Source organism: Gambusia affinis, linkage group LG15 (assembly GCF_019740435.1).
Source record: "Gambusia affinis linkage group LG15, SWU_Gaff_1.0, whole genome shotgun sequence".
Taxonomy (NCBI): Eukaryota; Metazoa; Chordata; class Actinopteri; order Cyprinodontiformes; family Poeciliidae; genus Gambusia; species Gambusia affinis.
Window position 1 is genome coordinate 11,975,811 of NC_057882.1, and position 119,465 is coordinate 12,095,275.

General features: G+C 39.0%; 7 protein-coding genes and 1 long non-coding RNA gene across 21 annotated transcripts; 3 read left to right on the forward strand and 5 right to left on the reverse strand.

Moving 5' to 3' along the window:
• Positions 1 to 2,817: 2,817 nt before the first annotated feature.
• Positions 2,818 to 15,563, reverse strand: gucy2d (guanylate cyclase 2D, retinal). The gene is made up of 18 exons (XM_044140478.1): positions 14,693 to 15,563; positions 14,312 to 14,613; positions 13,844 to 14,216; positions 13,672 to 13,756; positions 13,475 to 13,586; positions 13,267 to 13,386; positions 13,085 to 13,165; positions 12,484 to 12,660; positions 12,240 to 12,396; positions 11,993 to 12,142; positions 11,675 to 11,823; positions 11,440 to 11,597; positions 9,972 to 10,164; positions 8,594 to 8,768; positions 7,364 to 7,462; positions 6,602 to 6,696; positions 6,443 to 6,525; positions 2,818 to 4,678 (listed from the first exon to the last, which is right to left on the reverse strand). The coding sequence occupies exons 1-18, from the start codon at positions 15,561 to 15,563 to the stop codon at positions 4,594 to 4,596; spliced, it is 3,465 nt and encodes a 1,154-aa protein (XP_043996413.1). The 3' UTR covers positions 2,818 to 4,593.
• A 7,011-nt stretch (positions 15,564 to 22,574) lies between these two features.
• On the forward strand, positions 22,575 to 27,247 carry LOC122845151 (very-long-chain 3-oxoacyl-CoA reductase-like). Of its 2 annotated transcripts, XM_044141236.1 has the most exons (12): positions 22,575 to 22,678; positions 23,718 to 23,938; positions 24,371 to 24,417; positions 24,578 to 24,653; positions 24,768 to 24,878; positions 25,110 to 25,177; positions 25,278 to 25,322; positions 25,405 to 25,439; positions 25,518 to 25,599; positions 25,693 to 25,758; positions 26,839 to 26,988; positions 27,086 to 27,247. In XM_044141236.1, exons 2-12 carry the CDS (start codon positions 23,758 to 23,760, stop codon positions 27,230 to 27,232), a joined length of 1,008 nt encoding a protein of 335 aa, XP_043997171.1. In that variant the 5' UTR covers positions 22,575 to 22,678; positions 23,718 to 23,757; the 3' UTR covers positions 27,233 to 27,247. The 2 variants fall into 2 exon arrangements, with proteins under 2 accessions (XP_043997171.1, XP_043997172.1); XM_044141237.1 differs by lacking the exon at positions 25,278 to 25,322.
• A 1,919-nt stretch (positions 27,248 to 29,166) lies between these two features.
• LOC122845150 (very-long-chain 3-oxoacyl-CoA reductase-like) lies at positions 29,167 to 34,642 on the forward strand. Of its 4 annotated transcripts, none has more exons than XM_044141232.1 (12): positions 29,167 to 29,269; positions 30,248 to 30,467; positions 31,576 to 31,622; positions 31,783 to 31,858; positions 31,973 to 32,083; positions 32,555 to 32,622; positions 32,730 to 32,774; positions 32,854 to 32,888; positions 32,967 to 33,048; positions 33,142 to 33,207; positions 34,116 to 34,265; positions 34,363 to 34,642. In XM_044141232.1, exons 1-12 carry the CDS (start codon positions 29,216 to 29,218, stop codon positions 34,483 to 34,485), a joined length of 1,077 nt encoding a protein of 358 aa, XP_043997167.1. In that variant the 5' UTR covers positions 29,167 to 29,215; the 3' UTR covers positions 34,486 to 34,642. The 4 variants fall into 4 exon arrangements, with proteins under 4 accessions (XP_043997167.1, XP_043997170.1, XP_043997169.1 ...); XM_044141235.1 differs by having other exon boundaries at positions 29,201 to 29,269; positions 30,437 to 30,467; XM_044141234.1 differs by having other exon boundaries at positions 29,230 to 29,297; positions 30,281 to 30,467.
• Positions 34,643 to 35,022: 380 nt separating this feature from the next.
• Positions 35,023 to 45,512, reverse strand: slc12a9 (solute carrier family 12 member 9). The gene is made up of 14 exons (XM_044141324.1): positions 45,207 to 45,512; positions 41,395 to 41,601; positions 41,125 to 41,259; positions 40,870 to 41,007; positions 40,478 to 40,780; positions 40,279 to 40,386; positions 39,908 to 40,019; positions 39,661 to 39,818; positions 39,500 to 39,582; positions 38,947 to 39,071; positions 38,637 to 38,829; positions 38,377 to 38,551; positions 36,617 to 36,763; positions 35,023 to 36,525 (listed from the first exon to the last, which is right to left on the reverse strand). Exons 1-14 carry the CDS (start codon positions 45,217 to 45,219, stop codon positions 35,684 to 35,686), a joined length of 2,739 nt encoding a protein of 912 aa, XP_043997259.1. The 5' UTR covers positions 45,220 to 45,512; the 3' UTR covers positions 35,023 to 35,683.
• Positions 45,513 to 48,529: 3,017 nt separating this feature from the next.
• On the forward strand, positions 48,530 to 59,192 carry gnb2 (guanine nucleotide binding protein (G protein), beta polypeptide 2). 2 transcript variants are annotated; one of them, XM_044141327.1, is made up of 11 exons: positions 48,635 to 49,131; positions 53,110 to 53,190; positions 53,310 to 53,348; positions 53,606 to 53,712; positions 54,332 to 54,395; positions 55,470 to 55,632; positions 56,011 to 56,077; positions 56,172 to 56,373; positions 56,815 to 57,031; positions 58,112 to 58,263; positions 58,670 to 59,192. In XM_044141327.1, the coding sequence occupies exons 2-10, from the start codon at positions 53,134 to 53,136 to the stop codon at positions 58,216 to 58,218; spliced, it is 1,023 nt and encodes a 340-aa protein (XP_043997262.1). In that variant the 5' UTR covers positions 48,635 to 49,131; positions 53,110 to 53,133; the 3' UTR covers positions 58,219 to 58,263; positions 58,670 to 59,192. The 2 variants fall into 2 exon arrangements, with proteins under 2 accessions (XP_043997260.1, XP_043997262.1); XM_044141325.1 differs by having other exon boundaries at positions 48,530 to 49,131; positions 58,112 to 59,192.
• On the reverse strand, positions 55,482 to 55,995 carry LOC122845189. The gene is made up of 3 exons (XR_006372988.1): positions 55,855 to 55,995; positions 55,644 to 55,760; positions 55,482 to 55,573 (listed from the first exon to the last, which is right to left on the reverse strand). It is a non-coding gene; the product is annotated as an uncharacterized LOC122845189 (long non-coding RNA).
• Positions 59,193 to 60,245: 1,053 nt separating the features above from the next.
• On the reverse strand, positions 60,246 to 95,426 carry mink1 (misshapen-like kinase 1). Of its 8 annotated transcripts, XM_044141332.1 has the most exons (33): positions 94,041 to 95,420; positions 90,243 to 90,308; positions 88,694 to 88,876; positions 88,494 to 88,604; positions 88,314 to 88,404; positions 88,100 to 88,230; positions 87,963 to 88,017; positions 83,032 to 83,110; positions 81,005 to 81,180; positions 80,831 to 80,900; positions 80,535 to 80,745; positions 78,774 to 78,881; positions 78,105 to 78,191; positions 76,322 to 76,495; positions 76,064 to 76,234; positions 75,527 to 75,793; positions 75,297 to 75,376; positions 75,104 to 75,207; positions 74,838 to 74,929; positions 73,277 to 73,309; positions 73,155 to 73,178; positions 72,673 to 72,824; positions 71,132 to 71,249; positions 69,416 to 69,532; positions 69,063 to 69,174; positions 68,561 to 68,710; positions 68,105 to 68,248; positions 67,586 to 67,720; positions 67,327 to 67,427; positions 67,079 to 67,228; positions 66,832 to 66,991; positions 66,602 to 66,741; positions 60,246 to 65,622 (listed from the first exon to the last, which is right to left on the reverse strand). In XM_044141332.1, exons 1-33 carry the CDS (start codon positions 94,095 to 94,097, stop codon positions 65,539 to 65,541), a joined length of 3,933 nt encoding a protein of 1,310 aa, XP_043997267.1. In that variant the 5' UTR covers positions 94,098 to 95,420; the 3' UTR covers positions 60,246 to 65,538. The 8 variants fall into 8 exon arrangements, with proteins under 8 accessions (XP_043997267.1, XP_043997263.1, XP_043997268.1 ...); XM_044141328.1 differs by having other exon boundaries at positions 66,832 to 67,228; positions 94,041 to 95,426; XM_044141333.1 differs by having other exon boundaries at positions 66,832 to 67,228; positions 75,527 to 75,685; positions 94,041 to 95,421.
• A 2,639-nt stretch (positions 95,427 to 98,065) lies between these two features.
• Positions 98,066 to 118,222, reverse strand: pld2 (phospholipase D2). Of its 2 annotated transcripts, none has more exons than XM_044141336.1 (24): positions 117,805 to 118,222; positions 113,390 to 113,549; positions 113,158 to 113,285; positions 112,054 to 112,196; positions 111,804 to 111,897; positions 111,274 to 111,339; positions 111,034 to 111,092; positions 110,694 to 110,939; positions 110,466 to 110,609; positions 110,287 to 110,370; positions 108,542 to 108,620; positions 108,332 to 108,442; positions 108,033 to 108,242; positions 107,785 to 107,932; positions 106,263 to 106,381; positions 105,882 to 105,995; positions 103,781 to 103,885; positions 103,319 to 103,407; positions 102,317 to 102,430; positions 102,065 to 102,111; positions 101,679 to 101,813; positions 101,055 to 101,208; positions 100,118 to 100,235; positions 98,066 to 99,477 (listed from the first exon to the last, which is right to left on the reverse strand). In XM_044141336.1, exons 2-24 carry the CDS (start codon positions 113,520 to 113,522, stop codon positions 99,253 to 99,255), a joined length of 2,865 nt encoding a protein of 954 aa, XP_043997271.1. In that variant the 5' UTR covers positions 113,523 to 113,549; positions 117,805 to 118,222; the 3' UTR covers positions 98,066 to 99,252. The 2 variants fall into 2 exon arrangements, with proteins under 2 accessions (XP_043997271.1, XP_043997272.1); XM_044141337.1 differs by having other exon boundaries at positions 113,390 to 113,545; positions 117,805 to 118,207.
• Positions 118,223 to 119,465: the final 1,243 nt, after the last annotated feature.

Consider the following 119,465-nt stretch of genomic DNA (forward strand, 5'->3'; position numbering starts at 1 on the left):
ATTAATCTATGTTGTTATGGTACAACTTACAAAAAAGTGATTTGATATAGAAAAACAAGTTTTTCAGTGTCAATGATTTTAGAAAACTGTTTAATAAATTGTAACATACGTAAGTGATCCTTGAGAGTGGAGCTAAATGTAAAAACCTCAAAATTGGATGCTATGAAGGACAAAAAAGGAGAACATATTTAAGTAAACAAATAAAGTGCGACATTTATTTACCTCTTTGTTTCACGCATTTAAGAAAATCAGGCATAAAAGACTGTGTGGGCAGGCCACTGAAATAAATACATGAATGTTAAAAGTCATTCTTCTATAGGAGTGGCACTTGCTCCATTTTAAATTGTGTATTAGGGTGCAAATATGATCTTATTTCTTCTCAGTAATCCGCTTGTGAAACTGGAATATGCTAAAATATGCTGAAGTTTGGTCCAGGTGTGCAGGTTCATCAGGTTAATGGCGCACCCATCCGTGCTTTTATTGTGCAAGACCGTCGCATGATTTCCGGAATCGCCCTCTCACCCTTGTAAAACTTGACGCAGGAAAGCTGGCACCTCCAAGCCGGTGTGTAGGTAAAAAAAAAAGAAAAAAAAAAAGAAAAAGAAAAGAAAGAAAGAAAAAAAAACCTAACCGGGCGGCTGCTTGGCTGGGGTTTAACCGGGGGACGCTCTGACGACCGTGCAGAGGAACAGGCAGTTTGTGTTTATTAATTCATCTTCTTGAATTCACAGAAACAGGAACGGAGCAGCTGAACATGTTGTTCCTGAGGTCGAATTTTGTCTGCAGCATATGTTCTGTCACCCATCCACTAAATGCTTATTAGAGAGGAAAAGTTTACAGAATATCCTGCATAGTGGTGAACATGTTGTTTTATTGCAACCATAGATATCTAATTATACTGTTTTACTGCTGTGTAATTAAGCAAGTTGCTTATCATTGTATAGCTCTGTTTACTATAAACTTAAAGATTTTATTTCAGCCACCAGCTGATCAGGGATGCATCAGATGTTGCCGATAACAGGCTAGCATACAGGTTATCAGGTCATCAGGTGGAGCTGATGAATGAAATCTGTGCTTAGAGCCAATCCAAAGTTATGCAGGACCTTCGAACTGCCCCCGGCTGTCATCACTGCTGAATAACTATTAACTTTTTATCATGGAAGTTTAAACATTCACTCATTATGTATCTGACGAAACCTTTTTCAGTTTGCACCTTGGAACCGGAAACAATATGAGATGCTTGAATCAATTTCACATGACTTTCAGGTGTGACAGCGCTCGGAGGAGGGGAAAAAAAAAACCTTTATATTTTTGTTTTTAACGGAACAGATCAAAATATTGTAGTGGATACATGTAATGCAATGCTTGCGCCACCAACAATCACTGGGCAAGTTGACGTGTTCAGGGTGCGGTATAGCAGTTTCCACACAGGTTTCTGACTCAAGAACGTTCTTGCACATGTTTTCTATCTTCCCCATGTCTTCAGACCAAACTTATTGGCTTTCTTTCAACAATGACTGTCTCCGCCTGCTCTGCGCTAGACCTCTGGTTTCAAATCTAAACCAGTTGCATAATTTGTGTGAGATAACTTTCTGGAGTGGGATAGACTGGAGGGCAGTTTTGCTTAAAGCACATAGGATAGTCTCCCAATTCCCATTTTAACTACAGATCATTCATCTCCCTTTTAACGCTGCCCTGCGCAAATCCCCGTACGGCCCAAATAAAAACCACAACTGTGTGGAGTGCATGTTTCTAAAAAGCAAAGAACAATGACAATGAAGTGGGGGGGCAGGAAAATGAAGAATCAATCATGGTCGGTGTCTACAGATTAATACGTTAGGCCTGTAGGAACTAGAAGACAAAAAGCAGGACCAGAGACAGGCGTCGACCTTTAACCTTTGGGCCAGGTTTTCAGTCTAAAGGTGTTTGGGAATCTCTTCACTGATGCTATAATATTTCAAGTCCCACAAGCAATTTCAAATCTGGGGGTTATTTTAAAAAGGTTCAACAAACAAAACAACAACAAATTAAGTATTTAATGACACGTAGCTTGGAACTCGTCCAGGTTAAATTTGGCTTGTTGCTTGGATAACTAAGAGGACACAACATTGGCTCACCTCTGGAGTCCGTCAAGGTTTGGATAACTTATAGGTCCGAATTAAGTGCCAAACAGAAGTAGAAGATCTATGTATGCAAATACGCATTTCTGGTCAGGTACTGGAACTCCCATCAGCAAAAAGATGCCACAAAAAGAAAAACAAAGTGTGCAAACAACATTTAAGATGGTTAGAGTGTGAAATATAGCATATCTCAGAGGATAACCTCTTAAAATGATGTTGCCCAGACTCTTGAAGATATTGTGTTGTTTAAGACCCATTCTTATGTCTTTAAGAGGATTTTCCACCATAAAACAGAATCACTGAGGCTCATGGTGACAAAACAACAACTAATAATTAGCCACGACTGTCTGAGAGATTGGGCTCCCCAGGAAATATATATTGTTTGTGACATGTTTAAATGCAGTTGTTCAGCCATTTTAACACTGATGTACTGGCGTCACTGAGAGTTTTTATTGATTCAGGCAACTGTCAGGCCGCCACTTGGGAGATGAGCCTCCGCAGAACTGATGCTAGGCAGCGAGTCAGACATAAGAGGACACAATCTTCACTAAAACCATCATTTATTTACAGAAACACACTGAGATCACTCTCAAAATGAACATTCAGTTTTGACGTGACCTACCTGTTTGGCAAATTGGTTATAAATCTAAAAAAAACAAACAAAAAAAAAAACAGGTATTGCCTTTAAAATAGGATTAATCATGTTGCTGTTCAGATACCCATCAATGAAAGAAAAGACCACTCCTCCCATGTCGCTCATCTTGATTCAGGATTTTTTCTTTGTCATGGGTTTAATCGTGCTTGAAAGAGTCAGAACTGCTAAACAGTTAATGGTGTGTAACACATCATATGCAACCTGATAATTAAGTCATCAGGCGTCCAGGTTTTTTTTAGTTTGTGTCTCTATAGACTAAACTACTGCAGCAAGGTTAAAAGTGATAATCAGCAAGCTGCCAAAAAAGTCTGCAGCCTGTTTTTAAGAAGAAGTTCATAACTCGACTTCGCCTGCCTGCTGACACATCAGTATTGGATTTGTGGCAGACTGTGACTGAGCCGTTGTGATTTGTTTGCATCTCCAGTTCAGTCAAATAATTAGGAAATCCAAGCAGAAAAATCCAACAAACAAACAAACCAAAGAAAAAAAAGAAAACCTAATTGTGCAGGACACAAACTATGTACACATTTACATTATATACAAATTAAGCCAAAGAAAAAACCTTGAGGAGTCCAAGCAGAAGTTCTAGGTTGAAGAAAAGACACACGGACATTTCCCCTCTGAGCGACGGGGATCCTTCGAGTTTTGCCGGCTGAAGCAGAGCATGGGAAACGATCATTTCAGCCAATTGACTCTAAAGATCTGTGCATCATTGTGGAAGAAACATGCTGTATTAAATAAAGGCCTGCAATCAGCCATGCATGAAGCATGCTACTGTAACAGACTGCCTATAGAGGAACGGCATTGATGAAACCAAGCGTTCATAAATAGGATACAGCGCTTACAGCAGTATGCACACCATCAAAAAAACCAACACTGTGAGTCGCTTTGGAAAGTGCTTAAAACACATGTTCTCAATAGGACCAATATCATTCAGTAAATTCTCACTAAATGATAACCCTGAATGAAAACACAGTGTAACAGTATCAGGGTACTAACATGACAATTTAACATAAAACGGCCAAAAGATTTTGGCAGTTTTGTTGCAGGTTCTGGATGGTGAGAGGGTCCCTGAAGCGTTTTCTGTTCTGTCTTTGCAGATACTTTACACCAAGGGAATTTAGTTTACTTCTTTAAGATCATGTTAGATCATTTCTAAATGAAATGTCACATAAACAATCTACTCCACTTTGTGATTTGCACTGCAAAGATCGGAGTTTTCCTCACCTACCCGGACTGAGCCAGGCGTTGATAAATAAATCCTAATGAAACTCGTAGTAATAGGAGTTAATGTCTAATATGTGTGTAGGTTTGACAATCAGGGCTTCTGAAGTGCAGTTGGGAGAACTGAGCTTTTGGGCTGCTGACAAAATCTGACCAATATCTTTATAACTCACAAAAGCAGGAATACGTACAGTAAAAGAAGCACAGCATCCAAACACATGGTACGCAGTGCTAGATATCTCTCTTATTTCTGGGTGGTTGTCTGACATCTTAGACCTGCTATGTGCATGAAAGACCTTGCTGTATTTTATGCATTTTTGGTTCAAAAACAACTAATGTGAAGTCAATTGAAGATCATTTTCTGTTTGCCTCCATTTTGCACAGAGAAGTCTGGATTCTTCATTGAAGTGCTGTGATCTCACTACTAATGCAAAAAAAAAAAAAAAAAACCGCATAATGTGAGAATCACTGGTTCCAGATGCGCTTCTGTTTCCTGGGTTTGCTGCTTCCCGTTATGCGCACGTCTTTGGCGTGGTAGAAATATGATTTTTTTTTTTTTTTCCTAGATCTTGAACATCAGCCCCTGATCCCGGCCTAGTTCGTCTTCTTCTGTCGATCCAGGAACTTTTGTCTTCTGTCTGGAGGGATCTCTTCCAGCCCGATACCATGATTGACACCGCTGTAAGAGGAAAAGCAGTTTTTATGTATCTGTGAGGAGAGTACAGGACTAAACAATGTATTTAGTAGGAATACACAGCAGGAGTGAACATTTTTCAACTCTCCATTTAACACAGTCTGTTCTACACTGAACCAGTGAGGAAAACTAATTAAAATGATTCTATGACAGAATGTATTTTGTGTGACAATCACATCAGTCACTTCACTTTATAATAATAATATGTATTATTATAATAAGGAATAAAAACCTACACTGGTGGTCAGAAAAGTTAGAAATTAGGACTCATTCTTCAAAATAAAAGCCTCAATTACTTGTTTAGACTAAAGCAAAAGTAGCTTCCACTAATGGATCACACTGTCTTTCCAAAACATCACTTAAAGAAACTACTCAAAATATAAGTCTAAGTATTATTAAAAACTGTATTCTAGTAAAGTAGGTTCAACATTACTAGAGAAAATAAACCAAAAAGGGTTTATGTTGTTTGTTCGCAATACAACTCACAGACACTTTACAAAACATAAACGTATTAATGAAACAAACCATTAAAGGTAACAACTGTAAGGCTGTTTATACTGGTTTTAAAATTCATTTTAGTCACATTAATAAAATTATTTTCCTTATCAGTCTGATATCTATCAATAATCAATCTTAAGGGTAAATCATCTTGGTCAGCATCTCATTTTATTACATATTTGACACAAAGGATTCCAAATATATTTATTTTAAGATTTGAAATGTAATACTTGATTTGAAATTAAATGATTATACTAATTAGGGATCAAATGAAGAAACAAAACAGAAAACAAACAAACTACCAGGAAGAATTCTGAAAGAAACTCAGAATAAATAGCTGGAGGTTCATTAGCTGCTGAAAGACATGATTTTATGACAAATTTTTATCAGTTTATGTGTCTGACATTGAAACAGAAGTATTTCTGTGCATAATTTACAAGTTTAAATTATGCACAGTTATCCCAACATACACAACTTTAAAATAAAAAAAATGGATGGAAAGGACGAATGACGTCGCTAAGACGGATTTTATATCTGCTGCAGGCGTCCGAAGGCAAAATAATATTTGTAGAAAACCATTAAGCAACTGAGTCTAAAAACAAAGTGATCAGATTGTTTTTGATTCCAGTTAGGCTTTTTTTTCTTGGTTCTGGTGCATGACAGATTTATTTCCTAACCAGAAGGTTTTCCTTCATGATGATATAAGGTTACACTCATTTAAACAATTTATTGAGTTCTAGACTAGCAGGATAAGGTGGTTTGTTCAGAAACTCCCAGATTTACAATTATCGTTTCTGTCACTTAAGTCAATTATGCAAATAAATATGGTTAGCCTTTCAAAATATATCTAATATATTCACTTTAATATGTATTTACAGAATGCATTTCTTGCATATTGAGGTTGAACCTAAATCAGACATGAAAAAAAAACAAAAAACTATTTTGTAGTAGTAGTAGAAGTAAAAGCAGCATTTCTCACCGATCTATTTCTAAACATTTACAATGCAAATAATACTATTCTGCACATTGGCACAGGCAGCTACAAATACAGGATTTTCAGTTCTAAACTGTAATCCTAACATTCAGATGTGTTCAACTGATGCATTGTAGCTCATCTGAAACTCAATTCGAATTATCTTAAGCGCTTGCAGATCCTGGAAGATCCACAAAATCTATACCTCTGGAAGGAAGAGTTCACCGAGACAAATAACGTTTTGGTATTTTGGAAGAGCAAACAAAAGGTTTTCTTACTCTTTGGACTCGATGGGAACTGGCAGAGGCTTGTTAAAACCTTCCTTCCCCACCAGCCAGTAGGTGGTCTCAATACCTTTTCCCTAAAATCAGATCACAGTTTGCGTCAACTACAGTTTTTCTCACATTATTAAAAAGTCAGTCTTACAGTGTACATACCTTTAACTCTGTCAGACCTCTGACCTGAATCTTGTATCCCATATTCAAGTTGTTCAGGAGATCAACTGTTGTTTGGTTCACATGGATTCTGTAAGCTATGCATGTGCAGAAGAAACATAATTTCAGAGTAGGGACATCGCTTTATGACATATCCACATAGAAACTCTTCGTGTCGGGTTAATCCATCTTTATAGATGCTACTCAAATTGCAAGTACATTGGGACACAGTTTGGGAAACAGTTGGGAAGCCGAAGCTGATGACGGTGATGTAAGGTTAGACTGGTTGTTGTTAGTTTTTCCTCCACTTGGTGGCAGTAGATCATTACTGGGCAGTTTCTGACTACACATCTGTTCCTCCCTGAATATTCACCACATGGCTTAAATTAGCAAACGAAAACGACTGGTTAAATTCCCAAAAAAGTTACATCTGATAAACTGTAGCTTCTAGGGAAAGTCTTAAAAATGTTCATGTATTAAAAGGCCACGAGATCTTTCACAGTAAACCCTCAGCTTTATGCCTAATTTTGAATGTACACAGAGCATGATTAATATAAATGTGGTAATTATTGGCATTTATCCCGAAACTTCGACATGCCCTTTAATTCTGTTGATAGTGTTAAAGGATTAGCGGGTACCGCTCACTTAAAGCCCTATTTAACCTCAAGCAACGTGTACTCGGACTGCCATGCGCCTGTCCTCCAGCCCAGAACGCTCATAAAAAAAAATGTTAGAAAATGAATGCAGCCATCTATAGACACTTACGCAAACTGGTGGACTCCATTCGAGATGTGGTGTTGACCGTGTCTCCGAACAGACAGTACCGAGGCATCGTCAGGCCGACCACTCCTGCCACGACTGGACCTGTGATTGTCGTATGCAGAATAACACATATACGTCACAATAGATGTTTATAAACATGCATTTTCATAAAGGCAGATGGCGTTCTAACCGGGAGAGAACAGAAAGGCATTGGGCCGTGTCAGACGTCCAGCCTGTGCGGTGTCTTAATAGGATGACAGCACTCTAAGTGGATAGTGTTTCACCGTTCCAGGAACACGTTTCAGACGAGGATAAAAGAGGTAAAAATATCTCCTTGACTTAGCAGCTTGGGGACTCAGATTCTTCTTCAACTCTTATTCACTCTGAAGTGGAGTTTAGGTTGATTTTACCCAATATTGCACAGTACCGACAAATATAACTCCTGACTGACTTTTCAAGAGTTCTGGCTGCTTTTCAGTAATTACTTTTTATGTAACAGACAAAATAATTATAAATACAGCATATGACAAAGATAATATTAAAGGTAAAAATATTAGTGTTTCTCCAATCATTAAATTTTTCTAGGGAAGCTTTTTTGAAACCGTGGGATTTCTGAATGACTTTCCAAAGCTTTGGTTCAATTCTTAGTGGTCCTTGAAAAAGATCATTACACTTTGGCTCAATGATACTGCGATCATTTACTTTTATTTAAAGTTTTCTCCAAATGAACGAATGCCTTTTTGTTGTGTGTTATTTTTAGTTTCTTCATTTATTCCCCTATACTTTCTAAGGCCTCCTGGTGTTACAAAATCTGAAGTAAAGCTAAACTGTGATAGGATGATCTTTTTTATATATATAATTGTATTATTTTGCTTTTGTAAGTTTTTGTAGATGCAATAAAAGAAGGGAAATATTTGCTATTGCTGGAAGCGGAGACACAAAGAAGAGGTATGTCTTTAAGTTAAGGGTATTTTTATTCTCAGACGATGCATCAATCTGAGAAATTAATCTATATAAATAAGTGCAACAGCCAAGCATGGTAGATAAGACATAAAGAGCTTTGAAAGCTCTGATCCATTCTTTGTATATGCTGCAAACTATGAAGTCATGAGAGCTCGCTGATCACAAAATGCAATCATTTGTGTTAAGGAATTGTCCAGATGCTATTTCAGGGTGTACAGTTGTAATGTTGGGACTTTATTACTGAACAGAAAGTAGTAGCTCGATGCTCACCGGAGTGCAGGCCAACACGGAGCCGGAGTTTCAGGTCAGGCATGTGTCTAGCCTTGAAGCTCCCAATCAGGCTCAAAATATCAAGGGACATGTTGGCCATCTCAGCTGCGTGACGATTGCCATTCCTGGTGGGAACTCCAGAGGCCACCATGTACGCATCTCCAATGGTTTCCACCTGAGCACCACAAAAATGAAGAGGTGAACAAACACAAGAGAGGGGTTTTTGTCTCAGCCTTCATTTAAAGACAATTAGAAAACCAAAACGTGAAGATAACTTCAACCCAATACTAATAGGTGTCAAATTAGGAACATTTGTCTTGAAATAGTGAATATAAATATATCTGATTAAAGAGCTAATTCATGTTCAGCTTTATTCAAGTCCCAAGGGGCAATTATTGAAAAAGTAAGAAAGACATTAAAACTCAAGCGTTTTAAAAGTGAGTGGCAATACAGTGTGCCAAAACAACATCAAATATCAGTCCATGCAAGATATGGAGAGTACAAACAGTGCATTGCATCATCATCCAACAATTACTACTTGCATCAGTAACACATGTGAAAAAAATAGAAATCAGCTAATAATGCCAACAGCCAGATGCTACTCCTTCTGCCTTGTCCTGCATTAAAAAGAAAAATCACTAACGTGTTATGAAGTATTTTATTCCTTTAAAGGCAATATTAATGGCAGTAGCTGCTGAGTACTGGCCACGTTTAAATGAAAAATACAAATAGAAACTGTGTGATCAGTTTCAAAATGACAAAGCCTATTTTTAATTTCCTATTTTAGGTCAAACAAAATGAGTTTCCTTTCCTAACTACAGATAACATCTATGTTCTTAGGTTTTTACACTATGTAATGACATTATAGAAGGTTTTCAACTCTCTGTATCATTAAACATTGCATGGGTTGGTTGAAATAATATTCAGACATTAAACAAATGAAATAATGGCCACCACCATATTTTATTATTCTTCCTTCCAGAAGTACATCAGTTTTTAACAATAAATTAAAAAAAAGTATAATTTCATGGTCCTGTTTAATGAGCCTCAGATCAATGTTTGAGAGATTTACAGAGGGAATCCATTTGTCTGATTGATATAGTGTAGGTCATAAGCAAAAGAGTTATGATCCACTCATATATAATACTGTATAATAACTAAACATATAATATAATGCACAAAATCCCTTTCAGATATAAGGGTTATCGTTTGATTCCATGCCTCACACAATGTAAAATAGTAGTTTGTTACCTTTAAAAACATTTTTAAAAAGTAACAATATTTGAGTTTCCTCTGACATGCAAACAATACTACTTAAAAAATTGTAAAGTCAGAATAAAGTCTTATTAAATGCTGCAAACAGCCCACGAATGCTAACCTTGTAGACGTCGTGCAGTGGGATGATGGCATCAAAAAGTGTGTAGAGATCGTTGAGCAGGTCGACCACCTCGATGGGCTCACTGAGCGCGGAGATGGTTGTAAAACCCACGATGTCACTGAAGTACAGCGTGACTACAGTGAAATGTTCCGGCTCCACAGGCTTTCCGAGCTTCAGCGCCTGGGCCACAGACCTGGAACACGAACATGAAGACTGAAAGGCGAGCTTGTAGCGCTGACACACAGCTCGGGTCTCAAACAATTGCAGTTTTGTTCTCAAAACTTCAACAAAATGTGACTAATTAGCTTCATCATTCGCCAATGACCACTAAATTTAACTGTACTACAATCTAATCAGACTTCACTGAACACATTAATGATGTTTCTTCACTCTAAAGAGTGAGTTTATTCGCATTAAGATAATGTTAGCATTTTAGCTGCTAAGTAGTTAGCGCCAGCTAGTGCTAGCCATTTTCAACATTTACACTTTGACCAAAGAATTTGTCATAAATTCAACTTGCAGACAAGCTATGAATCTATATTTATGTGTGTTCATTATCTTTGTCATTTTGTGGCAGTTTTAATTGAAAAGTTATTTAAATTTTTGAGCCTATTTATTTTGGTTTCCAAATTCAGGTCTTTGTCAAGTCCTTTCATACACGACAAGGCTGTCTTCTTTACATTAATTCATTCCATTTAAAATAAAAATAAAATGAACTAATTTTGACCCAATTTTAAAAAATTGTTATTTAGCCTTTATTTTACTAGGATAAAAAAAACCCATTGAGATTAAAAATCTATTTTTCAAGAAAGTCCTAGCCAAGAGATGGCAACAAATACAACAGAAAAATACACAGTTAAAAGTCAATGTCAAGCTATAAAAACAGGTTAATAGAATCGGCCTCAATCATTTTTAGTTTAAATTTAAAAGCATTAAACAAATTGGGTTCAGTTGATCTAAAAGTTTCTTATAACAAGTACCATGAAGAGGGAGCAGAGTGTACAAAATATTTATTTAGTAATCCGGGTTATGGATTATTCTAATGCTACATTTTAGTTGGCTTTTATGTTTAGAAAGTAGTTACTTTTACAGATTTTTTATTTTACGGTTCTGTATAATCCGAATAGAAATTATGTTCAATGACATGAAACACACCTGGATCTTCTGTTGCTTCAGGACAAAGAGAGCCTTGCCTGTTAGGAAGTTTGCACATTTTTGCACAAAAAAACAAACCTAAGGTGGGCACAGGCTGGGCACAGTAAAAAAAAAACTGCATTGCCATCAGTCACTTTAATGATGCAGCATTTGACTTTCTATCACTATGACTAAGCAGCATCATTTAATTTTTGGCACTTGGTAGTGAAAATGTTACCTCCTTTGCATCTGTTTTAATCTGTAGTTCGTTGTCAACTGAAGGTTTGAGTATAGCATCATGTCTTTATAATGTTTTCACATGATGAATACTTACTTGGGCAACATCTGAGCTACCAGTTGATCTGTTTTCTGTCTCTCCAGCTCGAGCTCCTCCGTCCTCTCTCTGATGAGATCCTCCAAGTTAGAGGAGTATTGCTCCAACATCCGCAACATGGAGTCTATAATATTAGTCTTCTTTCCTTTGTGCTTGAACTGTCATGAGAAGGTTGGTTCCCAGTAAGTTTCAGTTCATTATAGAATCCCAAATGAACGTATTTTCAGATTTTTACCTGCTTGAAGATATCCTCAAAGGTTGGTCTCTTCTCTGGATCTTCACTCCAGGCTTGTTTCATTAACTGAATTACATCTAAAGGGGCCTCCTCCACTGATATAATGGGGCGACACAGAGGTGGAGGGTCTTTAACCTTGTTGATAATCTCTGTCAACACAAAAAACAAGCAAAATATTAGACACACATACAACACAGAAGAAATTAAAGGGAAACGTTTAGTTTAAGAATCCTTGCCTCATACGAGGAGGATTTTTAGAAAACCTTAGATATATAAAATTACTTAAAATCTACCACCATCTTGCCTGACGTTACTCACCCTTGGGAGGCATATCCAGCATGCAGAAAGGCGAAGAGCGAGAGACAATCTCCTGCACAACGATGGAGAAACTGTAAACGTCACCAAAGAAAGTTCCTTTCCTCCTTAGACTTGGGTCTCGCAGCAGCTCCGGAGCCGACCAGAGCAAGTCTTTTTATTGGACAAAAACGCACAACCATCAATAAGCAAATTGTTATGCATAAGTAAATAAAGAAAAAAATTATTCCAAACTTGTAAGTGTTCTCACCCTCAGGCTTTTCATCATCGGTGTCTATGCTTTGTACAGTCAATATTTCATTAAACCCATAATCTGTCACCTTCAGCACAAAGCGCCCATCTACCAGACAGTTGCGGGATTTGAGCCGCCCATGGATGATGCTGCGATGATGCAGGTACTTCATTCCCTGATGATAATAAAATAAAAAATAAAAATGCATGTAATAAAACAACCTGGTCATGTGTTAAATAAAACAGAGAGAAGTCTTTCTTACCCTGATCAGATCCATCAACAAGGAAGACTTGAACATCCAATCAAGACGCACATCTTCGTTGCCCAGCAAATCCTCCAGACTTCCCCTGCTGCAGTGCTCAGTAACAATGCCAAAGATCCCCGAGTCAAAGAACAGTCCCAGGAAAAGATTTAGGTTCTCGTGCCTCATCTCCCTTAGCTGAAAGGGGAGGAAAAGAGGAACACGTTTTCAATGTTTTACCAAACCACTGTGCTCTGCTCTTTTGTGACCAAAAAGTATTTAGTATTGTTGTTGAGTTATTTGGCTTATCAAAGATGGAGATTCCACCACAATGAACACAAAAGATTCCCAAGTTCAGCCATTTTGAAATGTGAATACAAATACAACTTTTTCAGTTTGCCACATTTGTATATATATATATATATATATATATATATATATAAAGAAATCAAATATCATGGCATCTTCCACCTAAAGATAAAATATGTAATTTAGCCTTGCATATCATCATTACTCTAAAATCCAAACATCCAGGTTACACCTTCATATTTCTCTGACACCACATTATAGAAAAAGGTTCTGCCCAGAATGTGTCAAGACCAAACTTCAAGAACTCACTTACTTTCACAAAGACTACCTCTGTGCTGCCATTCACACTAGAAACTGTTCCTGTGGGACTTTTCTTCAACCAAACCCAGTCACCCTGTAAGATAAAATAAGCATTATTTTACATATCAGAGGCTCCAGACAGAACTAAAAGTGGGAAACATATCCATTGCATCTGGCGTGGTGTGATTTTCTTACCTCAAACACAGCAACGTTTGAACTGTCCGGAGTGGAGGCTAGGTAGCTACGGCCAGACACAGAGTGGTGCGGTGTCTTCATGTCTCCTTGGCTTTTCATGATACTTTCATCATTTAGCTTCTGCTCACACAGAGGAGGAAAAAGGTCATGCCAGAGCAAATCATTCGGAAATGCAAAGAGGTGTCAGTTTTGATTCGGTGAGACTGACCCGTTTGCTGACTTGAGTATTGATAAAAACCAGATCATCAAGAGTCAGGATCACCTTCGATGAGCCACCATTTCCATTACTCCCAAAGCCGAACCCAACTTTGCCTTGTTTCCTGTGCACATAAACATCATGTATAATTAAGAAAACACAAATACTGAGCAAGCTGATATGTAATTTTCCTATTCTGCTATACCTACTTCAAGTGAAGAAAGATGTTTACTACACCTCCCACCAAAGAAATGAACAACAGGAATAGAAAAAAGAATGTGATTATATCCATCCCTTTGGAGAGAAAAAAAGAACAAACGTTTTGTAAATTACCACATTTATCATATCAGTGTATGGATGCTAGTCTGCTAACACACTGACCTCCAGTGCAAGCAAAGTACGGGCTAAACCAGCAACTTGAATCTGTGTAGGGAGTGCTTCCTGCAAAGTGAACTGAGCGACCAAGATATTTCAACCCTCCTGTCTTGCCGTCTGTGTGACTACCATGAAGAAAATGTGTGGAGTAGAGCGAGGTGCCCATGCCGCTGTAGTCCAGCACTACATAGCCAGCCTGCATCCCTTCACCGTTTCTTCCTGCCTGCAGCTGCTGATTGAATCCTTCAAATTTAAAGCCTCCCTCACTCTCTCCCAGGACAGCACCTGATACCCAACGGTCTCCTCTTGTGCGGGCTTGTTCAGCAGCCATAGCAGTATAGTACATCATGTTGTAAATGGTGCCAAAGAATGGAGAAACCTAACAAAGGGCAGTCAGACAACACATTTTAGGAAGAATGCTTTGTTAACTTTGGTTTCTTACTTTCAATAATTAGATTCCTCAACAAGTCTTACCTGTTCTGGTGGAGTACTGCTGCGTATTTCAAAGGTGTTTTGAGCCTCTCTGAAGGCGTCATAGAAATCACGTTCCCCAGACTCCATGGTGATGGTGAGAACTCCATCATAGGCTTTTCGGAGCTTGGTATCATTTCCTAGCATGTAGTAGTTTGCGTCTTTGTATGGTAGGGAATATAGAAGCGTGTCATAGGTAATAAAAACATAGCCACGGTCTATCATACGCATAGCTAAGGCTGTTGTCAGGAGTTGGTACTGGGCTTGGCCACCAATCAGGACAGAGGGCATGCACATGATGATTACTGCAAAAAGATTAACAAGACAAGTTTGCACAGTTTTCATGGGCTTAAGTTCTTGACTTCTGAGAAAAGTGCATCTTACCTCTAACTCGATCTGCTTCCCTCACTCTTGTCAGAGCTCTCCGAGGCCCGTCCTTATCGCTCTCCATTGTGATTACAGGGTTGACAGGCAGGCCAAGAGCCCTGAGTGAAGTGGCTAACTCCTGTCCTGTAGCTTCCCAAATATCTGTTTCTTCTGAGATGATGGCCACATGAGCCCATCGAAAATACCTTAACACAGTAAAAATTACATGGGCAGACAATGGCAGTGGTCTTAGGAAGGTAGGGTACATGTCTGTCTTCATGTTGGGTTTGAGACAACCCCAAGACAGCATCCCAACATCCCACTCTTTTGCATACAAAGCAGCAGAGGAGCAGTAGCCTGGGTTAGCAGGGCCCAAGAAAGCAGCACCGTATCCTTCTAGATCAGCAAAGCGAGCAAGGGCACGAGTTGACTTGCAGTCCTCATTAATCAATGTGTAGTCATACCAGTACCCTTTGTTAAGGTAGGGGTTCTTGTTTATACGGCTGGTGGCAAGGTGGGCTGCCAAGTCAGGGAGAGCCTTAGAGTATAAGATGTCACATGTCCAAGGTCCAACTAGGGCCACCTTGAAAGTGGTTGCCCATGCTTGACAAGGAAATAATGAGATCATGAGTAAGAGGAGATAAAACCAGTTCCCCCTAGATCTTCTGGTTTGCTGCACTGGGGATGATGGCAACTGTGGTGTTAATGACAAGGATTTTGATGACAGTGATAATGGTGCTGATGATAGCTGAAACTTTCTACAGCCAGCGAAACTATTTGTAATCACCGTCCATATATGCCTCTTTCTTATCACTTTAAGTGAGTGGTGCCTCCATCGTGGGTGGTAGGCTAGGTTGTGCAGACATCGAGGGTCTCTCTGATTTGTCATTTTCACATCCAGCTTCAATGATGCCTCAGACACAGAAGATGAACTGAGAGTTTACAATGGTAGGTGAGATTTTCTTTGGTTCTGGGATTACTTCCCTTGGCACTCTGCAGGCCTCTAGTCCAAAGGTGGAAGACTCCAAGACATCACTGCCTCCAGGAGACAAGAACGAAAATATATTAGAAGGAGACATAAGACACAACATTTCATAATTTTGTTGGAACTGAATACTTGTTCTGATTTATCTTTATAAATTAGAGATGAACCTTGAAAATCCATTGACACAATGTCATTATGAATCCTATCAGCATCGATATGGCCTCATCGCTGAGAAAGCGCTGCCCGTGCTGACCCTTGGAGAATTACTAGCATGTGTGTAAGAAGCTCATTATCTTTTCCAGAGCTAATTCCAGGTAACCATCAGCTAAATCTGGGTACTGTTCTCTAACCTTCTTTTTGCTATGCTATCTCCTTTGCCTGTGATTTGGTCTTTCCAAGGTTTTTGCGCCATCTTGAAGTCTAATCCAGTCATACATGTGGTACTTCTATGCAATCTGGTAAAAATTAAGGTTTCCTTTTCTGAAAATAGTGTGATGAAATTTGAACTGGACTTGAACTATATTACATGAAGTCCCTTTTTAAATTTATAGCTAAACAGAAATTGCTGAGTCATACAAGTCTCCTGAACCATGCCTGTTGCTTATATAGTGTGTAATTTAAATCTACAAACTCAGAATTGAAAACATTTTCACCAAAATATGTAATTCACAAAGAACTTTTTAAGTTATTTATACTAACATTGACTTTATAGTTACCCAGTTAGTTAGAGTATATACTAGCTCTGTAACAAGGTGCTGTTGAATATCAAAAGCTTTCAAATGAAACTTATTTAAAGTCTGTAGCGAGCATAGGCAGGCCTAAGCAATGCTACAGAAAATAAAGAATTGTTAATTTTTACACAGCACATAACCATGTCAAATTAATGGAGATCTTACCTGGAGTAGTTTTCAACACAGGAGCCATGTCAAGGTTTGAGTCTGTCGTTAAATAGCACCATCCAAATTCCAGGTGAATTAAGTGTACTCAGGATGAGATTATCTTTTGTCTTGCATTGTGAAAATATAAATCCTGAACTTATGGGAGGTACAAAACAAACAAAAAAAGAGAGAACTACCTGGAAGTTTAGAAATTTTTTTGTCCAAGTTATTAGAAATAGGCTGAATAAAAAAAACTTCAAAATTCCAGGGAATTGGTCTTCTTGGTTTAGTTGTTGCTGTCCCTGTTTTGGACTGGGACCCACCCCAAACCACAGGTACATGAGAGGAGGTGCAACCCGGTTCCAGAGTTTGGACTGGTAAAAATAGATTGGCTTGATAGGCTGAGGGCTTGAGAGAGGGAATAAGTAAAGGGAAGGAAAAAAAGTGGGAAGGGCTTTGACTTCTCAACCTTCTTTAGCTTTTAATCCATGGTAGTGTGGGAAACATGTGTGTGGGGGAAGCGTAGTGGCAGAGAGGATCACCAGGAGAAGAAGGTGAAAGTAGAAGCACACTCACTGTTTCTCACGTGCTGATTTATCCAAGCAACTATTGCACAAAGTGCGCTTATAAATGACTTCTAGATAACTGGAAACTTAAATCCTGTTTAACCAAGTCAGTACCTTCACATGTCTGCATGAAAAAACAGAAACTTTGAGTGATTTGCAGTTCAGGCCAGTTTAAAATCAATGACAAATGACACAACCTAGAAGTTTACAACACAACATAAAAGTAAGTTCATGGAACATTTTATCCCATATTCTGATCTGACGCTGAAGAGAAAGAGACACACCAGAAAGGTTGGGGATAAAATATTAAAAGAGACTAAAAAGATCTCTGATTTTTGAAGATCTCACAGAGTATTATTCCATTCATCACTTTAAAATGGAAAGAATATGGCACAACTATGAATCTACCAAGACATCGCGTACTCCACAAAGTTGATCTTGTGTAATAGTGACAAGTACGAAGCAAACGTTAACACAGCCATACGAGATCTTGTTTGACGATCTCTACAAGCCACTGCGGTTGTGGGAATGTGGCACAAGTCAGATAAAGAGCACAGAAGGGGAGGTTTGGATAACTGGGGGCTAAAAGAAGGGTATGTGGTGCTGCAATTCAGGAGTCAAACATAAAATTATACAAGTCATAAAGCATGAATTTCTAAGCCTGATACATGGGGTTATACTACGATGTGAGCTAAGGAAAATCAGTCAACAATTTTCAGGAAACAAGATCAACTTTGAGCCCCAACAAAGTGACCCCCCCATTGTTTTGGTCCTATAGCAACAAGGGAGATGGCAGAATCTCAACACTTTTAGAACAGCTTCCCTGTTCTAGACTCAATTACAACTCAACCTTAAAATTACAGATTTCTCCAGGTTTCAACTGGTCAAATTTTGAAATTACTTTGAAATTTTACCCAAGTGCGTGGAGGCTGGAGTTTGGTAAAGAAAGTATTTAATGGTATTTAACTGAATGTCCAAGGGCAGCAACAACAACCACACCACTGGGGGACAATGGACAACACAGAAAACAACAAGCAAGTCAGTTTCCAAAGAACATTGACTAAAGAAATAGGGAAGTATTGTACATGCTGTACAGTAGATCCTCTGTATTCACAGCATTTAGGAACCACAACCGCCTCCAAATCTGAGAATACTTGAAACCTCCTCTAAAAAACACTTACACCTGTTTGATTTTGCAGTACAATACTTTTTGTTCAAAAACCACACACTCTGTGTGGCACAGTGGAAGCCATCTTAGCACTACTGCAGAAGCTAATATCGACAGTAATTCTTATCGCTGCTCTTAGGAATAGAGCCAATCAACACAAAGTGACGCTCCTGGATTGGCACCAGCCAATAGCATGTCAAGTACCATTGTGACTGTGTTTCAGCTTCCCGAGCTGCATTTTCTTTTGAAAATTACAGATTTGCTCAACAGGAAAATCCTTGACTATACAAATTTACTGTGAGTAATTAGAAATTACATTTCTCAGAAAAATGTGTGATTTGCCCAAACTGAACCGTGACAGTATGTGGGGGTCCGCCATACATATTCAGGGAGGGTGACATTTACCGAATGGAAGCAGCTTTGAAGCAGAAAAGTGAGTGTTTCTGTCATTCTCCATTTTATGGAAGATTTCTGAATATAAATGAAGCAACGATTAAAATGAAAAACAACCATCCAGTAAGAAAATCTAAGAACAGAAATCATAAGAATGTTCACAAATGAAGCAACCAAAGTACAACCAATCATGGTGAAAGATTTTTGTTCATAGTAGCCTTCCATCCAACCTGTCTGTGTTGAATCTGCACAGTGATGCTCAGGAGGCAAAAGAAGTATATAAGCTGGAGCAAACAGCTGAAAATATCTGCTGTGCTAATTGTGATAAGCTAACAGGACATTATTTCTTTGATCAGCTGAAAGAAACAACAAAAACTCAGTTTAAAATAAAAAAGCTGCTCCGAAATAATGCTCAAACATGCAAAGACCTCTGGTTGTGGCATATGTGAGGTAAGCGCTGTTCTCATTTGTCCTGCCTTGCACATCCACAGAAGACTTGTTAAAGTAATCAGATTAGTCAGGCGAGGCCTTGCTAAACTGGTCAGCTGCACGCAAGCCTCTTAGTGACATGGCTGACAGCACTGTTAGAGATCACTCCAAAGCAAGGTCGGACATACAGCCAGCTCAGCAGAGGCAGCATCACTTCGCCATGCTGTCAGGAGGTGATCAGCACTTATGGTTCATTAAGAGCTCTTTTAGCAAGCAGTAGATGTGAGGCCGCCTGCTTGCAAAACCAGTCATAAGACATTTTGTACAACGCTCAAAAAACACATATTGTCTCAAGTAAAAGCGTTCATCTATTTAATACTTTAGGGTCTGTGAGAAACAAAAGTCTTTTCCGTGATCAAACATAATTATTCAAGTGATTTGATCTGGCAGACTCTCCCAATGACATCACTCCCTCCTTCCAGGATCACAGGATCAACAGCGAGTAGGAAAGCTAGGAGTCTTCACTGAAAGTCATACCGGAGTGTAATTTATCAAAGGTAATCCTGAGCAGCGCATGTTGCCTCTCCAGGATGAATCCTAGAGAATCACATACAGTACACATACACACATACACACACACCTTCAAATTATCCGGTGGAAATACTAACACAACACCTTTTTTTATTATTTTTATTTATTTTATTTTTTTTTAAATCCTCTACGAGCTTTACTGGTGAGAGTATCACAAAAGCAGCTTTACTTTACCTGTGTGAGTTTTTGCTAACAGACACGTTGATGTATCGTGGTCATTTCAGAGGTTTGAGTCGTATTGACTGTATGTCGCCACCTTTTGAGGAAGTAGTGCAAGTGCAACACGATTCTTTTCAAACCAAAGAGGCCGAGTTGATTCACTGACCCCATCCGGACAGGTTTAAATGATTAACCATCATATAGTAGATTATCTATTCAGATTATTTATTGTGGACACTTAGACAGAAGATGCACAACAACAATTTAAATGAAGGCTTTAAATTCCTTGACTTACAGGAATTTAAATGATATGAACACAGGAAAACCTTTTAGGCCAAGCTGTTGTTTCAAGCACTCAACTCTTCATCGGATTGTAACAGACAATTTCAATACCCTCCCTTTCTCCTATTTTGTTGTATTACAGCATCAAACTTCAGTGTGTTTTACTAGAATTTGTGATAGACCGACACAAGGTAAACATTAATAATTGCGGTGTGAAAGAGAAAGCATACACGAACATCAACCTTTCATGAAAGTCTGGAAAGTGTGGAGTACATATTCGCTTTACCACTTTACTCTGACCAATAAAGAGCAAAGAAAAGAAGGACCACCAAAAGTGAGGAGCTTGAGGGACTGAAGCACAGCCAACAAATGTAAGTGACGTTTGGCTCACAATGAAGTATTGAACCTGCTTTGGTTGACGTAATACAACTCATATTAGCAAAAGCAGTTTGCCCTATAGTTGTTCTGCTTCATCATCCATATGCACAGCTCATGTAGGACCATTAGCCTCCAGACATTCCCATTTTTATGCCCACTACCCAGTCATTTGTGACCCATACATAAAACTTGCCTGAGAGGATCTATTACCTGACAAAATGCAGAGAAATGTGCCTGCAGTTCTGGGAGAGATTGAAAATGGAGTTAATCATCCTGATGAGGGAACAAGAGTCAGTGGATTTCATTCAACAGCAGATAAAAGAGGAAATAAAAACATAAATAAATATGATCTGGAGAGACTCTATCTTAGTGAGATAATAAATGGTAAATTTGAATCGGATTTTGACCTACATTACTTTGTTGATATGCAGACGCAGGGTGGAAAAAAACCTGCGATTCAAAACCAGGTCAGTGTTACATGCATTCCAGTAAACAATAGCAGTTTATCCTGAAGGACTTCAACCAGTTGATTGGTAAATTATGCCACGGAAATTCAAGTTCCTACAAAATGTCCACCAGAGAAAATCCAACAAATGATTAGTCTCTAGTGCACCACCATGTCAGATCAGGTTGAGCCTCATGAGGCAGCCTGCAGCCAACTGTAAGATGTCGCAAACTTTCATTATAACTAAAGAGCTTTAACTGTTTAACTGAATATATGAGTCTTAAAATGCACAAAACAATTAATACTCCAATCAATATGTTAAACAGATGACTGACATTTTTAAGATTATTTGTTGGCGACAGGATTTTATTTTGGAGGATTTCTTTCCAATGCCGTCCTGTTTTTGGTCAAGTGAATCTTTTTTTTATTTTTGTAGCTGGCTCCATTTTTTGTTTTCAAAAGGAAAGTCTCCCAGTTTCAACTGCAATAAATAAACATGACTCATTTTTTATTTCATACACAATGTAAATCACACTTTAAATGAGCAGACAGTTGTCAAAGCAAATAATATTATTGTTATCATAGTACAATTATTATTATTAACAATAATAATTTAGTGTATGTTTTTATTTTGATCATATGCAGGTACATTTTGTAGTTTGTGTGGATTTGTTAGTTCAAAGGATCTGAAAATAAAGAAGCTGTTTCTGCTTTTGATGAGCAAGTCTTTAGTCTGGTGTGTTGGTCTGGACTGGATGACAAGTTTGTTTACAGTTTCATAATTTATTTTATTAGTTTGTTCTGTTATGTTTATTTATTTCAGATGTTTAAAATGTCTAACAGTTCCACAAAGTTTATTGATGTTTAAGAATATGTTCTTTCATTATTATTATGCCGTCAGTGTTATATTTCTTGAAAATATCTTCAAAGCAGCATAATCGCTTATTGCAATAACCACTGGAAGAATTTATTGTCCACCAAAATTTGTCATGGTGATAGGGCTGAGTATGTGTATCAGATGTATTTAGGGGAAGCTATTATTTCCTCAAAACAAAAATGACGGAACGGTTTATCAGACAAACAGAGTTTGATGATAACCAGCATGTTCTCATCATGTGGGTTACAGGACTAGAATTGTACACTCTGTGCGCTATCACCATTGTTGTCACTTTGTCATTTAATCAGAGGCAGTATCAGTTTGTCAACGTACAAACATTCCCTTTGTTTCTTTTTCCTTTTTCTTTTTTTTTTAGTTCAACGTTTTGTAGTCTTTATTTCGCAGACAGGAACGTGGGTTATGAGAACATGCGACACGCGACCGCGTTACGGATTATAGCCTACATTGGTCGCGCCTTCGCCACCGCCACAACCCAAACATTCCCTTTAAATGAAATAGTAGGATTGTTCCTACTGAAATAAGCAGCTGACATATTGTAACATTGACAGGTTGAAGACCAATTACTTTTTCTCCAGTGCAGTTCTGGGATATTCTACAACTTCATAACATTAAGAGTGTTTAGAATAAATATTAATTAATGTTTCACATACGTCTATAAATAACTGAAATCCAACTTGTGTTGCAGTAATATTTGTATTATTTTTATTTGAGGGACTTAACAGCAGTAATCAGTTAGCCTTCACGGGTCTGACCTGTAGTGCCACATCCACCACTAGGGGGCTTTTGCGCTGGAGAAGCAACATAAAATCACTCCGGCGATTCTTTTTCACAGGTAATGGAGGCCGAAACGTTGTATATTTCTATCCTTTATATTGTAAAAAATATTTTATAGATAATCATTTATCATTTTTGCAATCTTTAAACGCTTTTTTTTTTTTTTTTTTTTTTTGTAGTAGTCTGATGCAGCTTTGATGTGCGTTGGGTGATTACCATTGGACTAACGGCAGAAGCTAAAAAAAACTGTTTGTTGTCCTTTTTTAATGTTGTGGCGTAGATATTTAACTAAATTTTCTCATTTTTGTTCATTAATTGGCTTTTGTAGGTGATCATTTTTATGTTTGTGAACTTTAGAAAAATTCCTCTCCATTTTCCTGAGGATTTAGACATAATGTGTCTGTGCATCAGTTGTGTGCGTCAGTTGCGTATTGCTTGATGGCCGTTGGACTAACGGCAAAGCGTGGGAACCTGTGTTATTTTACTGGTCAGAACCATATCAAAACACTGATATTTGGCAGTTTATTATCATTTCTTTGTTAGTTTTATTCTCTCCTGTATGGTATTGAAAACATGTATTGTGTTTTATTTAACATATCAAACTGATGAGACAGAAGCAACCTAGAATCACTCCCTAATTTATTTATTTTTTAGTTTTTAGTTTTTTGGTCATTTTCACAGGGTGTAACATAACAGCATCAGCTTTTAGAAACAGTTAACATCTCTGTAACTGTCTTGATTACTGGTTTTTCTTGGCCTCTCGTGCTGCAACCAGTGCCAATGCAGTGAGGACAGGTTATTTAAAACGACAAACCATGCTATTTTAAATATATAATTTGCTCATTCTACTTATTAACACTATCAGATACGATTCAGTATCTGATAGTGTGTAATTTAGAATCTCAATTTGGTTGGTTAAAGTCAGAGGATGCGCCTGCATGGGCCAGGTTTGCTTCTCAGGACCATTTTTTGTGTCAACAAGTACAGCATATTAACAATCAACCCTCTGCAGCAATCTCCTGGAAAACAACTTAGAGGGGGTGGAGAAATGTGGGGAGGAGCACAAACTAAGTATCTCCATTTCTTCTGTTAAAAAGGGAAAAAAACGCTCCTAAACTCTTCCATATTCTTCTGAAAATGCTGCTTGCTCTGGACTTCCCCTACAAGGCGTTGGTGATTGATGTTCTGGCAGTCTTTGGAGGTGTAACTGTGTTTCTTCACCTGCTGAAATTCACCTGGAAATGTTGCCGTGGATTCAGACAGTACATCTTATCATCGATTTGTCAGGCGAACCTGCGGGCGTATGGACAGTGGGCAGGTAAAGTATGAGGAAATCCAGTATTCACAAAAAATGATGATATTTCAAGCATTATTGAAGTATTTATCTTTTGTCCTTTTCGATCAGACAATAAAAAGTACAAACAGAAAAAGTATAAATGCACAGTAAAATTATCATGCCACCATACTTGCATTTCATACAGTTTGTTTGAAAGGGAGCATGTACACAATCTTTTGATTTCCCTGTCCCTCTTATTATCAACATGTGATTATTTAAATCTCCCAATAACAGATAAACTCTTAAAGTACTTCCACACTGAATGATATTTAAAATGCCATTCTCATCATAGAATGTGTAATTATTTACACAGTACTAATGTCAATAATAGCATTTTTGGTGTTTCAGACACCCATCCTATGTTCTTCAAATGCTCTACAAAGTTGACTTATCTCTACTGATTTCCTCATGCAGTTGTAACTGGAGCCACTTCTGGCATTGGTAAAGCTTATGCCACTGAGGTGAGTTTGCAGCTTCATTTCGGAAAAATTAGATTTCCGATTTGATGTATTGGTTCCATCTTTGTGTGCAGTAATTTAAGACGAACTCTACATATGGATCAAGACAGATTCTTGTCTGAGCTACAGCATCTTCACCATCTGTCTGCATGTCTTCCTGCAGTTGGCACGTCGGGGTCTGGATATTGTTTTAATAGGAAGGTCTGACGAGAGGCTTCAAAAGGTTGCCAAACAAATCGGTGAGTCAGGCAGAGATGATGGAGACGTCCTCTAATGTCGTCGTCATGCCAATAAACTCATTCAATTTATCGTAAAGCTCAAAACGGTTAACACACATCCACTGTCTGCCTCAGAAAACAAGTACGGACGAAAGACTCACACCATCAAAGTGGACTTCACAGAGGGGGCCAGCATCTACTCAACCATAGCTAAGGAACTCCATGACCTGGAGATTGGAATTCTGGGTAATATAGAAAAACACAATTAAAAGTTATTATTTATAAGCAGGTTGTGTTTAACATAAAAAAAAAAATTTATGTTTTGCTGTTGTTAGTTTTCCTCCATATACAAAATCAACAATTAAAAATAAGCGTTGTGTTTCATTACTTGTCTTATATTTGCTGTTTTTTATTTACTAAAATAAGACACCAGTACTTTATTAATGAAAGTTAGGTATTGTGCTTTAAACCACACAGTTAACAACGTTGGAATGATCTGCAATGATCATTTTGCCTATTTTCTGGAAACACCAAATCCTGAACAGGTGATCTATTAGAAATATCCCTTTTTTTTAGGGCCAAACACTCGATGATTTAAACTAACTGAGGCTATTGTGTAACTTTATTTCTATTTATTTTTAACAGAAAATCACTGAGATCATCAATTGTAACATACTTTCTGTACCCCAGGTAAGATATCTACGCTAACATACCATCTCATGGGTTTCATTCAACTTTCTATCTATAAAAATATGATGTTGTCACAATACAGATGACCAGGCTGGTTCTTCCTCGCATGGTGCTCAGGTATCCACAGACACATCAATCACATGCAACATTAGGATGAGCAGATTTATAAACATTTGGGTTTCATTTCATTCCCAGAGGCAGAGGATTAATCATCAACATCTCCTCTGAAATGGGTCTCCGTCCGCAGCCACTGGTGGCTCTTTATTCGGCCACCAAGGTGTTTCTCTGGTGTTTATTTTCACACATTAATTCAATCCCATCATAATCTGCTCACTTGATGACCCTCAACGTTACGTTTACTTTGTTACAGATTTTTGTGATATATTTCTCCCAGTGTTTACAAGCTGAGTACAAATCAGAGGGAATCACAGTCCAGGTAACGCACACCTGCCCTCTCTAAAACTACATTGGTCTTATAGTTAATTTATGACTGAAATATGTAGACTTTTCAATTTACTTGTTTTTTTTTTATAGGTTCAAAGAAGCTCTGATTAACTTTTTTTGTTTGTTTTTTGCCCTGTTTTAGTTAATGAGATTACACTGGACAACAAATGAATTTGCAATACTATATTAACACATAAGATTATATGGCTTGGAAAGCAAAAAAATAATGGATGCAGTAGCGGTGAATAATGTCTGCATTGAACAAGTACATGAGAACAAATTTCTTTGTATTATGTTAGATCATAATGTCTGCTGGAAGCCTCACTTTAAGCGTGTAAGAGCAAAAATAGCAAAAAGTTTTGCAGTTTTGGCAATTGAAGGCATTTGATGAACCAGGAATGCTTAAAGTTATACTTTTCAATGGTGCCTTCATATGTGAATTACTGTGTGGAAATTTGGGGAAATACTTAAAAAAGCACTTTACAGCCACTTTGCACAATGCAAATAAAAAGCAGTAGGGATAATTATTAAAATGGGATATTTTATATCCTGCAATATAAAATACCCCATAATATAAATATCCAGCAACCATTCAGTATTGTTGCTGAATATAGCAACCATACAAATTCATTATTTTTTGAATTAGACATAGTAAGATTTATGGATCCCGTCAAATACAAAACTGGTCAAATGATACACAGAGTAAGAAATAATCACTTACCAGAAAACATTATATGACGACTTCACCAATGAGTTTTAGAAAGCAAAGAGCACATATACCAATGAGAAGCATGGGCATTGCAGTCTGTGGAGTGAATTTGCAGAACAATTTGGATGAGGACCTGGAGGACGGAATAAATATGAATCAGTTCAGAAAATCATATAGAATAACTTCATTGCAATTGAACATGGATGACACAGAAATATAAGAACAAGTTGATATTTTTTCTGGCATACCTTCAAGAGAAAAACCAAGGTTAATTTGTCATTCAGCTGAACAATCAAGCATCTTTTGTAATGAATCTTGACCTTTGTTGTTATGCTCTCTAATTTCAATGTTACTGTTCCTCAGTGTGTGACCCCGTTCATGGTGTCCACCAACATGACAAACAACATGAATGTCAACTTGTTTGTGAAGAGTGCTCCAGCGTTCGTCTATGACGCTTTGAACACTGTGGGTCACTCCACCTTCACCAGCGGCTGTCTGTCCCACGCCCTGCAGGTCAGAGCAGAGCAGCAGAAAGTCGTCATCTGTGATAATGTCTCAAACTGTCTCCTTCCACGTCTTCACTTTTCTCTGCTTGCCCAAAATCCTACAGAGTGTGGCTTTCTCCGTTCTCGTGCCGGACTGGCTTCGGATGTCGTCATTTTTCGTCCGGTGGCTGAGAAAAAGTCCGAAAATAGAAGTCTGTCGGAAAGAAGCGCCTCAGGAAAGGGAGTCTCTCACTGGAAAGAAAAAGAAGTAAATCTTTTACATTGACTGAATTGATCTCTGACTTTTTTGTTGCCAAATGCGGCCATTGTAAGGAGTTCTCTTATTACAACAGGAAACGTTGTAATAAGATTGTGTCTAATCTAAAATAGACACAATTTATTTATTCACGGATCAGGTTTGTGTCTTCTATGTCTCATTGAGGAGAGTTGAGCACTAGAAGAAGATTATTACCGCAGCGTAACTCTGCAATGCTACAGTGACAAAAATGACTGAAAAACTGCCTGTGAATTATGCAAAAAGCAAAATTAGATTAATGACAGATTGATACTTAATGTTCCTCAGAAAAAACACTGAGGAACTTAAAAACACCTCTAAGTAAACAAATTAAAAAAAAAAGTAAATCTCCACCTATTTAAAGTTATGCCCATGTGCTGTACAGTATATCCACTGTCGGTACCGTGGTCATGAAAGCAGCTTTGGATTAGGCTGGACTTGATAAAACACAAGCTGAATATAGCAACCTAAATCAGGACTCACTTTAAAAACTTCAGCAACTTGGATTCTGTGCCTCTCCACTGTTTCTACAGACTCTGTGGCCGATGTGATGCATTGCTTCATGATGTGAGAACAACGTCAAAAACTGTCATTCTGATATGGTAATTTGCTCCTGATAGAAAAATATGCTTCAAGAAGGCTGCAATGTTAAAAAAACTGTGAATTAATCGGAAGAAATCAAAATACAAGCTTAGTAGAAAGTGAATAAAGGCTAAGAGGACAATTTCCAACTGCAGCAGGGAGGAGAGGCGTAGTATTAAACATGTCAATGTTATTTTTAGAAACATTTCTAGAAAATTACACCACAAGTTGGAATCTATCAGACTAATTCAGAAACACACACACAAAAAAACTAAGTCCCTCAATCATGTGTAAATTAAAATAAAGAGGCATTAACAAATATTCAGAAAACTCCAAGAAAATGTATAAAAGTCAAGAAAACTGCAGGAATTTGCAAAGTAACATCAGCTGATTCAGTAATAAGTGATGTGAAAGAGATTCTGAAAAAAAAAAAGCTTTTCATGATGGCTAAAAATAAAATCTCTGAACAGCTTCACAATTATACTGCTATAAAACATCCTGGTGAGGTTCAGGTGTTTCCAAACTCCTGAAAGCTTACCTGCGTTCCTCGGGGGACAAAGTTTAGAAGAGGGAAATTCAGCATTTCACCGTAAACCAAACACAAACAGCTGCTGCTCACAAACCGTCAGAAAATGGAGTCAAAAGAACAACCAGAAGAGACCCAGACAGCTTCAGAAAGATCTGGAGCGAACATGTAAGATTTATCCCCCAAGAAAGCAACAACTCGGATCCATTGACGAGCAGCTCCATTCACGTTGGTTCTTAAATTCAAGTTTTGCTCTCATTAACTGGCCTGTCATACAAAAATGATACATTTACTTAACCGGTGAGGAGTGAAAAGGAAAAATTCACATGTATATTTTAACATAAACATGTTTGGTAGTAATAGGGGTTTGAGTATAGTAATTTCTTCAAAACAAAAATGACAACATGATTTATCAGACAAACAGAGTTTGTAGATAACCAGCATTTTCCCATCATTTGGGCTACAGGACTAGAATCGTACACTCTGTGCGCTATCACCATTGTTGTCCCTCTGTAATTTAATCAGAGGCAGTATCAGTTTGTCAACGTACAAACATTCCCTTTAAGTGAAAGAGGACTGTTTCTCCTTAAACAAACAGCTGACACATTGCAACTGTGATAGGTTGAAGACTGTGTCTCCAGTGCAGCTTTGTCATATTTGATATAATTACTCATGTGATTTTATAGCATTAAAAGGGTTTAGAATTTATATTAATGCACATATTTAAGTCTGGAAACTATTTAAATGCAGCTTATGTTGCATTAATATTGCTATATTTTAATAAGCGACCAGTAGTACTACATCCACCACTAGGGGGCCTTTGCGATATCCTCTCATTCCATTAACTTGTTGATGAGAAAGAAGCAACCTAAAATCACTACGGTGATTCTTTTACACGTTACACAGGTAATGCTTGTTGAAACGTTGTATATTTGTATCCTTTATATTGTGAAGACATGTCATAGATAACAATTTATTATTTTTGTAAACTTTAAAAGCATATTTTAAGTTTTATCAGTAGTTTGATGCAGCTTTTCTGTGCGTCTGTGGAGTGTTGGGTGATTACCGTTGGACTAACGGCAGAAGCTAAAAACACACACACAAAAAACTGGAAGCATGTTGTGACGTAGATTTTTAACTATACCTTATTATTTTTGGTTTATTTATTGGCTTTTGTAGATGATAATTGTTTTATATTTGGGAACTTCAGAAAAGTTGTTCTCGATTGCGTCGGTTTGTGTTTTTGTTTTGGGTGATGGCCGTTGGTCTAACGGCAAAGGCTGGGAACCTGTGTTATTTTACTGGTAAGAAACATATGAAAACACTGATACTTGGCAGTTTATTACTGTTTTTTAATGAATTAATTAGTTCTTTTTCTGCACTGTGTGATATTGGGTAAAATGTATTGCTATTTTTCTATTAATGATTCTATAAAACTGCTGATAGAGAAGAACCTGGTTTTGCTTGGGCCTCTTGTGATTAGATGCAATCAGTGCAGATAGGTTATATAATGCTTTGACTCAAAACAACAAACCATGCTTTATCTTTAAAAATGATATTTTTAAAGATGTCATTAACTCATTTTGCCTAAATGGTAAATTGGTTGTAATTGTATGGCGCTCTATCAAGTTCGTAGGACTCAAATACGATTCAGCAGGTTAATATATTATATGTTGCTGGATCAGAACTTGGTTGGACATTTTGTTAAAGTCAGAGGATGCGCCTGGGCCAGGTTTGCTTCTTAGAAATACTTTCTGTATCAACAAGTTCACCATATCAACAATCACCCTACTGCAGCAATGTTTTGGAAAACGACTGAGAGGAGGTGGAGAAATGTGGGGAGAAACACAAACTAAATGTTCTCATTTCTTCTGTAATAAAAAGGAGAAAGCTGTTTCTAAACTCTTCCACATTCAGCTGAAAATGCTGCTTGGTCTGGAGTTCTCCCGTAAGACGTTGCTGACTGACGTTCTGGCGGTCTTTGGATTATTAATTTTGGCTCTCTGCCTGCTGAAACTCACCTGGAAATGTTGCCGTGGCTTCAGGCAGTATGTCTTGTCGTCACTTTGTCAGGTGAACCTGCGGGCGTATGGACAATGGGCAGGTAAAGTAAAGTTTGTGCACACACACACACAAAAATTCAACCAGATATTTAGTCATATATATGGTTAAAATTCCACTAGTGAAACATATAATGTGCAAAAGCAGCTTTTTGGGAAACTATCCTTTCATTCTAGACGTTTGAAATGTCCTCATGGTTTCCCCCAGTGTATTATAAGCCTGGTGGGCCACCAGACTTTACTTGTGCCCCACCAGGCTAAACGTTGCTTATTTATTTAAGTCTTTTTAAAATATATAGTTGGTGTTAAGATATTGATCGTCCAATCTTTTAAAACCACATGATTATGAGGTGATCTTTTCAAATTTCCTGTCAATTTTAAACATTTTTTAACTCAAAAACATGACGGGCCGCTGGATGAACGACTGCCCTGGCACCCAACCAGCGGGCAAGTTTTCTGGGGGAAACCTTGCTGTCTAGAACGACATTTAGTGTGTTATTGTTTCATACATGTGCAAAACAGGTTAACAGTCTTCCCCTGACTTTTCTATGTCTTTTCTACCACCATTCAGTATTGGCTGAACCATTTGGTAATCACTGCTCTAAAGCATTCAAGCTACTAAGATAATTTAGCTACTGAAACATCTTCTGTATATTTCTGTGCTCTAACCAAAGCTAGGTTTTGGTCACCTGGCTGTCTAAAATGTTTGCTCCGCTGGAACATTTTTTTTCTCTTGCTGTCATTCATGTGTGGTCTGTAAAGAGTCAGCGTCCCCTTATTGCTGATGAAAATACTAACTTCTAGCTCTAACATGCTTTTGTGTGGGGTCTACACTGCATAAACCCCAGAGTGTCATTTTTCCTTGAGGGGAGGGATTAAAACTTTCCCAGGCCACAACTAGAACTGTAAATCTCACGCAGTTATAGCACAACGTAAGCTCAGGACGCTTTCAGTCGTTCACTGCTTATCTCATCCCTCATATTTAGCTCAGGACTTTTTAAGCTCTTCTTAGCTTTTGCTTTGACAGTAAAGTTGTCTGAATTGTGAAGTTATACCATCATTTCGATCAGTCCTGCCAAACTTAAAATGTATCTTTTTAAATCACTAGACACTCTACAAAGTTGACTTATCTCTACTGATTTCCTCATGCAGTTGTAACTGGAGCCACTTCTGGCATTGGTAAAGCTTATGCCACTGAGGTGAGTTTGCAGCTTCATTTCGTAAAAAGTAGATTTCCGATTTGATGTATTGGTTCCATCTTTGTGTGCAGTAATTTAAGACAAACTCTACATATGGATCAAGACAGATTCTTGTCTGAGCTACAGCATATTCACCATCTGTCTGCATGTCTTCCTGCAGTTGGCACGTCGGGGTCTGGATATTGTTTTAATAGGAAGGTCTGACGAGAGGCTTCAAAAGGTTGCCAAACAAATCGGTGAGTCAGGCAGAGATGATAGAGACGTCCTCTAATGTCGTCGTCATGCCAATAAACTCATTCAATTTATCGTAAAGCTCAAAACGGTTAACACACATCCACTGTCTGCCTCAGAAAACAAGTACGGACGAAAGACTCACACCATCAAAGTGGACTTCACAGAGGGGGCCAGCATCTACTCAACCATAGCTAAGGAACTCCATGACCTGGAGATTGGAATTCTGGGTAATATTGATAAAACACAATTAAAAGTTATTATTTATAAGCAGCTTGTGTTTAACATTAAAAAACATTTTTATGTTTTACTGTTGTTAGTTTTCCTGCATATACAAAATCTCCTCCAACAGTTAAAAACAACTGCATAGCGTAGCTGATGCCTGAGCTAAAATCTGAAGTAAGACTTAATTTGGAGGGAATTGCTGCCACCTGCTGGTCAGTTCAAAGGCTGGTTTGCAGGGAGACTAGATGTCACAGGTGGACAGACTCTTCTGTTCAAGACACAGATTACTTATGTGTCAAGACATGTATAGGCTGTCTGCTTCTCCTACAAGTAAAGGAAGATGTTTGATTAATTCAAAACCTCCAGATAAGAGAAACACTGTTTTGGTTTATTATGTTTCTCACACTTGCTGCTTTTTCCTTAAAAAAAACACCAGTACTTTATTAATGAAAGTTATTGTGCTTTAAACCACACAGTTAACAACGTTGGAATGATCTGCAATGATCATTTTGCCTATTTTCTGGAAACATCAAATCACGGAGAGGTGATCTATTAGAAATATCCCTTTTTTTTAGGGCCAAACACTCAATGATTTAAACTAACTGAGGCTATTGTGTATTTTCTAATTTTATTTCTATTTATTTTGAACAGAAAATCACTGAGATCATCAACTGTAACATACTCTCTGTACCCCAGGTAAGATATCTACGCTAACATACCATCTCATGGGTTTCATTCAACTTTCTATCTATAAAAATATGATGTCACAATACAGATGACCAGGCTGGTTCTTCCTCGCATGGTGCTCAGGTATCCACAGACACATCAATGACATGCAACATTAGGATGAGCAGATTTATAAACACTTGGGTTTCATTTCATTCCCAGAGGAAGAGGATTAATCATCAACATCTCCTCTGAAATGGGTCTCCGTCCATATCCACTGGTGGCTCTTTATTCGGCCACCAAGGTGTTTCTCTGGTGTTTATTTTCACACATTAATTCAATCCCATCATAATCTGCTCACTCGATGACCCTCAACGTTACGTTTACTTTGTTACAGATTTTTGTGATATATTTCTCCCAGTGTTTACAAGCTGAGTACAAGTCAGTGGGAATCACAGTCCAGGTAACTCACCTGCCCTCTCTAAAACTACATTTCTCTTAATGATACAGGACATTTATGACTTAGATATAACAGTGTGGACTGGTGGTTAAATAATTGTATGAACTAATCCAACTGGTTTCTTTCTAGATTGAAAAAAACTCTTAACATTTTTTTATCATTTAATATTTTATAATATTACAAAGGATAAACAAGTTGATTTGCAGTACTATCCTTACTTAACTGGCTTTCTAAGGATAACAGGCATTTATTTTGTTCCTTTTAATTATTATGAAATACAACTAATGAAACTCCAACATTTTCTCAGAATATTAGATTATTTTGAGAAAGCAGTTACACAAAATGTATTTAACTCATTAATTTTATTTTCCCATTATGACCTAAGGAATTATGCAAGAGGATTCGTGACTTGTCCAGCAGACATGCTTGATGTGCCTTAACACAAAGGACATTGACTGTTCACAGGGTGCTACAATCTACCATATTAATGGGGAAGTTGAGTGGAAGGAAAACGTGTTGTAGAAAAGGTGCATGGGGATAACTGCAGCCTTTGAGAGGATAGGAAAGCCTATTTGAGAGTTTGGGTAGCTTTCCAATGTGTCAGTGCTTCAAGGGCTAACCCAACACAGAGTCAATAACAAGACCAGAGAATAACGATGTCCAAGAAGAAGACCAAATGAATTGAACTTCGTATTTTTGCAGCACTAATGAGAATAGCTCTCAGGTGGAAGAGAAATTCCCATAAAAGTTACGTCAACTAAAGGTTATCACACCATTTCTATCAACTGAATAATCTAAATTTTAGATTTGTTAAGGACAATTTGTCAGTATATCCAACAAATAAGCATCTTTTGTAATGAATCTTGACCTTTGTTGTTATGCTCTCTAATTCCAATGTTACTGTTCCTCAGTGTGTGACCCCGTTCATGGTGTCCACCAACATGACAAACAACATGAAAGCCAACTTGTTTGTGAAGAGTGCTCCAGCGTTCGTCTATGACGCTTTGAACACTGTGGGTCACTCCACCTTCACCAGCGGCTGTCTGTCCCACGCCCTGCAGGTCAGAGCAGAGCAGCAGAAAGTCGTCATCTGTGATAATGTCTCAAACTGTCTCCTTCCACGTCTTCACTTTTCTCTGCTTGCCCAAAATCCTACAGAGTGTGGCTTTCTCCGTTCTCGTGCCGGACTGGCTTCGGATGTCGACATTTTTCATCCAGTGGCTGAGAAAAATTCCGAATATAGAAGTCTGTTCGAAAGACGTGACTCAGGAAGAGGAGTGAAACTGGGGGGGAAAAAATAACTAAAGGTTTATGTTTTTTTTAAGAGGTGATTGAAATGACTGTTGACTTTTTGCTGCCCAATGCGGGCAATATAAGTCCTGTTTATTACTGCAGAATATATGTAAAAACGTATGTATTATAAACATTTATCAACCTATCCGATAAATACATTTAATACATAAATCTCCGCCTATTTAAAGTTATTCCCATGTGCTGTACAGTATATGCACCGGCAGTACCGTGGTCATGAAAGCAGCTTTGGACTTGATAAAACACAAGCTGAATATAGCAACCTAAATCAGCACTCACTGTGAAAACTTCAGCGACTTGGATTCTGTGCCTCTCCACTGTTTCTACAAACTCTGTGGCCGATGTGATGCATTGCTTCATGATGTGAGAACAGCGTCTGAGGTAAGATGTGGTAGTTTGCGTCCTTTGAGTCACTTTAAGCAGAAAAACACTCAGCAAGAAAAAGACAAAACTTGAAGAAGGCAGTAACACAAAAATCTGTAAATTAATTGGAAGGAATGCAAAATGTGTATTAAATGAAGGTTTAATCAATTAGAAGGGAATGCATAAAGGTTAAGAGGACAATCTATAACTGCAGTGGAGGGAGGAGAGAAAGACCCCAAACACACGTCCAAGAAAACAAAACTGCTAGAAAGAACCGACCAAAACCAAATTATATACTTCTGGAATAAACTGAAGGTTTAAAAGCTCGGAAGAGGCAATGAGAAGCTTACAAGCTTGAAGACAGTTTGTTTGTGAAAAAAATGAAAGACATTAAAGTGTAATAACTAGTTTCTCCATAGACATTTAGCATACAGTCTTCAAGACACCATTTCCGGCTTGACAGAGAAAAAAAATATAAACATATACTGTGTTTTAACATGTTTATTTCTCTCGTCGGTCCGTTGGAGACACAGTTTTGCAAAGATCTATCAAGACAAATGATGACCACAAATATTCTGGCTTAAGTACAAAGCCACTTCAAGTATATAAAGTAGGAATGTTTCCAATTAAACTTCAAGTGCTACTTGAATGTGGACCTGTTGCAAGCAAAGAAAAAAAAGATTCAGGTGGTAAAACAAATAAATACTGCAGAATAACATTCTTAAATATGCAGAATTGTTAGTTTTAAGCAAACAGAGAACTAAGACTTTGTGATATTTACATCCTCAAATGAGGCGAAACGTGCTCAGAGATCAGTGTACGTGACCGGAGTGACCCCATGAATCAACAGCGTAGGCCCTAAACCTCTGGTCACTGCTTCCAGCTGAGTCAAGTAGTGCTGTGACTGGTTTCGACCAGCAGGGGGCCGAGGTAAATACAGGAATCGCACGGCAGCCTGAGAGCTGTGCTCCGTCAACATGCGGTTCACTGCAGACAGGAAGTCGTCGGATAAACCCGGCGTTGGCTCTTCGCTGCGCTCCCCCTCTGGCAGAGCGTAGTGCTGCACCACGGAGTCCCACGGCACAATCTTGATGGACGCCCTGATCCTCAGCTTCTTCAGCAGCTCCCGAAACGACTCTTCATTGACCACCCAGCCCTGGTCAGAGGAGCCCGTCTCCACATTCAAGAAGATCCTCATTCTTGCATGTCGCCACTTGCTTGACATGTTGAGCACGCAGGCCATCTGCAGCAGGAACAGACTGCACACGTCCTGGTAGTCCTGGTTGCCCGGCTGGAGCAGGTTGAGAGGCCACACGTCTATCGTCCGCTCAGACCCGTCCACTTTGCTGTCTTTGCCTTCTCCCTGCAGCTGGAAGAAGTATCTGCCGAGGCACACGTTTTTCTTCATTTTAATGGCGTCGGAAATAATGCCGACGTACTCGTCCGGCGACAGCCACCGGGGGCTCTCGACGTGTCGGACAGGAGGGAAATGGGCTTGCAGCGAAGGCAGGTCCACCCCAAAATTATATTCCCCCTCACTGCCTTCTCCCACAGATGAATGGCAGAAGGCAGAGTCCTGCAGGAAGAAATCGTCCGGAGTGCAGCTGTCATAGAAGCCCAGAATCAGAGTGTTGGGCTTCATACCACCTGGGAGAAAGATGTGCAAAAATCAGACTCGGCGCATGCAGACAAAACAATGGAGATAATCCGTGTCGACAGAAGGTGGTGAAACGTTTACCAAGTCCTGTGATCCGCAGCAGATGCTGTGTTCCCTGTCTGACTGAAGGAGACAGAGTGAGGTCTACAAAGGCCTTCACGCCTAGTTTATCAACCAGACTCAGCCAGAAGTTGTACTGGGTCTGGACAGGGTCTGATGGCAGGGAGTCTGAAATACAAAGCATTTATTCCAGCATGACCCTAATTCACAAAAATTATTACCATTAAAGGGAATTAAGTTTGCTATACGGATATATTAAAGAAAACATGTTGCATGGCACTAGTCAGACTTTCCTAGATAATGCTTTGAGGTAATTGAAAATAACCACACTTTAAGTATTAGTATTTTATTCCATATTTTGCACCTTCAGGACTGACAGGTTTGTGATCTCTGTCAATGTATTTGGAATAATGATGAAATCTTAAGCAATAGAATAAAACTGATTTGGTATCAGCAGAACTGTTGGAAATCTTGTGTTTAGTTTATGATGAAATCAGAAAAAGATCTCCACTAATTAATATAACTAAAAAATAATGTGTGAAAATGAAATGATTTTAATGAATTTCATAGAGATTGTTTACTTTGCATCAATAAAGGTAACCTGCACTAGGGTTGTAATGTATTTTCTACAGCACTAGGGGGCATACTTACAAAAAACTGGAAATACAGCAAATAAAAACAAAGAAAAACTGTTTAATTCGACTTGAAAAGCGCATTATTTCTATTACTTCATCTTGTTGTCCTAAAGCATTTTCCTGGAGTTCATGGAGATAAAAACAATGACCCATTTAGGCTGAAATCAGATATGACTCAATATTCACATGACTAACACTCAGGTGCCAGTACGCTTCAGAGAAAACCTTTGTTAATATTTGCCATGCCAACAGCAGCACTGGGGAAAAGGGCAGACCCAACAGGAGACTGCTGCCTATTGTAGTGTATGTAAACTTACGGACACCTACAGCCTCACCACATCTTGCTAAACCAGATCTGTTGCATTAGAATGAATGACAAAACCATCACATGCTGATGTGTAACCGCAGTGGCATACTTCTGGGTACATGACTAATCCACCCGTTGGGCGTGCTTAGCAGAAGTATTCAGACATTTTTACATTGTTAATATTTTGTCACATTACAAACACAACAATGTATTTTGTGGAGATTTTAGGAGATAAACTGACACCAAGTGGAAGGAAAAGCATAGTTTGATAGAAAGGTTTCCAAAAAACAATGTGGAGGACACACGCATGTTGCCTTTCCCCAGCAGAGACTCTGAACATACAGCCAGAACACCAATGTTATGGATTAGATCAATGCATTTTTATGTGTTCGAAATGGCCCAGTCAAAGTTCAGACAAATATCCAATTGAGTATTGAGATTAAGTATTGAGTCAATACTTTTAGGAGATAAAAGTATTGACTCAATACTTAATCTCAGTATGAGTTTAACACATGAGGGGGTTGGTTTTTTTCTCAAGTGTGAACTTATTTGTGTTGGTCCAGCAGGTAAAAAAAATCCTGTAAAATCCATTACAATGTGTGGTATTAAAGTGACAAAATTTCCAAAAGTTCAAAGGAGATGAAACTATACAACTAAATCCCCTCCCTCCATTGACAGACACAATTTCACTCTTGCAGTACATCAAGGTGGGAGTGAAAGAATTACATTTTTGAAAAACAAGATCATTTAAGCAGGGAATCACAACATGGTGGTAGTTTCAGGGGTAAACACGGTGAGATCCATGAAGAGGACATTACAGATCAAAAACGAATAATTACCCAGATCTCCCAGCTGCACATGCCCCAACACGTACAGCCCGCCCTTCTTCAGCTGGTTCACAAACAGAATAAGCTGGCAGGAGGAGCGCGGGTTGGACACCATCAGCAGGACTTGGGGCCTCCAGAACTTCACATGGTCTTTCCTCACATCCAGCATTAACAGGTATTTCCGCACCTACACACACATCAATGACAGAACAGAAATGGCACCGTTGTGGAGGGGAACATTCCTGAGTTCTGCATATGTTGCGTCCAGATACCTGGTGAAAAATGAGAGCCTGGCTGATGTAGCCCCAGCTGCTTGTGGGCGACCTGTAGTGGAGGAAAAGCAGCAGCAGCAGCAGCAGGACGATGCTGCCTGACGAATACACGGGGTTGATGACAAACATCATGACCAAACAGCTGAGGATCCCCAGCAGGCAGGTGTGCCACGAGAAGAGCTGAAAGGTTGGTCTGTTAAAACACAAGGAGGAAACGCAAAGAAAACCCTGAAAACTGGATCCAGACAGTCTGGAATCAAGGAAGCAAAAGTATATGAGAAGAGTCTTAAATAGGAAAGTATATTTTTACCTGAAGTTTGGTGCAGATGCCCACTCTAGAGCCAGACAGGCCAGGTCTACAGCAGCGTAAGCAAGTAGGTAGAAGACTGTCACGAGACTCGCCACGGCATTCAGGTGCCCTGCAAACACCACGCACTGACAGAAACATGGAAACGCAGAAACGGGTTGAGTCTGAGAACCTGCTGTCTGCATTATTTAAGGCTTTGATCAGACAGCCTGCAAAAACAAAAAAAGGGAAGGAATGAAGGAGAAGAGAAGGGATGGTTTGGACAAAAGAAAAAAATACAGAACGAGATAGGTGAGGAAAGAAGGAAAAAAAGACCAGAAGAAGAACAGAATGAAAGGAAATATAGGATAAGGACAAAGTGAAGGGGACAATGCAGAAAGGAAGAAAAAAAAAATCAAAAAGGTAAGAAGGACACATTTAGATAATGAGATAATAAAGTCTGGAAGTACAGCTATTTCTCTACAATATTGTTATTATCTTTTCAATATTTATCCAGATCTGAAAATGACCTAATGAAAACATTTTTTAAAATCTAAATTTAAACTGCAGTACTGACCTGTGCCAGGCCCCAGGTGTACAGCACCGCCACCCACGGGTTCCCAGAGCTAGAGGTGACCGTTGCCGGGGCCAACGGCAACCCTGAGAAGAAAACATTAACCCTCACATACAGGAAAAGGAAAAGCTCAAAAAGGAAAAGAAAAAAATCCTACGACTTACCAAAGAGATGATCCAGAGCAAGAGCGTGGAGAATGCGGGACGCTCCGATCATGGCGCACATCGCAGCTGACAGAGAGGCACAGTAAATCCCAACAGTGACCAACGGCGACCAGATGTTAATTCGCTGCAGGAAGCCGTAGTCTTGAATCAAGAGGGTCCTAAAACAGAGTAAAACATGCACGATCTGTTTCTGTTTCACATAACTGGAGATGGTAGGTTGTATGGTCGGGTATGACAGCGGAGGCACCTGTCGCATGTGGCGCTGACCAAGATGAAGAGGAGGACGTAGACGGTGAAGGTGTAGAAGACAGCGATGATGGTGCCTTTAGGGATGGAAATACTTGGAGTCTTCAGCTCACCTTAACACAGGTAGAGAAACGGCAAAGATCTATGAACATGTTTATGCAGAGACTTGCAAAAGCAAAGCTTGTTTTTCATTATTTGCCAAATGAAAGCAAGTTTACGTTAATATCCTTAACCCTTTAACTGCCATGAGGACGCCGGTGTCCCCATTGACCCGCATGTGACAGTAGTTGGGGTGACAGTTAAAGGGTTAATGCAAAAATGAGCTGATCCACTGTGATAGACGTCAGAAACAAAAAATAATGAATTTGTAACCTGACATGTTGGCTCCAGCCATGATCCCAGTGCAGCTGGTGAACATGACGGCAAACACGGTGGCAAACGACATGACAGAGTTGGTGCTGTAGTCCAAAGAGTAACCGGCTGCACAGAAAACCATTTAAAGAAAAGTCAAAACCCAAAGAAAAGCTCCGCTATTCACTCTTCTTCTTCACTGTCGATAGTCCCGACTCACAGCCTAGATTGTTCCTCAGGGTGGTGGCGCTGAAACCCGTGTAGCTGGCGTTGTAGCGGAGCGTCTGGTTGCCGGACCCCGGGTGGGTGATGACAAAGTCTCTCGGCTTGACCGCCACAGAGCTGACGAAGACGGACAGCAGCGACACGGTGACCACCAGCAGGATGGCGAAGGCCGTGCGGGAGTAAATGTGGGCGCCCACCAGGCACACGAGGAGACAGAGCAGCAGCACCACAGAGGAGTACAGAACCGTGTACCAGTAGCCCTGAGGGAGAACCCGCAGCCCTCTGGACACAGACGACTCTGAAATAAATAAAATATCGGACCTTAATCCAGGGAGTCTGATGATTATCAAGGGTAGGTTTGGGATTTTAAGCGTGGACGCGACATACCAGGATCTGCTCCGAAAACATCTAGGACGGCCTCCACCAGACCCAGGACGTACTCGCCGCACGCAAACACTTTGGCAAGAAAGAACATCAAACCGATGCTTCCACCAAACTCAGGTCCCAGAGAGCGGCTGATCATGTCTAAAATCATTTCATTAAGGATCATTTATTTGCAAGTGGTAGTAACTATAAAAGTGGGACAAATTATTAATAGGAATAATTAAAAACCCACAGTCTGTTCACATCTGGTAAGGATACAATATGCTCCACCGCCCTGAATGGCTCCGTTAGTGGAAATGGCACAGATTGACAGTACTGTGAGAGATATGATGGTGTAGGCGACGACCACCATTAAAAGACCCTGCAGCAACCCCGCGTGACCCACCACAAACCCTGCAAAACGGAGGTCACATCGCTCTGAGTCACCATGACTGAGCAGAGCCCAAAATGCTTTACAAACAGCAAAGCTAAACTCAACTCGCTTCTTTTTCCCCACTTCTCTAAATTATTTTTGAGCCTGCGCCACACCTGTCCTCAGGAACAATATGATGCTGAACATGGAGAGGATGGTCGGCACCATCACACCGAAGAAGGTGTTCAGTCTGCGCGGGTCCTGAGCTGCTTTCCCAGAGCTGGAGTCCTGGGGGGAGTCCGCCGCCGCGCCGCATGTCGCTCCGGTCAGGGTCAGCCCGCAGACCCCCGAGGTGATGAGAGGGGAGCGTTCGTTCGGCATGGCTGCAAGAGAATGAATAAAACTCATCGTAGTGCTTCAAACGACCTTAAATCAAACAATTCTGAAGCTGAGCATTTTGATAAAAACCAGCTTATCCTGAAAACTGTAAAATGTCCATAAAAACGTTATGTTAGCTATATAAATACATTTGAGAGGCACTTTGTGTTGTGTTAAAGTACACCAAGTGAAACACCACTAATTAAGTTCTCTGGCCAAAAAAAGATTCCTTTAACAGTCAGTTAAAGAGATACTGCAATTAGCGTCATAAAAAGATTCTGAGAGTGCAAAAAAATATCTGCGGGGAAGTCAGATGGATAAATACCGAACAGCTGTGATCATTGTGCCCTGAGGAGGCACAGCATTAAAAACAGACATGAGTCTGCGATGGGAATCTCTTCATGGGCTGCAGGACATCAGAAAGTCACAGTCAGTGAACAGTGTTCATTGATGGGTCTCAAAATACGTTTAATAAAAGAAACAAAATGCTGCCATGCAACAAACAGAAAAGTATAAACAAGATTCAGAAAAGAAAACTCAAGTAATTGGACAAAATTAAAACAGTATATGACTAAAAGTCTCTAAGTGGAGCAGCTTAGACTTTGGTACATGTTGCTTTTTATTAGCATACAGTATAAATATACTCATCTGAAGATGAAAAGTTCTCTACAATGGTTTGCAAAAAATAATCACATTACAGCTACAAGCCTTAGTGTATTTTGTTTGCGTTCTGACAGAGGACACACACTAGTGCAGCGTGTCCTTCACTAGTTCCCAAAGTGTGGGGCGCGGCCCCTACGGGGGGCACAGTGGCATTGCAGGGGCCGGTATGGATGAATGAAAAGATAAAAACAGTTGAAGCGTTTCACTGTAAAGATGGTTTGTAGTGTGTTTTGTTGCAACCTGAAGAATGAAATAAACTTCAGTGGAGTTTGAAAACAAAAATATGTGTGTAGGTTTATGTCTGGTTGAACGATGCGAGAGCCCAGTTCATTTTTTGGAGGAGATTTTATTATAATGCAGGAGGGGGGGCAGAAAATCTTTGGGAACCACTGGACTAGTATATGATTGTAATGTGCCTCATATTTCCTTTGTTCTTGTTTTTATCCAGCTCTATAGCCTCCCCCATTCCTGCTGAAGAAAAGCAATTCCACAGCATGATGCAGCCATCACCATGGTTAACAGTGGGAATGGTGTGTTCAGGGTTATGTGAAACTACCATTTCACACATGTAGATCTCCAGGGGTGTCAAACTCAGTTTCATCTTGGGCCATATCAAAAATCTGGTTGCACCAGAATGTATTGATAAAACCCATATGAATCAATAGCTGTCCCTCCAGGATTTTGATTGTTTTTGAATCAAATCACAGATTTTGTAGTGCTGATATATTAGTGCATCATGTTTGCACTGATATATGATGTTAAATGTGATTTTTTTTTAGACTAACTCCATGCAATTTGACTGAAACTGAGCCATTTTACAGAGAAGAATGGGCAAAAACTTCACTTTCTATGTGTGAAGCTGCTCGAGACACTCTCCAAAAGACCTACAGCTGCAGCCAAAGGTAGTTCTTCTTTCTTTCTTTCTTTTTTTTTTTTTTTTTTTTTTTTTGCAAAAACAAGAACCTGTAACCCATGCATTGTTCCCTTCTTACTCACATTCATTCACTCATTACTTGGTGTTGATTTATCTCATAAAATCCAAATAAAATCCATGGCTGCTGCCGTTTGGAGCTTGATAAAAACGTGAAAGCCTTAAAAGATGAAGGCTTACTTTAGTAATTCATTAACCGTACAGTATGCACTAATTTAATTTACAACAGTGTGGTTTTGTATAGTCTAATAGCTGGTGATAAACTAATAGCGATAGCAATACGACAAGGTTTTACCGTTTTATGAGATGTCATTTGCTCTATATTAAAATAAACACCTGAAGTTTCTTTGTCCAGTAGAAATTTTTTTACAGCAGTTCCTCTTTTGAAGAGCTCTGCTCATTATAGTCTCTAAACTCCAGTGTTTAAAACAGGTTTTCACAATTTGAACTTTAAAGCAAATCGTTGCACAAGATATTGCGTCTCGCCCTTCAGAGGCCCCAAAGGAGAACCTGTGAAGCTTTCATGTCACACTCCTTCATAAAGTCTCCCGCTCGCACTTGAGGTTGGTATTCGCAGTCATCTGATTCGTAGCAGCTTGCTTCTTTTCACATGCAGCTTAAACCAGAAAGAGATCATTTCAGCAGAGCGCCACACCCCGGATCTCCCTTAACTCACTCGTTTTTTTTCCTGAAGGTTACTCTTTATCGTCAGATGAAATGCTCAATGAGTTGCTCAGCTAAACGAATCACATGATGGGACAAGCAGAGCCGGTCGTGAAGAGGATGTAATCTCTCTGATAACAGTCTTCCTGCTTGCTCTTGCAACAACTGAGACACCATCTTTATCACTTCATTACGGCTAGAATAGATATATTGAAAAAAGAATCAAAACTGTTTTTCAAACTAAATAAAATAGAATTTGCCTCAATCTAACAACCAAAAAGTCTATAAAACAGACTGGAAATGGTTCAGAAGTGGTTATTTCAGCAGGATAAAAACCCAAAACATACAGGCAGAACATTTCTCTTCTTCCACAAGGATCTATGTCTCCAGAACTAAATCCTACAAAAGAAAAGAAACTGAAGAGAAGAGAACAATTAGACAGAACCCAGGACTGATTTTAAGAGATTATGCTGTCTCTCCATATGTTCCAGCCTTTGGGAGTGTTAAAGGAGAAACATAGATGCTGCTCAAATGGGCTTTAGACAAAGTACACACAGCAGAACTAGTAACTTTGTTAACGCAATTATTTCTCATCGTTTTCCCCGTTAATAAATGGACTCAATCCAAAGTTTGATTCTACATCTTCAGGGTTATACTTTGTTCCTCTAATGAAAGATGAGTTTATTTAAAGTTTTCACAAAGGGATGCCATAAATAACTGTGTAGTTTCGCAATGGGAGCTACAAGAGCTTCTTATGCAGTGATCTTTATCAATTTACATTTAGTTTTCTGTGCTGTTCGTGAATTAACTCGGAGGTTTACAGAGGCTTTCCGCCTCACTATGACCTTAAAGTATCGCTTCAAAGGGGAAGTTATAGGCAGAAATGTCTTTTTGCGTTTCCTTCCCTGTAGTGTGATGTTGCTGGGTTGCATGCTCCGCAGGAGGCTGTTAGTGACGCAATGAGCTTATGATGCAGCTGCAGACAGACCACATCTATCTGAAGGCCCTCTGTACCTCAGCGAGCTCCACTTCGACTTACCAAAATAAACCAACGCTTCCGTCACGTAAAAGACGTTGGGTGAAGGTGGAGCGACTGCAGCATAAATTAAAAAATAAATAAATTTTTTTTTTTTTTTTTTTAAGTTAACGCATTTTAAGAGGGCAAAAAGATGCAATGAAAACACTTGACGTTTTGTCTACGCTTCAGAAGTGAAGGTCAGGAAGTTACCCCCGCTCTCCCCCAGGAAGGACGACCGAATGGGGCAATTTCCCAGTCAGATAACAACATCCTGGATGTTTGCACCCTGGAACATCCGGAGACGTCTCATAAAATAAACGTCCAAGCAGGCTTACCGCTCAGCTTCATCCACTTCCTGCCTGTTAGCTCCTTATTTCGGGGCTCCGCCGCTGATACCGGTGTGCGCGCGCTGCTCTCCGGCGTTGAGGTGACGCTCCGGCGGGCAAAATGCGACCACGGCAGGCCGGTGAAAGGAAGAAGCTCGGAGTTACCTCCGGGACAGCTGGATGTTGTGGGAAATGTGCTGCCCAATAACAACACATCTGCCCCGCCACGCCTCGTTCCCCCTGTTATTTGTTACAAAGAGTCACGGGAGCACAGAGAGAGCCCCATGTGACATCCAGAAGGGGAGGACGAAAACATCTCAAACACTAGCCAAGGTACTGTTGGTGGGACATAACCCCGCCCCTAATATCGGACCTGTCAAACGTGAGCTCATCGCTGACTCGGAAACATCCTTTAATGCATCTTCAACAGTAACGGGGCTGATTGGAGATGCTGGGTTATTTCACAGAATAGTGGATGTTTATTATAAGAGAAAAACATGTACAGCAAGCTCTACAAAACCTAACTGGAATTGCTAATCAAAATTAGCAATTTTCTTTATCACCACAAGAGGTCACTGTACAGTACCATGCACGGATCTCTGTCAACAATATTTAGGCTTTTCTTAAAATCTCTTATTTTGTAACAATTACTTTAAAAGTTGTAATGACGTTCAATATTCTATAATTATTTCATTCAAAATGAGCACATGGGGTTCCCCAGTTTTGTTTTTGATCCTCGTTATATTATCAAAAACCAAGTAAGTTATTCCTGAAATTCAAATGCCAACGTCAGAGTTAAGTTTATGTCCATAGCACAAATGAAAAACAACCAAATGCTTCATAGTCAAGCTGAATACATTATTTTACTTTTCTTAATTTTGAGCCAGGAATGTTTCGTGGAGACACAAACACTGAACCATATCAGAAGAGCTGTTTCGTCTGATATGGCTGCTGAAATCAGAAACTACTCAATGCATCAATTAAGATTAAGTGACTCGTTTCCAGCTGAAACACAATCTGCCAACACTAAACTAAAAGACAAACAGAATAATCAAGTGACACAAAACACAAATAAAACCTTCAAGGCAAAAAAAAAAAAAAAAAAAAAAACTATCCATAAAACATTGGATTAAATGAAAACAAGAAACATGCTTAAGAAAAGTAAAACAGTAGATGAAAATATAAGTTTCAAAAGATTTTAAAGTTGTCTGAGCAGGATCTACTTAGTAATCTGTAATTTTGAGGCTGCCAGAGGAAAAGCTTGATCACATTTACACATCAGTCTGTGTAATCAATGAACTTTAATTGTGGTCATATTTGACTTTAAATCCATTTGCTGTGGAGTTATTTTTTTACATTTATTTCTGCCCAGAGTTACTATCATTGACTCCTTGAGCCACTCTGGCACATTTTGCACCTGATAGATTCTGACACGGCCATCTTGGAATACGGGCAAACCATCAGGGAAACCAGAATTCACCGATGGAGTAACCCGGTCATTCAATTCATTCAGGTAGTCAGATGATCTCACTGTTTAGCCACACAATATTATTGAACCTGCCTGAGCAAATGAGCAACTCCAGATCATAGCTCTGACCCACAGAGTTCTACCGTAGGTGCTGAGGATGAACGGTCCATGGTTTTACTTCAGGCTTCACAGCTGTGTCGTCTCAAACCCTTGAGTTCACGTCACATTTTATAAGTGGGAATGCACTTATTTTCACTTTTAAACAGAGCCATGAATTTTGCCATTGTTTTTATGACTAAATTTTTGCAGATTACGATCGCTCACTGTTTTTTTCCATCCATATTTCTTTTCCTCAACACTTTCAATGAATGCAGTGGTAAGTTCTTTACCTAATTTTGGTAGATTCAACAATCTCCTTACTCTCCTTGTTTGATGCATGCCAATAATATGATTCATCTGAAACATAAACATTCAGTGACCATAAGATGTTTCTTCTGATATGCCTGTTGAAATCAGAAACTACTCAATGCCTCAATTAGGATTAAGTGACTCGTTTCCAGCTGAAACACGAGCTGCCATGCAGTAGCCCTGTAATTATTCAATGGGAGACTCACTCCCATTGGACAGGTAGTGTATTTTGATTACATCTATGACATCTATCTATATAACAATCTGAATAAATCTATAGAGTAAATGTAGTTCAGCTGTCCAGTTCACATTGTTTTGAAATGGTTTGTCAAGAATAAGAATGAAAGACAATTGAAATCCTCACTTTGACATAAGCCTACGTCTGTTCTGACGTGGAAATTAAGTCAAAAAGTATTTACATGCAAGAATCTGGCATGTCTACAAAATAAATGGTTTGCAGGTAGATATCGTCTAATGGAGAAATTAAGATGCCAATGTATGCTCCAGTTCTCCAACTTTGCGCTTAGTGCTTTTACCCTCTTCACCATCCAACACAAAAGTACTTGATAGTCTCATAAATAATCCTCACCCATTCCAAGGGAGTCGGGAAACTGTGAATCATCTTTTACAGATCAATTATATCAGGCTGTTCAGTCCAGAGATTTTTGGCTCTTTGTGTGTTTTCAAAACTTTTAGCTGGAATCATGGAATCAAAAATGCATGGCACGCATATAATGTGAGCACAATGTCCACATTGGTAGGAAACCAACGCAGCACATCGTGAACACACCATCCTCACAGTACAACATGGCGGTGGCAGCATCATCAGCAGGACAATATCTACAAACGTATAGCGAGAGAGAGAAAGAGAGAGAGAGAGTGATTTAGATCTAGTCAAAGTCCAGATCTAAATCCATGGAAGGATTTGAAAACTGACCTGCACAGTCACTCCAGTCAATCTGACTGAATGGCTAAACTTGTGATGTTTTGTGGGAAAAGAATGGACAACAGTAATTCAGATGAAGCTGGTAGAAGTCAACCCCACAAAAAACAAAAGGTGTAGTTGCTGCCAGAGGCTAAATCAAAATTCAAGTCAGAATTCAGAAACTATGTATAATCTTCATGGTAGCTATTAAAGTCATCATTATTATTATTTAATTATGTTGCAAATATTTTCTCAAGGGTTGTATCCAAATGTGTACATGAACAGCTAAGCTGAACAGCTGAGTCACTTTTCTTTTTTTTTTTTTTTACAATAAAATGTGTACAAATTTTACACATTTTATTTACATTACATGTGTAAAATGCATAGTGTGGATTGTCCCTTTTTTGTTTGTTTTATTTTTCTCTCTTCAAGTCTTTGTGTCAGGAGGTCTTACTGATTTCAGGGGTCTCCTCGTTTCGCCTGTGAGAAAAAGGACTTTATGAAACGGGTTTACAAAACGCATTGATATACTGCTGCAAGGATTTTCGTCTTATTGTTCTTCGGTATCGGTTTGCAGATTTTGCGTCGGTGCTTCGGGTCTGAGCAGCTGTCCTGCTAGAGTGTCGGAAGAGGGAGGGAGGAGGCAACCAGAGGGAGGAAGGAAACGGGGATAACGTCACGAAGACACGGAGTAAAACGGGCAGAGCAGCGGTTAATGGACGATCCTTGATGCGGGCCAGCGGAAGGAAAAACTGGGGCCAGTTCTTTTGATTTTTTCTCCCTCTTACATTAGATAAAAAATGTTTTTTCTAACCTTCCGAACGTGAGAAGGTGCGACGCCGTCAGCAGAAAGGGGTAACAAAAAAAAAGGGGGAAAAAAGCAGCAGCAGATTTGATCCTTTCCTATATCTAGTTTTTTTTCTTTTCCTTGCGCTCCACCAAAAGCGGAGAAATGGAAATGTGTGGAGCCCTCCTGCGTTTGCCTGTTCACTGATCGTGATAACACGGAACTTTTTCAAGAAGGAACGTCCCCGAACTGCATCTTTAATGCGTGAAAAAGACACGTATTTCAACCCTTCACGGCATTTCGGAGACGACGAGTGTTTTTTGAAGCCCATCGGGAGAATTAACAGGTAGCCACTCTTTATTGAACGCCGTGGGTCAGCAGCCTGGTCTGCGTTAAGATGGCTGGGCAGATTATTTTCGATCACATATGGGCTACGGCCAAATGATTGCAGGTAGATTCGTGTTTGACGTTTTCAGATAGATATAAAAGGCATAGAGAGGCTGCAGAGAGAGAGAGAGAGAGAGAGATGCAGAGCTGATGCATCCAGATACATCCCCCATGAAGAGCGGCTGCTTCTTTCCAGTAGATTTTTTATTTCTGGCCTGCATCTGCAGGCTGCTGCTGCTGCATACACATCCTTAGACATTTACATTTGGTCCATCAGACAAGCAGCAGTCAAAAGGATCTGCACTAGCTCTCCAGCTGCAGATGCGACCACCCTGCTAGCCCAGCATCAGATCAGTGCATCCAGAGGGGTGGGGTCCCCTCAAGGTCTCTGGATTCCTGTCATCTTGTGTTGGGTGTACGGCATGCATGCTCTCACAGCCGAGGGAGGTAAAGCCTCAACTGTGCTGCTCAGCAATGCATCAGCGCAGGAGGAATCTGCAGAGCAGCTCCACCGTGAACCATCAGCCGGTTGACGCTTGCAAGCAGCTAACACACACACACGCACACACACAGAGCATCTGGCTGGAGTCAACCAGGCCTGATCTCTGATGTGTTCCTCCTCTACCTCCACCTCCTCCCCGAGTCTTTCTTCTCTTCAATGGCTAAAGGAGCAGCTGTGCCAGGAGACTGAGACCTATGATGCTCCCTCCATTGGCTTCCATTAGTGCTGTGTGATCCATCTGGTCGCAGGCCCCCCCCAGGGAAATGTAGTCTACTATAGCTAAACGCTCTTCCTTGCTGTGTTGGTACTTGTTGTGCGGGGCTCTCATATACTGGATGGTTGCAAGTATGTAAAGCGTGGAGCAGAGCTGGAGGAAGATGGCACCGGACCTCTAAGGAATGTTATATTTGGGGCCCAGCTGGGCCAGACCTGTGCATCTTAAGGCCTTCAGGTCACATCTGGGCATTCATATTTTCTATTGACATCAATAAAAAAAAAAAATCTAATACTAGTCATGGGAGGTGTTCATTTGAGGAGTATTCCGGTGTAGGCATCGTGACACTCAGGCACCCCATTCTGTCTTCTGTCATAAATCTTTTGCTTCAATGCCTAAACCTAACCTTAAATACAAGCCGCATTGATAAATCTTAAGGTTATGTATTGTTCATGATCATATGCATGGTCATGAGCTGGAAGAGAACTTGGACTGCTGAAAATAATGTCTTAGAATAACCGGAAAGGAGTTCAGAATATAGAGTCTTGTTGAGTCTTAGACTGATGTTGATACTGCTGACCCAAATGGAGTAAAGATGTTTTTTTTTTGTTTTTTTTTTTTACCAAATAAAAGCATTTCCAGAGTACAACAGCAGACCTCCTAAACCACTTTAAAGATCCACAGGCCTAACCACATTCTAGGTGTCTTAAAACGTTATGACACCTAGAATGTGTCTTATGTGCAGAAGAAATCCTGTCCAAGTTCTCTTTGTGTTAGCAGCTGTGCAAAAGATCACAAACAATATTTAACAATTTGTGGATGCAATTTCTAAGACTAGTTAGAATAAATTTAAAAAAATAACAGACAAGAAAGGCCTGAGAAAAACACTCGACACAGAATACTTTACGATAACTGGATAGTAATGCATGACTAAGCCTGTCATGAAAACCGATAAATTGTCCCAGGAGTTTTTTGCGATAAACAGAAATGTTGTTTTCAGACAATTGTCAAAAAAACCTAATGGGAATGGCATAACAGTGCAAGAATGTCAGGTCACATCTGGGCATAAAAGATCAATAAACTTTCAATTCTAATGAACATTCGGCAGTGGAAATTAAAGACGTTTTAAATATCCAAAATGAATAAGCAAAACAACAAATAAGATGAATTATGAAACGTCCATCAAAAAAAGGCTAGTTGAGACCAAAGCACCAGACTGAAGACTTTTATTATCCAGTTTTTGGTGGAAAAAGAGAGAAAAGAGAAAGACAATACATCATATGAATGGAACTTATTGCACTGCCTTTAATCTATCATCCAATTAATTGATTATAATCTGACAGGCTTATACATGCATGTCTTGGGATGCAGTATTTTAGTACCTTTATTTTAACTGTCCTAAATACACATTCTACATGCCAATAAGAAATTCAGTCTGTCGGGTGGAGTCCCAATTATTACAGCAAAATAAAAATAATGGCCTGTCACATTTTATCGTTCTGGTTTTACCAGCAGCTGACGACACAGGAACGTATCATGAAATACATTTGGGGGTAAATTGAGCTCAGCCAGTTAGCTGATCCTGAACAGTTACTCATTGAGCTATTTAGTAAAATGAATAAGCAACCTCTGAGTGAAGCTCATCGCCCCTCAGTAACCATAGCAACAACATCAATTTTAAGTAGCGCAAACTTGATTTGAATTTTATGAACAGAGTTTCATGTTTACTTAGATTAAGCACGTCACCGAATGTGTTCTTTCTTGACCATCACAGCATTCATGTAACAGTATTTATTAAATAAATAGCAGGAAGCAAGCAAAGGAAACAATGTTATTTCTAAAATATACTCGCAGTACATTTTAGACGAGATCTCATGGTGTCTAAACGGCACAGTACTTCTCCGTTTAAGTCAAATTTACCCAGCTGAGCATCAAGTAGTCGCCTCATGCTTGATACCAAGTGTCTGCTTGACACTTTGAAGGAAGACGGGAATTTTCACATTTTTCTTTGACAAAATGAAAAATTCTCATCCAGAAGAAGCTTTTGCCACTTTTTAACATCTTTGTACAAACTATTAATAGGGTTACACCAAGGTTGCATGATATTTATTAAAAAACAACCCCATCATATTCTTACTTTTCCCTAAAACACTGAACTCGTCTTCTCTCCTTATCTAATAAACTTAATATCTGGATCTACAGTCACACCTCTGAAGTGCTTCAATGCAGACTCTGAAGAGTTGAGAATGTGAGGTCAGTTTAATTAGCTTTGGTTGAAAACACGCATAAACAAATTTATTCACAGTTACTTTAAACTTCTACCAGTGAGTAAAGTTTGTACCTTGTCAATTTAAAAATATTTTAAATTTCTTTACATATTTAAAGTGAAGTTAAAGCTAAATCCATTCGTAGTAAATGCAGCTACAAGTAGGAAGTTTCAAGGTACATCGTTTCTGTGAGAAGCTAAACGTTCTGGGGGGGCCCCCTGCTGGCCTGGAGGACTTAAGCAGCAAATAAGTTTGCGTTTGCCTTGGGCTGGCTCTTACAGGGACAATGTTAGCCAGTTGAAAAGCGCAACCGTTGTTGAAGAGATGAAGTGGTATTTACTGTATGTTGGTGGAGGCTCTCTCCTTTGGTGGGAGACGGCACCCAGGATTATCATGAGGTCTGACTGACTTGTGGGCTTCAAAGGGAACGTTCGCCATTTATCTGTTGCCTGGTAATGAAACTGGCAGCTGAGTAGCAGCTTAGTCATTACAGATTATTCTCCCCTGTTAAACCAGACATGGTTTTGCCGTCATAAACAGATTACCAATGTTTTCCTCACAGTGGCTTCAGTAAACCTCTGAGATTAAAGTGTGCGCTTCGGTTTAAGTATTTATATCCACAAATTGGGTGCAAAAAGTGCTTTAAGTAAAGTTTATTTTAAAATCTAATTGTTAAATATTTGATTAAGATGACCACTGGATTACCGGATTAAGAGAATATTGAACTATGCATATCCCAGATGGGATTTAATCATATGTACGGTCAGAGTGTACCTGCTTATCTCCTCTTATGGGTGGAAAAGGGAAGGCTGGCTTTGAAACCACCTCAGCTGTCGCCAGACAGGAAGCTCAGCGGACATAGGCAAACGGTCATCCGCTGCCACTACCCTGAAACACATTTGATCGTATTTAAGGCAACGTTTTATCAAATTACAATTGTTCTCTAACCAACAGGTTAAAGCTTGGAAAACATCCAAAATGAGCGAGCTGGAGCAGCTTCGTCAGGAGGCCGAGCAGCTGAGGAACCAGATAAGGGTAAGTCATGATTTGAAAGCAAAAGGAAGTTCAACATTAATATAAAAAAAAAAAAAAATCTATCTTTCTTCAAATGTAACCTCCTGACCTGTCCTCTCCTGTGACGGTGTGCTCATTAGGATGCCAGGAAAGCTTGTGGAGATTCAACACTCACCCAGGTAACTGGTACTGAAAACCGGCCCACTAAACGGTAACTGGACTGAATCTATAGGCAACTTGAGCTAATTGCCTTCAACGTGTGGCAAGAGGAAACGGACCATCAATGTTCAGACTGCAAGAAAACTACCCACTGATCCCACAGTCACCGCCAAACAAACTATTAGCGTGGCATTGTAACGAGTTTGTGAGCAGACATCATAATTAAACCGAACACTCTGCAAATTAAAGCTCATGAAAATCTTGTGTTCTCATTTAGATGGCTGCCAGTTTAGATCCTGTTGGCCGGATCCAGATGCGGACAAGACGCACCCTTCGTGGACACCTGGCCAAGATCTACGCCATGCACTGGGCGACAGACTCAAAGTGGGACTCCCAAAGTTTTGACCCCCGATACCTTCCATGTTCTGCATGTTGTTCTTGTCTTTGCAAAATTGTTTCAATTCAGCCACACTAGATGTTTTTCAACAGCACGTCTCTGAATCACTGTAGTCTGGACCCGGGGAAATATCAAAACTCTCATTTTTGGGTCTTTTTTTTTTTTTGAGTCATTCAGATGTAAATTTGAAGACTGGCTTACGGTTGAGCTCATTTGGATTGTCCGGATCTCGCAGTAATCAGATATGGCTAAATTATGATAGTTATCACAGATTGATTTATGACTTAACAACAGAGGCAGTCATGTTTTAGGATAGGGTGAAGAAACTGCTTCTTGCAATTATTCAGGTCATTTATATAAAAAAAATTGGTTTAATAATCTGAAGTATTTAACTGGTAAAAAATAAATAAATTGGCAAAACCCAAATATGTGCATTGTGTAAGAGAGAAAGACGGGTAATTAAAACATGGAGGTTTCAGCAATGGCAGGTCTGATGTAGTCATCAGTAAATGTTGGGGTAACTGTGATCCAACATGTAGACTGGGTTGTGCCTGGGATTCATCTAGATTTGCGTTTCCAACCCTTTGCTTTCTGTTGCTCCTGCAGGCTTCTGGTTAGTGCCTCTCAGGACGGGAAACTGATTGTGTGGGACAGCCACACCACTAACAAGGTAAAGTCAGTAAAAATTCTGCTCTCATGAGGTCATGACTTGTCTGGACGAGAACTTGAGTTGAGTGACTCAGGCCAGCTTTCCAGACAACAATTGCAAATGATCTAATGTAACATTTACAGTTGCTTCAGTGGAGATTTCCTGCTGTTAGAGGATTTTTATGCATGTTCCCCCTCTAACCACAGCGTTGGACGACATTTGGGCCATGGAAAAGATTTGCAGGTTGTTTCGTATAAGTGGAAATCTTAATGTTAACAAGACATTTGTTAAGACGTGTGTCGGACATTTGCATAAAGAAATATTGGCTTTGCGACACATGAAGTAAAGTTTCTCATGCTTTTTCACTATTCCATTGACCTCTGACCTCCTTTTTGACAGGGGAAACTGGGTAGGGTGGATATTTCACAAAAAGGAAAAGAGACTATTGTACAAAATGAGAAAAAGTTGTTTTTTTAAGTCTACACAGTTTGCAGAAGTTTTCATATCCCTTGCACTTTTTCAGATTTTCTAAAAATACAATTATATATGCTTAGTTACATGGTTTTGAAAGCTTCTTTCTTTAAAAAAATAAAATAAAATACCTCAACCATGTTTAACCATAGGAATTGTGTCAAAGTGATGTGCATCGTTAGTTTTCCTACAGCGATTTGAATGGAGGACACAAGGTTTAATTTTGGCCCCTTGTTTTACTCATTTGCTGGTCGCCGTGTTTAAGCAAAACCAGATTGTTGAAAACTTCATTTACTAACAGGTGACTCACTGGATTTCATCGAGTGGCTTCAGATTAAAAAGGGGCTGAATGAACCACACTTGCAAAATTTTTAGGTGTCATTTTTGAAAAACGCAATTACTGCTTTGTGCTAGTCTATTACATAAATATCAATTTATGTCTCGGTTTTTTTGTTGTTTTTTTGCCTGTAAGGATTTAAAAAAAAAAAGGCTCAAGGGGTATAAATATTTTTGCAAGGCTGTTTATCAATCTGTCTGCACACATCATGACTCCTTTGCACTGATTCCTTTCTGCGACGTTGTTGAGAATTTGCATTTCGTCACATGATGCGTCTTCCTCCTTAGATACACGCCATCCCTCTGCGCTCCTCCTGGGTAATGACCTGTGCGTACGCCCCCTCTGGGAACTACGTGGCGTGCGGAGGTCTGGACAACATCTGCTCCATCTACTGCTTAAAAACACGTGAAGGCAACGTGAGGGTCAGCAGAGAGCTACCTGGACACACAGGTGAAATTTACCTCTCCATTAAGCCTAAAACGATTCGTCGCTCTGCCAGATTAATGTTCAAAGTCATATTTCACCAACATGATTCTTCTGGCTGGAAGCGAGACTCCGGTCAAGATCTCGATTTCACTCTGACAGGGAATGTGGGGAGGGAGGAAAATAATTTCTTTTGAGATATTTCTTTGTCTCTTTTCTCAAAGTTCTTGATTAAACGGAAGCTTTTACCTGTATATTTGCCAGGGCTGTGAATATTCTGGGTTTAATCTGGAACATTGAACAGTGGTGAGCCATTGAAAAGAGGTGGCAGCAACTCCAAGAGGCCATTAGCGACTCAAATGAAAGAATTGTAAAGATGACACCCTCTTCTCTCCGTAACCCCAGGTTACCTTTCCTGTTGCCGTTTTATTGATGACAATCAAATCATCACAAGTTCAGGAGACACCACCTGGTGAGTCTGACGAGTCAAAGCCATGAACCTGCAGTGCAAACATGTCCTCCGGAGCTGCCCGCTGTTGACAGACTCTTTTGCTCTTTGTCCCCAGCGCGCTGTGGGACATCGAGACGAGTCAGCAGACCACGGTATTCTCGGGCCACAGCGGTGACGTCATGAGTCTGTCCCTGTCGCCCGACCTCCGCACCTTCGTCTCAGGAGCCTGCGACGCTTCGGCGAAACTGTGGGACATCCGGGACAGCATGTGCCGACAGACCTTCACGGGGCACGAGTCGGATATCAACGCCAGCTGTGTGAGTGCGCCAGCCAAACGTAAAACAACACGGCTTCCGGTTCTCTCGTTCCTTCTCTGCCTGCATGGATCTATAGTTTGACACGGTTTCAGGAAACGCAGCGAGATCAGATCGCAGTGGAGATCCTCGTGATAAACGCTCTTGAGAGCGCTTCACATTTTGCCATGGCACATCTGCAATCTTTCTTTTATTAAGATTCTGCGTGTTGGATAAAGGAGAAAATAATCTGTAGTGGAAGAAAAATTAAAGTGATGTAGGCTATTTGAGCATCTGTGCTTTCAGGAGACGTACAGCAGAGAGACATTTTGTTAAAAATGATCAGATCAGATTAAGTGAAACACAGACATAACAGATTCCTAAAAAAGCACCTAGCAACTCTGGGAGCTTATTTATTGCTGCTTTTGCAAGAGTTCGCTTGTTAGCCATCACTTCTTTTCCCAGTTCTTCCCCAACGGAAGCGCCTTCGCCACAGGCTCCGACGACGCCACCTGCAGGCTGTTTGACCTGCGTGCAGATCAGGAGCTCAGTATCTACTGCCACGACAACATCATCTGTGGGATCACCTCCGTGGCTTTCTCTCGCTCCGGCCGTCTGCTGCTGGCCGGCTACGATGACTTCAACTGCAACATTTGGGACGCCATGAAGGGAGACAGAGCAGGTGGGCCACAGAATCAGATTAGCAGCGACAACAGCGCGTCGTCGGCTGGTTTTTCTGAAAGATTCGTTATAAAAAGTTAGTTTATTGTGAAAAGTTCCGCCTCACGGACGGAAACAGGGCGCACGATGCTTTCAACGTGAAGGGGTTCCACACCTGCAAAGGTCTTAGTTCTGCAAGATGGCGACAGATTATGTGGCGCACAGAGTTCTGAGTTGTTTTGATTTGAAAAACAATTATTCCTTAACAATAAGAGCAAACACTCAAACTAAACATTTGGCTTTTGTCAATTTTTTTCACTAAGACATTTTGCTGCCACAGTAAAAAGTTTTATTTGTGTCGAATTTACACAAAGCTGTTGTTACTGCAGATTAAACGAGGCAGCTTTAGCGACGTGTACCTGCAAAACCTTAAACTTCGTCACAGTTTCCATTTATCATTAAGTTTGAGGAATATTTGCGTGGAAACAATGTTGAAAATCATACATGTAATAACAAAACAGTCATTCTTAACACAAAGCCAATAATGTAATGATGTGCAAGTAATGTAAGAAGCAAACGGCTTTTTGTGCTACATTAAAAGCTTTGAAAATGTTAAATTACTTAAATAGGACTCCAATTGTGCAAACAGGTGCAAGAGGCGGCATAGTTCTCATCTTATTCTTAAATGACACAGAAATATAATTACACTTTTATATTATGTAAGAGCCAAGGGCCAATTAATTAGATGAATTAGTTGTGTGATAAAACTTAAACGTATAGTTTTATTTGCTAAGTTATGTAATTGCTTAATGGAGGAAATCACTGTGATGTGCAGTTAATAGCTGCTGGAGGTCACGAAGACAGATTTACAAACCATTTGTTTCATAGTATGTTGATAAAATATCACACTACTGTGAAAAAGTTAATCACATTTTTGGTTTTATTGCCCTTAAACTTGTTGAAATGCTTACGTTATTGGCATGTTTTGTCCGTTATTAATTCTGTAGTTACTACATAGCTAAAAGAAAAATAAATGAAAAATCTTTACAACAAGCAGCTTTTTTTTTTAATGTGTGTGTGTGTGTGTGTGTCCACCCTACAGGAGTCCTGGCTGGTCATGACAATCGTGTCAGCTGTCTGGGTGTGACAGATGACGGCATGGCGGCGTGCACCGGATCCTGGGACAGCTTCCTTAAGATATGGAACTGAGCCACGCACGTCAGCAGGAACCACGCGCACGCCCAGCATCCCTGCGCGCGCACACGCACACACACACACACCCCCACACGCACACACACCCACACGCATACCCCTAGCCCTCCTTCTTCTCCCCCCACCGATGCTGTATTTAAGATTTAACAGCCAAACTGCAACATTTTACTGTACATATTATGAACAACGTAGGTCAGAGTTTACCCACACACCCCCTGATTCCACAAGGCTTTGAATACAAGAAATTAAATCTGGACACACGCCTACATCACACAGTACTGACTAAAATGCACAGCAGCACACAAAACCTGTTTATATCAAATGTGACCAAATACAGCTGAAACTTCAGCTGCTTGAATGAAAAAAAAACAACAACAAAAAAACAACTCAAGATTCACTGTTACCTGAAGCCTTTTAAACACATCTAACAGTCCTAATTCACACACAGTTCTCCTGAGAGACACCACTCCTCCAGAAGAGGAGCGGGAGAACAGCCCACCGGATGATTCTGCCTTTGTTCACGAGGAAACTCGACACGCGCTTCATGTTCCTTTCTGTACCGTTTCCGTGTCGGCATCATACGACTTCAGCGACGCCGGCGTGGAGGAAGAGTCCCATAAGTGCATAAACGCTTCACTGACATGCTGTTCAGGTCATGTGGTCACATTTTATAGCTATGTACATCTCACGCTAGGTTTTAAGTTCACTTTTGCTCCCCTTTCTTGTTTTTTTTTCTTTTCTTTTTTAGACTTGTTTTATTCATGTTTTCCCTGTGTGCCTCAGATACACTGAAAATTAGATAATCATCAGGTAATTCCAAATGATCTTGGAGAAAAGAGGGACAAATTACAACATACAGAAACACATCTAGTGTCAGAAGCCAGTTTTCAAACTTTGACTTTGTCATCGATTATTTGGAAAATACCATGGAATAATTGTACATAATACTAATAAATAATAGCCTCTCCTGATGGCTTTTGTGGTTTCTTTTCTAAAGCTGCAGATGGGATACTACAATTACTGTGTTGAATGCCAAGTATTTATTCTTGCATAAAATAAACCCATGAATAATTTTCTGGACTGTTATCGTCTTCAGCCACAAGGGGGTGCTGCGGTCCACTTTGAAACAGATTTAAAATGACGTTACAAGCCATCCTGTGATTGGCACACGGGTTCCTTCAGTCCACGTAATAAAAAAAAATAAAAGAATGAATATTTATCTTGAATATTCGTCTTCATTTTAAAATACAACAAAGTTCCCTCTGGGGAACTGTTAGAAGTTGCTAGAATTTATATCAGGCAGTTCTACAGTCATTCCCTACGTAGACCAGAGGACGTTCATTTGGAGGAAACACTTTTTGAGGTGTGATCAACCTGTGTGTGGTGTTGGTGTGTGTGGTTGAGGATAATGGTCAGCTTTAAATGTAAAAACTGGAGAATAAAAACCAAACAAACATGTTCCACCAGGAGGAAAAACATGGAGGAAGGACCAAAGACAGAGACATAAAGAAGTTAAGAAGAAATGTAAAAAAAAAAAAAAAAGGAAATGGCACAAAGATGGAAGGAAGGCAGGAAGAAGGAAAACATGGAAGAGAGGAAGCAAAGAAGACAGAAAATAAAGCAGGAATAAAAAGGGCATAAAAAGAAATGAAGTTGATATATGGAACAGATGAGGGGCAACATTTAGACAAACTGATAGTCTGGAAATAACAAAACTGTTCCCATAATCCATCTTTTCCAGATTTTTCACTGTCCAGACATAAAATCATGTTTGATTTTGTCCCTTTTACAATCTTTTTAAAATTAATGCATCTGAAGCATTTAATTTTATCATCATTTCTGCTTCAAATCTTTTAAGTTTCTAGCAACTTCTAATTAGTAATCCACGACTTCTATGACTGCTTCTTTGGAGTAAAAATATGACAAGAATGAAACAAAAAACAAAAAAACAACAATAGTCTTTTCCTTTCATTGCAGATCTAACCATCAACATCAACAGAAAAAACAGCACCAACAAACCAAAGTGAGATCAAGATTTTATTTTTCAAACAACCTGTATTAAGACATAAATTCATTCAGCACAATCTTTTGAAAGTTTAAAGTTTATAGGTTTATGAAATACAATCTGAAGTTAACCTCTCACAAGTAACAGGTGTGGGCACATTAAAACGTTGCAAAAATGTTTAAAAAAAAAAGATCAAGTTATTGGAAAAGAAAAATGGATATTATAGCTCCGTCTAAACATCCTGGTGATTATGATTTGCTATTACCATCCACACACGCCACACCAAAAATAACAGAGGTGCCACATCAGATTATTACTAGGTTTTCTATTCATCATTGCCATTAAGGCAGTTTCTGACATTTCGTCGTCTTTAGAAGGTGATTGTGTTAAGCTGACAGAGAGGAGCTGTCGTTTCGAGCACTTACACACGTAAGAAGAGAATGGTTTTGTAACAAACACACCAGCCTACATTTATTCTGCCAAAGGCCACTGAAGAATCACCACCTGCGAGCCACACTGAGGTGGACAGCCAGGGTTGCGATTGGTTCAGATATTGCTTATTTAACAGAAGCGTCGCCGTCTCGCCACGGTTCTTCCATCAGTTTCAGACGACGCCTTCAACTGATCACACCGATGAAACTGATGGAACCTAAAGTAACGCCGACCTTCTTCAAAGTGTATTTGTTTAGGTTTCAATTGGTGCTTAGTGCAAACTTGAACAGAACTCTCACGTGTTAAGGTGCTTTTTTTTTTTTTTTTTTTTGAATTTTAAAACTGTTTAGGGATCAGTATTTTTAAAAGGATGCTTTACTGTAATTAGAGAGACACGAGCCAACATGCCAAAGGTTGGAACTGGTTAGTTTTCCTTGATAGTCTCTGCTGGGTGATCAGAAGAACAAATATGAAAAGATATTTAAGTATTTCTTAAATGCATGAAAGCTAAAATTAAATTACCAGCATGTACTTTGATCTATTTACTCAGTAAAAAAACGCAATATATAATGACAAATACTTTGGATTCCTTCATTTAGTGATTCAGAGCCACTTTCACTGCATTTTATATTCCTTTACATAAAGAAATGTATATGTACATTTCTTTATGTAGCATAACATAAAGAAATGTTTTTTTGCCCATTTTAATAAAAATGGGCAAAACAAATGCTGATCTATATTAGCCAGGAGAAAACTGATTGGTGCAAGTCTGGTTATGTTGTATCATGTCAACCATAAATTTATTGTGTAGTCTTAATGCTTTTAATGTCTTCTTTTACAGTAAGGCTTACATTTATAAGCCTCAGTAACAAATCTTGAGTGTTTTCAAAAAACGAGTCAATTAAATTCAGAAGTTTGACTTTAAAATGTGATGAGTTTTGCCTCAGAGATCTCCCATAAATTATATACATCCTACCTTAACGCACAGGCTCTAATTTTGGAATAATTGTTGTCCTTTCGATGAAAACCTACTTCTTAAAGTTAAGAACTGCAGCGCCAAACTGGCTTAGCTTTTGATCCTATTTAGTTTTAGTTGTGCCTACCATGTTTTCACACTACAGTCCTCAGTTTTAACCACCGTCGACATCCTTTATTTGTCTAGTTTCACAAACGGATTTTGATAAAACAAACATAAACCTCTGGTATTCTGACAAATTGTTAAAACAAACTTTTGACTCTCTGGTTGCTGTTCCCTTGATAAGAGGCTAAAATCACCACTGCACTTCCTTTACGACGATCACCTGAGAATATTGACGGCCCGTCAGCCCCGCGCGGCTCATCAACCAACATGGACGTCGCTCTGAAAACTGACGGTCTGTCTGGACGATGCAACAGCCGACAACCGTTTCATTTTTAAACAGCCATTTTATCGGGTTTGACAAACCCGACGACAGAGAACGTGGGGAACAGGACTCCGTCTCTGTTATGCTAAGTTGATCCATCCTAAAATACATTGTGCTTAGAATAGTGTTACACTTTTATACAAATACAAACCTGTTTTATAGATGTACATTCACCTTTATTTCTGAATATTACTAATTTACAAACTTTATAAAATAGGCTTCTGAGAATATAACAAGCTACTCTCCCGACTACAAGGTTACACAATCAACATCACTGAAGGATAAGCAATTATTTGATCTTTGTAGCATGAACCTAAATTACCACCATCATTTGAGGACACTTCTCTCTCTCTCACACACACACACACACACATATTCACTTGAGGGTTTTCTCCAAACTGGTTTCATACACATGGCTTTTCTCTGTGCTGGTTCCCTCTGTAAGCTGATCCACTGCACATCACATTAAGCTCACTGAACGCGTAATAACCCAGTTATTACTACTTTCTGATTGGACGCGCTATGAATCATTAGGAGTTGATTTTGGTGCCAAAGAAAATTCATCTCACATTCACTTAGGGGATATTCTAGATCTTACTTTATTTTATTTAAGTGCACTTAACCGGCACTGAGTGTTAGTCCAAAACGTCTTTTTGGATTTTCAAGTAAGAGACAAGGGACAGGGCTAAAAAAAAAAAAAAGATTCCTTAGGCTTCTAACTCTCCCTACTCCAAGGCACTACTTAATCTGTAAACACGATGGCAGACTGATTGAAAATAAAAAGGAAAAGCAAGTGCCACCGCTCTGTGTGTATTGTAAATCTGCAGTGTAGGGCATGGCACATGAAAGATATTCAACAAGGGGAAAGATAAAAACGTTTCATACAGTACTATACAAACTGTTTCAATGCACACTGTGGTATGTGTTAGATATACACCTGTAAGGGTTTGCAAACTGAAGGAAAAGTGTTCCCCATGTCCATTTAAATTTTCGTCCTGTACAATAAACCATCTATCTATAGAATAATAATCCTAACTTTGACTCAAGCAAGTCCTGCGATCTTTATAGCTTTATGGCGGTACATCTTATCCTGAAGAGGGCAAGCTTCAGCAGAGTTTCCCACTGATCACTAATCAAAGGTTCCTTCATCATTTCCTCAATTAGTTTAGTTTCTGATCAGACAGAAATCTGGTTGAATATTTTTGCACACTCTTCTCATTAGAAATAGTAGAATCAATCTGAACTGGTTGCTTTAACGTGCATTTGGGATCTCTCCGACTCATCCGACTCGAGCGCTCAGAAGAAACTAAAGTGGTTTAGAAGTTTGCGAGACGGCAGGAACCATAAAAGCTCAATCACTTGGATCAACAGCTAGACGGAGATAAAAGCTGGACGATTAAACAATCGTTGATTGGACCTTCTGGGATCTCCTGGCCTCAACCCACATTAAAATGTAGGTTTAAGTGTTTAAAATTCAGTTCTTTGTTGGGAATCCAATCAGTTTCAATTAACTACCAATTCTGCAAAGAAGAGTAGTCAAATATTCAGTCACAAGATGGTTGGTATATACAAAGAAAATGCATGTGGCTGCGTTGTTGTATTTTATGTTATCGTTATCAGGGTTTCCCTCCAGTGTATTATAAGCCCGGCGGCCCACTAGGCTTTACTTGCCCCCCCACCGGGCTGAGCATTGCTTATTTACTCAAGTCTTTATAAAATGTTTGCATGTTTTAAGACTTTTATAGTTGGTGTTCAGATATTAATCTTAAAATCTTCCAATAACACAAATTGTCACATTTTTAGTCGACTTTAAACATTTTTTAACTCAAAAACACGACGGGCCGCCGGATGAATGACTTACCACTGGGCTTAGCAAGTTTTCTGGGGGAAATCTTGATTATACATTGAAAAAAAAAAAGGTCAGTTGAGGTTATCTGTGTATCGAAACCTTCGATCAACACTGTGTGTATATATATATAAACCAACTATTTATACATTAGAGGAGCCTTGGTCAGTGATCTGCGAGTCGTTTTCGCCTCTATTCACAGCTTCCATTTAGTTTCTGCTTTCTTTGGCCTCGACTCAACCCAGCAATCCCAACATGCACTGTGAACTTTGGCAGAATGTAAATCTATAAAATATATTACGCTTCACGAGTTCCACTCACGCTCTCCAAAGTGCCCAAAAAGCTGGAGTACTCTGCCGAACTGGAGTGTCCCCCTGAAGATAAATTGTTCTGCTGGCCAAAGACCACAAAGAGCCGTTCTCCTGCACAAACACTCCTCACCCACAGTCACGCAAAAAAACAAAACAAAACAAAAAAAAAAACAATTCGAGGACTAAAGATTGATACAGCAGAGTTGATCAGCGATTGTCCCTCCACACCCATCCTCCTCCTGAAGCTCTCATCATGCTGCCTCACATACAAACTCCCCTCTTAAAAAGACTCCACAACAGTAGAATATATTGCAATAATATCACATTAGAAGTACAGTAAAAATTAAGAAAATCAGTAGCCTAGAACTATTACAGAACCACTACATACAAATAGTAAATTTTGCTTACTTTGTAAACCTATGAAAGATGGATACAAGTTGAATGAAGTTGGTTTTTACACAAACCCAAGAAGAAACTAAAGCAGGAAGTTGTTCTGCTCTGATTCTATTTACCTAATAAAAAAAAGACTTTGAACTAGATTTATCATTTATTAATATTGGACTGAAATTTAATGTACATTTAAACGATTCAAGGCCTGATTGCTGTCACATCAAAAAAGAAAAACAAACAAACTGGGTTTATAAATAACTGAAGTATTTAAACAAACCGCTGCACCTTGGTTTTGTCATCTTTTTGTAATACATCAAATGTTTGTGGTTAATCTTGGTATGGAACAGCTTCATTTCAAAACGGCAAACTTCTGAACAAACAAGGTCTGTGCAGCACAGCACATTTGAAACGGATTCTCGTCCAAGTCTCAGGCGATATATTATTGACTTTGAACACAGTACTTGAAAAATGATGCCTTCCTCAAATATAGGAATGTTAACATACGTCACAAGTAGAAACTAAATAGATCAAACTAAAGAAGACAGCTTCACAAAAAGAACAGAATCAAGCTAAGTTATATATACAGAGTCTAAATTAATTGTGGATATTGACATTTGAATCTCATCTGCGACTTTTCATGACGTTTCCCAGCAGACTGCCAGCAGGGGGTCTCTGTATAAACTGTACCTTAAGCAGTTTAGGCTGGAATGGATGTAGAGTCTGGTTCTGTGATGCGTGTTGTTGGGGTTTTTTTGTTTTTGTTTTTTTTTTTTCTGTGTGAGTTCTGGATCTCTTTGCGTTTGCGGTGGGAGAACGCAAGTATGTAGGAGCTTCAGGGTAAAAGGGAGTAGTGTTTGTAAAGTGTGTGCATGCGTTAGCAAGAACGTCGGCTCTGCTGGGTTCTACGCACTGATCAGAGCAGCTGCCGCTTCACCAGTTCATGATGCAGTTTCTGTTCAGGGTCATGAAGTACACCTGGCTGCTGCCTCCTGAACGAACGGAAGCAAAAAACACCTGGGGAGCAGCACAGACACAAAGGGCATGCAAGTGTTACAGGACTTACATCTATAACAGGGTTATTAGCATCTGCAGCACTGTTCTGAAAAAACAGGTCACTTCCCGTCTTTGCACAAGTCTTAAAGAGTTAGAAACGCAACTTTTACCACTTGAAGTTCACTGCACTGTCACTACAACTAAAAACTAAATTGGTGTTTTGGTATTTAGTGTATTTCAAGCTTTGAAAATCTGAAATCATTTGAAAACAGAAAGTATGACAACTGCAAACATAGCAAGACATGCCTGTAAACCTAAACTGACAATCCTAACAAGAGGCCATTAACAAAAAAATAAATAAAAAAAGCAGCTATTAGTCTTGGACTCCTAGTAGACCGGCCTTTTTGGAAGAGTGGGGAAAAACTAAGTCATTATTAAAACAAAGCTATGCGAAGTCAATTTTGCAATTTTCCCCAAGCCAGAGAGGGAACACAGCAAGAGTATGACAAGATGCTGTTCTCAAATTATACCAAAACGCAACATTTTGGACAGTAAGCAAAAACATTAAGTGTGGAAAAGGAAAACTACATTTGTCACTGGAAAAACCATCATGACGGTCAAACATGGTGGGGGCAGCATTATGCTGTGGGAACAGGGAAGTTTCTACAGGAAGAAACATTTTTAGAGGAAAAAAGGACAGAGGCTAGATGTGACTGTTCTCCTTTCAACAGAACAAAGATTCAGAACATACGATCACACAGATAATTTTAATAAATTAATACGTTTCAATCCAAGAAAAAAAAAAAATACACCTAAATCAAAAGGAGAAACTATTAACATTTTTGGAAATTGATATTTACAGATATAAATCTAATACCACCTATATATGAAACTTAACTATTTTAAAGAATTTTTTATTCCAAGTTCAGAAAAGATTATTTTAATCTAGTTGTTGGCATTTATTTGCTTCATTTCTTTTCATTAAGCATTTCTCTCTCACCTTATCATTTCTTTCACATAGGAACTTCAGTCTCTGAGCTCTCTTGTGCATGAAGACCCCATCCAAGTGACCGGTCTCCACAGAGCGGATCTCGATGGCCTTTTCACCCCATCCCATAATCTGGTTGGAGCAGATATGAGCTGCAAACCACAGAAACATTAGCAATGACCAAAGCAACTCCCCCTAACATAACCAACACAGGTTTAAAGTTCGCTGGGTTTGAGTCATACCAACGGATGTGGGCATCTCGCCCCACTGCAGGACGACATCTTTAATGATCCGTCCGTAGGTGTTGACGTAAACACCTTCGTCCTCGTAGCAGAGCAGCATCTCCATGCCGTCAGAGTTGGGCAGGAACACAATTGCGTGTGGAGTCACTTGGCTTTGGATCTGCTTGCAATGAAGGAGCAAGGTCAAAGCTTCCCCAGAGATTTCACTTCCACCGAAATACTGCAGACTGAAAGCTTTACAACTCACATGAACAGGGATGTAAATGTCGTAGTTGTTTCCAGAGTCCACATCGATGGCGTGGAACCCAGCACAGGAACCGTAGATGACCTTCAACCTCTGGCCCTCCTCTACAGTCAGGTCAACCAGTACAGGCCTGTGTGGCAAGTCTGCAAAAGACTGGTTTAAAAGGGCAGAGGGCATGTGGGAATTTCTTTAGGAAAATAATTGGATAGATTGATCTCAGAATGTAATGTGATGGGAAAGAGGAGCTCTACCTTGAAGGCCATGAATTTGTGATAAGGTTTGGGCGCCCACGCATAAACCTCCACCGCATTCTTCAAAGCAATCACCAGGAACTTTATCCTCTCGTATTTCACTGGACAGAACAAGAGTAAGGCTCTTCGTCAATAATTAATAATTCACTCTTATTTATTTTAGTCAGCCTTCCTTTCACCCGGTTAACCACCTGGTGCCACCTATAGTCACCATCATTTCTCAGAAGGAGAAAAGATGGCCGACATGGATGAAACTTACCCACTTTGTAGTGTACACAGCCCTCCATTTCTCCCACAGTGGTCCAGCCTTGCTTCTTTTCCACCTCCGGGTCGTTGTGAAGGATCTTATTCCTCAGCCATGCCAGGTAATACACACGCACCTTGTTCTTCTTGCCTTAAACAACAAGGAGAACTTGATCAAAAACATGTTAAATGTTGTGATTAGCTCAAGAAACAAAATTGCATCAGGGTTTCAATGAGTGTATTATAAGCCTGGCGGGCCACCAGGCTTAGCATTGCTTATTTATTTATTTAAGTTTTCTAAAAATGTTTGTTTTTTTTAAAGACATTATAGTTTGTGTTCAAATATTAATCATGCAATAACACAATTTTTGCTCTTCAAAAATTGTTCTCTTTGAAGAGCAACATCAAACCACATAAAACTTGCATTATGCCCCATTTTATTAGCATCTTCCTATTCTAATTGAAAATTCTGAGTTTTTTGCCCCCGAAGGTAATTATTAAAACCCAAACAGAATGCCAGCTGAAGTTAGTGTACCTGATATTGTGATGAGCAGGTTGAGGCCCTCCAGAACATCCATTTGTTGGAACCTACGGGAGTTGATGAGTGGGTAAACTTTTCCTTGACCACTGCGGTCCAGCAGCTTTAAGCCATTCTCTGTGCCCACCAGCAGGTTCACGCCTACAGACAAAACACGTGGATCCATAAATAACTAAGACTGGGTGTGAAAAACACTCCAATACTATCATTCTTGTAGCCACAACTAAAAACAACACAGTAGAACTCATGTTTTTCTATTGACTTTTCTTCTTTACTGCAAAAAACAAAACAAAAAACAAACAACAAAAAAAAACTGTAAATTGGTCTCCTTTGAAACAAAAACTCTATAGGAGCAGGTCTACGTGGTTTACTATGCTTATAATTTAAATAAATGCATTTTCCTTTAATCTGTTAGCTCTTTTTGTAACAGAACAGTGCGATTTTTATCCTCACCCCAAAGTGCAGCACACAGGATCTCAGAGTTGAACCTCTTCTTGTACTTGCGGATCTCAGGTGTGTCGTTAGGAGGGCGCGTGTTGGTCGGGTTGACATTCACCATGGATCCCTTCCTCACTTCCATCTTCAGCTGCTCAAATCTGGAGCCTAGAGAGCAAAAAACACAGGAATGGATTGTTTTCACTAATGATCATTTTTAATATACTTTTTTTTTTTCCAAATGGCATTTGCATAAAACCAAAACAACAGAACTGTACATGGGATTCCCCTCAGAATATTTTTGCTGCACAACAGATTAGGGTTGAATATCGCCGCAAATATGACAGATCAAATGTATACAGACTAAACGTATGCTAAAACTAATTTTGCAATTTAGAAATGTTTTGAAAAAGTCAAGTTTAACAAAAAAAACAAAAAAACAATCAGTGGCTGCAATATTAATGGGTCAATATTTACACTGAGCAGATGCTCTGGGACGGTTGAAAAGCTTGTGACTCACCGCTGATTGACATGTTGTCCCCTGTACCACCTGGTGACTGATACATGCCAAGATCCACAAAGGTGGTGAAGGAAGACTTGCCAGATGCCTTCACCAAACCCCTGGATTGATACTGGATTGAAAATGTCGTCGTTATTTCCACATTAAGGCGACAGAAATTTAATTTTCAATAATTTATACACACACAGTGTATATGTCATTTTACTGCCTATATCACTTTACAAAGATAACTAATAGTCATGTATTGAACAAGGTTTGATGAACATTTCATGCCCGACATGATGACATACATAGCAGACGTAAAAATAACCCACGGATTGAGGACTGTTATACTTAGAATCAGTGAAACTTGCATCGTAAACAGAGTCCTTCCCTGGGGAGGAGTGAGAGGCTGAATCGGTGGGAGAGTGGGAGGGCTGCACCACATCTGGCAAGTTAGTGTATCCGTTATGGCTCCTCTTCTCTGGGGTCTTCCAGGTAAAACAAACACACAATTCGTTATGTAATGATGACGCCACAGATTTGAATCTGGGCTAACGTGCTGCGACCAAGTATGACATGTTAACTAACCACTTAGAGACATAAAGCCTATATTTATGCATTTTCTAACACCCTTGTCCGTAGTGGGGTCAGGAGATGCTGGTTCTCATCTCCAGCTAACATTCTGGGCGAGAGGCAGGGTCACACTTGACAGGTCGCCGGTCTGTCGCACCTAAAGCCTATATATTGTACCAAAAGTAAGAACCAGAAACATGTGTTCCTTTATCATTTATCAAACCTATCAAGTATTCCCTACAATTATCATCTATGATTTGAAAAAGAGTTGGACTAGCCACGCTTTCAGAAGTCAAAATTCATTTCAATTAGAAAAACTTGAGCACAAAATGTAAATTTTTTTTTAAAGAAGGTAAAAGAAAAATTTTGAAATACACTCAGTCTAAAATGCTTGCCAGATAAAAAGTTACATGAACTTCCTGTTGGAAACTAACTATATGTGATGTTCCCCAAAATTAAATGAACCAAACCTATGAGCAAAGTTTTTCATTTTCACAATAAATGGCTGAACGGGAAAATTTCTATTTTTACAGAGAACATCAAACAAAGCAAATACTCTTCAGCTTTGAAGGCAGGGTTTTTTTTTTAAGTAGGTTAAATTTTAGGAATCAAAAACTAGTAATCAATGATTTTATATTTCTTGTAGTTATAAATTTGACATGAAACACTGTACATGAAAGCCACTAGGCTGGGCGAGGACTCGTGCATCTTGCCATTACAAACAGTGAGAGAGATGCAAGGGTGGAAAAGAATAATCCTGGAAGCAAAGAGTGACTTATTATGCTCCAAAAGTGTCCATAACAACCCTTATACCCAATCTACAAGGCAAAAAGTTGTCGAGAAGAAGCTACAGGGAATTTAACTGGAACTGTGAGCTTTAGTCAGATGAGACCAAGTCTTAACTATGGTAACAAAATCTATTTTAAAACGCCTGGGAGCCCTGATTGAGTGCAAGTACTCGTGAGCTCTTTCAAACATCAGGCTGTTAAAAAAGAAAACATTGTGAACTCTTCTTATAAGCTGTCATTGAGTATTTAAGAGATAATATTGCAAAACATAAAACCAGATCAACAGAAACCCTAGACTTAAATCATATAAATCCTGTACAGCGAGGCCATTGCACTTGATAAACAATAGAACTCCTTACTTTCCAATTATCAATGCAACTTGGTACAAATAACACCAGTAATGCATATCAAAACAGACATGAATACAAATGCTCTTCACAGCATTCATCCCATTAGGAGTCATCTGGAAGATGTCTCCTGTCATGGTTGTCTCCACAGATATCTCAACAATACTTCAGCTGACAACGTAACAGTGCTTGGCCAGAGGGGAGCTTAGGGCGATATGGAGGAGTTTGACAAAAGTTTAAAATGCCTGTTTAGAACGAAATGACAGCAAAACAAATCCAGTAATTTTTCCTACAGTTTCTAAATATCATCGGTTTTGCACTGGTGAAAAAGAAACACTAAGATACATTTTAAACACCATTGCATATGGAGGTGACTCACTCTCTGAACCAGCATGGTCTGATCCCCGTATCCTCCAGCTTGCTCTCCCTCTCCCACCTCACCCTCATCTTCATGAACCACCATGGTGTTGACTGAATCACTGTCTGCATCTCTGTGGCTGGATAAGAGAGAAAACATGATCAGGAAGATATGAAGCCGGAAGCTAAGTGAATATAATTACCATAAAATAGACGTCCTGAACAGTACGCGCCAACCTGTTTAGAGTAATTTAAGAATTGCTGATTAATGTGCCAGTCCAATATGGCTAACATTGCTATGCTGAAATCCCTTTTCTTCATTTTTTTTTGACAATTATTTTGTCCCAACCAGACTTTCTGCAGGAGAGTGAAAATGTGCTGCGTCCAACACAGCATCCACTCTGCTAGCAAGTCGTCATTTTAAACGTGCAAGGCTGTCCCTTTTGCTTCTGATGATGCATCGGCTTTGAATACACACCTTGAGTCTCCAATGAACTCATGTCTTGCTTCTGCTAAAGACTGTTTTGTACCTGGAGGATTTCACTGAGGTGTTAATCTGCCATTAGGATGTTTTTTTTTCTCTGGTTTGACATGGATGAATTTTTCAGCTCGTTATGTGCAGACCAAAGTGTACAGAACAGGTTGCTCCATAAACTCAACATTTGTTTTAAAAGTTAAAAAAAATAACTAAAAATAGTAGGCAGTTCAACAAAATAAGTATTCACATACATGCTGGCGTTTGCACAATTACCTGCTCTGTTTTTACTCATTTTTAAAGAATATCTCTGCTGTTATTGTACATCTGCCTTTCTGCATTAACAATATAATGTTGTGTAAATGGTCCGTCTTTTTCTCTTTTCAATATACTGAATGCACATTAAACACAGAAAGTGATCCGACTCAGCTGCACATCCTTTGGACAGCAAGTCAAATATTTTTATTTCTAATAACTGCACAGTATTTTCTGTTTTGTGACTCTTTTATAGTATTAACATTATCTTTACTACCATTAAACATTGTTAAATGTTATTGCTAATCTTGCTTTTTAACACTAAGAATTTTTTGTGTGAACCTTTACACCTGATGCTGCCGTTACACCTGAATTGCTCCTTTGCGGGACAGTAATGGTTGTTTATATTTCATTTTCTGCATTGCTCTCTCTCCTACAGCAATAACTGTCTGTGGGAATTGAAATGCAGCTTACACAGCAGACACATGACACAAACAGACTGGAATTGTGCAACTGTACTTTCAAAGTCATCGTAAAAGGTGAAAAATAGTTAGATTCTCAAGGAAAACCAACAATTTTTCATCAACAAATCGTGCCAGGCCAGCTTTGGAAGCCGTGTTCACAGAAACGTTTAAATCTACTAACAGTCACAACTAGTAGCTCTACTGGTGTATCTGGTATTAAATTTAGTGAAAGACTTCAAAACAGATAATTTTAAATAAAAGCAACTTTGATCAACACCCAGAGATGGTACCTTAGAAGAGATAGGATCATCCCTAGCAGTTTGTTGCGTCTTGAATAATCAGAAATATTTGTGTTAACACTTTCAATACCGATCAGTCGGGCTCTCCTCCTCCTCTGGTCCCTCGCCGCTTTCGCTTTCTTCACTACTCTCACTGCTCTCTGAAGATGAGGAGTAATCATTGGCCTTGACAGGGGGACGCGGTGGCTCCTCAGTACGCTCCTTAGCGTAGAGCCCATGGTCCTAAACACACAGACGTCACAATTTACTTACAAAAGGCACTTAAAACAGAATATTCTAGCAAGAAACAAACAAGCAAACAACACACACATGCTCACGCAAACAGTGATCAATGTGTGAAAAGAAAAGGGACTTTACAGGATCATCAACAACAAAAACAAAGTTGAGAAAATAAATCAGAGTAACAGAACATGCCATTAGGATCGCAATGTTACAGTTGAAGAAAAACATCAGCCGCTTAATCAAATCTGCGCGAACATTAAAAAGTGAAGGAAAACAAATGCATGCATAATTTCAAAGCCTTGCTCAACACACGGACACAGTGCTACTAACCTCCCCTATAGCCCTCTTGTAGCTCTGCACATTCAAAGTCAACAAACAAGAGAGTTAAGAAGATGAGAAACGTGAGCCGTGACAGCAAAGGTGCCCACTGTGTAAAAGTAAGCACTTCTTACATGGATCATGGTCGCACTGATGGCTTCATCAGTCTGAGAATGTTAAAGCATTGATTCACTCAGACAGTATTACACAAAGTACTCTGTAATACCGTTCCTCAAAGCATGTTCTTCCACCAAACAGGAATGTTGCACTGCATGTAGAGTGCATAGCTGGATTTCCAGAAATAAAAACTGTATTTCAATGTACATGTGTTTAGTTTTATGTTCTTGTAGCACAAACTGCAGTTTGTCAGATGCAGCATAAGATGAACCTGAGGAAACCATGCAGGAGAAAAGTTGGAAGAGATGCTTAATATTTTAACATTTGCCAAAACACATGAGAGGTCACATATTCCTAGATTTAAATGTTACATCAAAAATTTTAGCAGCCGTTTAAGACTAGCACTGGGGTTCAATTAATGGCAATCAGTTTGTGCCTGAAAGGGCATTTTTAATTGTGAATAAGCTTTCTGTAATTTCCCTTAGATTTACTTTAAGCAACCAGTAAATTTCCAATATAAGTACCGTAAAATGTCTGTAAATTTGTGTCGTGTGTTGTGACTGCTTGTCAGTGGCAGCGGTCTTTCAGTTGCATAAACATTAGGAGTGTAACGGTGCGGGTATTCCTACAGGAAATATTATGTACAGAACAGGCTTACCAAACAAAGACAGCGCTGCTTTATACCTCGACACACGCAGAATGTTTGAGGTGATCAAAGCACGCCGTGCATTGTAGTTTAAAAAGTGACACCAACATTGAGCAGATGACTTCCAGCTATCACTAAGCACTACCATTTAGTAACGTTAAGGTTTGTCACGCAGCTTCAACAGAGAGAGAAAAATAAACCAGAGCAAAAGTTAGTTAGGGTCCGCATTTTTCAACAAGAATAAGACGCATCACTCATTCTGCACTTCAATGACTTACCGTATTCTCCGGAGAATAGAGCGCGCCATACTATAAGCCGAATGGAAATTAGCATTTCTTCTTTGATTTGCAATTTTGATTTCCAATTATTCACTTCCTGCTAAAGAGCCCCCTGGTGGTTGAAGAAGGAAAAGCCACTCCAGGAATGGTTCAAAGCATGGGAAAAAAGTAGCGGCTTATAGTCCGAAAAATACGGTACTTATCTGAAGGTAAATTTCACTGAAACATAAAAAAAATCTGCTAAAGATCAAATCCAGCTGCTTGTAGAAACCAACCAGTCCCAAATGCTGCACAGCAGCAACAACACACTGCTACTGTCTTGACTGGACCTCTGACCAGACGTGATGTCTGAACAGCTGAGCTCTTTCGTCTATTATATTCGGGAATAAAAAAGTATTTCAATTCCTTAAGGAGCTTTATTAAAAAACATATAAACAATGATCTTCTCAAGTTACCAGTTCTGAAAACAAATTTCCAATCAGTTGTAGAGGCCACTTTCTGCTTCCCTTGCTTGAAGCTGTGTTGTTACAGTTTCCCGTTACAACCCTAATTTAAACACAGTTGTGCCTCCAATCAACACAGTTTCATAAACATGTAATTTGAAAAATAGTTAATATGATGCAGCTGAAGAGAAAACAAAAGAAAAAGACGTACAGCAGGTCGCCCAGGACGAGAGGATGTACGGGATTCCCCTGGCTTATGGCGACTTTCATGGGAGAGAATTGGTGAATCCATTTTGGAGGTACCTGATGAGGAATACAGAGGCGTCAGGGTCCCTTGCAAACCTGCATCCATGCAACTTAAACTGTTTCACATTTTCTCATGCAAAACTCCAATGTATTTTATTAAGATTTTACGTGATCAAACTTATTGCAAACGTGGTCGGCCACGTTTGCAGCACTGGGGAGGAGGGAACTCACTGAGGATGCGATGCCTCTCTAGAGAGCCAGTTTGGGGCAGACCAGATATGATGCTCATACCGTCTCCTCTCTCCCAGCGATCATTGCGGCTGAGATCTGGATTGCTGTCATGAAGGTAATCTAAAGTTAATAACTCTAACCGTACATTACAATGATCTAATTTGCAAAAAAATATATATATTGTCATCAGTACCTGGCTCTTACAGGATGCCTAATGCCAGAGGTAAGGTTGGTGTTAAGAGCCGTGGCAATGGATGCAGTTCTCTGAGGAATCTGAAAGCAACAGCAAAATGTGTTTTTAGTTTCTCAGGAAAAAAAAAAAATAGTTTAAAAAGAATCCTTTGTTTTTTAATATATTAGAGTTTTTAATATATTCTGTTTGATTCTTCAAATGCTAGATGAAGTTCAGGTATTGGATTTTACCTTGGGTGGGAGCTCTACATCAGGCAGCCGGATCCAGGGGCCGCGATCCTCCCTGATCTGATGCAACTGAGGTCCCGGGGTTTCAGAAGTGGGATCCGAGTTCTGACGTACAAGCTCTCTGGAGTGGATGGGGCGGGGTGTAGGGGCAAGGGAGGGGTCCTGAGTGGGGAAGGCGGACATGTTCTTAGTTGGCTGGTCACAGAGGGACTGAGAGCGAGGGACAGGGGCAGCGTAAGGCTTCAGCGGAACCAAGTGAGCCATCTGGAACTGCAGAGAGCAGGAGCAGCAGACCGCCAGGCGGGAGCCAAATACAAGGAGCAGCACCCAAGATAGTCCAAGATGTAGGTCAAAGTGAAGAGAAATGCATAGATGGGGTTGGTAGAAAGTATCAGTTTTAATGGGTAGATGTAAAGAGAAAAGAAAGAGGATAGAAAAGCATGAATAAAGCAGCCCAGATATCAAGTGTAAGCCAGTCAAGACTGAGAAATATTAGTACTTCTGCAAGGTTTTGTTAAACCACATATTTAAGCCACACACCTTTCCTTGACCACCTTGCGGTTCAACTGGCCTCTGCATTGGAGGCGTTTGTGCAGACTGGACCATTCCCGACTGACTGATGGAGTCCGAGCGCGACTGGATGGCAGTGTCAGACACGGTGGTGCAGATTTTCGGTGACCCTTGTCTGTTTAGTTTACTTCGCTCCTCCACCTGCAGTAAAGAAACCAAGAGATTCGATTTGGAGAACAGAGTCTTTTCCGGCGGCATGCTAACACTTTCGAAAACAGACACTCCAACCTCTCGGGCCCAGGTGGGTTTGTTGTTGGGCTCCAGGTTTTTGTTATAGTGATAAAGCTGGGGTTTCTTTTCCTGCTGCTGCTGCAGAGACACCAGGTAGGCATGCTCCTGCTGCAGCTGCCTCTGCAGCCGCTCCGACTGCCGCTGCTCCTCCAGCTGCTTTCGCTTATACTCCTGAGGAAGGCAAGGCACAGTAGTGAAGACGAGGCATACTCCTAAATACATACGTGCAAACCTTCAGCTTTCACCAAAATGAAAAAACAAAGGCGAACATTTTACAAATCAGGAATGTGATGACTCCCATTTTGCTATACGAGTTTCAGCATCTGCTTGTAAGTCCATTAATGAGTTGGAAGCATTTTTGATAATTAAAAGCAACAACAGAAATAGAAAAGCTCCAGAGCTTCGGGTGAAAATGAGCACTTTAAAGTTGAGACATTGATGCTCTCCAAGTGCTTTTTTTTCCCCTCTCATCAAGAAACTATAAACATACAGGACACATTTACATTCTTACATAAGGCAGTACGCACAGACTTGTTTTGTGAATTATAATATTCATGTATTTACTTTACTTTTGTAAAGTGTGCGTCTTGTTTTCAATTGATTATTTCAGCATGAGTATCATATATTTCAATAAACAGACTTCAGAAAAAGCACCAAAAAATCTAATTTAAGAAGCATTTATTAATCTGTCATGGCAACCCTAACATCTCGGCCACAGATCTGAAGTGTCCAGTACTCCCGTCTTGTTTTCCTTTTCTTTCAAAATTCAACACAAAAGGCCAATTTTAATTACTGCTGTTCTTTTGAAGACACACAGTGAACTTTGAGATAATCTTGACATCATTCTCCTATTGGAACGTCTAATGACAGCTAAACTTTGGACTCCTTTACAGCAGGGGTCTCAAACTCCAGTCCTCGAGGGCCGCAGTCCTGCAACTTTTAGATGTGCCTCTGCTGCACCACCTGAATAGAATAATTAGGTCATTAAGGCTCTGGAGAACTGATCTACACAAGGTGGAGGTAATTAAGCCGTTTCATTCCAGTGTTTTGTACCAGTAGAAAATCTAAAAACTACAGGACTGCGGCCCTCGAGGACTGGAGTTTGAGACCCCTGCTACAGAGTACATTACGTTTCTAGACTATTTCCTGTGCCAAATATAGAGCAGAGCTGTCCCCACAGCATCACTGAGCCACCGTCAGGCTGTGCCTAAACACACAGCTGATGTCTGTTCCAGAGTGAATCATTTTGGAACTGCAGGGCCCATTGGAGATAGTACACAGTGTTCAATATAGATTAAATTCTAGTATTTTAATGACTAAGTTATTTTTCTGTTATCTGTTTGTTGCAAAAGCACCGGAAATTCTTAGATTATTGCCAATAAACTTGTTTTGTAGTGAAGGATTCAATAATTTCGGGTACAACTTGATATGCAACAGCCTCATGCATACAGTCGCTTTTGACTAATGTTCTTTCTAAAGTGAAACAAAGATTCATTTTTAATGACAGCAACTCCTACGCATCACAATAGCAATCTGAAGACAGAAATGCAGAGATGGTAGCATTTCTAAACGAAGCAAAAAACACTTCATAACCAAAAATGGACAAACCTTTTCAGAAAAGGTTGGTTATTTTTTTGAGATAGGCAGCAGATTTGACATAAATGGAAGCAAACCACACTAACACAGAAGTTCATTTCAGTTTTAATAACTCGAAGTAACATGGAAGAAAATGTCTGCAAGCAAATGAGGAAGTGATTAAGCATTGGTAAGGACTAGTTACCATAAGCAGCGCCTGCTCCTGAAGCAACTGCTGCTGCAGGATTTCTAGCTGCCGCTGCTCTTCTTCTAACTTGTGCCTGATAAACTCCTGCAGCGAGGTAAGAGGGCACAGAGGAAAGGTGGTGGCACACGAAAAGGAAATGATGTGGGAGAGGAATGGAAGATAAACACAGAGATAGAAGGTTACGCAATATCAGTCCAGCAAGCAAAAGCAGGAGACGATTTGATAAAAGTCAAAGATTCTGCTGATTATTTTGGCAGGAAAGCTGCTGCTTCTGCTGCTGAGCCTTTGTGGATAAAAAGATACAAATTATATCAAATATGAAATTGCGAGGAGCTACACAGAGAATGTGATAAGCTACAAGGCATTAAATAATTCAGATATTTAGGAGGTCAGTGTGAATTTGGTGAAGTTTGCAACACTAAAGGATGATCTTGCTCTGATGCCAGACTCTGATGCCGCCGAGGATAGACTGGAAATGGAGAGACGCAGAGAGCTCCCCCACAGAAATCTCATCTGAGTAAATACACTAATTTAGATCCCTGCTGCTATGGCAACCCTCTCACGGAATTTCACCAACAGTGCAACTAGCACAGCGCTGCCGGGCGGACACGCCCACCCCTCTCCTGATTGGCCGGGCGCTGCTCTGCTTCTGCTGCGGTTGGTTACCTGCTCCCTCTCTGCCATCCTCCTGTCTTCCTCCCGTCTCATATCGTCGAGTCGCCGATGGGGGCCTTTTTCTTGCTGCCTCACCATCTCTCGCTCTTTTCTCTGTTGCTGGGAGAGAGGTGACAGGAAGGAGAGAAATGAGCAGAGGGGTTATGCTTGCGCAGATGAATTAGACTGCTTAGGGGAAAAAAAATAAAAATAAAAAAATAAAAACTTACTGTAGAGTTGGAGAAAAATGAATAAAAGAACTGACTCAGCTTTACTAACATCTTTTAGTAAAACCACATGATTTGTTCTTTATTGCGCTGTGAAGACCTTTGACATGCCTCCTTGCTGCTCATTGTTTTACACGCGCATCACAATAGCTTAGAATATATTTTATATGAATAATTTTAAAAGTGAATCAGCATTCATTAAAAAAATTTATGCATCCATCATGTGACCACCCACTTAGTATATATTTTTTATTTGATTATTTGTATTGTATTTATTTATCAATGTTCATTTTGTTCCTCTTTTTCTGTTATGTCTCCATGGTGACTTATGTTTATTAAGAAAAAGAAATCTGAGAAATTATGCAAGTTCTACAAAATGCGGGTATTGTGAATAAATGAATAATCTGATAAATTAAAAAAATTATGCATTCCAAGCATTTGTTTCTCATCTTAATCATTACAGCTGACAGTTAATAAAAACACAAAATTAAACTTCTCCAGAAGTTAGAATATTAGATAAACTATAATACTTGATTAAAGCTCTTTATGGATTATGAATAACTGTGCCGATCCATCACAAAAAAAAATTATTTATGGTTATAACATGTCAAAATTTTAAAACAAATGTATACCTGGCTAGTAATTTAATCATGGAGGCATTATTCACTTTTAAAATGTTGATTAGTTAAAGTGTCTTCAGCTTGACCAGGGATGTTATTTCTACTGGCATTGGTTCCTAGCTCTTAAATTTAACATAGTAAATGTTAATACTGACAGTAAATTATTAATGGCAAATGTATAAAAAGATAAAAAAGAAAGTGTTGGCAAACGATGCTGATGTCTTGGTGAGCTCTGATAAAAAGCCAAGAAAATAAATGAGTAGTAAATACAGCAAATGCAAATATATTGTTGAACCTCACGTTATTAATGTTGGGAACATTTTTTTAAAATTAATTTTAGCACGCAGAGACCCTTTGAATAAGTGCCTGATTAGATTTGTCTACAGGGGTCTCAAACTCCAGGCCTCGAGGGCCTGCAGTGTCCTGCAGTTTTTAGATGATCCACAGATACAAAAAAACACTGGAATTAAACGGCTTAATCACCTCCTCCTTGTGTAGATCAGTTCTCCAGAGCCTTCATGACCTAATTATTCTATTCAGGTGTGTTGCAGCTGAGGCACATCTAAAAGTTGCAGGACTGCGCCCCTTGAGGACTGGAGTTTGAGACCCCTGGTCCACAATCAAAGTATATTTTCTCAAATCTCAGTACTGCACTGAAATATTCTGATAGTTTTGCTTACAAAGGTCAAAGTTTATCTGTATTGCACATTTTCAGCAACAAGGCAGTTCAAAGTGTTTTACGTCACAAAACATCATACAATTATGAAACATGTAAGTAGACATTACAAGCAAATACACCTTGCATGTTGATTAACTAATCAAAGGCAACTCTAAACAGGTGAGTTCATAGTATAAAGCCACATGAATTATCAAAGAACAAAATATACGATTGAGTGAAACACTAGAGATAAACAGTTAATCAGTACCTCTTCGAGTCGACGCCGTTGTTCCTTCTGCTCTTCGATGCGTTTCTGTCGGTCATGCAGCAGCTGCCTCTTGTGCTCCTCAGGATCTCGGCGCTGGGCGGCCAGTTGGGCTTGCTGCCTCTTGAGGGCCTCTGTGCGCTCCTTGTTCTCCTGCTGCAGCCGCTGGAAGTCCCGCCTCAAGGTTGACTCGCCAGGCACGTTGAGGATGGAACTGATGATCAAAATTTAAATTATGAATGGAGAACATTTGCAAAACCTAGACTGGCAGACCGAACAGAAATGATCAAATCAATTACCTTGATTCTCTATCGTCTCCACGATTTTCATCCTCCTCGTCACTACCACTGTACTCGTACTCCGTCTCTTCTGCAGGGAGATCAACAAAAAAGAAAAATTTAATCTGAAGCAAAAATAGCTCCTGAAAAGCAATCTACAATGCACTTTAAGATCCTTCAGTCTCTTCTCTTTACCTTTCTCTCCCCTCTTTTTGCGTGTGCGGTCAATGTGGTCTTTGAGCTGAATTCGGACCTGACGTTCTGTGGGCTGGTCTCTGATGAACGAATGCTTGAGCAGTTGCTCTGTGCTGGGACGGCTGTGATACGTCTTGACGAGACAGCCTTCTATAAAGTCGATAAACTTCTTTGACCTGGGAGGAAAAGTAAGATCAAAGAATGACAATCCTTCTGGGGACAAGGAAAGCATGGGACAACCAGAATACTGCTCTTTGAACTGTAAGGGGTCTCTAAAGACCCCGTTGGATCTTCTGGGAATTTGTGTAAGCTCTGGAAACTCCTTTTGCAAAAGTAATATCACATTTTTCTTTTGCTTTGCTGAAGCACACTAAAGGGGCAAAACAGCTGACACGGCAAAGTCCAGCAGACATTGGAGATGATATGTGGAAACAACATTAATGTTTATAAAACGTTTTGTGCAAAAATTATAGAAATGACAAGAGGAGGAGTTGGAGCGAAATTGCTAAGCAGTTGACGAACCCGGTAACTTTTCAGCTGTTCTTGTTAAAGTGACATAAATAGATTATAATGATTTTCATTCAGTCAGGACGTTACGCTGACACTAGAGCCACATGCGTTGCAGGTAGATTGTAGTAAAGCATTGATTAATGCCTGGTTTTAAAATTAGTTAACTTTACATGTAGCCATTATTTTGTGCCCATTGTTGGACACCACACGGCAGGATCGAACCCGAACCGTTATACCTAGGATTTCTGTCGGCTAAATCTCTCAGGTTTTGAAAATGGGCCGACAATCGACCGACAGCTCTAAGATGTGTAGTGTGCGCTGGGCATTACACTAAAGAAATGAGGAAGGGAAGGTCAGTGGAGAGCAGCAGAGTTGAGCCTTTTTTCATTCAGTGTCATCAACAGAAAGGGAAAAAGGCTGGAAGAAACGATAAAGCTGATAATTAAAGTGAGGTTGATAGTTTTAATTTATTGTGCGATTAATTGATTTATTGTTTATTGTGACAGGCCTACTCTGAAGTACAAGCCTGAGCACAACTGAGAAGGAAACGTTGAAAAAAACGGCATATGAACTTTAAATATACAAGAGATCAAGTGGTTGTAATTTACAACTCGGGGTGAAAATGATGCCAATATGAAAAAAATAACTAAGAGCTACAACCTGGTAGATTCATAGATTGTGACAGAGAAGTTTATAGAAACTTCTCTATGTGTTTGCACCACTTCCATTTATACATATTGTGTTTATGTAACTAGTCTTCACATGTTGGATGTAGGCATTATAGGATGAAAATGTGCCATATGGAATGAGAAATGTACACTTTGGAGTTCTGTTTGGGTATTTAAATACTTTTTGTTTCTTGCTACGGACCAACTTGCCAAACAATTAGCAGTCCTGTTTTATATTTGGTGGGACTAATCAAACAAATACTCTGAAGTATTCATAACCCAGTAGCCACCGCATCCTAATATGTTTTTGACGATCAGGACAGAAGAGGAAACACAAGATTCTGGCTCTTGTGGGAACATCGTTCACTTGCTGAGAAGAAAGAGAGAAATAGGAGAGGCAAACGCACAGGATCGGACAAACAATGAGAAATTAAGTCTTAAATATCTCTGAACCTTCCCATGCTCGTTTGTCTCGAAAGGCATTCTGCAAATTATGCAGCCGTTTGTTGTACAACTCAGCATCATTTACATTTAACGCCCTTCTCTTCTAATGAGTTTTAGCCAATTAACTGTTGCATTGCTAAGTGATTACATGGCAGGGCTGCCTTTTATTATACTGTCATTCTATATCACTGTCTTCGGATTCCCATCATTACAGTTTACTTTATATGTTGGATTAATTTCAGCTCAAAGAATTGAAACAAATAACTCCACAGTGAAGAAATCTGAAACCACTACACGCATTAATGCCACCGCAACTTTATCTAAGCAGATCTGAACACTCGGTTATATTTGCAAGGAGAAGCAGTTCACGACAGAATCTGGAAAAGAAGAGCAATTTACACTCACCATTTCTTGGACTTAAGCTTTGGAGGGGGGTTCCTTGGAATCAGAAAGAGAGCCCTCATTGGGTGCATGTCACACAAAGCTACAGAAAAAGAAGATTATAAATGTCTGTTAACCATGCTGAGAGCTAAGGAACAAAAGAGAATGCAGAACAAAATACTTTTTGTGTTAACATAGTTTGCAAATAACCTTAAAACACAGTTATATGTGCTTTTTCTACACTGAAACAAGGTTACAGCTGTTGTTACCCAATCTTTCCTGGTGCCTCAGGCTTATTGTTGCACTGAATGTAAAAGCAAGGACTGAGTCACTGTGTTCCCAGTGTAGGTAGGCAGCTAAACCAGACTGGTTAGCTTCAGAGTTTCACAGTAAATAGGCTTGTATTATGCAGTCTTTTGGTAACAAGCAACGTGACTAACACAGTCAAAGGCAATCCGACTTTTTCCCTTTAGGTTTTTGAAGGGCCGCAATAATCCAGAAGAATCCCAGCTAACGTCAGATGTAATTTTTAAGGATGGATCACCCACTGGCTGCTGGCGAACAGCAACTTCCTGTCAGAGGAAAGGATCCAAGTGCAGATATAAGCACTGAAGGAGTTTTAATACATAATATGAGAGAAATTCAGATTTTTTTAGGACTTTTTGGCCACTTTCTGCACAGACAATTTACAACTTAAAAGCTCAAAATTTAAGTATTTCTAAAACAAAATTACATTTATCTTATTAACAACTTTAGGGGCAAAAACGCTGTGAAACAGCTAGTATTAACATTACCAAAGTTTATTGAGCTTTTTAATCACAAAAGCAAATTGTTCCATTTATTTTATACAATAAACAAATACAGAATATCACATCATGTAAAGTTGAAAGAAAATGAAACATGGTTTCCACATTTTATATGCAAATGAAAATCTAAAGCAACACTTTACTGTATTTAACTCCCTTTACTCTGATAGCCATAAATAAATCCACTGCAACCAATTGCCTTCTGACGTCACTAACAATCGACAGAATCCTGTGCATAAGAGAGCTTAAGGCAGGGTTAGGTAAACTACAGTCAATTATTCCAAGATATTTGGTTAGCTAGTGGAAAAGCGCCTCTAGAGCCTGAAAAAAAAAAAAAAAAAAAAAAATAGAATATAATGCCTAAATAAAAGCATATTGTTGTGTTGGATTGGTCCAGTCAAAGTCCTAGATTCAATTGAGAAATAATATTGTGTATTCACAGTAGCATATACAAAATCTGAGCAATATATTTTTTTAGCCACTTCTTAATAATGCAGTAATTGCTTATTAAGCTTGTTGGTTGCTATATGTCAAAAACAACAAATATGTGGGGTATGAATACTTTTGGAAGAAGCAGTAAACTGCGGTACAATATTCTCAGTCATATTCAACTCCAGCTCAAACTGTTTGGAAGCCATCTTAAGTTTATAAACTCCAATATTTAAATTATGTACATGTCTTCTTTGAATTCCAATCTCAATTTACCATATTGATTGTCATACTTATTTAATTAAATCACATTCTTTTCTTGAGTGACAGGTTGAGAGGTGCAGGACAGCCTGGCCTCTGTTGCTGCTTTAACGGTGCGATACAATCACAAGTGGGTTTGATTATTGTGCAACCATACGCTGGTTGTTGCTCACTGTATATTATACTACACCACACAATTAGGCTGAGAGTCAGTCGAATTGGCTGAAAATGGACAGAAAATGCACACCCAGCATAAGTATCATAGAGAATTGCTATGATAATGCATCTTCAGTAAGCAATAGCCTCACTGAGTATAATTTTGTATATTACTTTGTGGGATCAGCAAAACCTTTCACGATAATGTGACTTAAATTACAGCAATGCACAGCTGCTATCAAAACAACAAAAAGGGAAACAGTGCACCATCTTTAGAAAAGGAAAATTTATGCTTACTCAAGTTTACAAGCACAGACAGAAAAGACAAAAGACATCTGCAAGAGAACTTAACAGATGACATGCCTAACGTTTTACACGGAAGCATGAAGTGAGAAGCTGGGAAATGGCTTCAGCACCTATAATTAAAAAAGAATTTCATAGAACGGACCATTCCAACCTACTTCAGTCACTGGAGTGATGGTGTAAGTACATCCTGCATAATTTATAATTGTACACCAACACCAGCTCGACAGTTGGCCTGCATACCCGGCTGCATGTCACTCATAGCAGCAGTCTGTCGGAGCCGTGTGTCTGCATCAGTGACGAGAAAATAAACCATAGAAACGTTCAGAATTTCTCATAATTAACTAAAATAAATAGTTTAGTGCACACTCCTGGCTTTATTTTGGATTTAAGATTCAATAAACTCATTACAGTTACTACAATAACTTTTTCATCACTAATATTCCACACGCCTATAATAAAATCATAAAGAAAAACCTTTTTGAGAGATTGGCCTATATAGGTGGAGTACTGCTCAGTTAACACTGGTATCACTGACTAAATCTACCATAAAGACTAGTCCTGAAGCCCAACCAGAGGTGTCACCCTCATCAATACTCAAAAGGAAATATAACAAATAAACTTTAGAGGAAAATAACTTAAAAAGTCGGTGTGACTCAAAAATAGCACTTTCCGGAAAGATAAAGCTAAGATTATCCTGCAGCAGCAGCAGCATGAGGGTGTAGGTTTGCATGACTTCCTTGGTTATTCATGTTTATTGAAGCAGCCACATGTAAACAAAGTGCCTCAACACACTGCATACAAAGGAAACCCTGGTTTTCTAAGGAAGCAAAGAAAAGAATATTTTAGTGGCTACTAAGTCAATAACATCATCTTAAAGTGATGAAGGTGCATTTATTCTGCTAGAAAGAAAAACAAAAAGGAAGGCATCTGCATGTAACCAATAATGTAAAAAAGAAAGCAAATAAAAGGAAAATAAAATACTACTTTATGTATTACATATGTCTAAAAAAATTGGATTCTGTTAAAAACATTAAAGTATTTATTTAAGTTTTCTGATTTTTTAGTAACTAACTGCACCGGTGTGGTCAGTAAGACCTCATCCCAATACAAGTGCGTACAATATTTACAGTTGCTAAGAATTCAATATTTGTTGAATTTCAATATATAAATATATAAATGCCAAATTAGAATCTGGGGTTTTGACTGAAATAAAAACAAAGCAGTCCAGCATTAACATGGTAGATCCAAATATTCGTTTCCTTTTTGCAAATCCTATTATAATCAGCAACAATATTTCATATTTTTATGACTTTGCTCAGCCCTAATTAAGCAGTTTATTCAGAATAAAGAGGGACAAATTGTGAAATTCTCCAAATATTTCTTAAGAGTTATGCACCAGATGTCCAAGTTTTCAGTCCTCAGATTTTCCTTTCATTAGCTTTCACTGGTGATCACCCGGTGACATAAGGTTTTATTTTGTAAAATAAAATAGCAATTTGTTTTCATTAAATGATTCAGAACCAAAACCCAAACACAGTCTTTTAAGCACGTTGTTTAGGATTACTTAAAATTAATTAAGTTAATTTTATTTCCACAGACCTTTTCGTAGGTAAGAATATCAAAAACAAAGAAGTAATGAGAGAAACCAGGTCTTTTTTTTTTTAGGAAATAAATGGTATTCCTCAGACAGCTTACAGTGAAAAACTCACAAATACAGCTCAGATACTTACTGTTTGGAGCATGATATTAAATGCTGACATTATGGAACAAACAGCAGGAAAAAAATTTAAGTAGCAATCCCAATGATAATAAGATTTAAGGTGTGAAAATATAATATATATTTTATCACTGTCAAGACAGTGTCCAATACTATAAAAGAAGGATCTTAACATCAAACGATAATGATGCTGGTTTTTCTGCTGCCATTCTCCAAATATATACGCAACTCCCTCTCTGATCTGTTGCTGCAAGCTGTCAGACAGCTGTGCTAACGAAGGCGACTCCCTTTAACGCCAGGGCAAAAAAAAAAAGAAAAAAAAAAGCCAAGTACAATTTATAGACATTTTTCAACAGTTAAGAAAACTCAAAGTAATGCTAAACTAAATGTCAGCAACAAGCTGCAGCTGCTGGTCCAGGTCTAATAAACAGTCTACTGAGGCAACTAATCCAAACGTCAGCATCTTGTCAGGGTACTTTACTGAAAGCATAATGGAAGGAAAGAAATACGGTTTTACATAGTAATTATAAGTATACCTTTAACTGTAGGAGGTGTTTATTCCATGTAAACGTTTTCTACTATTTTGTAGATAAATATTTTTGGGGCATAAAACTAAAATCTCACTCAACACACTCAAGTGTTTTCTACTCTCTGACGTAAGAAACTGAATCAGAGGAACTTTCCTGGTGGTGATAATTTGATAGCGCGATACGATTTTAAAGCCACTGTTTCAGAACCATAACTGAGCCAAAACAACAGTGGGTCTGCTGAGGGTCATCACGCCATCAGCTCATCCCATGCCCAACACATTCCATTCCTGGCATGGGAACGGACAGGCCCGGATTTCCACAGCAGTCTTCTGTTAGATTTATTATGATTTGGAGATTAGTTGTGCCGTTTCAAAACAAAATCTAAGCCAACAGTTACCCCTTTAAGCCCAGGTTAAAAAAAACTTCTTCACCAAGCGTATTAGCCTCACTTCACTATTCTCTCAATCTTTGGTTCTGCACCAGATTTCCAGCAGAGAGATCTCCTCATAAACCATGGAGAGATCTGTGCCATCAGCCTCCACAGGCCAACTGCCAGCTCACAACTCCACTACCTTAATTACAGTGAGTCAGCTGTCCATCTGAAGACACAGACAACAAGGCTGCAAGCACAACACACACTCATTCATGAGGTCCTTAGAGCTGGCTTTAAAAATTATGAAAAATTATCAAAGGCTGAATAGACACATGTAGAATAAAAAAAATGATAGTCAATGAAGAAGATTCACTTACGAGGAGCTCCCTCTGCCATCTCGATGGCCGTTATCCCCAAAGACCAAATATCACTCTGTAAAATAAATGCCTCTGGTTAATGTTTTATTTTCACTGCAAAGGAGCACAGATGATAAATACAGCCTTTCTGCGGTTACCCTAAAGTCATAAGTGGAGTCCGGATTCTCGTCACAGGCAATGACCTCAGGCGCCATCCAGTAAGGAGTACCGATAAAGGTGTTCCTCCGCCCCACAGTCCTGTCCAGCTGAGCACTCACCCCAAAATCAACTGCATTGAGAGGGTTGAGACCAGTACAGTGAGACATACTAAAGCAAAACAAACTCAGTATTTTTTATTTTTTTTCAGCATACCTAGCTTGACCTCCGCATTCTCCGTTAGCAGCACGTTCTGGCCTTTGATGTCTCTGTGGATAACTTTATGGGCATGGAGGTGAGAAAGGCCCTGATTGCAAACAAAGAAGTCAACCACAGTCAGTGAGAGGAAAAGGTTGCTGGATAATTGATCCAAGAGTCAAAACCACAGTTTCTCACCCTTAAGATCTCTCTGCAGATGTAAGCGATCCAGTCCTCCTTCAGAGAGCTGCCTTTAGTGTTCTTCACCAAGTCAGTCACTGACCCGGCTCCACAGAACTCCATCACCAGCTGTTCAAAGGCAAACACGCTTAACGAGAGCATGATTAATGACAAAAGCTCTCTTAAAGTCATTGGACCAGATACAAATGTAAACAGACCCAAAGTTGATCATCGTGTCCTGGCGGGCTCTTCTTCACAAAGGCACCGTAGTACGTGGCTATGTTGCGGTGGTGGCTGTATTTCTTCAGCATGTTGATTTCTGCTTTGATCTCTTCCTCTTCCTCCTCCGTAACATCCATCACTTTGATGGCGGCCAGTTGGCCTGTCTTCACGTGACGGCCCTGGTTAAGGAACAAGTTGGATCCTTTAGCGCATTCTGCAGTCGTGCCTTGAGATCAGGGGTGAACCAGTTGCATTTTTCTGGCCGATTGCCAATCTTTAAAAAGTCTAACCTGAACATTCTGATTTTGGCCGATTGTTTTGACTGAAATGTTGCTAAATTTAGCAAAAAAAAAAGTTGCTAGGTTGGTACCTAGCAACGTGGGGTGACGATTGTCAACAGCAGACATGATCTGGTGGGTCGGTCTGTGAGTCAAACCTCTCTCATGGCAGAGCAAAAGAGAACAGAGGGGGATTTTTAGACTGCTGCCGAGGCAGATAAGATCACTGGATAAGACTGGCTTCACATTTAAGTATTGGCCGATCACCAACCTCCCAAAATTAAGGTGATCAAGGCCAATTTATCCATGCATCACTACTTGAGATCACCTGACGGCCTGCATTACCTCTCCTTCCACGGCAGAAAGAGGCTGATGATGTTACAAGACCGAATTTCAACAACAAGGGGGATAAAAGGTAAGTTTTCAATCTTTATTGTATTTTTTACTGTCTAATTTAGCTGCATCTGCAGTTTGAAAGTCTGTCTCCATCTCACTGTGAGCTAGAGGGAACAATGGTGTCTGTTCATCATCATTTGCTACCCTTTGTTTTGTAAATATTTCTTTTTTGTTTAAATTGAAACTTGTTTGACATTTGTTATCAATGCATCACTTTTGTCGTGTAAATTAGTAATATCAACTTCAAGAATCAGTTTTAAAAACATCGGCAGTATTTATCAGGGATTGGTTATAAAAATAAAAAAGAATTGGTTGAAAATTGTCATTCATCTCTAATATGAATAACCACCAACTTTGGAAGAGAAAGAAACCCACACAGATCCTTCATCATGATTAATAGTGGGCCTCATCATTTGCTAAAAATCAGATTCACTTAGGAGTTTTTGTTCGCATCAAACTACATCTTTGTCTTATTTCTTAAAAGCATTCAGTTCCAGTTAAAGTCCAAATAGAGTTAATCAAAACTCCACATTTCAACTTTTAATGGCAACACAAAAATGACATTTCCCTGACATGGCTCCAGCTCAACTGCCTGGCAGGTAGATAATGTCCGATAGTTGTAAGACTTGGCAACCCCAACTATTTTCTTTTTATCTTCAACAGTGAGAATTGGAAATCTTTTTTAACATTTCTTACCATCTCATTTACTGTAGATGGTTGTAAATTCTCCTCTAGCCTTAGTGATCAATGGGTAAAAAACATATGGGTCTTTGTCTTATTTATACCCCAGAAAAACAGAAAGTCATAGATTGCCAATTTAAGTTCCTAGGTGCCTGTAAATTCCTCCATGTACATATGCACAATGGCTCACCTTGTACACTTGCCCATACGTCCCATTGCCGACAACCTCGACCAGCTCAAAGATTCCTGCTGGATCCTTTGGAAGAACGACACATTGGGATGAGAAAAACAACAGAATACAAAAAGATTATTAAAAAGTCTCACTCTACGAATGATGCCAACTGAGTTTGCTCTTGTGGTTTCACCTACTAGAGAAAATATTCAATTAAAACAAATAAACTTGGAGCAAACTATGCTTACTTAGTTTTTAAGAAGTCCTCCACATATATACAATTAATTGACAGGTTGTGTGCAACTTTGTTACACCTCAGGTTTCTTCAGTAAATAAAAAGTCGTCGTCAAACAAAGAAACTCCACCTGTTCTTATAAATGGTTCTATATAAGTCATAAAAGTGTCCACTTATAATTACGTTTCATGGATTTTCTAATCTGTGAGTATGAATATTACCATAAACTTTGATGTATATTCGTCACTTAACCATGCAGCTCTTTTAATAGCTTAAACTGGAATGATATCTGCTCTGTGCTCTCACGCCAATTAAAATCAAACATTCTTCGGCAAAGAGATCCTCTAACCTTTCCATTCCCACCACCAAGCCTTGAATTAGGAAAATAATTTTCTTTTAAATATAAAGAAAAGAATCACAGTGCATCCAACTTTTTATAGTACATGAGACACAAATCTAAATTCTCACATGAATTTTCCTTCCTTTTCTGGATTTGGTCCATGTAAATTTCTGCATTGTGCACACAGATCTCACAGACACCAATAACGAGTAGGCTGCTTTGACTAAATTATGCAACCCGCACCCCCTAGAGACAAGGGAAAATGACAAGCAGTTCCACTTTCATGTAATTTCAATATGGCTTTAAGAAGATGTGTGGGTGGTGAGACTGCTGCCTTGGGTTTAAAATGTACACCATGACCTATCCTGCTTTCATCCATCTCCAATCAGGGGCCTTCTACCTTCGAAATGAAGATTTTCACTTCAGGGTCAGAGATGGATGTGAAAAACCAAAATCATAGTTTTGAGAAACATCCAGGAAAAAAAAATAAAAAATACCATGAATTGAGTGTTAAAGGTGATAGCTCGTCTAATGTTAAACACTCTGAAGGATCTTATGAATAGGGATACAAAAGAGGAAGAGATGTGGCGTAAAACGGGAGGGAAGAGAATAATGGTATGGAAAGGAATAATGTAATGACAGAGTGGGCGATGAGGCAGAGGTGGTTGCTTCACCCACATCCGGCACAGAGAGTGGGATGAGACGAATGAGCCGAAAGAAAGGGAAGGGTACACTTATATTCAAACATTAGCATAAGCAAATCAGCTTTGAAAAAAAAGAAGAAGAATGAAACACAACAACAAAAAAAGGGAGGGAAATGTGTTCAGCTAGGGTGGCTACAGATAAATGCTAATTATTCCTGGAACATAATACGTTTATTTATTGTTAAAATAATGAAGAAAAATGAAGCTGCGCAGGTTTGGTGTGATTTTTTTGTTTCTTTTTTTGATTAGTCGTTATCACACTGTCAAAAATTCAGCTTAAATCTAGAACATAAGAATGTATTTCTAGATGTCTAGCAACAAAATGAATCAAACTTATGTTCCAACTCAGATTAGATCACAAGGTCCTAATCCTCAAAATGTAACCAACAATGTCACCTGGGAACACCAATCTCTAGATAAATTAATGTTGTAAAATCAAATAAATGATCCTATTCAAATTAATTGTTAAGAAATGTGTGCTGCAAGTCTTTATGTAAAAATATTTCATATTTTTAAATATCAAGATGGAGCCACTGAGACGTTTGTTGAAATTGGAAATATTTTAACTATGTTCCTCCACTGTAATAGTGTCTGTAATCATGTTAGCGAGCTGAACCGACTGGCTCGAAGGCAATGCAGTACGTAGCCATGTGTGACTGCATGGTATTCCATTAATCAACACCTGTTGCCATCACCTGTTGGACCACAGCCAGCCAAGTGACCAGCAAATACAACTGAAGGGAAGAAAACAAGATGATGATCATGAAGGCTGCCTAACTTTGTTTCTAATTCAACTCTACATGGCACCTTTACATGGTCAATTTCCAAAATCACAAGAACATTTTCACACTTGTCTCTGGTGGGTGCTGCTGGCCAAGTAGATTTTGATGATAAAACCTTACAATAAAAATGGAAGCATAGAGAACAGATAAAGTTCAAGCAGAACTTTAGTGACTGAAGCAGTAAGTGGACCTAAACATCTTCCACCTATAGTAGTATATGAAAGGGAAAGGAAATTACATTCTAGATCCAAGAAGCAGAGAGGAAGAACCTATTTTTTCCCCCCAAATGTGTGTTTAGCTAGCATCTTGTGGAATATAGTGTCATTTGATGCCTTTGCACCAGTTAGTGGAAGAGGTTAAACAATTTCCCATTTTAAATGGATTTGTTTTGAAGAACAGCATGACTCCGATGGACATGCAGGGATGTTAATACAAATCTCTTTCATTGATATACAACACCGAAAAGCAATAAAGAGGAAGGTCAAATATGATCTGTATCATATTTGGTAATTCTCTACCTTTTGTCTAATGTCCATACATTTGCAGCTGGTGTCCTAAAGCCAATATTAGTGTATCTGCCTCTAGACTCATTTCACATACAAAAATAAACATATACCTCTGTGCAAAATGTAGCAAAGCTGTATTATTTTTTGTAGCGAACAACAAGGTATGGGCATTTCTAACTTCTCTTTATCAGAATAACTAAAACACATTTAAATCAGTATTTTTCTTTTATTCTTTCATGAACATGGATTCTAAGCCCATTACATATATTTTCAATATGGTTATTACTTTTCCAAAAGCTTAACGTTCACCTATTTTGAACATTAAAAACTGGTTTCAATGCAACAGTCCAAGTGGACAAACAAAGATGAGGCGTTCAAACCTCAGAGCACTGTGTCAAATGCCAGAGATGGTGGGGATAGCATCATTTTTAGAGGATGTTTTGATGTTGATGCAAGGCACAAAGTGGATGGCGTAATGAAATAAACTACTACCTCCAAATTATTTAACTTTAACTCAAATTAACTGCTGGCTTGATGGTTGAAGCTTGAACACAACTGAGTGTTTCAGGAGAACATCAAACGAGTTTTTTGAATGGACAGAGTAGGCCAGCATTAAACTTTTGTAATGATTTATTTCAATCACAAACCTACCAAAGATGCATAAATTAAGCAAAGTAAAGAAAGGTAACTAAAAGCTAGAAAAGTCACTAAACAAACCCTGCCAGTGGTCAAATATCAAGCCACAGAACCTTGTTTATCATGAAAAGAAGGATGTGGTAGTACTTATGGCATTTGTCACAAAGTCTGCCAGGGACAAGAAAAGTGCCAAAAAAATACAACTTAAAAAAAGTCTCTCTCTCAAATCAATTGAAATTCTTACAATGTCCTTGACAATATGATTTAAGATTGGATGATTATAGAGAAAACATGCCTTTAAAAACTGATAGAAAATCTTTTAAAGTATTAGGAAGAAGACATGGAATAAAAGGAGTATGAGATTTTGATAAATCATTAGATACGTTTTGCTGTGATTTGTGGTTGTAAACATCCCAGCTGCCCACAGCACACAGCCCGGGGAGGGTTGGGGGTTGTTGGTTTGACTTAAGTTTGTTGCGTGGGTGCAACATGATTGTGCTTGTGTCAGAGGAAAACTCAAAAATGACATAACATCTAAAGAGAATCTTGGGTGCGACTGTAACAAGACTAAATTACTTGCAATAATTGCAATAATGATAGTAATAATACTCACCCTGAGAGCTGCGAGGTCTATGTCATCCAGGCTTCGTGTGGGGGCGTTTTCAGACATAGCTGGCCAAACTTATGACGTTAGCTAACAAGTTAGCCACTTATTGCACAAGAAGAACTTTGACAGGAAAAAAATAAATGGCTGCCCACGAGCCTAATCTATCGATATCATAAAGGAAAACTGATTTTATATATCAATGCGGAACCCTTTAATATAGCAAGTCCATCCCAGAGGCTGCATCAGACGCACCCAGCAGGATAGCTCACGTCAACTCCGGCCGAGAGCTGTGACGTTTTCCGCAGCTGATTTAGAAAAATGTCAGCTAGAAATTCTGACTGAAACACAACGAGTGTAAAATAAGATTATTTTTTTTACAAAATGGCACCGTTCCAATTCAGCCGGCCATTAGTACCGAGCTAATAACTGGTTGGTTTTAAACGCAGCGCACCTCCAGTGTTGTTGAACACCTTGCTGCGTTCATTTGGACAAGAAGACGCCGCGTCTCTGCTGCTGTAAAACATTCCTATTAATAATATATCTGATAAAATTATGCAAGCACAGAAAATAATAATAATAATAATTTTAAAAAAAACTCCTACCCGATTTTGACGGAGGAGCACATTTAATTGTGCTGACAATTAATGTAAAAAATGTGCGTGCTTGTTCAACGCAGTGGTTGTTTTTAAGAAGAACGCAACGTCTGTGATGTGATGGCGTCCGGATCCGTCCGCACCAGAACCGAACGTCCAACTGGCACTGGCTGCCTTACATGAACGGAATACTGCAGTTAAATCCAAGCCGAACAATTTGACTTAAAAGACAAAAAAAAACCCCGCAGCTCCCACTGCTTCTTCGTGTCAAACTTTATACGACGACTAAAAAAAAAAAAATTAGAAGAAGAAATCCCCCACTTTTTCAAGCCGACCGCAAAGTAATCGGAGTACTGACTCAGGTGTGTGCCTTTAATCAACCCGCAGCTAACGTAGCCGAGCTAGCGAGCTTTTTCCCAGGATAAACTTTCCCTCTCAGTCCATATTTTTTCTGTGTTGACAGTCGCGCCTAGCACTGCCAACCTTCCGGGGGAAAACACAGGCAGGCTCTATGTCTTAAAAGACTGCAGCAATCCGTTCGCTAAACTTAAAGGTTACTGTCGTCTCCTCCAGCGTCCAGCTCTGTCGAAACTGCAGTCCAACGGTGCCAGGTACGGCGTAGCTTCTACCTGCGAAACTTGTTATTTCGCCATGTTTTGACTCCTAAGTCCAGCCTCCTACTTCCAGCGTTTAATGTAATGTCGATTGGCTGCACACTGCACTCCTCAAGTGTTTTCTGTTCCAGAAAGGGACTACGGAGTTGCAGCAGGGACAAATTTGTATGAAAAAAAAAAAGAAGTAAGAGTGGACCTTAACCTCAGATATGTCTACTCTGAGCTGCCGTGTCGGAGTCATTCATTCAAACTCACCTGAACACACCCTAAAAAGTTAATATGCTATTCGTGTTTGGCAATTAATAAGTAAAGTATGATGAACTCACCCAACTCTACCAATTTAAAGCAACATACCAGACTTTGTAATTCAGTTAAATTGACTTTCGTTTTGTCACTTAGAACTCCATGTCCTAGTTGTTCTATTTATTTAGTTGGAAATGAAGATAAAATCTACTGTCCTAAAAATAGCTTTCCACACTTACAAGTTTCTGGTGACGTCACATAAGGCAGCTGTAGAAGTATAATCACAGAATAACTCTACATGGGCCTTCTTCTGTACATCTTAAGTATTGTCCCATACGTTGTTTTTCATCGCAAAGAAAAATTTGTTAGTAAAACAATTAAGTAAACATTACACAAATAACAACCATGCCAATTTTGTATCTGAACAGTAAGAAGCTATTTCCATCGTTCAACAATAAGAACAATGGAAAAGTAAAGTAACGTAAAGCCACTGTACTGGAATAACGAATGATTCCCAAAAGGAACAGTCTTTACTTATTTGACGAGCAGAGAATATGCACTAAATGGTAAAAACTAAACAGGAATACAAAAAAACCTGTACCACTTAAGAGTTCTGAACAGTTATTGCCATTATCAATCACCAGTAAACATCAAGTACAAATGCTATTGGCTCAAAAATGGAAGGTTAAATTTCTTTCAAATCAAACACAATTTGAACACCTTAGAGTTTGTCATAGCCTGGCGAAAACCAGCCCCTTGCAGAATTTCCTCAAGTGGAGTTAGACAGGAAATCTGTCACAGTCTGTCAAAAAATCTTACTAATACCATCCCGTCAGCTGTTTTCATGTTCCTATTGTGATGTCATTGACCCAGATTATGATTGCTACATTTGCCTACATTGTTTTCAACAGATCATCAGTCTTTTAAATAATGCATGATTTACCTCTAAAAAGTTCAGGAGAACAGTCTGGTACATGCGTAATTGAGACTCTATAGCTCTAACCTGTATCTTTTACTGTCGCCATTCACAGAGAAGCTCAAAGATGGAATTAGCAAGTAAAACCTGTTGGCAGCTATTCATTAGTTTCTACATAAAATTATTAATTTTAACAAGTTGGGAAACTGAACGCACAGTTGTGTCAATAAGGTATGCCTTTCTGCATCTGTACAAGGTGCTTGTTAAGCAGCTTCATGTCACAGGAATATTTCCCGGTGTACCCCATACTTATTTAAAGATATAGTTCAGAATCATAAAGGTGAGGTTCTGTTAAAAGTTAGAGGTCATCAGAAAGAGGTCATCTTTCTTAGGTATAACTTTCAAATAAAACTGGTCACAGAAGCTGAAGTAAACAACTACTTACCAGACTTCTATCAATTTGAAGCAACTGCAATCTAAAAAATTGTAAAAAATAAAATAAAAAAAATAATAAAATAATTGTATACTAATAAATGTGAACAAGCAATTACATTTAACATGTTTTTTTTTTATTGCAGGTTAAAATAAATGTGAAATCTCAGATTATAGAGGTTTAAAAGATTATAGTGATTACAAAACAATGAGAGCAGACATTGATCCAACTTCAATTAAAAACAAGTATGAAGAAATAAGAAAAACAGCACAGCTCAGAGTAAAAAAGGTAGTTAGGAAGACAATTTCAAAATTATATCTACCGAGTGTTAGTGTCTCATTTATTGTGTCTACAAATCTACATATAAAATGGTTTTAAAAATGGAAATATAGATTTTGATAATATGCAATGAAAAATATTTCTCAAGTATTACATTCATAAAAACGAGTTCCTAAGACAGGTTCCTAGGTTAATAGAAACAGAATGATTATAAGATCACTTGTTGGTCAGTTAAAGGCATTTTTGCTTTCCCATCACAAAGTGTAGCACTTTAAACATTTATTTTTTTCTTATGCAAAATAACCAGTAAACATGCCAGCATCTACTGTGCAAAGATTCAGAGTGGGTTTTTTTTTTTCTTCACAGTGTGACTATTTTTGAGACCAGGAGAGTACTGTGTCTAAACACAGATGGTTTTTTTCTGGCTCCTGTGTAAAAGGAGCTTTTATGCAGAGTGAGTTCACACGAGGCATCCGTCAGTCATATTTATCACACCAGTTTGAAACCAAGTAGTAGTGCACTTTACCTAGGCTTATCTGACAGTTTAGTACAATTTAACTTGAAAAACAACATGGTGTTGTTAATATTAGAGAATCCTGTTTACCCCCTTTGAACACACATGCACAAAAACAAATACAATGCAGACTTTTTCACAACGTTGGAGATATAACACTAATTTCTTATTTAAAAACCCGATGAGCTTCCAGTTTTAAAAGTGTGCATCTAATTAGGAACACATTTTAAAGGGGAAGAACAGATTTTTTTTTCAAAACACATCTATGTTTTCTGCCACTCACTTAATGCATGACGCCTTGCAAAACTTTTCACATTTACGAATCGGCTCATTTTTGAAGCTAGTTGTCGGTGCACTCAGTTTTATTTAGGGATATCAGTAAAGGGGGTTCTTTCACATTTTTAGTGACTAAACATGTTTTAACAATAAAGAATGTTCCTACTTTTCATGAAAGAACCTCTACTTTGTGTTGACAAACCATATAAAATCCTAATATTATGTAATATCCTATGTAGCAATGTGACAAATGTCAGAGGTTATGAATATTTTTGCAAGGCGTTGTGCAGTAAGTATAGGTTTTCCCCATATGAGGAAACAAAATATATTTTTTAAAAAAAGTCCAGTGCAAGAGATTTGCATGTTGGTCAACAAGTGATCAATCTGAGCATTCGAGGAGAAAGAAGTGTGTCAGACACATTATGTAACTTCTCAGCTGGACTTCAACAAATGCCTCATGCCTGTGAGCAAATACAACATAAGGTAGACACACAAGACTCTTCATGGCTCCTAGACACGACACGGAAGTAGCTGCAGAATGCCAACAGAGGGTGGGAAGTTGTGTGCTGTACTCCAGGCAGTCCATTTGGATGTAAAGGTAAAAAAAAAAAAAAGTAAAATTTAACAAGATTTCAACGACGAACAAGCTAAATATATTTTCTCTCTCACATTTAGATATAAAAATGACACATAAGTAACTAGTCACCGCATCCTCGATCAGCAATATTGCTTTCTCTTTTTTCCTGGCGCACCATCCCGATTTAGTAAGCCATCCGTCCTATCAGCGCTCTCCTTTTCTGCCCCATGGAGCCTTTATTTCAGCTGCGATCCAGTCATCTCTTTATATCCGTCACCATAACAACCACAAATGTTCTGACAGGTTTCCTGGCACTGCAGTGAGAGGTGAAGCCTCAGAGGGAGAGAGTGAGAGCGCGGGAGAGAGGAAGAGACAGAGCTACCCACCAAAAAAAAAAAATAAAATACAAATCTTGCACCCGTAGATGTACACTATGTTCCCAGATCATGGGAGATGGTTGATTACCAGTCCAACCTTGCAGTCCTCCAATGAGTCACACACATTCATTTATATGAGTTTACAATAGCATCTACCGTTGGTTCATAGAAGTTACGTGATAGGCATCATGAATAAACTGGCCAGTGCAGGTTTGTCTATTATTCTAACAGATGATAAAATTTAAGTAATTTGAGTCAGACTAGATTTAGGATTGACCCATAAACTGTTTTAATGTGGGAGCTGGTGTTAAAATTCGTTTTGTGTGCTGGGATTTAACTACAGGTTAGCAACGATTGTAGCAGTTTTGTAGTGGCCTGATCTAGGCAGACATGTGGTTATGTCCAAAGGTCTGTAGGAGCAATCCCTTCTTTACTGTTCAGAGGAGGCTGCAGGTTTTCCTCACACAGGAATTTCAACGGAAAGTGAACCAGCAGCCCTCGGATGGCCTTCAGCTCCTCTGCTGCCTGCTCGGGGTCTGTGTCGCAGAGGCGTTCTTGAGAGCTGTAGTTCTTCAGCAGAAGCAAGTTGTGAACACTGTTACAGGGAAGGCACCTGAAAACCTAATGGATAGAACAGAAAGGTAAGAAACATGAAACTAAGGTTGCGTTCACACTGCAGCCCAAAGTGACCTAATTCCGATATTTTTGACGTAATGCGATCTGTGTCTGATCTTTTCATGACAGTTTGAAGAACACAGGTCAGATTTTTTTCAAATGCGACCCAGGCCACTTGGATATCCGATATGTATCCGACTTATCTTTTCAAATGTGACCTAACATCCAAGCCTCATTCATCTGACCTGAACGTTGTTGACACTCAAAAATTTCACTATTCTACATCTTGATACAACAACCATGGCGGACTAGAAGTATTCATTGTTGTTCTAATAACTAGAAGATTAAGTTATTACAGTGACACCGTTAGCTCCACCATTAGCATCCACGTTTACTTCCACGAACACTGAGCACTTCTTCATGGCGGTTGGTAAAACACTGAGCCCGCTCTCTATGTGTGACGTTATTGCGCCCTCTACTGCGCATGCGGGACACTTTCAGGTCTTTTGCTGTTCACACAAGATAACACATACAAGTCGCATTTGACAAAAAAAAAAAAAATGGAATTGGGTCACTTCAGGCTGCAGTGTGAACATAGCAAAGTGATGGCAAACAGTAGTAATGCGTCGTTTGCGTTCAATCCTACCTTGTCGTAAATGATGGCGTTACGTTTAGCCGTTTCATTCCATGTGAGGAAGAAGAAGTAGTCGCTGATTGGGTCGTCAATGTTGATGCTGGGGTCTGAAGTTGCTCCCGTTAGAACCCTGTTGTAGCACAGAACTTAGATGTTGTTTGCAAGTTCATCAGAGTGCATTTGAACAATACAAAATGCTGATCAAAGAAAGTTTTCAAGGCACTGTACAAAGCTTCTTTTTTTCTTTTCGCAAAAGTATTCGTAAGCCTTGAACATTTTCATGTCATCTTACATTACAACAATGGTTCCCAAATATTTTCTGGGGCCCCCTCTGAATTACTATAAAATCCATAGGGCTTTATTGTACTGCCTGCACCACCATAACATTGGGTTTGACGCTTCCATCCATTCAGAGTTAAATAACACTGAATGGGTTCATATTTCAGTGTATTTAGGGGTGGTTTGGGGTTTTGTGGTTTGTTGTGGTCGGCTGAAAAAGTTTGTGTTGCTGCAATGCATAGGGTGCTGCAGAATCTTTTGTGTACACATTGTTTATTTATGAGGCCCTACATGACTATGAACCCATTCCGGCACTGAGCAGATGCTCAAAACAAATCATTGCATGGTTGTGTCATAACTTTCTTCAACTGAACAGAAACTAAACTAAAGTAATTCTTTTTTTGACAGAAAGAGGAACAATAAAGAGTCAGCACCCAGCTCCAGTGAAAAACTGCTGATCAGGCCCAAAATCTGGGTTTTGTGATTAAGTCAGAGCATATTGTTAAAGGAATAATGTCCCAGCAAGATCTTGGGAAACTCATCCTTGCGTAGGTATTGCGTGGCGCTGCATATTAAGCGTCTGACAGTTTTGTTAGCTTGAGACTCCAAATAAACAAAAAGCCATTGTCCTTACTAGGGTGTTATCTCAGTAACAATGTTCTGTCCTGACCTGAAGCACTCTTTGCGCAGAGCAAGCGCAAGCGGTCCCGCCTCGTATTCCTGTCCTCCCATGACGGATGGGACCCTCTCTTGATCTTCCACAAGCACTGCCAGCTCACTGTCTCGGCTGCCCAGCATGCTGCGATCATTGATGTTGGCTGATCCTGAAGCACACGTAGAAAGAGGTTCATTTAAATGACATATCTTAAAGCGTTATTTTAAAAGCAATAATACTGGTTCAATGTATTTTTAAACTTTTCTAGTGTTCAGTCATGATTAACGGGTGCCTTTACAAACATTTTTCTCTTTAAGGCTGGCAAATTCTAATATGCAAAAACACAAACGATTTCAATGAAACATTAAATCTGGCACATCCTTTTTGTTTTTGTTTGGCAAACAGCAGTTTGCTACTTCCCTTGTCTCTGGTCCGACAAGGTATAATAATAAAAGATTAGATATCATGAATGAATGGAGGAGTAATTTTTTTATTTTTTACATTTGTTGTTTTTTTACCTTGAGGTAGTTAAGGAATTTAAGGAGATAAAACAAAATTAAATACAAAAAACTTGCAGTTTACATAATTTCTCTAACAACTGACTGGATTCCTTGAATGAGTTTGCCGTCAGTGTCTCACCAATTATATAGCGGCGGTCATCAGCAACGAGTGCCTTGCTGTGAACATAAATCAGCTCTGTGACCAGTTTCTCGGCGAGCTGGGAGTGCGTTCTGAGGCCACAAAATGTGATGTACTCAGTCCACTGGTCCTTCACTGGGGGAACCGATCACAATCACTTTATTTACTGCAGAAAATATTACTGGGAAGGTTTAGAAACAACTCAGACAGACACGAGAGCTCCTTATGAAATTAAAGTAAAAAGAAATCAAGAAAAATGTAAGAACAATGATGTGCAGAGACAAGTAAAGGAACAGAAAGACAAGCAGAAGATAAGAGTTTTAACAGGAGGTCAGTAGATTGAATTTCAAATGATAAACTAAGCAGATGGGCAATCAAAAACTTACCCTCGCTGAGCCTTGACAGAATCGAGTGATCTCCGCGGCACATAGTCCTTACACAAACAAAACACTATAAATGTAATTCAGCATTTTTGGGTTAGTAAGATAAATAAATCTATACAGTTACATGTTGAATAATTTTATCATAAAAGAAAATATGTCTCAATGTCTCCCACAGGATGTGAAAAGTGCATTTCCTGTGCTATTTCTGTGCTGTGGGCTGAGAGTAGAATGATAATGCGAGGAGAAGGATCTCACCTGTAAGTGAAGTGCATAATGGCTTGAATTGCATTTCCACCTCCAGTGGTAATGTCTCCCTCGAAGCCGGGAAGCAAAGGAATCACCACAAACACCCTGTACTTCTTCTGCTCTCTGCAGGGAAAAACAATGGCTGATTGGTTCCAGTTGCACAGATTGTACTTTAAAGGTACTAACATCCAGTGGTGGGTGTTTTTTTTCTTTTTAAAGTGTACAAAAGAACAAAAAAAATACACTGCTTGAATGCATTTGGGCCGATTGCATGAGGCCAAAGGATCAATCAGGTGGATATAGAAAAAAGGATGACAAATGAATGACGTTTGACAGATTTTGACATAGATCCTGAAGCATTCAAGTTTAAAGGGTTTTAATTGTAAGTATTTGACACAGATTATGACTATCATGGCTATGATGCATTCTGACATGAAGTGTGACTAGCAATGGTCTTCTCCAGAACTTTGCACCACTCTTCCAGTTTCATTGTTGTTTTAATTTAAATAAAACCTGCAGGACTCCTTATATGCAACTCAAATGTTTTGCAGCCACATAAACACTTTTTAAAAGTGGAATTTAATTTAAAAATTTAAACGGGATGTAATCAAAAGAACTCTAATAATTGCCTCATCTCTTATGTGATGTGTAACCAGAGGCTTTAACACACAAGGAACTGGTTTAACAGGTAGAGTTAGTCTTGAATAAATAACGTATAAAAGCCAAACAGAGAAAAACTTGCATTGACTTGTTGTTCTATAGATGGAAAACTACATCTGGACTGATTGACGGCACAGACCTTTAATATATCTTCATAACGGCCAAAAAATTGTTTTTGATTATTTCAGTGATGAGCTGAATAAGTGATAAACAAAACTCTTACATCAAATCTTCTATTAGCTGAAGCACAAGTTTAATTAACCTAAACTTTTATAAATTGGCTCTACATAATTGTGCCAATAAAACATGAATAAATCACAGTTTGCACTTCTCTTGTCAGAGAAAGCCCACCTGTGTGCTCGCAGGATTCGATCTACAATTGCATCCCCGATCTTATTGTGGACGACCTTGTCCTCTGCACAGCTGATGAAGAACTGGTTCTAAGGGCAGAGACAAGGCAGATGGTGACTCTGTATGAGGCGAGGGCAAAAGCAGGTAGGAAGCTGGCAAAGAGCATTCCCGAAACCTCAATTAGGCACCAAATCTGTCAAAGTGAAATAAAATGTGTTTTAGACACATATCTCATAAAGCACCCCATTTGTAACTCCACAAATAAAAATGGTGATAATATTAATTTATGTGTGATCACCTTAAAGAAAGGCAGCATGAGCAATGTCAAATAAAAATAAATGAACATCTGAAGCAAGGCCAGGTCTACCGTGACCGAAATAAAACTATTTAGAGATGCAATGATTTTGAAATGTAACTAAATAATATAACTAATAAATAAATAAATAAATGCTGCTGTCTTACCTCAATGTAGATGTAGTGCTCGCTGTTCTCAATGGTGTGTATGTAAGCCTGAAGGATCGAATTCTCACAGCTTCCCGTTGACCAACGTTCAGAAGAGCGCAGCACCTGAGGAAATAACACACACAAATTCCCAGAGTTATCAATTCTTCCAGGACAATTGATCAAGTATGAGGACAACATCTTATAGTGAATGTCTATGATATACAATACATGCAAAAAACAGAGTGGGAGGGAAGGAAATGTTCTGAATCAAACTCATACTTTTACTTTGGTTTATTACAAAAGAAGATGAACACTTCCAATAGATGAATGTTTTGTTTTTGCAAATAAAGCAAACCTAAATGGAACAAAGATAATCCAATATTACTTCCACTAATTTTAAGGATGCTTGGCTTGTGGAGTGAACAGCAGCACACCTGCGCCAACAGCAACATCAAATGAAACCAGAGAGCCTTGAAACCTGAATAATGCAGCCACAATAGCAAGCAGGAAAACAACAACATAATGGGGCCACAAGGGTTACAGTTACAGACCACCGCCCACACTGGAATAAAAGAACGTAAACACATCAGCAGCTAATGCTTTCTGAACGTATATGCCCAATGCTCAATATCTAGACAATTTTAAACAAGCCATTTAATGCAGCAGGTCTGTGCTAGTCAGCTTGCTTCCACACTAATGTTGTCATGATTGCTTTGCACTTCTAGCATTATTGCTAATAATGCTAGAAGTCCTCTTCTCCAATGCTAGATCTAAACCCACTTTTTTAAAGATTCCTGTTGGAAATAAGATGCTTCTACTCTCTTTCCCACTCTTCGATAGTGCTTTGCAGACGAGTACAAAAATGCTGGAAGTAATTTCGCTCTACAGGCTTTACTTTTGTTCCACCATCTGTCACAGCGTAAGAACCGTGAACACTGAAATGCTGTGTTTCAGAAGCCAGAACAGTGTCTCTTTGTTGGAAGGTTATCCGTCTGATTTCCTGTGTAAATCTAATCTGGAGACAATGTCAAGAGGGACATTCAAGCTCAGTTTCAATGGCCTGTCTCACAGCACACCAACATCACCAATCTTCTTAAATTATAATATGCAACACCGTTTACATCCTCTGTAATGTGGTATCGCTTTCTAGCATTCAGAGAAATTCTACTCTACCGTCTGAAGTAAAGCCTCTGGGAACTTTCTCTGTTGTATTGGACCAAGAAAGTCTGGTTTATGTCAGGCCCATCTTTGGTACTGTCTAATTAGTGAGGCATTTGTTCTGCTGCTATCATTCTGAATGAGAGATGCAATCCACAACTAAATTCAGAGATTTATTAGGACAACAGAGCAGTCTTTATTTAGTTTACTCAATGTTTGCATAAAAGCTCTGAAACCACCAACCCTGACTGGTGATCTGAAGATGTTTTTCATGTTACTGACCCGATTATATTTAGGCGCTTACAAGTCATACAGGCCACAACATTGGTGTAAAAGTTGTTACTTTGAAAATAACTCTCCTAGTTAGCCTTTTTTGATATGAATGAGGTATTTAAAACTGAAGTCAGAGGAGGGGCAGAGGTATATTAAGCTGTTTAAAAGGAAACTAGATTTTCTTTGAAGGTCTCTCTACTTTATTCAGAGTGCAGCAACAGAGAACAAGACTTTTAGCAGGTGTTGGTCATTTCATTCCTCGATATTGCTGCAGTTCTGGTAATTCCATACATACATTACTTTATCTGGTATGAAAAGAAGCCACCTTCCACTGAATGTCAATTCAAACATGTTTTCAAGATGTTTTATTGAACTGTCAAAGCAGCGAAAACAACAAAGTGAAATGGCTCACTAAGCTATTCTGTGGGAACTGACTGCTCCTTATGGGGCCCAAAGCCCGGGCCCCATAAGGAGCAGTTAGTGCTGCTCTTGGGTTAGGATTTAGGATTAACACTAAGGTGTGAATTGAGTTTAGGTTAGATGTAGGGTTAGGCATGTGGGTTTAGGGTTAGTCTATAGAAATGAATGAAAAATGTATGGAAGTCAATGCAAAGTTCCTGTGAAAACAGAAAGACATACAAGGTGTGCATGCATGTGTGTGTGCGTGTGTATCTGTGTAACCAACTACCTGAACTTTGGCTTTCTGGGATCCAGGAACAATAAATGGCAACAAGTCTGCCCCAGTGTGAGACTTGGGGAGAAGGTAGGGGTAGAAGTTATCCTTGTACTTGACCTTGAAAATCTGAGGAAGGCATAATGATTGAATGCATGGATTCAAAATCAGAGAAGAATTACACAGTAAAGTTTACTGAGAAAATTACTTTTGCTCTTTTTATCTAAAACATAAAAACATACTTTAACAGTGAAAGTCCATTCATAACATGACTTCAATCCCCTAAAGCATCTGTTATATGTCCTCCCTCTTAAATATCTGTAGTAGTAGGCATTGTGCACCCTCAACATGTTCATAAAACTCAAAACGTTAATAATATAAGCATTAAAACCTTACCTTAGTAAAGTTCCAGCGCTGGATGAAGTGCCTGGCAACGTCCCTGGCAGCTTTGCCATGCATAGCTGTAGCCAGGTCACGCCAAGGCATGCGAGGAACTTTAGTGCGGTCAATGTTGTCTGAAAAAATAAAAATCTTCTAGCTCAAATGCGCTTGACATTTTTAGAGTGGACTTAACTTCTTAACTGTCATGATGACACCAGTATCCTCATGGTCTGACATGCAACTGGTTTGCATGTCAGACCATGCACTGTCAATCACCCTTGTGTATGTGCTGCTCTCATCCTCCTCCGTTCCCTCAGCTACGCTACAGCAGGTTCGCCACAACAGAGGCTGCCATAAACGCTCAAGCTAGTTAGCAAGGCCACTGATCACACAGGATAAATGGCAAGTTGTTTCTCTGCCATTAGCATATTTAGCAGTGCATACGTAAGATTTATTGGCGACGCTAAGACACTCCTCCTGGCTCTGGTTGGTTGTTTTTGACCAGGAGTGGTGGATTTGTTCAGATGACAGTAGTAACACTGAGAGGAGGTGGAGGAGCTCAATCTTTTCACAAATTATCTGTCTCATATTACACTATCACGAATATGACAAACATATTTTTGTAAAAGTTACATACTGTAGCTTTAAGGAACTAAAACTCTACACGCTCATGTGTGACGCTATCTTCTAGGGACTGCGATTGGTTCTCCTTCTTGTTTAATGGCAGCTTAATGTAGAATCACCGCCATCGACTGGTAAATAACATAAACCAAATGTCGCCCATAAAGACCTCTCAAATCCTACCTTACAAATTGCTCCCTCTTAAAAAAATAGAATAAGACCGGGTAGCTTTTACTTCCTAAGTCTTCCTGCAAAATATCAATAAGGTCTAGCTTGATTGGTTGATAGCGGGAAACAAAATAAGACACATACACACAAGGAAAAGCAAATATTTCACCAAGTAATCAGTTGATAGAAATGAACTGATAATTGGATCTAGACTGGATTAAGCAAAGTGTGTCATGATGATGTACCCTATGCACAACTGAATTAATTTCCAAACAGCCTCAACATGTTTCATTGCACCTTGTTTACATCTTCATCATTATTGTGATTCGTCACAGCTTCTCGCCATGCTGGTCGTTTTACTAAGCCACCTATTTGATTTAAATGTGAATGCTCACTTGTTCAATCTGGTGAAACGATCAACCTAAAATGGAAAAGAATAAAAAATCCAAACAGGACAGAGGAGCACAGCTCAGCTCTATAGATTTTAAAGAGAATGTCTCTCCTTTATGCCGGTCTTCCTGGTACCTTCATCGCTCTATCTTTCATGTGTAATGTGCTTTAACAAAGTTTTAGCTTAAGAGGGTGTCTGCTATTTAATTTCTTTTTTACCATTATTAATTTATTTTTCAGTTGAAATATACAGAATCTGCCACATTAACAGTGGAAAAAGTGTCTTATTCTTACGTCACAAGAGAGCTCAATAAATTGAGTAAACTCTTTCACATATACCAAAAGAGGTTTTCAATACCTTCAAATGGCCTGTCCAGAAGGGTCCAGTCTTTCTTGATGAAGTTGCTATAGTCCTTGCCAAGCCACAGTTTAGTGTTACCAGCCAGATTAGTTGGATCCTGTTTTGTTTGGTTATGTGCATTGTGGCCATCAGCCACACCATTGTCCTGTTTAACAGAGTCACGGTTTTAGGACTCTGGCCACACAAATGACAGTAAACAAACGCACAGCACACCAATTAACAACGCCAACAGGGCACATCCTTACAGTTGCATCTTTGTTTGGATGTTCCCCCGTGCCCCCGTTTAACACCTCTGCCTGACCCAGGTCGGCCAGTCGATACTCTCTGTCATCCCATCTCCCAAACGCCAGGTCAAGTCCCCCAACAAACGCCACCGTCTGGTCAATGGCAACCATCTTCTCATGGTGAGCCCACAAGACCACCGCAGATGAAACGTGGTCTGGATGTCGCATCACCTGATGGATTACAGGAGATCTAACTGTTAGTCGAGCACAACAAACAAATGTAACTCTGCAAAGCAGTTTTACTCCAGAAGATCACAGACCTTGATGTTTGGGTGCATGTTCATCAGAGTCCGTTTGCTGTAGTCACTATTGATGCCAAGTGCCATCTCCACCTCCTTGTAAAGCAGGACACAAACCTTGACTCCTTCTCCCTACAGATAAACGAGGCAATATGGTTTGGAAACAAAAACAACTGAGTTTAAAATTTAAAAAACAATTTAGTGTTTCATTAAAAGAGAACGAATCCCTACTGCTTTCCGTTTTAGTATCTCATCCAGTCTCCAGTGGTTATCAGTGGCAGGTCTCTTTAGGAAAATTTCCGGGCTCAGCCTAATAGAGATTAAAAATCAGAAAAATCATTCTGTATGCTAATGACCATGGAAATGTAACTTTTATAATACAGTGCCTTCAAAAGGCACTTTCAACTTTTCTTCTTTTTGTCATGTGACAACTGAAAGCCTTAAGGTATTCTACTGGAAATTTTAAAGTGGAAAACCACTTGAGGCTGTGCTTAAATGCAAAGTAAAAGAGTCTGGTTTTGTATATTTAAAAAAAAAAAAGAAAAGAAAAAAAACCTGTGGTGTCAGTACATAGCCAATGTTATGACAACAGGGTAACCATAACATTAGCAGATTCTGCGTCCTTCTGCTGGCTCAACAGGAAGTAACGCTTTCAAAATAAAAACCTGAATTTCACAATAAAGCTAACCTAAATCGACATTAACCTTACCGAGAATGACAAAATATTAAAGACAGAAGGCATTGCACAAAATATATGATCTTAATATACCTTATTAATGACTCCAACACCTGAGTCAGTATCTTTGTGGGACCACATTGTGATGCTAAACTGTAGCTATAAGAATCTAGGCGTGTGTTGGTACCAGTGTTTCACATCCAAAGACCTTTCTCTGTTGATTTTCAACATTTCCTGACATTAATCATACATATAAAGTTTCAGCTGTTGTCACAGATCTAGAAATAAATCTAGGTTTAGACTCCGTTTGACTGACTTGATCACTCTTACACATGTTTTTAATCTAAGCCACCTTAGGAAGGTGAACCTCTGCACCAGGCTCAAGTCTTTTATAGCCTCTAGGAGGTTTTGTCTCTGAATTGATCTGTTTTGAGGTTCATTCATCATTCCATCAACACATTCCCTGTTCCTGCCACTTCCATGTTTCACCCTAGAGAGAGTTTGTTTAGGGTGGTGAGCAGTGTAAGTTTTATTCTTTTACGACTGAAGAACCTTCTTCCATTTGTCACTACGTGGCAAGTGGCAAACTGCCAGCAGAACCTCTATTGGTTTTCTTTCAGCAATAGGTTTCTTCTCTGTACTCTGTTACAAAAAGGTTTGATTTATGGCAAAACTAATAGTTGTCTTGTCAACAGATTTTTCCACCTGAGTTGTAAATATATGCATCTCCTACATTTATTCTGCCCTTACAGTCATTTTCGATGGATGGTTATCATAGGTCACGTGAGTGCCTCTTTAAATAATACTCTCCATGCTTAATGTGGAGGTGCCAATAAACTAGAAGCTGCGCCGTATTTTATTTATTCTTATTTTCTCATTTTTCTGATGACAGATGCTTAACCTGCTTTTTCATGCTGCTTTTTTTTGTGTTTTGTTGCACACACTCATACCAAAGGGCAATTTGTCCCAATCAATACCTTAACAGTGGGAAAATATCAGAGTCCATGGAGTGAACAGGGACGACATGCAGAAAGAGCCCTGGTCAAAACTTTGTTTGCTAACTAGCAATGCAATTAACTTTACTTAGGATTATCAGAGTATAGAGAGAATATTTTTGCTTTATCATAAAATATTGAAGAAAAAAAAAACATCTATCACTTTCTGTCCACTTCACAACTATGTACTATGTTGGGTTAGTCCACAACACCTAATCCCAATAAAACAAAAGAAAGTTTGTGGTTTTAAAAATGGTAAATTTTGCACAGGTTGATGGAGTATATAAATCTGTTTATTCTCTTACCACCAATCTGTGATGAAAATCTCCTGCTTTGCTTGTTCAAGGGCATCAGCCAGGTCTGCAAAGTAATCTTTCCCATTCACATACCTTAAATGAAAGCCAATGAACTATAATAAATAATTGAAAGGAATGACTGAAGTTAACTGCGATTGTTGGAGTCATGTGTGGATCAGGGAACTGACCATTTGGTAAGAGTGTCTTCTCGCGGTGGAGCAAAGCCTTGGAAACGGTGGACTTTCAGAAAGTCACAAGAGTGAGCCAGCTGCTTGATTTCATGAGTCCACCATTGGCTTTGTCTGTAGCTTCTGCACTTGATGATCAAATCCCTGGTTACAAAAACCCAGAAGTGTAGTAAAATGAGCAAAAATACAATAAGATCTAAACACAATAAAAAAGAAAATCTGACACACCGTGTGAAGTTCTTAATGCAGACTCCGTATTCTGTTCCAGTCTCGGCTCTATCTACTTTCACCTCAAACTCGGGGTCAAAAAGCAGCACAAAGTTGATTTCATTGTTGTCTCGGCTCATATACAAAAGGAAAGAGTCTTTGACGACCAGCCAACGGTGCGACCAGCGAAAACACACCCGATGGTGGCCGATGCAGTTCAGACCCAGAACGCGATGACCGCCCGACCTCTTAATGATCGGTCCCTCCCTGAAAGGAATCCACACGCACGTCACAGTGAGCCTTTATCGTCCAGTCATCTTCGTAAGAGTCTCTGTTTCATTCAAACATTTTCTTTACTTACAGCCCTTTTGGTCCCAGATCAGTGACAAAGGAGAGGGCGCCGACGGAGAGGAATTCAATCTGAAAAAGACAACAGGAATGTAATGATGAAATTTGACTGTAGACTGTGCAACGTCCACTGAATACATAAAAAATAAGATGCTTTGGCACGGCAATGGGGCGGCCTGTTTTCGTCAATCGTCAAATAAAGTCTAATTGAGCCGACAAAACTTTTAAGAAAAAAGATGTTTTAGAAATTTACCATGCTGCGGTCATTTCTGCAGAATCTGTTCTCCAGCAGATCGTTCAGGTACTCTTCAAGGTATTTCTGCGTTGAAAAGAGAGTTAAGTACCAGTTGACATGTGATCAGATTATTCCTCCCCAAGAATATTTTTTTGTAAGAATGTATGAGAATGACATTACCTTGCAATACGTAGCCAATTTGAATATTTTTTCTATATCTTGTCATGTTACAACCACCATCCTCAGTGAGTTATATTTAAATTTCATATTAAAACTAAACAAAATTCTTAAGTGAAAAGAAAAGGAAGCACAGTTTTCCTGTTGTTCGATTCAGACCAATTTTCTCTTGTATGTTTAAAAATTAAATCCAGTGCAACCTCTTGCCTTTATAATCCACTTTATCAAAACAGTGTCAACTTGTGTATCATCGAATCTCAAAAATGTGACTAAAAGCATCATTTTTCTAGTTTTTTTGGGTTTTTTTTTTTTTTTTGCAAGAGACTAAAGTTAAATCAAGAAGCCTTTAGAGGATCCTGAATCCTGGGTACCGTTTTGCTTGAGGCTCCTCTGGCGCGTTCTGTCCCCTGTAGGCTGGGCATTTCCTCTGACATTACCCTCAGCTGCTGCCTTTCCTTCTCATTCCTTTGCAAAAAAAAAAAAAAAACAGAGTTTGAATATTCAAAGTAACCTGTGCTTGAGAGATCCAATATTAAAATCTCAAAGCAGTACAGAACTCAGATTTCAAACACACGTCCCCCTGAGTAAGAGGCTGATTTGCAGGTCAGTCGAGACACCGACCTTCTAGTGGGCATAAAGTGAAGCATCATCTTGTGTTTGTAAAGGTCTCTGTGAAGCTCCTGAAAGTGCTTGTATTTCCGCTTTACTACCCAGTGAAAGGGTCCATGAGTTAACTTCACCGTGTACAGGTTTCGTACACGCACCTGGGGGGGGCAGATTATTCAAATTATGTGAACCAGATTAATTAGCCATAAAAAAAACAAACATTAAATACCAAAGAAGGGACCAAAAAAGAGAGAACACCGAATATTCATTTAAAGTAAGGTTTGTATCCATAAAAAAATATAAAATTGTATTAAATTGTTTAGCATTTCTGATCTGCATTGTCATAAGAGCTTAAACTGTTAGCTACTGTTTACACTTCAACATGTAAACAAAACATATACATGCAACGCATACATTTCTCATAGTGAAATCATGCGCATTTATTTAACACACCATGTCTTATGGAGCTTAGGAAGAAAACTTTCAAGCGACTGAATCAACAATAAATTTGTGTTATCAAAACATTTTTAAGCCAAATCTGTCTAATAGGCAATAATATCTGGGTTAAAATCAAAACATTAAGAGGACAGTGATCTCCAACACAGCCACAACTCAACAACAGAATGGCTCAAAAAGTACAGAATACATCGAAATGGTCAAGTCAAAGTTCAAACCCGTACAGTGTAAGAGGACAAAATACTTATGCAGAAAGTAAGGTTTGCATTACTTCAATAAACTGAAGTAATGTTCTATACTTTAGATCCGACAATGAGGGAAAGTATCATCCTGAAAGCTTCTAGTTATTGGTGCAACAGATTCTTCACCTACACATTTAATCATGGAGTTCATTTTTCTTTTTAGACAAAGCTTTTCCATTTTGGATACATAATTTCTTAAGAACCAAATGCTTTTGAATCATATGAATGTACTTTTAAATGACATACAACATTAAAAAGACATTTCTTATTTCAAGGTCTTTTCTACACCATGTTTCTATCACCTTGCATATGAGTGTAATGTTAAAAATAAATTTGTGTGCTTCCTTTCTGTTTGAGTTGCATTTTACCAAAGAAAATATTTATTAGCTGGATATTCAAAAATTTTTTTTTATATATTTACCTTTGATCGACTAGTGTGTTTCTCTGTGTTGTTCACGTTGCATGTAATAGGAGTACCAGGCATTAAGTAAGGTAGATCCATTTCTTTAATTTCAGTCAGACGATGAATTATTGTAAAAGGTCGGCCCTCTAGAATATAGATAATTGGAAGAAAAACGTTACTAAAAGGGTTGATGTCAAGCAACAAGCCAGCTTATACATTAAATCTTTTATCAGTTATATTTTTAACCTACCGGTGTTTTTTAGGAGGCTGTCCAGTTCAACTAGTTTCAGGTCACAGCGGTCGCTCGAGAAGCGTCTCTTGTTGAGGTGCGGTACAGCTGAGCACACAGCTGCAGGCTCGATCTCATCATCTGGACTGGCCATGGCGCTTTCGTAGAAAGATCCAGCTGCCTTACGAGAAAGAAAATAAATATTATCCAAAAAATTTGACATCACAGATTAAACAGAAAGACCAAAACAAGATCAGACTCTTTGTGCTGGTTAAATTTTGGAGGCCAAAGTTTCTGGCGTTTAAATGCAGCAAATTTATAATAAAATTGATGTCAGTTTTGATCAAAAGAATAAAAATAGCCTTAGTAAAGCTGTGCAAAAAGTTGAAACGTAACCACAGTTTTTCAAGCTATGTGGAAAGAATAACACAGTGCAGCCCCTCCCAAACCTGTTGCTAAGCATAACCTTCCAATAATCAGCTGTTTCAGCCAGACATCATTTTTATTCATTTCACCATTATTAGCAATATTGTTAGAGTATTGCTATTGGACTTTCACCACTATTACTATTGTTCTCATTAATAATAGTCATCATGAAATACAGTTCACATCAATTTTACTTTTGTATAATAAAAAATAAGATTATTATTATTCTAATTAGATTACTGCTATTGTTAGAACTGCTATTATTACTGATATGTTTATTGGTTTTATTTTTGTTTTCCTTATTATCATGTATTATGTGCAGGCAAACAAGGTTGTTATTCGCAAAAAATTTAAAACCACAAACTTTTCAGCAAAATTGCCCACACTTGTATGTAAATGTCCTGGGAACCAAATTATGCAATGAGAAAATTCAACTAATATTTCTGGTCAATGCTGTAGAAAAAAAAAAAATTGCAACCCATCATTTTTATTAAGGTGAAGCTTTTGTAGGTAGGGATCATTGTGAGTTTGATGTAATAAATATAATAAACTGGGACGTGTTGTATAACTTTTGTTTTAATTACAGTGAAACCAGGAAACTGCTATTTCTGCTCATGTTTTTCCAACTGGGGAATCTCATATAGGCTCATGTCTAGTATAAAACACTAAAAATAAATTCCTCTTTACCTTCTGGGTGAATACAGTAATATCACAATTCAACTTTTCTTTTTGCCTCCTTTAAAATGCTCCTCACTGATATCTTTCCAACGACAGTAACATAAACTAATTTATCACAATTTCAGTTCTTTTAAGCTTCATAAGAAAGAAACTGGTTTTTTGTAGCCATTATCAACAGACGTCTTGTCTTTTTGAACGACATGTTCTCTTATGTTTCTCGTCCCGCAGAGTTTCCAAAAACAATTGGATGACCATGCTGTGTAATGTTTGCACTCCTCAGGCCAAAGAAGTCGTATTTTCCCCAAACTGACTAAATAAAATGAAAAACAAAAATTTTATTTTTCTGTTTTCAGGCTGAAATTATGCTACTGCCATGAAGAAAAAAAATAAAAAACATAACGAAACAAAACACAGTTTTCACTCTCAGAAATTGTGAGGTCCTTAGGCTGGCAATTTCTGAGGCCTGGTTCATATCACAATTTGGAGGCGTCGCTAGCTGTTTCTGTTCTCCCTTAGGCAACAATCAGACCCCTACCACAAGCAAGCACAGAACTAACACTTTCTGTTGCCAAACAAGATGCACACAGCCGAGTGACGCAGTGACAACGTCTGAATAATTGGGTTAATTATCAGCAAACAGGATCATAGAGCGCTTATAATCACAGAGGAAGGAGATAAGAAAAAAAACACAAAACAGCCCAAATCTGTACCATGATTATTGAAATGGGAAGGAAGGACTTAATTTTGAAAGCCAAAAAACGTGAAGCTCTTCATACGTCTACCTAGTGAGCAACAATACGACATGAGACATGAAGGACGCAGCTACCAGTAAGAAAATAAGGCAGTGTGTGGGGCCGTGTATGTGGTGTGTGGGTAGATGTCTCTGAATGGCTGTTTCCTGGGAAACAGGGCAACTGGAAAGGCGGATGTGCGTGCACTCATGTGTGTTTATATCTGAGACAATAAAAGAGGTACTGAGAGTTGCGGTTGAGATATAGCTGAATCACATCTGCAGTAAATCCAAACACTTTTCCAGGAAATGTGTGACTATGTCACAGCTCTTCCATGTGAAATGAGGTTAAATATTACATGTGAGAGAAAACAAACACACAAGAGGCTGGATGGCAGACAGGAAGTGACAGTGGGAACACCATCTGCGATTGTGTGAAGCATTTACAAGATCTGAAGAGCTACAACATGAACAGATCAGATTTTGTTTTTTTTTTCTTCCAAATGATCACTTCCCCTCTTGTGTAAGATAATCACAAGACCCTCATGTCACCCAGCTGATGAAATCCAATGTTTCACAGATGGGACAGTGCTTGAAAAAAGCTGCATGTTTGATTAGAATTTGTTTTCCAATTATTTATTAAATGAAAAAGACAATTAGAAGACTTTGAAGTTTTAATAATCTACTAACCAGAAAGAGTTATCTCACTAGCTTCTTTCAAACTAAATGTAAAATCTAATAATCATGTAATAATAATGTCATTATTTAAGTACAACATAGCTAACTTAAATGTTAAGCATTCTTCTCCTGTTCTTCCGAGTGGTCAACGGTAAATTGCAGAGCGGTTTATCTAGTTCAGAGGACTCCAAAGTACTTCAAACTTTAGTTATCCACATCCTGATGGTGTTAAGCTTCATAGTAGCCCTGCGGCGGTCTGACCGGGCCCCATCGGAGCCTCTGACCACCACCAGCAGGCGGGGCAGGTAAAATGTCTTGCGCAAGAACACAATGGCCGAGACAAACGGCTGCAACCCACCAGCTAGAGGACAAACTCCTAAAACCGTCACCCCAATTTCAAACCCAAAGATGGATAAAAAAGAAAAGTGTCCGTTCATGTTTGTTCACTAATGTTCACACAGATTGTATTTTATTTACTGATCTGACAGTACAGACGGATGAATACTTGCTGCACTTTTACAATTTCTGATTGCATATCGTTTTACAAAAATATATATCCTTTTTATCTACCACTTTATGGTTTTTTACTGCTCTGTGCTTGTTGAGCACATTAAATATTGATAAGCCCCCCCCCCCAAAAACACATAAAGGTTTTGCGATTGTGATAATACGTGGAAAAGTTCCAGCAGGGTACTGTGATGTCTTCTGCTAAAAACGTTATGTTTTGGTCAAGAAAGTTAACAATAAACACGATTATTTATTGTTAATGATGGTCTTCTTTTGAGTCTACACTCTAAAAGCGCATAAAGGTCACTGGTTCAGCCCTAAACAGTGAGAGTGAATTTAATCATCAGACAGACATGGAATTATCTTGTCTGTTTTTCGATCAGTCAAGAGGAAATTTCACAGGCTGAATGCCAGATCAGATTGTTCTGCATGCTTGTTGAAATATGTTTCTTTATAACATCAGAAAAGGTAACTTCGCTAAATCAGATGAATGCACTTGTAAGCTGAAAAACAAAGCAACATGTTGACATTTTAAGACTGTTTTAATCTTGTTTCTACCACCAACCAATGCAAAGGCTGGCACTTCTTGCAACATAAAAACTGGGTGTGGTCACAGGTGAAACTGACAACACAGGACTCAAGACTCAAACAGGTTTCTCAGCTTGATGGTTAATTCTTAACTAAAGCTTCAGACACATACAAGATTATATTCCGTTGCATGTTTCATCTTCCAATCAAACATTTCAAACATACATATTATCTGGGATGCTGGAATATCTTAAGGGACTAGTGGCAGATTTGTACTTTTAAGCCTGGACTTTTCTATCAATAAATTGAGGAAAATAAATGCCACCTGGTGGGGAAGCTAATAAACATTTATCATAAATTCCATCATGACTAAAACAACAACACACGGTCAGATCTTACCAGGAATCAGTTTTAAATGCACTTTGCCGTTTTTTTTTTTTTGTTTTTTTTGCAACTTGTGTCACTGTCACTTTAAAACATCACAAAAGCACTTAGGGGAAAAACCTTTTTGTTTCTGACGAGAAGTGATTAGAAGTGACTGAAGTTTTGGAATCCGTCAGACAGTTTTGTAAAGTGCAAACAAATCTGCTTGAAAGATTAAATAAGTAGAATAAAATAAGCTGAAAGCGATTTAGACGTTCATGTCAAGGTTATTCTGGCACAGAAAGGATGTGAGCTAGCTTTCTCTCGTCTCCACCCATCCCTCGGCTTCTTACCACGTAGTCCGCCATAAACTTAACATCCGTCTACAAGAACGCGTGAAAAATGAAAACTATTTTTGTTGTCATACCCCAGGGTGTAAAAAAGAAAATCTGCTGTCAGACCTACCGTTACATCACTGCGACAACGTAATGAAGCGAAATTTGCCCATGCCTAAAAATATACTTACTCGTGTTTAATTACAGCCGCAGCCCAGTCCACTTCCACACTCCAAACATTTGTGTCAAAGTCTGCGCATTTACACCATTATTTCATCGTTTTCCAGCCAGTGTGAACATGTCACCCCGTAGTTGAGGTGATGCACTCGTTTAGTCCCTCCCATCGGCCGAACATGGGACAGCATAAAGGGGTGGAAATGTGATGAGAGCCCTCTGTAAATCTTTAAAGAGCTGGTTTAGGATGGGCTTGTCTGCTTGTTCACTAAAACAAAACTCATGCTGTTAGAGATCAGTTACTCGGGATGTTTGGCATTCTTGTAAGTAGAAACGAAATAGGAATGGGGGAGTTTCACTTTCCTCCAGTGATAATGTTGCACTCATAGTACAGAGAGCAAGCCTGGCCACGCAAACATGAAAAACACATGCAAGAATGTGTGGCAGCGCACATACTAGTGCAACAAAATGCGAAAGAGCACGTGACTTCCGGTACGGGCTCTTTCAAAATTAAGTTCAAAAATACATATAGTTTTTTTTTTTTCTTCACAATGATTCAACTGCAGTTCAGAACAAATGGCATCTTACGGCAAACATCATACAGAATTACATAATCAGATCAGATCAATCCGATTACAGAGACAGATTCAAGGAACAAATAATTTATCCTCACTTTTCATAAGCGGAAGTCTTTTTTTTTTTTAAGTTTGGTGAAAAACAATTGACCAGCCTTGAAGTAACAAATACTTTTTTTTTTTCTTTTTTTTTGAAGTAACAAATACTTCTGGTCCCATTGTGAAGGTTTTCCTGTCATCCTGGGAAAGGATGTTCAGGCAAAAGTGGGCTTCCATATTGGTTTAATATGGGACTTTAAGGGCATGTTATGGTAAAACATGACTCAGAGATTCCTTAAAGTCACAGAAAGTTTTAAATTTAATAATTTATCTTTAAAATCTTAACATCCAGATTATCTATGTGGGTCTTAAATTAGCATAAATAGTGATTTTAGCTACCTTCTTTCAGTTCTAAAAGTATTTTGATGAGGTTTTGCTCATAAGCTAAACATGTCATTTTGGGGGGGAAATTCAAATTAAATTTTGAAAATGTTTGACAATACAGAAAGATAATGTTGATTAGCAGTAGTTAAGTTCAACTTTGCTATTAAAGGAGCAAACCAAAAATTTGGGGTTAGAATGGGTTTACATTTTACTGTCTCACACATGATACAAAAACCCATATGTAAACTGATTTCTCCTTATCACAAGGTAAAGAGGGGACAGATGGATGAAAAATGATATTTGGCTATATATATACCTTTATGCAAGCTGAAGGATATCACTTTGGCTACCACTATTACCTTGCAGCAAGAATGTCCTTGGTTCAAGTTGCAGCTTAGAGTTTGTCTGCATGAAATTTGTGTGACTTCCTAGTGCATGTTTGGGTTCTTTCCATGTACTCTGACTTTTTCCCAAAGTCCAAAAAATTACTATTTTAGTCACTCTAAGATGAGTGTGGATGTACATTATTGCTCGAGTTGCCCTGTGATGAACTGGGAATGTGTCCAGGCTGTAACCCGGTACTTGCTGGAGTAATGCTGGAGATAGGCTGCCCCCTTGTGACCCTGCGGGAATAAAATGATTTAGCTGTTGGATAGATGGTTATATCTTTATGTTAAATG

Bases quoted from the DNA above. Each gene is read 5' to 3' on its own strand.
- gucy2d (XM_044140478.1), bottom strand. From the start codon at position 15,563: ATGACAAATCAGAGAGACCCTCGATGTCTGCACAACCTAGCCTACCAC. The intron at 12,397-12,483 runs GTAAGAAAGACT...TATTATCATCAG, and splicing joins TGTTGATGGATCTGATCAGG to GGAATGAAGTACCTGCATCA. The intron at 11,598-11,674 runs GTAAAAATCTGA...TTCTCATGACAG, and splicing joins TTGAGGATATCTTCAAGCAG to TTCAAGCACAAAGGAAAGAA.
- LOC122845151 (XM_044141236.1), top strand. From the start codon at position 23,758: ATGCTGCTTGCTCTGGACTTCCCCTACAAGGCGTTGGTGATTGATGTT. The intron at 23,939-24,370 runs GTAAAGTATGAG...TTCCTCATGCAG, and splicing joins GGCGTATGGACAGTGGGCAG to TTGTAACTGGAGCCACTTCT. The intron at 24,654-24,767 runs GTGAGTCAGGCA...TGTCTGCCTCAG, and splicing joins AAAGGTTGCCAAACAAATCG to AAAACAAGTACGGACGAAAG.
- LOC122845150 (XM_044141232.1), top strand. From the start codon at position 29,216: ATGAGAAAGAAGCAACCTAAAATCACTACGGTGATTCTTTTACACGTT. The intron at 31,859-31,972 runs GTGAGTCAGGCA...TGTCTGCCTCAG, and splicing joins AAAGGTTGCCAAACAAATCG to AAAACAAGTACGGACGAAAG. The intron at 34,266-34,362 runs GTCAGAGCAGAG...AAAATCCTACAG, and splicing joins GTCTGTCCCACGCCCTGCAG to AGTGTGGCTTTCTCCGTTCT.
- slc12a9 (XM_044141324.1), bottom strand. The intron at 38,830-38,946 runs GTAAAAATATAC...GTGTTTTAACAG, and splicing joins GCATCTGCACCAAACTTCAG to ACCAACCTTTCAGCTCTTCT. The intron at 36,764-38,376 runs GTAATTATTCGT...TTTGTATTTCAG, and splicing joins TGTGCAGCTGGGAGATCTGG to ACTCCCTGCCATCAGACCCT.
- gnb2 (XM_044141325.1), top strand. From the start codon at position 53,134: ATGAGCGAGCTGGAGCAGCTTCGTCAGGAGGCCGAGCAGCTGAGGAAC. The intron at 53,191-53,309 runs GTAAGTCATGAT...TGTGCTCATTAG, and splicing joins AGCTGAGGAACCAGATAAGG to GATGCCAGGAAAGCTTGTGG. The intron at 57,032-58,111 runs GTGGGCCACAGA...TCCACCCTACAG, and splicing joins CATGAAGGGAGACAGAGCAG to GAGTCCTGGCTGGTCATGAC.
- mink1 (XM_044141328.1), bottom strand. From the start codon at position 94,097: ATGTCTGAAAACGCCCCCACACGAAGCCTGGATGACATAGACCTCGCA. The intron at 80,746-80,830 runs GTAATTGATTTG...TTTGATCATCAG, and splicing joins GGAGACGATAGAGAATCAAG to TTCCATCCTCAACGTGCCTG. The intron at 67,428-67,585 runs GTAAGTTTCATC...TGTTCTGTCCAG, and splicing joins CTGTGTACACTACAAAGTGG to TGAAATACGAGAGGATAAAG.
- pld2 (XM_044141336.1), bottom strand. From the start codon at position 113,522: ATGGCCAGTCCAGATGATGAGATCGAGCCTGCAGCTGTGTGCTCAGCT. The intron at 107,933-108,032 runs GTAAGGATGTGC...TCTGTTAAACAG, and splicing joins ATCCAAACAAAGATGCAACT to GACAATGGTGTGGCTGATGG. The intron at 101,209-101,678 runs GTGAGACACTGA...CGTGTGCTTCAG, and splicing joins TGACCGCCGCTATATAATTG to GATCAGCCAACATCAATGAT.